The 115,535-nt window shown below is 42.7% G+C and overlaps 3 protein-coding genes and 2 long non-coding RNA genes across 6 annotated transcripts; 3 read left to right on the top strand and 2 right to left on the bottom strand.

Moving 5' to 3' along the window:
• Positions 1-1,690: 1,690 nt before the first annotated feature.
• Positions 1,691-27,327, bottom strand: LOC110494349 (sodium-dependent neutral amino acid transporter SLC6A17-like). Its single transcript, XM_036950422.2, is given in 13 exon segments — positions 1,691-1,870; positions 1,873-2,218; positions 2,383-2,545; positions 3,447-3,606; positions 4,245-4,437; positions 4,883-5,075; positions 5,272-5,513; positions 5,948-6,058; positions 6,372-6,553; positions 12,182-12,308; positions 14,422-14,579; positions 16,669-17,126; positions 27,171-27,327. Coding segments are annotated over 12 exon segments (2,214 nt in total). The 5' UTR covers positions 16,949-17,126; positions 27,171-27,327; the 3' UTR covers positions 1,691-1,811.
• Positions 27,328-50,945: 23,618 nt separating this feature from the next.
• On the top strand, positions 50,946-59,564 carry LOC110494348 (RNA binding motif protein 15). Its single transcript, XM_021569321.3, has one exon. The coding sequence runs from the start codon at positions 54,553-54,555 to the stop codon at positions 57,064-57,066; it is 2,514 nt and encodes an 837-aa protein (XP_021424996.1). The 5' UTR covers positions 50,946-54,552; the 3' UTR covers positions 57,067-59,564.
• A 1,574-nt stretch (positions 59,565-61,138) lies between these two features.
• On the top strand, positions 61,139-62,786 carry LOC149976059 (uncharacterized). 2 transcript variants are annotated; one of them, XR_016487988.1, is made up of 3 exons: positions 61,139-61,208; positions 62,232-62,311; positions 62,429-62,786. It is a non-coding gene; the product is annotated as an uncharacterized LOC149976059 (long non-coding RNA). The 2 variants fall into 2 exon arrangements; XR_016487987.1 differs by lacking the exon at positions 61,139-61,208 and having other exon boundaries at positions 61,259-62,311.
• A 790-nt stretch (positions 62,787-63,576) lies between these two features.
• Positions 63,577-67,781, top strand: LOC149976058 (uncharacterized). The gene is made up of 2 exons (XR_016487986.1): positions 63,577-65,462; positions 65,838-67,781. It is a non-coding gene; the product is annotated as an uncharacterized LOC149976058 (long non-coding RNA).
• Positions 67,782-74,963: 7,182 nt separating this feature from the next.
• LOC110494347 (amphoterin-induced protein 1) lies at positions 74,964-77,212 on the bottom strand. The gene has a single exon (XM_021569319.3). It carries the CDS (start codon positions 77,084-77,086, stop codon positions 75,446-75,448), a length of 1,641 nt encoding a protein of 546 aa, XP_021424994.1. The 5' UTR covers positions 77,087-77,212; the 3' UTR covers positions 74,964-75,445.
• Positions 77,213-115,535: the final 38,323 nt, after the last annotated feature.

Here is a 115,535-nt window from a genome sequence, read left to right as displayed (position 1 = left end):
CTGCCACGACCATAGTTTGTGCCTTAATCATCACATTGTCTGTAGTACAATCCTATTTGTGCCCATACAACTCTATTTGTGCATTCCTTATTTGTGACCATTCAAGTTTGTGCCTACATACTACAATTTTTCTTGTGTTGAATAATTATTTAAAGTGATTTGTTATGTCAATCCATTTGTGAAATTGTGCCTTTTATGTGCTTGGTAGTAATTTAAACAGGGAATCATAATATGAGATCGTCAAAAATGTTTTGTGTCTGTCAGGGACTCATTTTGTAGCTTCATCTGTACCATTTATAATTCTGACTGAACTATTCTTTGTTCAGCTTCTACATCAATAGCAGCACATTATACAGTGCATTTCTGCCTGCATTCCTCCTCTGAAATTGATGGTGATCTGTTAATTCATTTCTATGGTGTATGTACAGGATGCAGTCGACGGTATGTCCTTAATATCTAGTTTTCACTCTTTGGTGGAGGTACTGAAGTTTCTAATACACCAGCTATGCGTTTCCCCCCCCCCCCCCCCCCCCCCCCAACCCGAAACTAGCAAATAGACAATGAAGATAGTGGCTTCCCAAAGCCCTCTGGACTGCAAACAGTCCATTGTTCCTGCCTCTAAACAGTTTTAGCTGAAGCAGGTATTGCATTGAAGCGAAAGGAGGTGTGTCAAGAGCAGTGGTTCACTCAAGTGCTTCCGTGGCACACTAAATTACAAGGAAATGTTCCACATAAAATAAAGGAAGAGCATAACCACACTCTATGGCTATAATATGGTATAGAGGACTGACACTGCAATGCTTAAAAGGCTTCAAACCTGCAACAAGCATATATAGCTACTCACATTCAGTTGTCACTTAATGGCAATGTAAATATGAGGTTCCTCTACATTCCCTTGACCTCTGTCTATAATAAGCATGAAAAGCAGGCCATATAACACTCCCTAGAGGCCAAATATTATGCAAATGTTAACCTGTTATGAGGTTATTAGGTTACTGTCAATCTCGTACTTTATAGTGTCATTATTATTACCTATCAATATGCGTGAGGGGAAGAAAAAAAACATTTATTGGGTCCATTTCTATTGAGCCTCTTCTCCTACTACTCTAAAAACATCTAGACCAGGTTTCCCCAATTACATTCAGCCGTGGGTCGATTCTTCCTTGAGTGGATGGTCGGGGAGCCGGAACATAGTTAGAAATTATTTGTACACTGCAAATTGACCACAAGAATCCCAAACAGATATAGTATTTGACAAAAACAGAATCATTTCAAACCTTGATTACATTGGGATACGATCACATATGCCTCTCTATTTTTCCGTGGGAATACTTTCTTTAAGCTGATTTCCTGATGATTTTATGTCCAACAATGAACATGTTTGTTTATAAAAATTGGGGGGCAAAATGAAATCACCCGCGGGCCACCTTTTAGAGATCCCTGATCTAGACCAAAACATACTGCATGTTCAGCATTGCATACCCTCCAGTAGGGATTGATACATACCACTGCAACATCCCAGACACCTGAACATGTAGTTCATTGTCAAAGCAGAGGCCTGTGTGGCAGTCACCTCTGCTGCAGTAAACTCTAACCTCTGGGGCTGGGGGGGAAGGGAGAGGGGGAGAGGGGTGTCCTGCGATAAGGGTCACTCAGTGGGTGAGGGTGGTGGTTGTGGAGTTTTGGGAAGCGCTGCAGCACCCCCTGGTGGTGAGACTATGTAGGGTTGAGGGTGAGATGGCCTAGGAGGGAGAGATAGTTAGGGATCTAGGGTCAGGCTAGGGGAGGGACATGAAGAAGATGGACAGTGATCATGAGTTGGACTCAGTGGTAGTGGGGGTGATAGGGGTGGTGGAGGTTGTGGGCTGATGGCGTTCTGGTAGCTTGTCCCGTAGCAGCTGTTGGGGGACAGGGAGTTAGGGTTTTCCAGGGGGTTGGTGCCAGGGGGGCCGAGGTAGGCTTGGGATGGGGGCTTAGGCGAGGGCGTCTCTCCTGGGTTTTTGCCCAGGATGGAGCGCGCCTCATCCACCTCTTCCAGGTTGGAGATGTCCTTCATCATGTTCTTGCGATAGGAGACAGACAGCTTGTTGGAGCCGTCGGACATCAGGTTGAAATAGCGGGCGATGAAGACGACGGGGAGAGGAAGCATGGCCACCACAATGAGGGAGAAGCACATGGCCAATGCCCAGGGAGGGTAGCTCTGGAAACGCTCCTGAGCCTAAAAAGAGAGAAATAACGTCACGAAGGGAAATAGAGTGAAAAAGAAATACCCCTGGTGCTGACTGCAAACTCTGTAACAAGGCTAATACGCAAAATGTCAAAAAGTGTCAATACGAAGTGTCTATATGAAACTTTGCACTGTTTGCCAACAGGTTGACTGACCAGTTCTTCTACCCATGCATTGTACCCTGGCGGGCTGATGGCCATCTCGATAACGGTAGCTGTGATGAGAACGATGAGACAACAAGGGGAGACGTACTTCCACATGTAGAAATAGAAGGCGTGGGGCCGGAAACCCAACATGTCCTCCAGGTCCTGCATAAACCTGATACACACGCGCACACACACACGCGCACACACACACACACACACACACACACACACACACACACACACACACACACACACACACACACACACACACACACACACACACACACACACACACACACACACACACACACACACACACACACACACACACACACACACACACACACACACACACACACACACACACACACACACACACACACACACAGGTGAGTTTAACATAGATCCAGCCAACTCCTTCAGTTTACAGTGTTGGGTTCTGAGAATATGAAAAATACTTATTCATGTCACTGCAGGAGAGAGGGTAATGTATATCAGGGATCCTATTGAAATATTGAGTGCTTAGGGTTAGAGGGTCTACACCAGAAGTTAATGGTTATCTGTAGAAGGAAGGTATATAGTGTGTGCAATTACGCTTGGAATGTGCTGAGTGCAGGGAAAGCAATCACATGTGGCAGGCATTGATAAGGGGAGAGAGCCATGGATTAGTAATGAAGGGGGGTTAAGATCAGGTCAGGTCACGTTAAGGGAGAAATAAAAGTTTATGCCCGTATCACTTAGTGTCCTGCCTAGCAGTAAAGATACTATGTTTGTACAGATGTGTAGGAGGAGACTCAGGAGGAAGGGTTAAATATCAGTGGCTGTGTGAAAAGGTTTTTGTCTAATGCAGCTGTATTGATCCTCTGGGAAGAATAAACTTGGTTTAAGCTTTCGAAGTGTCCGTAGAGTTTTTTACTCTGAGAATTAGAACAGTATTCAGGTGTTCCTTGACTCTTTCTCAATTATTTCTTAATCCTATCCTTCTTCATATTCAACTTTCCTCTTAATACATATGAAAAACACACAGCTACTTCTGACACTACAGGGCTCTCTGAGGAGACACCATACTTTACCTCTTGGTGCCGTAGATCCAGGCCACTGACACATTCTCCAGGATGACCACGATAGTGAGAGGCAGACCAGCGGAGTAGTCGTCAAACATGGTGACAAAGTAGTTCCCAGAGCGCTGGACGAAGAGGAGGCCACAGAAAAAGGCTATGATGCAGCAGCACACTGAAAGAAAAATATAGAGAGGGAATTGGAGCAAGATGAGGTAAAGGCATTCGTCTGAAAGTTTGCAGCGTCCTCAGCATTTTTATCTCTTCTTCAGTGGTGGAGTTGAATAAACGTCACATTATGTATAAACTTTGTGGCTCCTTGGATGAGAAAGTCTTTATTTATTCAATCCATTGCTTGTATTGCTATTACTTTGTATTCAGCAGCAAAAGTAGAAAAAACTACTCATCCTTAAAGAGTCTTATGTAGTTACCCCACTACGTCTTGGTGAAAAGTGCTGAATTTATGTTTGTAACGCAGTTTGCCGCTTATTGTCATGAGTCTTGCCCTGGAGGCAGAACTAACGGTGTCAGCTAGCAAGACCAGCTGCGGAGTCAAAATTGGCTATATCTTCAAAATTCATGAAAACAAAAATGTGTTTTTTGATCTTAATTTAAAGTTAGGGTTAGGCATTAGGGTTAGCAGTGTGGTTAGGGTTAGGTTTAAAATCAGATTTTATGACTTTGTGGCTTTGCCAGCTAGTGTCCACTCTGCAGAGCTGCCTTCAGGCCAAGATTCATGACAATAAATGCAAACCTGCATTTGTAACTATGATAGAGGAGAATGGGAGCACCACAGGGGTTTTTAGGGCTGACCTGTGAAGAGCTCCTTCTGGACCTTGTAGGTGTCGAGGACCGGCGTGGTGATGCCTGTCATGGTGCCGATCATACTGCCCAGGCCCAGGTTGATGAGCATGAAGAAGAACATGACAGACCAGAAGGGAGAGGCTGGGAAATGAGTCATGGCCTCGGTGAAGGCAATAAAAGCCAAGCCTGTACCTTGCACAGACTGCAGAGAAAGAGGGATGGAGAGAGAGAGTGACGCAAAGGAGAGAGGGCGCAAAAGAAGACCCAAGAGATTGTGAGAGAGAGAGAGAGAGAGAGAAAGAGAGAGAGAGAGATAGAGAGAAGGAAAAAAAGTTTGATGCAGACCCGAAAACAATTAGCCTCAAACCCAAATGGATCCGACGACAACCAGATCTAGACCCAACCTGGAACCCGTTATCTAGACCAGACCCGATTGGGGACAGAAGAGCCAAGAAGGATATTAGTTAAGTACAGTATAAGGATGATTAGAAAATCAAATCAAAGTTTATTTGTCACGTGCGCCGAATACAACCTTAGAGTGAAATACTTACTTAAAAAGACTAGTTGGTTTGGTGTTGTGGAACTGGTTCATATTTAGACCCAGTTTCGGTGAGATAGAGCTCAGAGACCAGACAGACAGACTGTACCTTGTTAAGCTCATCCTCCAGGACACAGGGGTCCAGGCTCAGCTCGGCGAAGCTGCCCTCCTTCACCGTCTTGATGACGGCGTATATCTCAGCGTAGTCTACGGTGGACAGCTGGGAGAAGTTCACGTGTGGCGGAATGAGGTCATGACTCAGCACGTTAGAGTTCAGGTAGCCAAGGATCTTCTCTCCATTCCTGAAGAGACCACAGGGAAACATGGTCGATAGAGCACAAGATGAAGATCACCGCAAAAGTCCTGAATCTGATCACAGAGAAGGCATGATAATAAATATATGGTGTGGGGAAAGAGTTGTTTAATTCTGTATAGGACTGCTTGAATTCCCTCCACCATCACTATAGACGGCTGCTAGGGCATTTGATTTGAACTCACTCCATGACACACTTCTCGTTCATGAGGTTTGCCTTGAAGCCCAGCACGGCGAACACCACCAGAGTAGCCAGGATGGAGGTGAAAAAGTTGATGAAGGAGACGAGCACGGCGTCAAAGTGGCAGTTGTTGTCTATCTTGTTGTAGCTGGAGAAGGCAATCACTCCACCGAAGCCCAGGCCCAGGGCAAAGAACACCTGGGTGGCTGCCTCCCTCCACACCTGGGGCTCCAGCATCTTCTCCAGCTGGAACACAGAGTAACACATTGGCTGACAAACTTGGACTCAGGGGTAGATGTAACATCGTTAAAGAACATCCGGGACACTCAAATTAGTGTGATATTTTACGTTTGGTATGTTATGTATTAATTTGTGGATGTCCATCATACATTTCATATTATATGTTTACAATATGCATTACAATATGTACGATGTGTTACAAATTCCATGTTAGATAGGTGGCTAATTGGTTATAATCATTAGAAATGTTTATAAATTCTATCGGTATAGTAGCTCTGTCTTTTCCCATAAATGACAGCATTCAACTGCAATGGAAGCTTCTCTCTGTGTGTGTGTGTGTGTGTGTGTGTGTGTGTGTGTGTGTGTGTGTGTGTATGTGTGTGTGTGTGTGTGTGTGTGTGTGTGTGTGTGTGTGTGTGACGGCCTCCTCTGAATCTCACCTTGGGAGTGAACATGTGTGCAATGCCATCAACAGCACCCTTCAACAGCAAACCTCTCACCAGGAAACAGAAGAGCACCACGTAGGGAAACAGCGAGCTGAAGTACATCACCTGACAGACCACAGGAAACAACTTAGTCACACATTCTGTACAATAACTACACTATACATGCCAGAGGAAGATAGGAATCCAGTCCAGTCGGCTATTATTCCAGTGCAATTTTTAGTCATGTCATGTTCTTAAATCATATATCTTCTCTACACTCTTTTGACTCTCCCCCCAACACCCCCTGCCCCTCTTCCTGATGCCCCATGCCCCTGCCCCTCTCCCGCCACATCAACTGTCCCTCTACCCATACCCCCTGCCCCTCTCCACCCACACCCTGCCCACCAACACTCCACTTCCTCCCCACAGCGCTCCCTACTTTCCCGGAGGACGCAATGCCTCTGATGACAGCCAGGCAGACGATGATCCAGGCCACCAGCAGAGACAGGGTCATCTTGACGTTCAGGCCACCACTGTCTGCAATGGTGCTGGTGGTGTTCAGAGTCTGGCGGTACCAGAAGTAGGTAGTGGCCGAGCTTTTCTCACACTCAGGCTCCACGACTGCAGAGGGGTGAGGGGGAGGGGGTGGTCAGAGAGAGGGGAGGGAGAGAGAGAGGGGGAGTGAAAAAAGTTGTAGTGAAAAGGAAGGGAGGTCAGGGAGGATGAAAGAGAGGGAGATGATAGGGAGAGTAAAGGGATAGGGGTAGTGGAAGGGAGAAAGATAGGGAAAAATAAAATTAGGGAAATAAAATGAGGGAGAGACTGTTTACACAGGAACCAAATCTCTCCCCCTTGGATTGGTTCTCCCAGATGTACATTAGCAAGGTAAACAAGGTCGTCCTTGTACTTGGTATGCACAGCGTGAGCCCTCATTCAAGACACTTGTCATTTTTCACTGTGCATATTTTCACCTTTTATAATTCAACCTTGGGGAAATGATACAACGATCTAAGTCTGGAGAAAGCATTCTTACAGACGTATTACAGAAATATATGCATATGCACACACACGCATGCGAGAACATGCAGGCACGCATACACAGAAAAAATATGCCCACACACCCACACAGACACATGCACTCACAGAAATTACCAGGTCAACTAAATGTACCAGTCTCTATTTATGTCAGGTAGATGGCAATGTTCAGCAGAGGAAATCACGGTGGCCTCCCATTATTCTATTTGTATCTTCTGTCTATGAGTGATGGCATTCCAGGTTACATGCAGTAACTCTGACTGTCTGCATCTCTCATCTCCCTTCTTCTTACTCCTCCACTCCTGCAAGTCACTCCAGAAGCACAGAACTGTATTCAAAGTGAACGCTAGGTCTGAACGACCTTGGTCTCTGTGTTTAGCTGATCTGACCCTGCCGATATCAATGTGAACCACAGTTTATCTGAAGTGTTTACTGCAGACATGTGACCATGGGGCCAGGTCAGAGTGGGTGCAGAGCAGCGTGGTTCTGGGGTCCCACACACCTGCATGAATGATAGGGTCTACCTTTCTCTACAGATGTACAGTGGCAAGAAAAAGTATGTGAACCCTTTGGAGTTACCTGGACTTCTGCATAAATTGGTCATAAAATGTCATTTGATCTAAGTCAAAACAATAAATAAACACAGTCTGCTTAAACTAATAACACACAAACAAATATACGTTTTCATGTCTTTATTGAACACACAGTATAAACATTTACAGTGTTGGATGGAAAAGATATGTGAACCCCTTAATAACTGGTTGACCCTGCTTTGGCAGCAATAAACTCAACCAAACGTTTCCTGTAGTTGCGGATCAGACCTGCACAACGGTCAAAAGGAATTTGGGACCATTCATCTTTACAAAACTGTTTCAGTTCAGCAATATTCTTGGGATGTCTGGTGTGATCTGCTCTTGAGGTCATTCCACAGCATCTCAATCGGGTTGAGGTCAGGACTCTGACTGGGCTAATCCAGAAGGCGTATTTTCTTCTGTGGAAGCCATTCTGTTGTTGATTTACTTCTGTGTTTTGGGTCGTTGTCCTTTTGCATCACCCAACTTCTGTTGAGTTTCAATTGGTGGACAGATAGCCAAACATTCCCCTGAAAAATGCCTTGATAAAATTGGGAATTCATTTTTCCGTCAATGATAGCAAGCTGTCTATGTCCTGAGGCAGCAAACAGCCCCAAACCATGATGCTCCCTCCACCATACTTTACAGTTGGGATGAGGTTTTGATGTTGATGTGTTGTGCCTTTTTTTCTCCACACAGTGTTGTGTGTTCCTTCCAAACAACTCAACTTTAGTTTAATCTGTCCACAGAATATTTGGCCAGAAGCGCTGTGGAACATCCAGGTGCTATTTTGTGAACTTCAGACGTGCAGCAATGTTTTCTTGGCAACTTCCGTGGTGTCCTCCCATGAACACGCATCCTTGTTTAGTGTTTTACGTATGGTAGACTCGTCAACAGAGATGTTAGCATGTTTCAGAGATTTCTGTAAGTCTTTAGCTGACACTCTAGGATTCTTCTTAACCTCATTGAGCGTTCTGAACTGTGCTCCTGAAGTCATCTCTGCATGTCGGCCACTTCTAGGGAGAGTAGCAACAGTGAATAGACCATTTATCTTTCTGTGGACTGATGAACATCAAGGCTTTTAGAGATACTTTAGTAACCCTTTCCAGCTTTATACAAGTTATCAATTCTTAATCTTAGGTCTTCTGGGATCTCTTTTGTTCAAGGCATGGTTCACATCAAGCAATGCTTATTGTGAATAGCAAACTCAAATTTTGTGAGTGTTTTTTATAGGGCAGGGCAGCTCTAACCAATCTCTTTTCATTGGTTAGACTCCAGGTTAGCTGACTCCAATTAGCTTTTGGAAAAGTTTAAGGGTTAGCCTAGGGGTTCAGATACTTTTTCCAACCTACACTGTGAATGTTTAAATGATGTACTGTATTCAATATAGACACAGCAGACTGTCTATTGTTGTGACTAAAATGAAGATCAGATCAAACGTTATGACTAATTTATGCAGAAACCAGATAATTCAAGGGTTCACATACTTTATTGCCACTGTAGGATCTTAATTTGAGCCAGTTTGCTACAGCAAGAAAATAATCCTGCAGCAACAGGAAATGTGAATTATTACAGTGCCTTGCGAAAGTATTCGGCCCCCTTGAACTTTGCGACCTTTTGCCACATTTCAGGCTTCAAACATAAAGATATAAAACTGTATTTTTTTGTGAAGAATCAACAACAAGTGGGACACAATCATGAAGTGGAACGACATTTATTGGATATTTCAAACTTTAACAAATCAAAAACTGAAAAATTGGGCGTGCAAAATTATTCAGCCCCCTTAAGTTAATACTTTGTAGCGCCACCTTTTGCTGTGATTACAGCTGTAAGTCGCTTGGGGTATGTCTCTATCAGTTTTGCACATCGAGAGACTGACATTTTTTCCCATTCCTCCTTGCAAAACAACTCGAGCTCAGTGAGGTTGGATGGAGAGCATTTGTGAACAGCAGTTTTCAGTTCTTTCCACAGATTCTCGATTGGATTCAGGTCTGGACTTTGACTTGGCCATTCTAACACCTGGATATGTTTATTTTTGAACCATTCCATTGTAGATTTTGCTTTATGTTTTGGATCATTGTCTTGTTGGAAGACAAATCTCCGTCCCAGTCTCAGGTCTTTTGCAGACTCCATCAGGTTTTCTTCCAGAATGGTCCTGTATTTGGCTCCATCCATCTTCCCATCAATTTTAACCATCTTCCCTGTCCCTGCTGAAGAAAAGCAGGTCCAAACCATGATGCTGCCACCACCATGTTTGACAGTGGGGATGGTGTGTTCAGCTGTGTTGCTTTTACGCCAAACATAACGTTTTGCATTGTTGCCAAAAAGTTCAATTTTGGTTTCATCTGACCAAAGCAGCTTCTTCCACATGTTTGGTGTGTCTCCCAGGTGGCTTGTGGCAAACTTTAAACAACACTTTTTATGGATATCTTTAAGAAATGGCTTTCTTCTTGCCACTCTTCCATAAAGGCCAGATTTGTGCAATATACGACTGATTGTTGTCCTATGGACAGAGTCTCCCACCTCAGCTGTAGATCTCTGCAGTTCATCCAGAGTGATCATGGGCCTCTTGGCTGCATCTCTGATCAGTCTTCTCCTTGTATGAGCTGAAAGTTTAGAGGGACGGCCAGGTCTTGGTGATTTGCAGTGGTCTGATACTCCTTCCATTTCAATATTATCGCTTGCACAGTGCTCCTTGGGATGTTTAAAGCTTGGGAAATCTTTTTGTATCCAAATCCGGCTTTAAACTTCTTCACAACAGTATCTCGGACCTGCCTGGTGTGTTCCTTGTTCTTCATGATGCTCTCTGCACTTTTAACGGACCTCTGAGACTATCACAGTGCAGGTGCATTTATATGGAGATTTGATTACACACAGGTGGATTGTATTTATCATCATTAGTCATTTAGGTCAACATTGGATCATTCAGAGATCCTCACTGAACTTCTGGAGAGAGTTTGCTGCACTGAAAGTAAAGGGGCTGAATAATTTTGCACGCCCAATTTTTCAGTTTTTGATTTGTTAAAAAAGTTTGAAATATCCAATAAATGTCGTTCTACTTCATGATTGTGTCCCACTTGTTGTTGATTCTTCACAAAAAAATACAGTTTTATATCTTTATGTTTGAAGCCTGAAATGTGGCAAAAGGTCGCAAAGTTCAAGGGGGCCGAATACTTTCGCAAGGCACTGTATGTGGATTATAATTAATGGACATTTTTGTAGGGGTTGATACTTGATATTCCCTTATGAAAAATGTATGACATTTTAAAGTGGAAATTACAGACTTCAGAAGCCGGTTTAAAACTCACATACACTACAAGTTCTCCTGCAACAGGGTGATCAAATGAAAATCCTACATCTGTATGGCCATGGCGAGAGGTCACTTTTTCCACACAGAATTAAAGACAATTCTACAGACAACCTGTAATGCCACTGTGGAAAAACTCAAATACCACCATACTGTAGTGTAGGAGTGTGGCATGGTGTAGTAAACCACCACCTATGGGGAATCACATACAATACTAGCATCTGTGTGTGTAGTACTGTATGATTACCAGTGCCTCCAGGATGTCGCTGGGACTTTGTGATATTTGTGTACAAAAATGCTTGATTTTGTTGCAGCAATTCTGACATTTTGCATGGCAATATGTGATGATTTTGTCCAATTTGTTTGCGAAAATGCACTGATGGGAGAAAACGTTTGTTGACGTGTGGCTTGATTGAACCATATTAGAGATAAATGTGCAGTGATTGGTTGTAAATTGCGAGCCTTCTTTTTGTACTGTGGTGATGGGTCAGTTTTATGCAATAATATTGCAATGATTTGATTGTTTTACGAGGAAATACTGTGGTGCTTGGTCAAATTTGCAAACCCTCACATAATATGCGGGGAATGGTTGATTTTGCTAAAAGATTTGCGATCGCAGAATCACGGAATCCTGGAGGGACTAGATTAGACAGTAACATGAAGACTTGCAACACCATGCAATATGCCTCTGTCTGTCAGTGTAAGAACCCTTCTGTTGGAGCAGGACTATCTAACTAGCTACAGCTGCTCTCCTCCCTGGTGGCTGACTGTCTTCATACTGCTGAGTCATGTGAGGAGCAGAGGAGAGGAGAGGAGAGGAGAGCGCTGAGCGATTCTTGGAACCGCTGGGATTGTATTATCACCACCTCTAATCTAAGTCTCAAAGGACTTTAATCTGGATTATGTCCATCTGAGTCATGAAGGATCCTCATAAATAAGCTAACACCATCAGCTGATCTAGTTAGATGTGTGATTCAGTGCCATCCTGGCCAAAACTGGATTGAACTGGAAGATTGAATTACAAAACAAAAATGTGTGTTTCTCTCAGACTGACCAAAAATGATTTTGTAAGTATGGATTATTCTACATGGCAAAACGAGTGTGTATAACAAGATGGAAATTAGTCATATCTGATTAATCAAATACAGGCCTTATTAAAAAAAGGAGAGAGGTTTAATTCAATATTCATTGAATCCTTTCTAGTTTGTGAGACAAACCACATTGGTGGTTGCTGCTTGGACTTTATCAAACAGTTCAGAGGAGTTATATGACTCCATTCTCTTTGCCCTCTGCATTTCTCCTCCGTCCCGATGTTCAGATTTGGCATCCACTCACTGGCTAATGATCCATTCCTCCTGATAGGGCATTCTGCCCATGGCAGTGGGTACTGGAAGGACTGGAAGAAGTAGAAGATGCTCCAGCCGATGATGACGTTGTAGTAGAGCCCCACAAAGCCACACACCTGGAATGTAGGAGAGGCAGAGTCTGTTAGAGTAAGAAAGTCCAATGGAACTCACAATTACCCCTGAGGTGCTCCTCTGCAAGAGTCCCTGTCACTGTTGGTTGATGCCACTCTTTCAGTCAAATGGCAAGTGCATGTGTGAATATCGATATATACACTACTGTACCGTGAGAGGCAATTTCAATATATTTCTCATTCAGATGGTCTATATAGGCAGGAGTATGTTGCTTTCTCATGTTCCTAGGGTGGCAGATAGCCTAGTGGTTACAAGCATTGGGCCAGTGACCAAAAGGTCTCTGGTTTGAATACCAGAGCTGACTATGTTAAAAATCTATTAATGTGCCCTTGAGCAAGGCTCTTAACAAGAACTGGCTATTAGGATAAGAGTGTAATCAGGATAAGAGTGTCTGCTAAATCTTCTGAGCATCCATGTCAACAAAGGACAGGCAGAAGCTAAACAAGGTTGGGAAATCCATTAATAATTGAAGTACACTCTTTCAGCCATTTCCACAGTGATCTCTTAAGAGGTATTTATAGCTGTCACATACATCACCAACGAGGGGTTGTCTCTCTCTCACACCCTAACCCTCCCTACCATCTCTGCCTCGCTCTCATTATCTAGGACATTATCCATATTACTCATCTTTATAGTCCTTTTCTACGTTACTGACATACAACCTTCTATGTCACATCTTATGGAATGAAGAATGTGAGATAGCTTTCTCCATCATAATAACACAGAGTATGTTTGTTTTGAGCTGTGTAAGGTGATGCAGACATTGGGAACCATGTTTAGAGCTGCTATGCTCAATTAAATCAAGGTATATCTATCTATCCCCTAAAGAGAGTTTGCCTCATTCGTGATTATACATTCCAGTTCAACAGAACAGTCTATTTCCTCTCACAATATTCAGAAATGGACAGTGAAAGCTTCCGACATAAATTATCCACCTATCTCTTGTTAAAGCGTAAGGTTGACATGTTATGTGATGTTGTGACAATTAGATTATGTGATGTGAGTCACAAAATGTCCAATATGCCAAATTCAAGACCTGGAGTAGTTTAAATTGATCCATCCTATCAAACTGGCATTTACACATAAAGCATGATCAACAGCTTTTATCTTAAAAGCCCAGTGCAGTCAGAATTAATTTCCCCCTAATGTTTTGTATCATAATGTACAGCAAGTGATGAAACTAACAATGTAAAAGTGAAGAAATTTGATCAGTGTTATTTCCTGATAGTTGCTGGTTGAAATTACAATCTGCTCGGAACCTTCTAATCAGCAGGTTTTGCACGGGTGGAGTTTTGGCTTGCCTGGTGACAGCACTAGACGGTATAAGTTAATATAGACCAATAACAAAGAGTTCCAAACCTCTCTGCCAATAACAGCTAGTTTTCAGATTACATATCCCGCCCCCTCCCTACTCAGACCACTCCCAGACAGTCCAAGCAAAATTCTAGCTTGAGAAATTGTTTTTTGCTAAAAAGTGTTTTCTTTTTAACCCTTTTAATGGAAAACTATTACAGTAAAGTACTTAACTATTCCCTATAAATAATTTGACATGGAGATAAAAACAACTGAATTGGGCCTTTAAAGAGATCCTGGTTGGAGGGTGTTAAATAGAGTGCTGGTGACAGCACCACAATGCATGTGGTAACAACAGTATGCTAAGGCAGCCAAGCATGGAGTTAGTCAGGGGAGAGGCCACAAAGTGTTGGTATATGCAGAAAATAGTATACTTAATAGATCACACAGTCACTGACGTAGGGAGTTTCTATTGAAATCAGAGCTCATTCATCGAAGCCCCCGGTGATAAACCCCACATCCAGCATCCATTATCCTTATCACACTGACTGACCCTCTCTGTTTCCCAGTGCACTGTGGTCAGTCACACTGTTTTTCTCTTGGGACACTGTCTATTTTGTTACGTGGAACAAGCACTTCAGAACATAAACAGATTACATAACCAAAATCATGTTAAAACTTATAGCATTATGTATCTGATGATTGGAGGGTGATCAGTTAAACTGATTGCCAGCCTCAACTTCAACCAAAAGGTGATATAAGAGGCAACCTTAAACCAAAGACACCATCCTCACTGTCACTCACCATTAGGCTGGACACCCCTATCCCACCCAGTAGGGGGCACACGTAGTTCCACACCCCGATGCTCCCACGTCGGATCTTCTGGCCCACCGCTAGCTCCAGGAAGAAGAGCGGGACGCCGATGAGGATGAGGAGGATGAAATACGGGACCAGATAGGCACCTGAAAGAAAGGGGTCAAAGTGATCATGCTATATTTCTCCCAATAGACTATTAGGTACATGAGTAGTACACATACTGTATGTGTGATATTACAGTACTAAGCATTGTGTAAAACGTGGAACACCTTTCCTTTGAAATAATGCACAAGTTTCAATTGTCTCCCTTGCTGAATCAATGGAGATACTTAACATTTACTGTGGACCCTGGCTCTATTCTTTTGAGCTGTTTCTAGAACACTAATTATAATTAATTGTGTATCATTACAAAGCCAGAGGGGAAGGGGAGAGAGAGGTGGACAGGCTGGGTGACAGGAAGACAACCCCTCTAGTTGATGGTCATGAAGTCCAACTCAGTGAGTCAGGGGAGAGCCTCAGGACACTATGGTATCTGTCTGTTTGTACTTGACAGTTCTGCATCACTTGTCACTATTACTCTCCCACCCTGCAAGTCAGAGCCCATCCAACCAGTGATTTACTAAGGTCTATTTTAGTATTTGATTTGAATTATGGGGGATGTCTAAATCTGGTGCTTCCCAGCTTAATCCAAGAGAGGCTTAATCTGGATGTTATTGTGGTGATCATCAGGATGCTAAGATTAACGCTGGAGCACTATCACTAATAATACTTCAGGAGTACCAGTTACATAGCCTAGAGCTCATAACCCACTGGACACAGACAGCAGTTCCATGTCTTGTTTTAATTGAGTTGTTACTAATGTCAATTCAACATGAGATCAAGAAGAAATAGAACCAGGTCATTGGATGTACTAGGTAAGAAATTAGATTTTTTTTTTTAAATGTATAACTTTTGCAATCAATTGCAGCCTATCTGAACTTGGGCCAGCTAACAGTTCTGATATACTGTATAGCATGCAAACTGAGGTAAAGACATGTGTATGAAAGAGAAGCAGAGAACGCTGGAAGGGGAGAAGGAGAGAGAGGGGGAAGAAGGCCCAGAGCGATAACCACCTAACGCCACAGAGCCATTTAATGTGGCTGTAATTTGCTGCCTGGAGGTAAATTAGGGGGTGAAAGATGTCTGTTCTCCTGGTCAAACGACGAGGCTGCTTGGGTATAGGAGCCTTTAAATCCTGCCTATTAGCAATAAATCAGAAAGAGAAGGTGTGAGAGAACAGGGCTGGTGCACCAAACACATCAGTCATTATCTGGTGAAGACAGGGAGACCGTGAGGTTTCGGAGGTGAATTGAGCATGCCTAATCGTCATTTCTATGACCAGAGATAAGAGCTGTGGTGTTTTATGCTGCTGTTATGGTCAGAGGTGTGATGCTCATTAAAACTGATGGGGCATATTTTTATCCATTTATGGTAGAGCGGTTAGGTTAGAGCTAGGGAGTGCAGAAGCTAAATTTAGCACATTCTGGAAAAACACTGTCAAGTACAAAACATACAATAGTAAGAAATCTGAGCCATTTCCACTAGATGAGCCAGCTGCAAAGTCAAAATTGGCCTTCGTGCAATGTTAGGGCTAGGCATTAGGGTTTTGCAGGGTGGTTAAGGTTAGGGTTAGGTTAGGTTTAAAAATCAGCTAGTGACCACTCTGCAGAGCTGCCTCCAGTACATAAATGCCAACCTGCCCTAACTAATAGGGGTGTTCTGAACTACTATACCAGCAAAGACTTACAATGTGCACCTGTAACTACATGACAAAATAAAGCAAATCATCATCACAATACAGAGCCATTAATGTTTCATTGAGAGTATCCCTTTCATGTTGATCAGAGTATCAGTTGAGCCTTGGCCTGCTCCAGTGCCAGTAGTAATCGATAGCACAGCTATATTTAGAGTGGTGTTTGTGGAGCTGTGCTTCTCTCTTGGCAGCCCAGCCTGACTGTGATGGCAGGCCAGTGTACCTGGCATGTCATTCTTACAGTCTGGGTCACTGAGCTGCCAGGAAGCAGCTGCCGCTAGACTCTTCACCAGAGGCAGACAGGAAGATGAGGAGGAAATGACCTTGCTCATCCATTGACGTAGCTACAATAAATAATTATTGTTCTATATTTTGTGAAAGAGTTATTCAGTTGTGGTTCTATTTAGTCAGCCAGCCCTTATGGGGCGCGGTCTGCCACTCACCTCCTCCATTCTTTTGGCACAGGTAAGGGAAGCGCCAGACGTTTCCTAGCCCCACAGAGAAGCCCACCTGGGCCAGAATGTACTGAAGTTTGCTGTTCCAGGCTGGGCGGCCATCGTTCTCGGGGGGCTCGAGAACAATCTTCTTCCCGGGTACCCCTCCAACATTCAGAGAACTGTTCTTGTAGTCGAGCGGCGCTTCGTGAGCGAGCAGGTCTGCCACCGACTCTGTGACATGCTCACTGGTATGCTCACGCTGCGTCACCTTACTGTTCTTACGCATCAGGGATGCTGAGGGGGGAGCTGGGAGGGGGTTGGCGCAGAGAGAGAGAGACCAACAGAGAGACAGAAAGAGAGGGAGAGTTCAGAGTGTACTGTAGGTATGAAGTAGAGGGGTTGGATGCTAGGTGCCAGACGTTGAGAAGAGAGAGAGCGCAGGGCTCCAGATTTGGGCTTTGGTCCTGTGAGAGAAAAACATAAATGAAATCTGTCACTGCAAGTCACTTGACGGCTTTTACTATTTTACAAAGCAATATAGTAAACACGGAGGACATTTAACATATTATCACATTAAAACTGTCCTTAATAGATGATAGGGTTAATTTCCACTAAAATCCTTGAGTCCTGACAAGGAACTTGTGTTTTCATTGCAAGTTATGTTGGCATATCTTCCTGTGTCACTGTGGGCCTCAAGCAACACTTCAGACACAGGATCACTGACACAATTACCCTGTTCCATTTAGTGCTTAGCCAGGCTTGTAATAAGATGCAGGTCTATAACACAGTCGAGTCTCTAGTCTAGTGGCCTTAAAGACAACATAAGTGTGGGTGGTTGCGTTAACTTAACTAGACTTCCACAAGAATGAAGCTCCCTCCTCACTACAATGAATAATTTCTTAGAGGTACTCAAAGTAATTATAATAACCTCCATATCCACTGCAGACACTAATTGAACTAAACTGTATTGCAGGTTGCCATTAGTTGTAATGCCATTCATTTTCCATTCATTCATTTGCAATTCATTTTTAGGCCTCATACCGTATGCTTAAGAGCACACATATCACCTTGCAGACTGAGGCAGACCCTCCGCCTGCAGCTCTCTCCCTCTACTGAGACTGACCATCAGATGCAGGAACAATCAGCCCAGTAAAATAAAAAATACAATTATTTAAACGTATGCTCACTCAGCTGTGCTTCAGAAGTAATACGACGGATCTATTACCGGTGTGACCATATAGCCTACCTCAAATGTTTAAATATAATTTTTTTAAATACCTCGAACAACAATGCATTGGCTGGGCATTCAAGCAAAGCCAATATACGGTGATAATGTATTGGGCCTATATCTTACTGCACAAACCTCAATGCTACAGGTGTCACAGACGTTGTCGTGGAAATGACCGGACCAAGGTGCAGCGTGGTGAGCGTACATTTTCCTTTTATTATGATAAACGTCACCAACAAAACAAGACACAAACGTGAAGCCTACTAGGGCTATAGTGCCACTAACAAAGATAACTACCCACAAAATACAAAGGAAAAAAGGCTGCCTAAGTATGATTCCCAATCAGAGACAACAATAGACAGCTGTCCCTGATTGAGAACCATACCCGGCCAAAACATAGAAACAGAAAAACATAGGAATAAAGAAACTAGAATGCCCACCCTAGTCACACAGGGCGTGACAACAGGACTGTTTTTAAATTGGTTAATGTTGCATAGGCTTACGTTTTTTTAAGTCATGCATTTTGACTCAAAGGGATGTGGACTCAGAAAAGGTTGGTGACCACTGTTTAAGAGTTTTCCCTGTTAACACTATCAACGTTTCCCTTTGCTGTGGCAATTGTGATCGAATCAACGCAACATTCGCCACTTTCAAAGCAACATACTGAAACAAAACTAACTGCAAGAGATTTTGTTGTAGGCAGAACGCATCAGAATAGGATTCTATTGCATTGACACACACTACTCAGCTCGTACTCTACACAGACCAGTGCGGCATAAACAATCAGGCCCTATATGCAAATAGACCATTGCCATATATGGATCTTTCATTTACTTTGAGCTGGACTGTTTTAATAGCATGAGCGGTCATGAGTAAATGCACTGCATGAGCTGCATGTAGCCACGTGTGCACATTATGTTATAATCCTTTGCTAGTTAGTGAGTTACTAGCCCAGTTATAGATCATTTGTAATCAGCAATAGGGGAGTGATCGCTTCCTACAAGAGCACATAACGTGTACAGTTCTAGACATCTTTGAAAAACGAGTTAGGTAGAGAGCTTTGTTTTGTCTTAAAGGGGCAATGTTGTATTTTGAGACAGCTTATTCAAGCCTAAGTAGCCAATAGGCAGAGGGTAGGATAATTTGTCTGAATCTCTGTAATAATGGTATAGGAATAAGAATGCATTTGATTTTATAAAGTGGTGTCTTGCATCAAACAACATAACATTTTCAGTGACCTCCTTGTCTGATGGACAAGTGGATAAACAGGTTAAAGTTAAGCACTGCTTTTTTCCCCCCAAAAGTCTCATTGAATGTAGGCCTACATTGAACAATAAACATTGGCTGCTACTGTAGGCTGAATGATAGAACAGATAGTTCCATGGTAAAATGTTATGGGATGCATTTTCTCCATTGTTTTTGATGGTAGGCCACTCTGGCAGGCCTACAATATGATCAAATACCCACAGTAGCCTACATGACAGTTAAAACTGTAATGTAAAGCGGGTACAGCCTCAGTGTTCACAGTAAACGTGCTGGATGTTGCACACAATTTTCACAATGTTCAAGTTTGCGCTCAGCAGACCTGAAATTTGCTCAGTGACACATTTTTCTTGCGGGAACATTGGTCACGTCCAATTACCTAACACTTCTCTTACATGAAGAGAGAGGGGGTAGCAACTTGTTAAATGTGTTTTGTCTACCTGTGGACTCATTTCCCCACAAAGCTGTCACTGAAAAAGCAGATTAGGCCCCTACCTCCCTCAGTGTTTTGGTTTCAGACATTCCCAATGTTACCAATTGTCCTACTTAATTTTCCTGTCCTGTAAGCTTAACTTTCGGAAGCTTTTTCCTGTAAATCCCCTAATCCTCGGAAGCATTGCAGCAGGATTCTCTCCCGCTTTTTCATGGAGCTGTTGGTTCAGCCCAAACATAATGGAGGAAGTCAGTCAGTACAAGGGAGGGGCTGGATGATCCGCAGTCATGCATTCTCTTGATCCACATCACAAGCCTGGCGTAGGCTCATTACTTATTGAGAGAGTCACTTCTCAGCCGTTACAAAAATCCACCATCGACGGAAATACAGAGCAGCAAAGCCCTATGGGATATGTGAGGGCCACATCCTATTCTGGGGGACAGAGAGACAGCAAAAACAAGAGAGATAACCGATGTGGGAGATGACTGTTCACTTAGTAATTCTTTATTTACTTTTGTTGAGAACTGACTAGGTGATGGCCATATGAAGAAGGGGAAGTTTAGAAATGGAGGTCACACAGAGGATATACAGAGCTGCAGTTTATGCTGTGGCAACATTTTGACAGCCCCATCTTTTACGGTATGATACAACAGCAGTGATGCACTTCTTCTGGTCACGACAATCACTATCAGTCACTACCTCTGCCTGTACATCTCTTCTCCTCCCACTTTCTCTTGTGCAAAAACTCCACAATAAACTGAACCTCCCACATTCAAAGTAAACAGCTATTCTAGTAAACAGTATAGTAGACCTACAAAAGCCCAGACAGAGAAAAGCAACAAAGAGCAATAATTTACTTAATTTAACTGTATTTTTAAAAAACAGTATCTTTTAATTTACCCCAAATCCTATGTATAAAGTTAAACAAGAATATTCCACATGATTCACATAATTCCTTATAAAGAGTACATAAGTGTATACACATACAGTGTTTCTTCCAGCACACAACAACCATTTCATATTATATGCCTACAGAGCAACTGTGCCATGAAAACACGCCAACAACTGCCAGCTGGTGTTCAGATCACCACAGACAAGATTTATAAAAATACAGGTACTAGGTGACTTTTACATCATTTGAAAGCCACTGCATGTGTTATAATGGCTGCAGTGAGGGCTAAGAGTTTAGGTGGAACAGTCTGCAGCACTTTACCTATATTGTTACCTATACCTATATTGTCAGTGAATATCTAGATAACAAATGAAAAATTTATTTGGGGCCAGCTGCTTTGAATAAAAACAAATCAAATAAAATGCACTGACTAAATCACTTTAGCAAAAAACAAACATGCACTGCAAAAACATGCACAGCTGTAAGATGTGTCTTTTTGGCATTTACTTCTCTGTAGAGTTAGTTGATGCTGTGTGATAATTTACTACACAGACAAACAAAAGCCTTTAAGGTTTCTTTAAATAGTGCTGAGGTGCTCCCATTGAGCAAAGTTTTGTTCTGAAATCTAGGCTACTACTGTAGGCTCACTCCAAACCTAATCCAGCACACCCGATTCTAATAAATAACTGGCTGATAAACTGAACCAGGTTATTTAGAAGTGGGCTGGATTAAAGACCTATGGGTGGGTAGCTCTCCAGGAACAGGGTTTAAGACCCCTGCAATAGCCTGTGTTTGATTGATGTAAACAAAACAGGAACCTGCAGATAATACAATCCTGAAAAACATGATCAATTGGTCACCAAGGGCATACAGTGCCTTCTGAAAATATTCACACTCCTTGATTTCTTTCACATTTGTTGTGATTAGGGCTGTTGCGGTGATCATATTACCGCCACACCGGCGGTCACGAGTCTAAAAGGCAGTCAAATTCCACGTAAGCATTTAGTCACGGTAATTAGGCTTCTCCAAGCTCTGATGCTGCTGATGGTCATTAGTAGCCTACCAAACTTGCTAACTGCCTGGAACTGAGCACTCTATTATCCCTCTAATCAATCTGACATCAATGCAAATCTAATCAAACACTTTGAAAGCCCATGAACTCATGTTGTGCAACATTTCAACAGGCTATGCAACTGCAGAGAGATGACCTCTACTGAAAAGAGGATCAGCTTTCTATAGGCTAGGCCTAATATATTTTCTTGTTCAACTTTCCTAATATTAAGCACATTGCTTATATCTACAAAAGGAGTATTGCCTACCTGGCTGGCATGAAAAAAAAAACACTGGGAAAAGCATCCTCCATTCGCTAGTTACGTGTATTTTTTCCTACTGCACCTGTTTCGATACAGGTGCATTATAATTGGTCTATTCTAAATCTAATTTCACACATATTATTTAGTTACTACATGATTCCATATGTGTTATTTCATAGTTTTGATGTCTTCACTATTATTCTACAATGTAGAAAATAGTAAGAACAAAGAAAAACCCTTGAATGAGTAGATGTGTCCAAACTTTTGACTGGTACTGTATATAGAATAAAAAATATTCCAAAACATGCATTGTGTTGGCAACAATGCACGAAAGTAATACTACAAACATTTACTTTTTGTCCTGAATACAAATTGTTATGTTTGGGAAAAATCCAACACATCAATGGGTACCACTCTCCATATATTCAAGCATGGTGGTGGCTGCATCATGTTAGGGGTATGCTTGTCATGGGCAAGGACTAGGGAGTTCTTCAGGATAAAAAGAAACAGAATGGAGCTAAACAGGTAAAATCCTAAAGGAAAACCTGCTTCAGTCTGCTTTCCAACAGACAAAGGGAGACAAATTTGTGACGTGGTAAGGTTGGACCCAGGTGCAGAGAAGAAACCAGACAAAGCATCAGTGCTTAGGGATAAACATAATACTTTTCTGAGAAATGGTAGCCTCGGGATAACAGTACACTTGAAAAAACAAACACTAAGTCTCGAAACCTCACTCAGGAAACGACCGCATACGGTAAACAATTCAAGCTTCTGCAAAGGACAACAGAAAACACACCTCTTTTAACAGGGTAATGAGTAAATTAGACACACATGAGTGTCATTAATGTCTCTAGGAAGGTTGAGGCCAGGGCTCTGTGCAGGCCAGTCAAGTTCTTCCACACCGATGCTGACAAATCATTTCTGTATGCACCTTGCCTTGTGCACGGGGGTATTGCCATGCTAAAACAGGAAAGGGCCTTCCCCAAACTGTTGCCACAAAGTTGGAAGCAGAGAATTGTCTATAATTTCATTATATGCTGTAGCATTAATATTTCCCTTCACAGTCACTAAGGTGCCTAGCCCGAACCATGAAAAACAGCCTCAGACCATGTTTCATCCTCCACCGAACTTTACAGTTGGCACTATGCATTGGGGCAGGTATCTTTCTCCTGGCATTCGCAAAACCCAGATTCGTTCGTCGGACTGCAAGATGGTGAAGCTTGATTCATAACTCCAGAGAATGCGTTTCCACTGCTCCAAAGAATGCGTTTCCACTGCTCCAGAGAACGCGTTTCCACTGCAATGCCAGCCGACGCTTGGCATTGCGCATGGTGATGTTAGGCTTGTGTGCAGCTGCTCGGCCAAGAAAACCAGTAGTGAAAAAAGTACTCAATTGTCATACTTGAGTAACAGTAAAGGTACCTTAATAGAAAATGACTTGAGTAAAAGTTAAAGTTACCCAGTAAAATACTACAGTTGAAGTCGGAAGTTTACAAACACTTTGGTTGGGGTCATTAAAACTCATTTTTTCAACCACTTCACAAATTTCTTGTTAACAAACTATAGTTTTGGCAAGTTGGTTAAGACATCTACTTTGTGCATGACACAAGTACTTTTTCCAACAATTGTTAACAGACAGATTATTTCACTTATAATTCACTGTATCACAATTCCAGTGGGTCAGAAGTTTACATACAGTAAGTTGACTGTGCCTTTAAACATCTTGTAAAATTCCAGAAAATGATGTCATGGCTTTAGAAGCTTCTGATAGGCTAATTGACATAATTTGAGTCAATTGGAGGTGTACCTGTGGATGTATTTCAAGGCCTACCTTCAAACTCACTGACATCATGGGGAAATCAATTGTAGACCTCCACAAGTCTGGTTCATCCTTGGGAGCAATTTCCAAATGCCTGAAGGTACTACGTTCATCTGTACAAACAATAGTGTGCAAGTATAAACACCATGGGAACGCGCAACTGTCGTACTGCTCAGGAAGATGGTGCATTCTGTTTCCTAAAGATGAACATACTTTGGTGTGAAAAGGGACAATCAATCCCAGAACAACAGCAAAGGACATTGTGAAGATGCTGGAGGAAACAGGTACGAAAGTATCTGTATCCACAGTCAAACGAGTCCTATATCGACATAACCTGACAGGCCGCTCAGCAAGGAAGAAGCCACTGCTCCAAAGACGCCATAAAAAAGCCAGACTACAGTTTGCAACTGCACATGGGGACAAAGATCACACTTTTTGGAGAAATGTCCTCTGGTCTGATGAAACAAAAATACAACTGTTTGGCCATAATGACCATTGTTATGTTTGGAGAAAAAAGGGGGAGGCTTCCAAGCCCGAAGAACACCATTCCAACCATGATCCCAACCATGAAGAACAGGGGTGGCAGCATCATGTTGTGGGGTTGCTTTGCTGCAGGAAGGACTGGTGCACTTCACAAAATAGATGGCACTGTGAGGCAGGAAAATTATGTGGATATATTTAAGCAATATCTCAAGAAATCAGTCAGGAAGTTAAAGCATGGTCGCAAATGGGCAATGACCCCAAGCATGCTTCCAGAGTTGTGGCAAAATGGCTTAAGGACAACAAAGTCAAGGTATTGGAGTGGCCATCACAAAGCCCTGGCCTCAATCCCACAGAAAATGTGTGGGCAGAATTGAAAAAGTGTGTGCGAGCAAGGAGGCCTACAAACCTGACTCAGTTACACCAGCTCTGTCAGAAGGAATGGGACAAAATTCACCCAACCTTTTGTGGGAAGCTTCTGGAAGGCTACCCTAAACGTTTGACCCAAGTTCAACAACTTAAAGGCAATGCTACCAAATACTAATTGAGTGTATGTAAACTTCTGACCCACTGGGAATGTGATGAAAGAAATAAAAGCTGAAATAAATAATTCTCTCTACTATTATTCTGACATTTCACGTTCTTAAAATAAAGTGGTGATCCTAACTGACCGAAGACAGGGAATTCTAACTAGAACTGAGTTTAAATGTATTTGGCTAAGGTGTATGTAAACGTCCGACTTCAACTGTACTTGAGTAAACGTGTAGCAGAATTTGGTTTCAAATTTACTTAAGTATCAAAAGTAAATGCAATTGCTAAAATATCCCAGAGCCGACTAAGGGAAAAATCTGTCGATGTGCCATTGAGCAAGGTACTTAACCCCAATTGCTTCTGTAAGTCGCTCTGGATAGGAGTGTCTGCCAAATGATTAAAATGTCAAATGTACATGTATAATTTCAAATTCTTTATATTAAACAAATCAGATGGCACATTTTTCTTGATTTTTTTCAATTTACGGATAGCCAGGGGCACACTCCCACACTCAATTTACAAATTAAGCATTTGTGTTTCGTGAGTCCACCAGATAAGAGGCAGTAGGGATGACCAGGGATGTTCTTTTGATTAGTGCGTGAATTCTACCATTTTCCTGTCCTGCTAAGCATTCAAAATGTAACGAGTATTTTTGGGTGTCAAGGAAAATGTACGGAGTAAAAAGTACATAATTTTCTTTAGGAATGTAGTTAAGTAAAAGTAAAAGATTTTAAAACTATAAATAGTAAGGTACAGTACTTTTCAATATTTGTACTTAAGTACTTTACAGCACTGATGGAAACCCATTCATGAAGCTCCAGAAGAACAGTTCTTGTGCTGAAGTTGACTCAGACCACATGTAACCACGCCAGCCCAGGAGCCTCACATCTGGCTTCTTCCCCTGCAGGATCGTCTGAGACCAACCACCCGGACAGCTGATAAACTGAGGAGTATTTCTTTCTGTAATACATTTTGTAACAAGAACATATTCTGATTGCCTCAGCCTGGCTCCCCAGTGGGTGAGCCTGGCTCCCAAGTGGGTGGGCCTATGCCCTCCCAGGCCCACCCATGGCTGCGCCCCTGCCCAGTCATGTGAAATCCATAGGTGTGATATTTGTGAGTCTGTAACTTTCTTACTAATTTTATCAAACAGAGAGAGAGAGAGAGAGAGAGAGAGAGAGAGAGAGAGAGAGAGAGAGTGAAGGAAACAAAAGTTTGATGCAGACCCGAAAACAATTAGCCTCGAACCCAAATGGATCCGACGACAACCAGATCTAGACCCAACCTGGAACCCGTTATCTAGACCAGACCCGATTGGATCCGAGTGACAAAAATGTATGTTTATCAGCCAAGTTGCTCTTCTGGTTAACAAATAGATATTTATATGTTGGCTAGCCTTCTGTAATGCCTCAGAGGCACAACATCCCACTTCTGACACCATCGTAAACAATTTGAGGGGTACCTCAACCAGGTCTCGAACCTTTTGACCTTGTGACTGTCATTCCACCACCTTAGGCAAAACACCAAGAGATCATACCTCTTGAAGAGGTCGCTGATGTTGAACTAAGGATACTACAATACAAGTGTATGTATTGTAGGAGATATCTATGTGTGTGTGTGTGTGTGTGTGTGTGTGTGTGTGTGTGTGTGTGTGTGTGTGTGTGTGTGTGTGTGTGTCTTTTTGAATGCTTGTTGGCGGATGGGGATCAATATAGCCTATGAAGGCCATTTAATTTGGATTATAAACAATAAAAATACCACTACATTTTCTCCCAAGGCATGGATGTTTTAATTCTCCAAAAAGGTCCCTTTAACAGAATTAAACAAGTTCAATCACAACACCTACAACTAACTCTACAATCTGAAATACTGCCCTGGAGACTTGAAGGTTGTGGTCGTAAAACAAAGCTCAAGCGAAGCGCTCTAAAAGGTGATCAATCTGATCAGCGCTCCAACACCTGTCATCCCTCACATCTACGACAATAGACCGGGACTGAACATCAGTCATTCTTTCTGCTTGGCATTTTAAACTAAAACAAATTATGCAAATATACTATTATTCCACTGAGTAAGCAATTATCTTACAATTATTGGCCAGACGATTGTAAAAAATAGCACTCAAGGTCACACAACCCAGTGATTCATGACAGCATGACTATTTAATGTCATCATCCAGGACAACTCTCACCCCACATAACAAACATGATGAGATCACACAAGTTCACCTCTGTAAGTTCCTTAGCAATAGTTTTCTCAAGTGTCACTAAAAGTCACTCCTTGCTATCATTACAATACAGGGACAAAATCGCTCCAACAATTGTCCCTTCTTTGTTTCTCCAATAGTTTAGTATCGCAAAGCAGTCCCTATTGAACAGCTCTGATATACAGCTAAAACAAATTAAAAACAAATGTCAACAATAATTCTAACAAATGGACAAGGTGAGACACGTACGAGCCTAGTGACTAATGATGGGTACATCTGGACAGATGGATGTCGCCAGGGACCTGGCGATTGTATAAACATGTCAAGTCAATAACGCATTACTCACCTTAAATATTTCGAAGAAATAACCTATATCCAGTGTTTACAATGTAAAAACAATTCGAACACACCAGCATGGGGCAAATACATCTGCTCCGTGCCAATTTCGACCTAGTCTGGTGGTACCCAGTGTATGAGCGCGAGAGGATGAGAGGGAACGAATCACGTGCAGTTTTGGCTGACAATTGACATGCAAGCAGGGTGGCGAGCAGGCGAGTGCATAGTGACGCAAGAGTGTACATGATCACATTGCCAAATTATCACCATGCTAATAATAGTAATCTAATAACCCTGGCGTTTAACATAGGAAGCCTGTGCTTAATTTGGGGAAGAAAATAAATAAACGCCCTGTGGTCCAAGGTGTATTTTGTATTTATTTATCTGGAGTAAGGGTGAATGTATTAAACCGAGTCCCCCTAAAATCTTTGGAAATAGAACGGTCAAGAAATATGTTGGTATTAGTCTGACGCATATGTTTGCGTCACTTACTACCATGCTTTTCCGATTGATACAATTCATGGCAATTCAATTCATAAAAATTGTCAGCACCTATGGAGACATGCAATAAAACACAGATAATTGACAATGTGTTCATTGTAGACAAAATAATTATGACCAGTTTAAAATGTATGTATTCTAGGCTATAATACATTTTTATATTAGTATATTGTACGAACCAACAATAATAGGCAACCCCTTAATCATGTAGGACTATGTTCACTATGGAAATATCCCAGACATCACATGGTCCATTTATTGGAAGAGCGGTGTTCAATGTTTATTGAGACATCGAGACACAGGCGACACTTCTCTGTGGCTCCAGCCAACTGATGCACAGGTGACCATAAATCATGCGCCTTCCAGCAGACTATTCTTTAAAACCACGGGGTAGAGGAGGTAGATAGTGTCATTGGGCCATTTTTCATTCTGACCCAATAGATTATTTTGTCCTTCCCTTGCCACATGACTGCATATAAAATGATCTTTATTATTTTCATCAGCAATGCCTCTTTACCATGGTTGTTTCATCTACTACTGGGTATTCTAACAATATCTTACTTTCTATCTAAGTTAAATTGATTTCATGTTTGTACAAGTGACCTATAGATCCACTCATTTTATGCAGAGAAACACAACCTTTGTAGAAAGTAGCCTACAATGCACCCTATGCCTGTGATGGATACCTAGAGGCGCAACTTTCACTAGCATTCTGAAATTGCATTTTTTTGTCCCCCCCAGTTTTATCATTGGAATGAGGCCTGGTGTGCTTTAGGACCATGCAGATGCCTCTGAGCGGTCAGGTAGGCTGTTTGGAGTGTTTATCTGACGGGATAAATAAAAAAATAATTATATCCCACCCACTTCTCTAAAACCAAAGTTGCGCCCCTGCCTAGAAGCACATGCAGTCTGGTGGCATGGGATTTGGACTTCAGTAACAATCTGGTAGTAGGTATCCAGTGTACATTTTATTTCAATATCTGGCCTGCCATGACACACTTTCCCAGAGATGGCTTCTGACATAATTTACCACAACAACCTCAAGATCATACCACAGACAGCGGCTGTGGCCGAAATATGGCTTTCCTACTACTTGCTTAAACTACTGTGTACTAATCGTATTTCATACTATTTAGAATGTACTGTTAAGTACAAACGTATGCATTAAGCAACTGACATCAACATACTACTCATCCATACTGAGCTGTCATTGAATGCGGAATCGTGCTTGTTCCCTGCCGTTCCCTTACATGACATTTTTGTCAAGTGTGTCCTCTATTCTGATTATCTTCTGTTGTCGAACACACGTGGGTGTGAAAATACGATTATCTTCTTCAATAAGGTTCAGCGAATTATATTAGAGTAAATGCGAAAATGAGTATGACATCTGGGCATTTAAAGTATACCAGATTTTCAATATTTCACATTTTATAAAACTACGTTTTCGCATACTCAAACGGCCTACTATTTAGGATCCAAGTATAGGTATTTGGGTTTAGCTGTCTCTCTTCTGCAACTCATTCCTCTTAAAACCCCCATGCAGTCGTTTTAATAAATCGTCACCATATGTCTAATAAATCACTGCGTTTGTTTATTTCATGAAAATAACTTCAAACATACTTTTTAACAATTTATTTCCCTGAACCTCCTTTTGCCATTGAAATGCTATCTGAACATATGGGTGTGTTGATACAACTGTTAATATATTTAGATTAGATTGTGATGTCATGACCTGGGCCAAAAGCTCTATCCCACATGAACAGGCTGAAATTTCAGGATTTCTTTTCCAAACAGCTATTACACAAAAAGGGCATTGTCATAATTTTCACAATTTCAGTGTTATTTTGTCCTCGTAGTTTGGAAATATCATAACAACACAGGAAAATCACAACCAATTTTGTGCCCTAACACTCACCAGCTAACAGGTGAAGAAGGTATGATATATGCCAATTAGCAATGAGGGGGATGATTAGGTGGCCATGATGGAATGGGGCCAGATCACAATTAGTGCCATGGGATTTTTAATGATTACAGAGAGTTAAGACACCCGTTTAACCACCCTGCGCAGGGCAATGTCCCTTTTACTGCCCTGGGATCTTGGACCAGAAGGAAGAGTGCCCCCTACTGGCCCTCCAACACCACATCCAGAAGTACACCATCAGTGAGATGCTGGGTGGTATGCTGCTGCTGGTGGAAGATGCATTATAAAACCAACACCCTTGCTCCTGAGCCTGAACCTGTGGCAAATAATGTTGGTTTTCCTCTTCTCTTTGGTTGTTATTAAATGCCACATAGCATAATCTCCCTTTCAAGTTACAGGTTTCCCATGAGACCACAACATGATAATAGAATATGATAGAATAAAATAACAACTTATTATTTATCCCCTGAACTACTCAGCACTAAGTGATGGATGAGAGACTGGGCATTTTCTGGTGGGCATCTCTTATCCTACGTTGTTCTCAGAACGCAACCAACTGTGTACATTTATGTTGAGAGCCTTTATCTGTATAAAGTTGCTCTGCATGGGTAAAGCAGTTTGCAAAGTGATAACATATGGATGCCCCCTCCTCTCCATGCTTCCTCCCCTTCATCTCCTCCCTTTTCCCAACCATGCCTGCCTCTTCTTTCTCCTCCCCTTCCCCTAGGCAGGTTGCATGAGCGTGGATGGTGGATGGGAGGTGTGCTTGCCACCAATGCTCTCTTGTGACTCGCCAATCAAAGTGGATATACCTTCTCCTATGAATGCTCCTTTCTTATTTCTCACATGCAGCTGATACCCCCTGCCGTAGGGAAGGCCGGTTCCCAAAAGCAACCCCAGGGACAAAAAAAAGGGCAGCCAAACATTGTTCAGATGACAGAGCCAAGTTATAGCATCCCATGGTACACTGCGGTAGAAGTGTCACGGTTTTGTAGGACACTCATCCTTCATTGAGAATCTGGTCTACAGTCACCTCCTCATGGTCCAAACCGGTCACCAAAGTTCAAGCTGTGAAGTTCCTGTAACACCCCAAAATTAGGTTTCATTCAGGCATGAGAATTAATGATTGATCACATTTAAGTTTGTGTAACAGAGCTTCACATTTCCCCACTTGCGAGAATAAAAATAAAGGACTGAATTAACCCATCTGAATGGTCTGCATCTGAGCCCCAACAATTAGCCCACCTAATATCTGAGTCATCTCAATGTAATTTGCTGCATCCAGCCAGTAAGATAATGTCAGTGAACATTGGATTGTATTTGGGTTGCAGTGATTCCTCTGTGCCAGCTGCCCTGGGGACCTGTGGGACTGTTGGCACAGCTGTGCTGCTGCCCTCTCTATTTAGCATGTGACCCACCAGTCCCATACGGTTTAGAGCTGCTTGGGTACCGGCCTTAGTGGTCTACCTTCTCATTTCCAGTGATTCCCACAAATCCTTTCCTTCATCCTATCTTTTTTCAATGTATCATCAGTTATTGTCTATCTTTGTAATGTTTTAAGTCATTCTGTCCTGCCTTTTTCTTCAGATCTTGCCCTCGTCTTCCCTTTCTCTCTCCCTCTATTTTCATTCCCATCACCCCATTATCATTACCTCCAGTAGAATCTCTCTCCTCTATGTCTCTTGTCTTATAATAGATTGCAAAGTACCTCTCTCTCCTCTTGTCTTCAGTTCTCTATTTCTCCTGAAATCTCTTTATTTAAAGCCTCTCCTTAGCTAACGTCAGAGCATTCCTCCTGGGATTCAGCCCCACACGTTTCCACCCCTTTCCTGACACAACCATTCACCTTCAGTTGTCTGGACCCTCACGTTTTTTTTAAAATCTAAAGTGCTCTCGTTCACTACCAGCCCTATGTTTTTTCTTTTCGTTTTGTGTTCCTCCTCACACACTTCCTCTCACGTGCACCGGCACATTCTGCATCTGCGTCAGCGCATCCCTCCAGTACTTTTCCTTCACTGGAGTCTCATTTATATTCCTCCTCCATCCCTCTCTCCCTCCCTCCTTCCCTCCCTCTCTCACCTTGTGTTGCGTTGTCTGGGTCACTTTCAGTTGAAAAGCTGCAATAAAAGCTGCAGAGAAAAGCTGCAATAAAAGCTGCGTTATATATCCTCTTCTACTAAGACTAAAGTTCTCCCGCAGTCCCATCCTTTGCACTTAGCTACTCACAGAAGAAATAACATAAACAGCCACATATTCATAGTACAATCATGTTTATATGATTCACATGAGTAAAATGAGTACGCGCTATCTTTTCTGAGGAGCACTTACTGAGATGCGAAGACCCTTTTGATCAAAGTGATTTAACCACAACAAGAGGAGATGGCAGTGTGCAATCAATACATTGATGTTCGAGGACCCTCAATGATACGAGTAGTAGGTGCTCTTAAGTCACCATTGACAAATTGATACTGTTGTGCATGATTAAAAAAAAGGTTGTTTTCAACACACTGAATGACATGGTCATTCATTATGCTGCTGTAGTAGATCTTGTTCCATGTCTGAAAGAACACACAGGTCTCTAACTTCCTGTCTACCCTACTCTTTCCCAATTTATTCTTCTCTCATACATTTCTGTTTCCCAGCCTTTTGGCCAGAGCTCCACTGGTGTTGTGCAGGTGTTCAGACAGGGGAGAAAGTGGTCCAGGTTTTTTGTGTAACGCCATCCTGAATTAGTGCTGGGCTGATGCTACTGTATGTCTGAGTGTGATACAGGCCTATGTAATATGTTATGGTAAGCAATATAAAGCTTGTAGTCCTATATTTCCACAAGGAGTGCTTCAGGAGCTTGAGTGAGAAATAGTAGCCATGCTGCGACAGACAGATGTGTCCGACAGCGACGATCTTTTATGTATGAGTAATCGTTCAGACGTTACAGCCCATTACACAGAGTGACACTTGCCTGTTACTCTACTGTAATTACACTGGAGATTAGATAATCAGTCTGCAGTGTATTCAAATGGTCTATAGGTGTTTTACCAATGGTATAAAGTTTAAACATCCGACCAACCATCCAATCAACCAATCCAAATCAACATTATTTGTTCAAAGTAGTATTTTGAAGCAACCTGTTAAGAACATTTGGGATGCCAGCCATTGTATTTATCAGTTTTATTATCATAAGGCATTGTTTTGATGGAGTTCTGGTATAGGGATATTAGTGTGCACTACGTAAAGGGAGTGCAGGGAATCTGTCGGTGGGCTAGGGTGCAAGAGGTCAGGGCATGTTTTGACCCTGTCGCCATGGACAGGAATAGAAACTCATTAAATTGTGTTTTTGATCCTCACTGATCCTTATGAGATTTTCTGATGTCTAATTACACAAGTCAGTGTGTGTCACCTTGTTGCAGGTGTGGTCCATAGTGATCTTCACTGACCTTTTAATCACAGGGCTGTTGTAGCCATATCTGAACAGAGCACATGTGTATGAGCAGATGAAAGAGACAAGTCTATACCAGTAGATTGTTATTTTCATGTCTTGCTTGGATTTACAGTGGGGAGAACAAGTATTTGATACACTGCCGATTTTGCAGGTTTTCCTACTTACAAAACATGTAGAGGTCTGTAATTTTTATCATAGGTACACTTCAACTGTGAGAGACGGAATCTAAAACAAAAATCCAGAAAATCATATTGTATGATTTTTAAGTAATTAATTTGCATTTTATTGCATGACATAAGTATTTGATCACCCACCAACCAGTAAGAATTCCGGCTCTCACAGACCTGTTAGTTTTTCTTTAAGAAGCCCTCCTGTTCTCCACTCATTACCTGTATTAACTGCACCCGTTTGAACTCGTTACCTGTATAAAAGACACCTGTCCACACACTCAATCAAACAGACTCCAGCCTCTCCACAATGGCCAAGACCAGAGAGCTGTGTAAGGACATCAGGGATAAAATTGTAGACCTGCACAAGGCTGGGATGGGCTACAGGACAATAGGCAAGCAACTTGGTGAGAAGGCAACAACTGTTGGCGCAATTATTCGAAAATGGAAGAAGTTCAAGATGACGGTCAATCACCCTCGGTCTGGGGCTCCATGCAAGAACTCACCTCGTGGGGCATCAATGATCATGAGGAAGGTGAGGGATCAGCCCAGAACTACATGGCAGGACCTGGTCAATGACCTGAAGAGAGCTGGGACCACAGTCTCAAAGAAAACCATTAGTAACACACTACGCCATCATGGATTAAAATCCTGCAGCGCACGCAAGGTCCCCCTGCTCAAGCCAGCGCATGTCCAGGCCCGTCTGAAGTTTGCCAATGACCATCTGGATGATCCAGAGAAGGAATGGGAGAAGGTCATGTGATCTGATGAGACAAAAATAGAGGTTTATGTCTAAACTCCACTCGCAGTGTTTGGAGGAAGAAGAAGGATGAGTACAACCCCAAGAACACCATCCCAACTGTGAAGCATCGAGGTGGAAACATCATTATTTGGGGTTGCTTTTCTGCAACGGGGACAGGACGACTGCACCATATTGAGGGGAGGATGGATGGGGCCATGTATCGCGAGATCTTGTCCAACAATCTCCTTCCCTCAGTAAGAGCATTGAAGATGGGTCGTGGCTGGGTCTTCCAGCATGACAACAACCCGAAACACACAGCCAGGGCAACTAAGGAGTGGCTCCGTAAGAAGCATCTCAAGGTCCTGGAGTGGCCTAGCCAGTCTCCAGACCTGAACCCAATAGAAAATCTTTGGAGGGAGCTGAAAGTCCGTATTGCCCAGCGACAGCCCCGAAACCTGAAGGATCTGGAGAAGGTCTGTATGGCGGAGTGGGCCAAAATCCCTGCTGCAGTGTGTGCAAACCTGGTCAAGAACTACAGGAAAGTATGATCTCTGTAATTGCAAACACTGGTTTCTGTACCAAAAATTAAGTTCTGCTTTTCTGATGTATCAAATACTTATGTCATGCAATAAAATGCTAATTAATTACTTAAAAATCATACAATGTGATTATCTGGATTTTTTAGATTCCGTCTCTCACAATTTAAGTGTACCTATGATAAATATTACAGACCTCTACCTGCTTTGTAAGTAGGAAAACCTGCAAAATCGGCAGTGTCTCACAGTGTATCAAATACTTGTTCTCCCCACTGTACATGATGGTGCATGACAGAATACCCTCAGTGCTGTCATATAGGGGAGTAATGGAGCAGTACAGCATAACACTATTTCAAATTCAGTGCATTCAAAATCCATGTAAAGTCATGTTGCAAAAAAATGGATGTAACACCGTGAAATATAGATTTGATGCTGTAGTGATCCTTATTTGACACAGACTTGTTTTTGTTCTGAAAAGGACAGGCCTTAATCCAGCATCATCTTTCAAACACCAGATGTAATAATCAAATGTAGCCTCATGGGTGCCACTGACAGTAAAAACATCCCATAGTTCCAACTCCAGTTAGTTGACATTTCACCTGTAAGTGTTGTGTGCCTCATTTCACCAGTGATCGCTGGCTGCTGTGGTTGCTCCCTTTGAGAAGAGTGATTGCCTGGATGACGGGAGGAGATTTAAAACAGGCACATTTCCCTCTCATACATTCTTTATATAGAGCGTTAAGCCCATATTAACGCTGGGCCGTAGATTGCCATGCAGGGCTTGTCAGGCCATGTAACAGCCTATAGAAGAGATCCACCAGATGGTCTCCCAGAGAGGGGTTTGTAGAGCCCAGAGAGCAACAACACTGTCCTCTCCCTATTTTTTTTACACCATAATCTCCTTAAAACATTCCCATGATGCAGCCAGATATCACACAGCTACTAGGACTATCAATGTGATGTACATGGGAAAACAAATAGACATTTTGTTTATCAGGGCATCAGTGCCACATTGTATTGCTTGAGGGAAACTGCATTTTCTCTGAGCATTTAATTGGCATTCAATCTCTTCATCCAACAGTGTGACTCCACCTGGTATAGAGGTCCTGGATGTCAGGAAGCTTGGCCCCAGTGATGTACTGGGCCGTACGCACTACCCTCTGTAGTGCCTTGCGGTTGGAGACCGAGCAGTTGCCATACCAGGTGGGGATGCAACCCATCAGGATGTTCTCTATGGTATAGCTGTAGAACTTTTTGAGGATCTGAGGCCACATACCAAATCTTTTCAGTCTCCTGAGGAGGAATAGGCGTTGTCGTGGCCTTTTCACGACTGTCTTGGTGTGTTTGGACCATGATAGTTCGTTGGTGATGTGGACACTCAACCTGCTCCACTACAGACCAGTCGATGAGAATAGGGGCATACTCGGCCCTCCTTTTCCTGTAGTCCACGATCATCTCTTTTGTCTTGATCACATTGAGGGAGCTGTTGTTATCCTGGCACCACACTGTCAGGTCTCTGACCTTCTAATTTGTTACTGCACTGAGCAATCTAAATCTGGGCGATCTACATCAGGCAAATTTTTCACAAAACAAGGTCTGTTGGAACAAAATAACTAGCTGGCTAGTCTAACACAATACCCCATAATACCCCACAAATATAATCAGGTTTCTCCAGAGATGTTCAAGTCAGGGATCTGACTGGGCCAGTCAGGGACATTCAGAGACTTGTCCCGAAGCCACTCCTGCAAATTCTTGGCTGTGTGGTTAGGGTCATTGTCCTGTTGGAAGGTGAGGTCCTGAGGTCCTGAGTGCTCTGAAGCAGGTTTTCATCAAGGATCTCTCTGTACTTTGATCCGTTCATCATTCCCTCGATCCTGACTAGTCTCCCAGTCCCTGCCGCTGAAAAACATCCCCACAGCATGACACTTGGCATTCAGGCCAAAGAGTTAAATCTTGGTTTCATCAGACCAGAAAATCGACCGAGGTCGACCGTTGCATATAATCGATGTGGTGCCTGTTAATTTATCATTGAATCACAGCCTACTTCTACTTCGCCAAACGGGTGATTTAACAAGCGCATTTGCGAAAAAAGCACTGTCGTTGCACCAATGTGTACCTTAAACATCAATGCCTTTCTTAAAATCAATACACAAGTATATATTTTTAAACCTGCATATTTAGTTAATATTGCCTGATAACATGAATTTATTTTAACTAGGAAAATTGTGTCACTTCTCTTGCGTTCTGTGCAAGCAGAGTCAGGGTATATGCAGCAGTTTAGGCCGCCTGGCTCGTTGCGAACTATGTGAAGACCATTTCTTCCTAACAAAGACCGTAATTAATTTGCCAGAATTTTACGCAATTATGACATAACATTGAAGGGTGTGCAATGTAACAGGAACATTTAGACTAATGGATGCCACCCCTACGGTTCCGTATTTCACTGAAAGAATAAACGTCTTGTTATCGAGATGATAGTTTCCGGATTCGACCATATTAATGACCTAAGGCTCATATTTATGTGTGTTATTATGTTACAACTAAGTCTATGATTTGATAGAGCAGTCTGACTGAGCGGTGGTAGGCAGCAGCAGGCTCGTAAGCATTCATTCAAACAGCACTTTCATGCGTTTTGCCAGCAGCTCTTCGTTGTGCGTCAAGCATTGCGCTGTTCATGACTTCAAGCCTATCAACTCCCGAGATTAGGCTCGTGTAACCGATGTGAAATGGCTAGCTAGTTAGCGGGATGCGTGCTAATAGTGTGTCAAACGTCACTCGCTCTGAGACTTGAAGTAGTTATTCCCCTTGCTCTGCATGGATAACGCTGCTTCGAGGGTGGCTGTTGTCGTTGTGTTCCTGGTTCGAGCCCAGGGAGGAGCGAGGAGAGGGACAGAAGCTATACTGTTACACTGGCAATACTAAAGTGCCTATAAGAACATCCAATAGTCAAAGGTTGATGAAATACAAATGGTATAGAGAGAAATAGTCCTATGAATCCTATAATAACTACAACCTAAAACTTCTTACCTGGGAATATTGAAGACTCATGTTAAAAGGAACCACCAGCTTTCATATGTTCTCATGTTCTGAGCAAGGAACTTAAACATTAGCTTTCTTACATGGCACATATTGCACTTTTACTTTCTTCTCCAACACTTTGTTTTGCCATTATTTATACCAAATTGAACATGTTTCATTATTTATTTGAGGCTAAATTGATTTTATTGATGTATTATATTAAGTTAAAATAAGTGTTCATTCAGTATTGTTGTAATTGTCATTATTACAAATAAATGTAGAAAATCGGCCGATTAATCGGTATTGGCATTTTTTGGTCCTCCAACAATCGGTATCGGCGTTGAAAAATCATAATCGGTCGACCTCTAACTCCAATACCTAGACTTTGTTGTCCTTAAGCCATTTTGCCACAACTTTGGAAGTGTGCTTGGGGTCATTGTCCATTTGGAAGACCCATTTTCGACCAAGCTTTAACTTCCTGAATGATGTCTTGAGATGTTGCTTCAAAATATCCACGTACTTTTCCTTCCTCATGATGCCATCTATTTTGTGAAGTGCACTAGTCCCTCCTCCAGCAAAGCACCCCCGCAACATGATGCTGCCACCCCCGTGCTTCACGGTTGGGATGGGGTTCTTCAGCTTGCAAGCCTCCCCCTTTTTCCTCCAAACATAACGATGGTCATTATGGCCAAACAGTTCTATTTTTGCTTCATCAGACCAGAGGACATTTCTCCAAAAAGTATGATCTTTGTCGCCATGTGCAGTTGCAAACCGTAGCCTGGCTTTTTTATGGTGGTTCTGGAGCAGTGGCTTCTTCCTTGCTGAGCGGCCTTTCAGGTTATGTCGATATAGGACTCGTTTTACTGTGGATATACTGTAGATACTTTTGTACCTGTTTCCTCCAGCATCTTCACAAGGTCCTTTGCTGTTGTTCTGGGATAGATTTGTACTTTTTGCACCAAAGTACGTTCATCTCTAGGAGACAGAACGCGTCTCCTTCCTGAGCGGTACCACGGCTGCATGGTCCCATAGTGTTTATACTTGCATACTATTGTTTGTACAGACGAATGTGGTACCTTCAGGCGTTTGGAAATTGCTCCCAAGGATGAACCAGACTTGTGGAGGTCTACCATTTTTGGAGGTCTAGGCTGATTTCTTTTGATTTTCCCATGATGTCAAGCTAAGAGTCACTGAGTTTGAAGGTAGGCCCTGAAAATCATCCACAGGTACACCTCCAATTGACTCAAATGATGTAATTTAGCCTATCAGAAGCTTCTAAACCCATGACATAATTTTCTGGAATTTTCCAAGCTGTTTAAAGGCACAGTCAACATAGTGTATGTAAACTTCTGACTCACTGGAATTGTGATACAGTGAGTTATAAGTGAAATAATCTGTCTGTAAACAATTGTTGGATAAATGACTCGTGTCATGCACAAAGTTGATATCCTAACTGACTTGCCAAAACTATAGTTTGTTAACAAGACATTTGTGGAGTGGTTGAAAAACAAGTTTTAATGACTCCAACCTACAGTATGTGTGTGTAAACTACCGACTTCAACGCTAAATAGCGTTTCAATCGGTGACGTCACTTGCTCTGAGACCTTGAAGTAGTAGTTCCCCTTGCTCTGCAAGGGCCGCGGCTTTTGTGGAGCGATGGGTAACGATGCTTCCTGGGTGACTGTTGTTGATGTGTGCAGAGGGTCCCTGGTTCGCGCCCGGGTATGGGCGAGGGACGGTCTAAAGTTACACTGTTACACAGACATAAATCTCTCTGTTCAATATGATTTCTTGACCAGTTGTTTGGAACATGGATGTTGTTTCGATATGACAACTCGTAGGCAAGTTCTGAGCTACTGAGCCTATTAAACTGGTCAGCTAAATTCTAGAATGCTGAGTTGCTAGCTAATTTATCCTATTTAGCTAGCTTGCTGTTGCTAGCCAATTGGTCCTGGGATATAAACGTTGAGTTGTTATTTTACCTGAAATGCACAAGGTCCACTACTCCGACAATTAATCCACACATAAAATGGTCAACCGAATCATTTTTAGTCATCTCTCCTCCTTCCAGGCTATTTCTTCTTTGAACTTTATATGGCGATTGGCATCTAACTTTCATAGTTACCATGATGATGGACTGAACTCAGTTCATATTTCAATCATGGGTATAACCAATGAGGAGATGGGAGACGCATGACTTGCACCGCATTCAGCATCACAAATAGAACTGACTTATATTTTAGTGCTTGGCAACGCAGACGCTCGTTGGGTGCAATAATTGAAGAACATGTATGTTTAAATTTATTTTGCAATTTCTTTAGCAAAATGTCATGCTAGCCAACGTTGCCTACAAGCAAGGGCGCAACTTTGGTTTTAGAAGTGGGGGGTTGTGACTTCCATTCAATGTAATTGTCTGCATCATTTCCAATCCCCCATATATTATATTGTAAATTAATATATATATTTTTAAATATATTTTCCTTTATTATTTTTCCCAAACCATCCCTCCCCCAATTGGTGTAAACTAATGGACAACAACATGTAGGCTTCTACCTCCAGCTTATACATACTATACACATTTTGCAGACACAGTATATTTTACAATAGTTACATTTTGTTTGTTTTTAGTCCCATCCTTCAGCTCCACTCAAACCCTCCCATTTATCTCTGAACACCATCTGGTTTTTATTTCAATTTGCCATGTATTTTGCAACTGTGCTGTGATGTTTCACAAAAGTTCTGAACCTTTCTATTCTCATATATTCTACATATTGTAAATGAAAAATATAAAAAAAATTATTACTATATTATTGATCGATTGACTATTACTTTTTAAATCACCCGGCAGTGCTATTTGCAGAAGGGGACATAACATGGCAGGGGGTCTGGGGTCCTCCCATTTTTAGAGCATCTAAAGGACATTTCCTGCATTTCTACACAATCTAATACGATCCTTCTAGCCATCTCTATTTACAAAAATGTATAAAAAATGCTCACAATCATCAAGCTAGGTAAGAGGTTATTAAATATGTTTAAGTGATTGATAAGACTGAACTAGATCCATGATAATTCAATAATCAATATTGTGTTGCACATTTAACCAATAGCCTAACAAAAGAACAACTCTTACAAATGAAGTACTAAGACCACTTTTGATTGTCTTTAAGACATCCTCTATATCAAATTTCAGCCAGACCGCCCAGCCAACCTGAGCAGCCTACACGCCCGACCCCCACCAGTCTAGTCAATAACTCAACTCTCTCCCCAACACAACTTCCTTCCCATATTTTTTTATGTCTCAAGGGAAAGGTTTGGAAAACAAAAGTCGAATGAAAACAAACACACAGAAACAGTACACCCTCCATATAATTCATATCATAGGTCTAATAGTGCTTTAGAGCTCTTTTTACTTGCACACAATATAGCTGGGTCACCCCGTCCTAACCCTAGGGGTGTATGGCCCTGTAGCATCCCAACCCAACACACCCCAATCAGCTTTAGGATCTTAGTAAAACTTTCATTATTGGTGGGCGCCGGAGGAAATGGCTGCCATTTTACATCCACCTAACCAATTGTGCTATTGTGTGTGTTTTTTTAGTGTTATTTGTAACTTATTTTGTACATAATGTTTGTGCCACCGTCTCTTATGACCGAAAATAGCTTCTAGATATCAGGACAGCGATTAATCACCTAGGACTGGAAGAATACTTTTTCTTTAACAAGCCGGACGCGAAGAATTTACTTCATACACCCGACAAGGCCCTCATCCCTGTCATTTGCAGGAGAAAGAGACAGAGATATCAGGGACATAGGTCGAGGTGCCTTGTTAGGATCCGACGCCGAGTGGGTAATCTGCCTTTACCATCGGTCCTGTTAGCCAACGTACATCATTGGATAATAAAGTAGACGAACTACGATCACGTATATCCTACAAACGGGACATTAAAAACTGTAATATCTTACGTTTCACCAAGTCGTGGATGAAGGACGACATGAATAACATACAGCTGGCGGGCTTTACACTGTATCGACAAGATAGAACAGCAGCCTCTGGTAAGACAAGGGGTGGAGGTCTATGTATACTTGTAAACAACAGCTGGTGCACGAAATCTAATAGTAAGGAAGTTTCATGATAAGCTGTAGACCACACTACTTACGAAGAGAGTTTTCATCTATATTCTTCATAGCTGTCTATTTACCACCACAAAATGATGATGGCACGAAGATCGAACTCAATGAGCTGTATATGGCCATAAGCAAACAGGAAAATGTTCATCCAGAGGTTGCTCTCCTAATGGCCAGGGAATTTAATGCAGGGAAACTTAAATCCATTTTTACCTAATATCTTCCAGCATGTTAAATGTGCAACCAGAGGAGAAAAAAAATCTAGACCACCTTTACTCCACACGCAGAGACGCGTACAAAGCTCTCCCTTGCCCTCCATTTGGCAAATCTTACCATAATTCTATCCTCCTGATTCCTGCTTACAAGCAAAAACTAAAGCAGGAGGCACCAGTGACCTGGTCAATAAAAAAGTGGTCAGATGAAGCAGATGCGAAGCTATTGGGGATTCTTCCGATGGCATTGAGGAGTACACCACATCAGTCACTGGCTTCGTCAATTAGTGCATCGATGATGTCGTCCCCACAGTGACTGTACGTACACACCCCAACCAGAAGCCGATTACAGGCAACATCCGCACTGAGCTAAAGGGTAGAGCTGCCACTTTCAAGGAGCGGAACTCTAACCCAGAAGCTTATAAGAAATCCTGCTTTGCCCTCCGGCAAACCATCAAACAGGCAAAGTGTCAATACAGGAATAAGACTGAATCATACTACACTGGCTCCGACGCTCGTGGGATGTGGCATGGCTTGCAAACTATTACAGACTACAAAGGAAAAAACTACTTGGACAAAACAGAGATGCTAGTTCTAGATCCCAAGAAACAAAAATATCTTCTGTTGGATCTGACAATTAATCTTGATGTTTGTACATTCATCTCAAATAAAACTCTAAAGGACCTCAGCATTACTCTGGACCCTGATCTCTCTTTTGACGAAGATATCAAGACTGTTTCAAGGATAGCTTTTTTTCCATCTACGTAACATTGCAAAAACCAGAAACTTTCTGTCCAAAAATGAAACAAAAAAATGTATCCATGCTTTTGTCACTATTAGATTAGACTACTGCAATGCTCTACTTCCGGCTACCCGGATAAAGCACTAAATAAACTTCAGTTAGTGCTAAACACAGCTGCCAGAATCTTGACTAGAACCAAAAAATGTGATCATATTACTCCAGTGCTAGCCTCTCTACACTGGCTTCCTGTTAAGGCAAGGGCTGATTTCAAGGTTTTACTGCTAACCTACAAAGCATTACATGGGCTTGCTCCTATCTATCTTTCCAATTTGGTCCTACCTTACATACCTACACATACGCTACGGTCACAAGACGCAGGCCTAGTTACTCTATCTAGAATTTCTAAGCAAACAGCTGGAGGCAGGGCTTTCTCCTATAAAGCTACATTTTTATGGAATGGTCTGCCTATCCATGTGAGAGACGCAGATTCGGTCTCGACCTTTAAGTCTTTATTGAAGACTCATCTCTTCAGTAGGTCCTATGATTGAGTGTAGTCTGGCCCAGGGGTGTGAAGGTGAACGGAAAGGCACTGGAGCGACGAACCACCCTTGTTTCTCTCTGCTTGGCCGGTTCCCCTCTCTACACTGGGATTCTCTGCCTCTAACCCGATTACGGGGACTGAGTCACTGTCTTACTGGTGCTCTTCCATGCCGTCCCTAGGAGGGATGCGTCACTTGAGTGGATTGAGTCTCTGACGTGATCTTCCTGTCCGGGTTGGCGCCCCCCTCGGGTTTGTGCCATGGGGTAGATCTTCCTGGGCTATACTCGGCCCTGTCTCAGGGTAGTATGTTGGTGGATGAAGATATCCCTCTAGTGGTGTGGGGCCTGTGCTTTGGCAAAGTGGGTGGGGTTATATCCTTCCTGGTTGGCCCTGTCCGGGGGTATAGTTGGACGGGGCCACAGTGTCTCCCGACCCCTCCTGTCTCACCCTCCAGTAATTATGCTGCAATAGTGTTTGTGTCGGGGGGCTAGTGTCAGTCTGTTATCTCTGGAGTATTTCTCCTGTCTTATCCGGTGTCCTGTGGGAATTTAAGTATACTCCCTCTAATTCTCTCTCTCTCTCTTTCTCTCGCTCTCTTTCTCTTCTTTCAGAGGATCTGAGCCTCAGAACTACCTGGCCTGATGACTCCTTGCTGTCCCCAGTCCACCTGGTTGTGCTGCTGCTGAAGTTTCAACTGTTCTGCCTGCGGCTATGGAACCCTGACCTATTCACCGGACGTGCTACCGTGCTGTTTTCAACCCTCTCTCTCTACCGCACCTGCTGTCTCTAACTCTGAATGATCGGCTATGAAAAGCCAACTGACATTTACACCTAAGGTGCTGACCTGTTGCACCCTCTACAACCACTGTGATTATTATTATTTGACCCTGCTGGTCATCTATGAACGTTTAAACATCTTGGCTGTGTACTGTTATAATCTCCACCCGCACAGCCAGAAGAGGACTGTCCACCCCTCAGAGCCTGGTTCCTCTCCAGGTTTCTCCCTAGGTTCCTGCCTTTCTAGCCACTGTGCTTCTACATCTCAATTGATTGCTGTTTGGGGTTTAGGCTGGGTTTCTGAATAGCACTTTGTGACATGACTGATGTAAAAAGGGCTTTATAAATAAATGTGATTGAGTGATTGATGTTTCAAGCAGATCACCATACTGCCCTACCAAGCAAAAAGGCAGTAACTACTCATTTGGTCGAAAATGAGTTAATATACTTTCTGATACATTAAATACGTGCTTAATCATGTGGACAAGTATCCTTCCTCTATTGTATTGTGTTTTGGAGAAAACGGGGGTCACGTTAGCAGTAATTGCATAAAGTTACTGTGAAACCAAGGTAAATAAAAGCCATTCTTCTCAGTTCCACGCTATGAGCAGTTACTGCCTTTTTGCTTGGTAGGGCAGCATAGTCCCTGTACCCAAGAACACTAAGGTAACCTGCCTAAATGACTACTGAACCATAGCACTCACGTCTGTAGCCATGAAGTGCTTTGAAAGACTGGTCATGGTTCACATCAACAACATTATCCCAGAAACCTTAGACCCACTCCAATTTGCAAACTGCCCCAACAGATCCACAAATGATGCAATCTCTATTGCACTACACACTGCCCTTTCCCACCTGGATAAAAGGAACACCTATGTGAGAATGCTATTCATTGACTACAGCTCAGCGTTCAACACCATAATGCCCTCAAAGCTCATCACTAAGCTAAGGACCCTGGGACTAAACACCTCCCTCTGCAACTGGATCCTGGTAAGGGTAGGTAACAACACATCCACCACGCTGATCCTCAACACGGGGCCCCGCAGGGGTGTGTGCTCAGTTCCCTCCTGTACTCCCTGTTTACTCATGACTGGATGGCCAAGCACAACTCCAACACCATCATTAAGTTTGCTGATGACACAACAGTGGTAGGCCTGATCACCGACAACGGTGAGACAGTTTATAGGGAGGAGGTCAGAGACCTGGCCGCGTGGTGCCAGGATAACAACCTCTCCCTCAACATGATCAAGACAAAGGAGATGATTGTGGACTACAGGAAAAGGAGAACCGAGCACGCCCCCATTTTCATAGACGGCGCTGTAGTGGAGCAGGTTGAGAGCTTCAAGTTCCTTGGTGTACACATCACCAACAAACTATCATGGTCCAAACACACCCCTCAGGACACTGAAAATATTTGGCATGGGTCCACAGATCCTCAAAAATTATACAGCTGCACCATCGGGAGCATCCTGACTGGTTGCATCCCCACCTGGTATGGCTACTGCTCGGCCTCCGAAAGCAAGGCACTACAGAGCGTAGTGACTACGGCCCAGTACATCACTGTGGCCAAGCTTCCTGACATCCAGGACTGCTAGGTCCAAATGGCTCCTTAACAGCTTTTACCCAAAACCATAAGACTCCCGAACAGCTAATCAAATGGCTACCTAGACTACATGCATTGCCTCCCTCCTCCGCCTATTTTACGCTGCTGCTACTCTCTGTTTGTTAGCTATACATAGCCACTTTAACTCTACCTACATGTACATATTACCTCAATTACCTCGACTAACCGGTGCCCCTGCACATTGACTCTGTACCGGTACCCCCTGTATACAGCCTCAATACTGTTATTTTACTGCTGCTCTTTAATTATTTGTTACTTGTATTTTTCACTTGACATACTTTTCTTACAACTGCATTGTTGATTAAGAGTTTGTAAGTAAGCATTTCACTGTTGTATTCGACACGTGACAAATAACATTTGATTTGATTTCAGGTGTGTTAGGCCAAGGCCAGAGTGACAACAGTACAGCAGACCCCCAGGGCCAGGACTAAACAGCCCAGCAGCTAGGGATTGCCTAAATAGGTATCTCCCCTGACATGGCCATGTTTTCAACACAGACTATTTTTGTTGTACATTGTCGTGTCTTTGGCTATGCCGGATTAAGTGATATGACATGCTATCCTATAAAATCATTTCTCCGGAAATAATATTACCTGATTGAGCTAATCATGTAAATGTAATTAACTAGAGAGTCGGGGCACCACAAAATAATATTTTTAGAGCTGTTATCTTCCGAATAAACTCTTAAAGACCTAGTCATATTTTACATCAATAGTAGTCAATATTAATCCTCGCCTTAATTCAGTCTCATCTGAAAGTTGTAAATTCTTGGTTATCTGCACGAACCCTGGCTAACAAGTTGAATCAGAAAAACAAAATTGGTTTAATTATTTATTTGCTAAATACCTAACTAATCACACAGAATTACACATACACATAATTAATCATAACTTGATTACAAATTACTTCATAAAGGAAAACATCCCTAGCAGGCGGAACAGATATGACAGCTGGTTACTACGCAAAAGAAAAGGGGCTGGGTTTGAGTGAAAGAGCGGGAAGACTGAGGGACACAGGGAGAAGCTGTGCTATCGTAAATACAGTATCTTATGCATTCTAAATTACCGCCTATTTGGAAAAGGAAAATGCAATAAATATTTACCCTGAGCTGCGCTTCAGTAGGTTGGTGGTAAATGGAAGGCCGTGTTGCCCAACCGAGTCCTTTGTCCTTTGAAGAATGTCTCAGCTGGTAAATTGGATACGTTGTAGTAACGTTGTTGTGTGGTAGACGGGATACTCTGTCTGTTCCTTCCTAACCTGCGTTTGCAGCTGCTGTTGCTAACTCAACGGCTGGCTAGGAGGTATCACTTCTGTATTGAATAAGAGTTCATTAAGTACCACCGCATATGTTCAATTGGTCGGATTACCAGAATATAGTTCATTTCCACCCACCTTCTGAGATTCCCAGAATCTCTATGTTAACCAAGGTGTTTGCAAATGTAACATCAGTAGGGTAGAGAGAGGAAAAAGGGGGGAAGAGGTATTTATGACTGTCATAAACCTACCCCAACGTCATGACAACAGTATTACATATAAGGCATCCAAACCTTATGAAAGTTGCACAGTATACCCTTAATCTTAAAACAAATCTAGTGATACTGTACATAACTTGACATTTCGTCCTTACATTGTGGAAGGATACATTGTGGAAATGCATTTATTATCCACTATAAATGCTAGGTTACACAATTTATCATATTAACTGTAACAATCTTAGGCATAGTGGGTGCAGAGTCAGGTGCAGGAGGCAGAAAATTCTGAATAGCTCTTTATTCAGCACCGGGCAAAATAGTATATACAACGAAACTGAGTGTCATAAAACAAATGCCCAAAACAGGAACCAAACCAAGATCGCACTACCACACATACAAAGTGGGAATAAACAAGCTCTCATGAAGAGCAGGCGGGCCTACTGACTTAAATAGCCAAACTAAAAGTCTAAACAAGAAACAGGTGAAGCAAATCAGACCAAACCAACAGAAAAGGGAAAAAGGGATCGGTGGCAGCTAGTAGGCCGGTGACGACGACCGCCGAGCACCACCCAAACAGGAAGGGGAGCCACCTTCAGTAGGAGTCGTGACATTAACAGTCTCCAGTATCAACATTTCCAAGCAAACAAAAACAGGGAGAAGGGAAAATCTGTAGAGATGCTGAGATAAAAGTACATACTCTTTGCCAGAATTCAGCCAGCCTTCACAAGACCACAAAATATGTAATGCAAAAAATGTCCCCTTTTTTCCTTTACACATCCAACCGAATAATACAATTTCTGAGTGCATGATATTCTGTTTCACTGGCATATAGCATGTTCTATGGATGGTCTTAAACTGCAGCAATTTATGTCTGAGATTATATGAGCATGACTGGGCATTCTAACATAGAGTGACTTTTTCCACATTTTGATATGTTACTGCCTTATTCTAAAATTGATTAAATTGTTTTTTTCCCCCATCATCAATCTACACACAATGCCCCAGAATGATAAAGCAAAAACAGGTTTTTAATAATTTTTGCTAATATATATATTCTAATGGAAATATCACATTTACATAAGTATTCAGACCCTTTATTCAGTACTTTGTTGGAGCACCTTTGGCAGCGATTACAGCCTCAAGTTTTCTTGGGTATGACGCTACAAGCTTGGCACACCTGCATTTGGGGAGTTTTTCCCATTCTTCTCTGCAGATCCTCTCAAGCTCTGGCAGGTTGGATGGGGAGCATTGCTGCACAGCTATTTTCAGGTCTCTCCAGAGAAGTTTGATCAGGTTTAAGTCCTGGATCTAGCTGGGCCACTCAAAGGCATTCAGAGACTTGTCCTGCGTTGCCTTGGCTGTGTGCTTAGGGTTGTTGTCCTGTTGGAAGGTGAACCTTCACCCCAGTCTGAGGTTATGAAAGCTCTGGAGCAGGTTTCCATCAATGATCTCTCTGTATTTTGTTCTGTTCATCTTTTCCTTAATCCTGACTAGTCTCTCAGTCCCTGCCACTGAAAAACATCCCCCCAGCATGATTCTGCCACCATCATGCTTCACTGTAGGGATGGTGCCAGGTTTCCTCCAGACGTGACACTTGGCATTCAGGCCAACGAGTTAAATATTGGTTTCATCAGAACAGAGAATCTTATTTCTCATGCTCTGAGAGTGTTTAGGTGCCTTTTGGCAAACTCCAAGCGGGCTGTCATGTACCTTTTACTGAGGAGGTGCTTCGGTCTGGACGCTCTACCATAAATGCCTGATTGGTGGAGTGCTACAGAGATGGTTGTCCTTCTGGAAAGTTATTTCATCTCCACAGAGAATCTCTAGAGCTCTGTCAGGGTGACCATCAGGTTCTTGTTCACCTCCCTGACCATGGTCCTTCTCCCCCAATTGCTTGTCTGGCCAGCCAGCTCTAGGAAGAGTCTTGGTGGTTCCAAACTTCTTCCATTTAAGAATGATGGAGGCCACTGTGTTCTTGGGGCTTTAATTCTGCAGAAATGTTTTGGTACCCTTCCCCAGATCTGTGCCTCGACACAATCATGTTTCTGCGCTCTACAGACAATTCCTTCAACCTCGTGGTTTGGTTTTTGTTCTGACATGCACTGCCAATTGTGGGACCTTATATAGACAGGTGTGTGTGCCTTTCCAAATCATGTCCAATCAATTGAATTTACAACAGGTGGACTCCAATCAAGTTGTAGAAACATCTCAAGGATGATCAATGGAAACAGGATGCACATGAGCTCAATTTCGAGTCTCATAGCAAAGGGTCTGAATACTTATGTAAATAAGGTGTTTCTGTTTTTTATATTTAATATATTAGCAAACATTTCTAAAAACTTGTTTTTGCTTGGTCATTATGGGGTATGGTATGTAGATTGCTGAAGATTTTTATTAATTTAATCAATTTTAGAATAGGGCTGTAATGTAACAAAATGTGGAAAAAGTCAAGGGGTTTGATACTTTCTGAAGGCACTTTATCTGTATCCATTCATCCTCGTCAATAGCGTCTCCCAGGTCTTCCTCAAATGTTTGTTTTACGTGTTTTGTGTCATTGGGAAAAGCCTCTATCAACCCTGGATACAGTTTGGAAATCAACTTTGAAGGTTTGTCAGACTACCTTAAAAAACATCTGGCTTGTCCTGTGTTTGCTGGACAAAGAGAATAAAGTGTTGTATCTGCATAAATTCACCTCACCTCTGTCACAGACTGGTCTTCCCTAGCTGCCTGACCCTGTTGAGACCCCTGTCACCATCTGATCCTCCTAAAATTAGGCATGACAAAGAATTACCTTGGTGTACATTTATACACTGTATTATCCAAGAATCGAATCAATGGTTCAATAATTGAAATGACCATTATTCCCAGATCCTAGGCCGTAGCTTTAAACTTAAGCTGCTGTCCTGTAGCTACTGTAGGTCTACCCAGCAATTCAAGATGGAACTTTGCATCATTCACCGAATATACTGCAAAATTCACCTGAGCTCCATAAATTGGTCTTCCCTGGCTGTCTGACCCTCTTGGGACCCCTGTCACCATCTAATCCTGCTAAGACATGATGAGCATAGTGTTGTGTACTGACTGCACTAGAGGGCTGCATTTCTGCAGGATACCAGAGATCATTGCGGCACAGTTAGCATTTTTCAAGCTGCAGGCGGGAGCGGGTGTCAGACAGATGAAAATATTTTTGTTGTCCCACAGATTATTTTGAAACGTTCCTCCTTCTGCTTTGTATGTGTTAGCGTACCTATCCTATTAAAAACATGTGTTTTTTTGCATTAGTCACACACTCAGAATTCGCTGTGTCAACTTCTGCCTACCTCTCCTAGTTGGGTGTTAGAGTTCAAGTGCGCCTAGTATGTGTGGCGCTCAACCAACGTTAGTCGAAGTGCAATCATAAAATGTAATCGTCATTGAAAAGGAAAAGGCACAATATAGTTTACTACATTGCCTAGAAATAGGTTTAAATGTTGATCACCCATATTTTTTCTGTCTGAAAATCTTCCCTCTCCAAAAAGGTAGGCTATAAAAATAGATTAAGAGAAAGTGTAAGTCTCTCCAACTCTGCTCTCTTCGAACTACAGCTAGAATGTTGGCTGATATAGCCCAGTAATACAGATAGCCTAATATAAGGGCCATGTGAGAATCTATGGTAATTTTATTTTATTTTTGCACATTTGATATTGCCTATAGGGCAGAACATTGCTGGGACCCTGGCTGGCAAGTGAGCTGCATCACATATTGTATTTATTTATTTAACTAGGCAAGTCAGTTAAGAAGAAATTCTTATTGTCAATGACAGCCTAGGAACGGTGGGTTAACTGCCATGTTCAGGGGGAGAACGACAGATTTTTACCTTGTCAGCTCGGGGAATCGATCTTGCAACCTTTCGTTTGCTAGTCCAAAGCTCTAACTACTAGATTACCTGCCGCCATATGCCTAAAATAACATTGCGGGACTGCGGTTGGGTTTGGAACCATCAGAAAGAAAGCCAGCAGGTGCTGGCAGAGTGAGGTATGAAAAGCTGTGTCTGAGGGCGGGAGCTGGATGAAGAAATCAGTCCTGTGCAGACCTCTACTTTGCACCATGACAGCGAAGCCTGTAATTTTAGAGCTGTTTATTACAGTGTCAGTGTGAAAAGTAGGGAATTATCTAGGGAAACTGACAGATTAATAACATTAAATTGACATACTGAATAATACAACTCACCTTGCACTGAAAAAATATAATTCTTCAATCATTTGGCTGATGGTTTTATTGTTTGATTCAATTCTAGTTTGAGGCAAAAAATAATAGCTAATGTGTAAGCCAACTTTTGGCCAGCTCTCTCTCTAATGGTACATCAACTGGCAAAAGCTTGCCAAGTTCATTTACTTCTGAAGCATGACAAAACAAAGGCTACAAACATTTCCATACAAACAACTTCTGTTAGATAGTAATAATAGCCACCTCTGGCTGTGGAAGCTACTCACTAGCGTAGCTTATTCATTCACCTCAGTCAAGACGGGATGAAACATTTGCTAACGTTACATGTCAGTTACAATACTAGCTCAGGGCAGTGAATAAACACTCGTATTGTATTTTTTCTGATAAGTTAAACAGCAGTTACCTTGCCAGCTACATCAGTCAACTAAAGAGTAGCCAGTTTCAGTTCTGCATTCTTGTACAACTCAATGAAAGAGCTCAACACTATGTTCAACTCACCTGTGCTGGTCCAGCCAGCCTTCCAGAAGCTTTGACTTCACACAGCCTGTCAGCCCGCTCTGTGGTGTCTGTGTGGTCCTAAATCCAGTCGGATAAACACTCCGAACAGCCTACCTGATTGCTCGGAGGCGTCTGCATGGTCTTAAAGCACACCGTTGCAGTGTTTTGTATCACATTCCAATGATAAAATTTGGGGGACAAAAATGCAATTTCAGAATGTGGGGGGGACATGTCCCCCTCATCCTCAGTGGAAGTTGCGCCCCTGCCTACAAGTGTGATCTGGGATTTCTATTGGATAAGCAGTTTTAGCCTATCTTCAGACTGTACTGTCTTTGCCAACATGATGAGATTATTATGGACAAAAGAGTGAGATTATTTATTGGAAAGGAGCATCAAGCTCATCACCTTGCACTTTCACTACCCTGTGAAGTTCATCATAATTTATTTCAGGCTTACCCTGGTGTAACGGTTTGATAACTGTGTAAATCTCTCTTGGCGAAAGTGGCATTTGTCAATATATTTGCCTCTATTTACCCTCCAAAAATTAAATTATAATTATCTGCTAATGTGGCTATCATAAAGAACTACAAATGCCATGAAGATCTGGACGAGACTGCCGAATCGAGGCAAAGGTAAGAATCTCTGGATTAACTATCTAATGTTAGCTAAATTTGGTCATGAATAAATTGGCTACATTTCTTTAAATTGATATGAACTAATAAATACCAGGAACTTTATGTGAATTTTGCTAAACCTATTACATGAATTTACCATTGATCCTGGTGATACCGTAAATTTGTTCATTCTAAAATCAGCGTAAAAACAATTGTTTTATGCGCATTTTCCTAACAGAGATGTTTCCATCAAATTGACATATAAAAATACCTTTTGCGGTTAAATTACCAAATAAAAAATACAAGTTAAGTGGGTTTCCGTCGCATTTTGAACTCTACATATGGTTTTCCCCCAAAAATTTGGGGGGTTATATAGGAAGTGTGCCCATTATGGTATTAGCACGTGCGTTCTAGCCAACAGCAGATAGGGGTACAGTACTGTATCTGCACGCTGGTGGCTAGAGCGCAAATATAGCCTACAGGATGAGATTATCATGCACAAAAACACAAGATTATGTTTGTCTAACAGCAGCCAAGCTTTGATGATTATGTCACCAGAATAAAACCCTTGATATTTATTGGAAAGGAGCATCAAGCTCATCACCTTCCACCACCCTGTTAAGTTCATCATAAATTGTTTCATCTGTAGCATAATAAACTTTTTGATTTTGACAAATTGTACTGGGAGGACCACACAACATGTCTTTGGGTAACCCCAAGTTTACTTTGATATGATGGTTATTATATCAATATTTGTGCATAAAAGCGTTGCCAACGACATTTCTCACATAATTCGTTTCATCGACACAAAGAGATCCCTACTTCCCATGGCATGCACTTTACTTGGATAAAAAAGGTTGGATGGTAACCTGGTTTAGCCTGTGTATGTTTGTCCTTCATTGGACCTTGAGGTGTGTCACAGGAAGTGAGAAAGAAATTACAAGGAGGCCGACGCCCTCAGTGTCCATAGCACTTTATCAGAGGAACCCCTCTGCCCCCTAGTGGTTATTGTGCTTCTCACATCCACCTGGCAACAGGTTGCTTACGGCAAAAGGAGTAATGCAATTGTATTTGTATGTGAACCAGACATTTTACAATAATAAACTTAAAGTTTACAAATTTGCACAAATGAATGAAAGGGGGTAGATACTGTATCTCCAAAGGCCTGTTCTGTAGCTATAGTGCCTACCCTAACCTCCTGGTTCAACTGTTGCTGTAATTGAGGCATCTGTCTGGCTGTAATGAGGGCATATGACACTGTTATGAATAGGTTTCCTCTTCTCCGCCAGCTGCTCCTCATCACTCCTCCGATGTCTCTCTGGCAGTGCACCAGTACTGGTGCCAGTGACTTTGGCTGCAGCCGTACAGACAGAGAGATTGTGTCCCAAATGGCACCCTATTCCCACATAGTGCACTACTTTTGACCAGAGCTCTATTGCCCCTGGTTAAAAATAGTTCACAATATAGAGGATTTGGGACATAACCAGAGAGGTTCTACCTAAGTAGGCCCAGAAATAAATGTGCCAGTCCTTGTCAGTCGATTCAGGCCTCATCAATCAACTCCTCTACCACTAACCAGTTCCACCTCGCTCTCTCCCATGTCTTTCATGACTTTGATTGATATTGTACATGATGTGTCTCTCTTTCACACTCTCTCAAAGAATTTACATCAGTATAGAGCAGATCACTATGAAGACATAAAACAATCTATAAGCTGAGTCTCATTGTAATGTTTTATTACTACTTTTATTCATCTTATCAGTTTTTATTTTTAAAGCACACATTTTCTTTCTTATTTCCTACCATATGCCTTAGCCTACATTCTCAGCCTAATTTTCAAAATCTTCACTAAACAATACAAAAATGTGTTGGAGTTTCTATGGCACAATCTTATTTTTAGCTTGTTGCATTTCCCTCTGATCCAAAAAGGATAGGCCTACTATAGTATTAACATGTACGTGTCTCATACATAAAGCCTAAGAAAGTAGAGGTTACTGACCTTCCTCACTGTATTTTAGGCCCAGAACCGCACCCATACTGTGTTGAGTGACATGTGTGGAACCAATCGTTCTTCTCTACGCGAGCCGCATTCCACCAATCACCAAAGCTGGGCGGGACTTTTAATGCTGCTCTTCAACATGGCGGATATGTCGCCTACGAGTTGAATTTAAAGCACATTTTACTTACTTAAGTTAGAGACAAAAACAGTAGTAAGATTAGAATATATCGTTTTCAAGGCGGTAACTGCAGTCTAAAAATGAAAGGCAAGGAGCGGTCGCCCGTTAAAAAGCGCTCGCGGATTCTGGACGATATTCGAGACCGGGGAGGAAGCCACCCAACAAGTAAGAAAATGGGAACACTCTCGGCGGCAGGCAGCAACGGGAATAGTTCTGTCAAAAGTGGTGGTTCGGTAAAACGGAGTTTACCGTCTGAAAAGAGAGACTGTCGAGATTTAGACGGACATGTGTCAAATCGAACTGGGAGTAGCCATGGATATGCTAATACAACTGGTTCGAGTAGCAAGCTACACATTAGCATTGCTCTGGACCCCACGACAAGGACCAATTCTCGCGGGGAACCGCGGCCTCTTCCGAGTAACGAAAGTGAGTACAAGACTCTAAAAATTAGCGAGCTGGGCTCTCAGTTGAGCGACGAAGACATTGAAGATGGATTATTTCACGAATTTAAGAAATTTGGGGACGTGAGTGTCAAAATAAGCAGAGTTAACGACGAAAGGGTGGCATTTGTGAATTTCAGAAGGCCCGACGATGCTAAGGCGGCCAAGCACGCACGCGGCAAGTTGGTGCTCTATGACCGCCCTCTAAAAATTGACGCGGTGTACATGAACCGGAGGAGGAGCCGCTCCCCCATCGAAAAAGATCCATATGCAGGAGTTGCAGGACACAGACATTTGCATGTCCAAAGACCCCTTTCACCAACGGGGCTAGGATATAGAGATTTCCGACTGCAGCAGCTAGCTTTGGGCCGCCTCCCCCCTCCCCCCTCCCTCCCTAGAGAACTGGAAAGAGAGAGGGAATTTTCTATCTATGAAGCCAGGGCCCGGCCACCCTTCATCCCTGACTGTGCAGCTTTCTGTGAGGAGGACCTCCTCTCCCCTGAAGATGATCAGCGGGCCAACAGGACGTTGTTTCTTGGCAACCTCGATGTCTCAGTGACAGAGAATGACTTGAGGAGGGTGTTTGACAGGTTTGGGTTGATCACAGAGGTGGACATCAAGCGGACATCCGCTCGCGGACAGAACAGCACCTATGGATTCCTAAAGTTCGAGAACCTGGACATGGCTCACCGTGCTAAGATCACCATGTCAGGAAAAGTGGTGTGTCACAACCCTATTAAAATTGGCTATGGCAAAGCGACACCCACAACCAGGCTGTGGGTGGGGGGTCTTGGCCCCTGGGTCCCCCTTGCTGCTCTGGCTAGGGAGTTTGACCGCTTCGGCACCATCCGGACTATAGACTACAGGAAGGGGGACACGTGGGCCTACATCCAGTATGAGAGCCTGGACGCTGCCCAGGCCGCTTGCTCCCACATGCGTGGCTTTCCTCTGGGTGGTCCTGAGAGGAGACTTAGGGTGGACTTTGCTGACACAGAGCTCCGCTACCAGCAACAGTACCTGCAGCCTCTCCCTCTGCCGCCTCACTTTGACCTAGTGGCAGACTCATTTGTCCACCGGCCCACCCTCGAGGCCATCAGAATCAGAGAGAGGAGCCCTCCACCCCCACTCCGCTTCAGGGAAAGGGAACTGTACAACGCAGACTGGGCTGGCCCAGCAGTCTGCGAGAGGGTGCGAGGGGCAGCTTTTGAACCCGTGGAGCACCTGGAGAGGCGTTCACGTGAACCCTGGTCTCTGGAACGGGAGCTGCAGAGCCGAGACCAGGCCCGAAAACGGCGCCTCTTAGAGGATGGGCGTCGCCCGGACCGCTCACCAAACAGCAGTGAACATGGGCGTCGTCGTCATGGCGCCTCTCTGGAGCACAGCCCTGGTGGCAGCAGCCGGGACGGGGGGCGCTACAGCCCCCCACGCTCCGATAGACCCTCTCCCGTCAGAGAGCAGCGGGCCAGCCTAGGCCGTGGCCCTGGGGACAAGCGGCTGCGGACAGACAGCCCAGCCTTACCAGAACGGGACCGCAAACGCAAAGCCAGTGACTCATGCACAAGCCCTGTAAAGAGGGAGGACCGCTCTGATCACCCCTCCTCTTCCATGTCCAGCCTGCAGTCTAAGCAGGGGGCCGGGGGGCAGAAGCTATGTCAGGCCTGGCATGGCGTGCTCCTGCTGAAGAACAGCAGCTTCCCCACCTCCATGCACCTGCTAGAGGGGGACTTAGCTGTGGCAGCCAGACTACTGGTGGAGAGCTCCACTGGTGGTCAGGTGTCCCAGCTAAAGATCACCCAGCGCCTGCGTCTGGACCAGCCCAAGCTGGATGAGGTGTCCCGTCGCATCAAGACTGCAGGCCCCAGTGGCTATTCTGTCCTCTTGGCTGTGCCCGGGAGCTGTGAGGAGGGGCCCCAGGATGTGGGAAGCTCCACCGAGAGGCCTCTAAAGAACCTGGTCTCCTACCTGAAGCAGAAGCAAGCAGCCGGCGTCATCAGCCTGCCTGTGGGTGGCACCCGCGACAAGGACGGCGCAGGAGTTCTTCACGCTTTCCCGCCCTGTGATTTTTCCCAGCAGTTCATGGATGCCTCAGCTAAAGCCCTTGCCAAAACCGAAGAGGACTACCTGGTGATGGTCATTGTCCGAGGAGCCTCATAAAATGAGAATCATTCATGTGTGATGCATTGGTAGCACATTCACACCCACAATGTGTTACGGGATTTAGCTGTCATTGAAACGGAACAGGGTGGGGTTGATAGCTTTCTGTCTTGCTACAAGTAGAACTTATTGGCAGAACACAATGCTATACTAAGAGTAATTTGGTAATCAAAAATAACAAGCCTTTCAGATATTTTAAGTTGTCAACTCAGCATAGCATGCATTAGCATGTAGCCTGCATTACATTCTATTGGTGGTCTACTTTTAATGTGAACAATTTAAATCACAAGAAGTGGATACATTTAATTGAAATTGGTTAAGTCAAAGTAGACTCACCTTTCTCTATTTCTGCAACTAATCTGTAAATCATTCATCTGTAGTGTAATTTATGCATTTTTGTGAATCACAACTACATTGGTTATTGCCTTTTTTATTTTGAAAAAATCTGACATCCATTGTATTTGCAAACAATCATTTATCTGGTGTCAGTCTTGTTTGCTATTCATTGCAGTAGAACATAAAAGCATGTAAAGATTAATCTGAGACCTGAAAAAAAATCTTAACTACCCTTAGTTATCTCCTCATTTGAATTTCTTACACTTAGTCAGACTGGTAATAGATAAGCCATGCCATATTTTAAGAGGCCTGTGAAGGTGTGTAGTTGTAAGACGATACAGTTTTCCATTGCATTATCAATAATTTCTTAGTAAAATTGGCATCTGCTTTTGTTGATCAATAAGAATATACCAGTCTCTATCAAGCAGCCAATGTAAAAGGTTTTGAAATTCAGTTATTTACATAAAACTCTACCTGGAATATTTTCAAATCAAACATTGCTGTTTGATAAGGTCTTACTTATTTGATCCATAGTTGGGACGATTTTTGTTATTTCTAATCGCCAAAGTGCTCACATTTTCACCTACTGTATCGCCGACTGTTGTCAGTGTATCTTTGCTTGGCACCAATAGCACTCACAGTTAAGTGTGAATTTTCAATTTTGGAAACAATATTTTGTTTGATACATTATAAGAGAATCTAGGATATCAGAGTTTGTTTTACAAGTGTTGCATTGCCCTGTTGACTATATAGACTAATAGTAAAAAAAACACAAAAACAAGGCTCATAAGTTTATTTTGAGTGGTCTAATTTAAAAGTGCCTATTAGTTAGGCAATATGCAAATATTGACTCTATTAGCGTAAATCCAGAATGGTTTTGATTGTCAACAGGTATATGATCCTTGGGTTCATTCAATAGAGGTGATGCCACACAAATTCCATAGAGGGTATTATTTTTTGACTAAATAAGAACTACCACTATTTTCCTGTGCCACTGAGGTCCTTGAGGTCAGGACGTTATCCTGTTTTTTATATTATGAGTAATGTTATTTCCAACAATCATCCCCACAGTTAAATGGTTGAGTTAAGTTTAAGTTAGTATTTTACTATACATAGTAAAGAAGGAAATAAAGCTTCTAAACCAAATGACGATGGCCCCTCATGGCAGTAATATGTGTCCCTTGATGACTTCCCCTTTTGGTTCTGAGAGAACTGTCTGGAAACCATTTAGAGACTGCCTAGCCTTCCAGAAAGCTAGGTGGAGCCATTTCACATAGTCTTTTCAGTTCCACAAACGTGCGTCAACAAGGTGAGAAGGAAAGTAGTTTATCTAAATGGAATTTCTCCAATGAGTTCAATCAGTTATGTCAAATGTATGACTCACTTTTGAAACAGGATACCTTTCTATTTGCTCTCAAGGACCAAGAGTATGTATGTCCCTAAAACATATATAGATTTTAACAATTGGTTTAGTTCAACAGTGTACTTAAATTCTGTTTAGGGTTAAACTAAGGATAAGGTTTGTTGACTGGCATTAAGCATATGTATCAAAATCTCTCCAAATACTACAGTGGAAGTTAATTTACATAATTGTTCATTTTCAGTTTGGCCTTTACATTAATTGCCAACTTTATACTTGGGGAACTCACCAGTAGTGTTGTTAATGCCATAGCCTTCTGCTTCTACTTAGAATTCAAAGTGTATTGGCATTTTTACATATAAAAAAAAAGACATTTTATTTAAAAATGTATTTTAAGTGAAATTTCTTGTATAAAATTATTACTGTATGTATGTTATGGACACTTCAGATTTGAGCAAGGAATACCAGAGTGGATAACACCACCATACCACCGTTGGACACTGGAAAACACCATACGCAAAAATACTCCAGAATGCACAGGGGCAAGGGTCCTTTGCACAGTGGCCCTTTGTGCATTTCCTCAGAATTTACTGCTCGTTGTGTTAATGCTTTGTGATGCCATTTCCCGTGTTTTAAATGGAAAATATGCTTTGTGCTGTGTCCACCTGATTTTTGGAGAAAAAATGGAAACCGCAATTGCACATGCGCCTAAGACGTAGTTGTCAAAAAACACAAAGTGCAGCTTGCACTTCATAGATTTTGTTTCGGTATCAATAAATGTTCTCTTTCGTGGGAAAACAAATGTTTCTGCCTTGGAAGATGACTTTTGTGACCTTTTCTGTTGTGTTGCGAAGGAATTGTCTTTTGCACTTAACTCTGGCCCTGCCTGTGTGAAAAATGGGAACACCTTTCCAGACCAGAAAGGAAAAAGAAAAGTGTTGAGAGCAAGGGAAAGAGCTCAAATCTTTGTGTTGACATCATTGCTCACCACCATTGTTAACACTGCTTTTTGAAGAGTTGCTGATGTTCCAGCTGTTAATGCCCAAGTCCCCCCCCCCCACACCTTTTACCTGGCCATCATTACTGTGCCTTTGCTGAGATGTCCCTAGTGTCCCGTTGAAGTGGGAGTGGGGCCCTACTCCTGTGTCATCTCTGGTCCTCGTAGCCGTAGGTGATGAAGCTGTTTTCCAGTGAGCTGTTACAACGGGGGCTGGAGAGAGGCTCACCTCTTGCTGGCTGCTGCTCTGATGGTGGCGCTGTTGTCATCACCTTGGGCCACTGATCCAGTTGTCCCGGGTGTTCCACTGCTCTGCCCACCACACCTCCTGCTGTGTGTCACTTTGGCCAACAACACACAGTTGGAGTGCCTGTCCTGTCCACTCAACTCTACTGACGAAAACAACCCTGCAGAGCTAGGAGGGTAATGCCTCAAGATCTGTTCCAGCTTAACAAGGAGCCATAGTTTTAATTATTTGTGTATTTGCCAGTTGCTTTGCTCTCCCTGCGTTGAAGCCTGCAGGAATAATATTTTACTGTGTTAGGGTCAGTTTACATTGGTACCCTACCATGGGATGGAGTGACTCGGCACCCAGGCTTTCCACAAACCACCATGTGCCACTCCCAGTGAAAGGAACCTCCCGCCCTGTGCAGGTATCAATGATTTGAATTGATTTAGTTCTAGAGTTTATTCTAAGTGAATATGAAATCAAAATGAAGAGACTGTCATTGGGCTGCCATCAGGGATCCAGAATCCACAGGAGGCACTGCCCAGTTAACAGTCGGCTTAGTGCCAGGATTCCAGGCCTGACTAGCATAGTTGTGGATTTGGTATGTAAACTTTGGTAGGAAATGCAAATCCTGCCTTGCGAGAGACCCACTGTGTGCCACACCCTGGACGGCAACACAAGGCTTCTCAGAGGTTTTGAGCTCTGCCTGTCTATGACAGGAGTGGGCACCTCCCTTCCCCCCACAGACACCTGTCCCTGCTCAGGTAAAGATTGCTGCCAGCCTGAACGACATACTTTGGTACGTATAAACAAAGAACAGTCTGATCCCTTGTTATGAACACCTGAAAATCACTTAATCTGGTATTGTGTACTTAGATGCATTCTATATATGAGGCAAGCAGATAAACCGTTCAATTAATGATACCTGGTCCATAATAAATGTAATACCATACACTTGTATATATTGCACATAAACGGGTATAGACATCTCCTTAAAGCAATGCCATCAGTGTAATAGCACTGGTTACAATTTATTGAAGTGTATTGCTCCATGATCATTTTGTTACACTTTCAAAATGTCTATAGGTCTGTTATACAATTCATTAACAGTGCGTTGTCAATAGTTTTTTCTCCCTGCATGCTGTTTTGTCACAGGCAAATTTAGATTCAAGATATTGCTTAACCAATAGAAGTCCCTCTGATGTGTATGTCACGTACCGGTAAGTTAAATTGAGTATGACGTTTTACTCCGTCAAGTGTAACTGGGGAGTGATAGAGAAATAGCTAGGTCAGGACTATTCCTAAAATCATACACATATCTAATAATATCCTCATAGACTATATTGTTTTAAAAAATGGTAAAGTATTCAGATGTGCTATTTAACAGCATGCAGGAAGAACAACTGGTAGAGAACAAATGTTAGTTAAAATTAGAACTGCACATTATCAGGGGAGACAGGATCCATTTTGTTTAATGATATGAATGGGTAGGATAGTGTGTTCCCTGCTTATAATGAGTGGGGGAGTGACACGGTCTTGAAAACATCAGCTTTTTATGTCTGCAGCATGAGCATAACATTCAGTTTAACAGAAATCTTAGTGATGGAAATATCTGATAACAGGTGCCTGAAGACCTGGTAGTATGCCTGATATGATCAATACTGCTTGTACAACTGCATAAAATGGCAGGGACACATGAAATAATCTCACAGTTGCATTTGACAGATTAGACACAAATGGAAGAACAGCAGCGGACTCATGCCCCCACCTCCAGTTGAGAATAGCAGAAAGGATAGACGTATAAATATACCATGAGTATTGATCATCAGTAGTTGTGTTATGTTGTCAGATCATGCAGCGCCCTTCTTCACTGATGATATTGAATGGGTTTTGATTAATTACTTATTTCACAGTAGATAATGTTGCCTTTGCATTATGAAGAGGTAAGTAGTGACTTTCTCTTAGCCATCACTAGTCCCAGGGGGCTATGAACAGCAAATGCGGTCGTTTAACCATTCACAATACGATTCTATAAGATTTAATCAGCTTTTTTTTCTACTATATTATAACACTTAGTTAATATGTTTGATACTGAAGGCTTTGGTTTATTTAGAACATATCCTTATGATATGTGATATTAAGTTGTTAATTTTTCTCCAGTACAATTTCAGGGGATATCGATGTTTGTATGACATGTTCAAATGGTTTAATGTGCTACATGTGTTTGTTGTTTCTCTGGCCAGTCTTGTCTTTGTGTTAAGGATGTGGCCCGGTTTCAGTCCTCAGCTCATCGATTAATCCTCCAGGAAACCGTTTGCAGCAGGTACTACATCATGCACTGTAGTAAATACACATTAAACCCATACTGCTGTATTATGACCTCCTTTTGTATTCCTCATGAAAGGAGTGAACAGGGATTAATCACGTTTGAGTTTCACAGGAGCAACATTCAGAAAAGGAGGAAATAAAGAAGCTTGCTCCATTAAACTTTCTGCTCTGGAAGAGTCATACAACCTGAAAACAGAACTGTAAAACTACACGGGTCAGAGTTTTACCATAATGTTTTATCTAATTAACAAACATCTGGTTGATACAGTATTAAACAAGGAATTCATCTGACAAGGGATCCACATGTTGGTGAGTACATGTTCTAATGCTGTCAGTGTTTACCATTTAATGTGCATTTAGCCAGAGTCATTATTTACTATTTGAGCTAATTGTAATTTGTACATACCACATTACGTTTCAATTAAAACAATTTGTATAATATTTTTTTAAATAAAGAGTCTTATTTTAAACATGGCTGTTGTTTTTTATCAAGTGTGTTCTCTTTTATTACTTTTGTACATTTGAAGATGAGGTTGAATGATCTAAAGTTATTACAGTTTTGTTGGCATTAAATACAATTTTACGAAATTATAAGACAGTGTACATTATGATGATGTCTGACTTTGTCCTTTAGAGGGCAGAGTTGTCTAAAGAAGTTTGACAATTACCTACATCACTTAGATCTTATTCAGATGCATGTGAAATATCAGAAACGTTATTACTGACATTATCGTGTTTAAAAACACTCTAATCAAGTGATAATCGAATCAAATTGGTGAGACGCGAACAATTCCCATCAGACTCAAGTATGCGGAAAGTACGCTCAGACCTTTATTTGCAGTCATTAAAGTCACTATTCTTTGTATCAAATGGCCATTCATAAATAATATGGGTAATTGAAGCCATTAAACTAAAACACACTCATATGTTATTACATGCTCACATTCTGAAAAGTCAACAGCCCCATTTTACAGAAATCTTTGTGGGAAATGCTGAGTCATGACATACTGTTCCAGTTAATCTATGCAACTTATTATTAACCTGTAACAAGGTGTGACCTACATGTACTGTATATGCATTTTATTAGTGCAGATGTAGATTTATTGTATGCTTGTCTTTCTCATGGAGTTGACAACAGTACACAAATAGAAACACTTGCCACTTCAAATAATTCACGCTGAGTGTACAAAACATTAGGAACACCTTCCTAATATTGAGTTGCATCCCCTTTTGCCCTCAGAACAGCCTCAATTCACCGGAGCATGGACTATACAAGGTCTCGAAAGGCCCATCTTGACTCTGAAGATTCCCACAGTTGTCATGTTGGCTGGGTGTCCTTTGGATGGTGAACCATTCTTGATTCACACAGGAAACTGTTGAGACTGAAAAACCCAACAGAGTTGCAGTTCTTGAAACACTCAAACCTGTGCGCCTGGCACCTACTACCATACCTCATTCAAAGGGACTTAAATATTTTGTCTTGCCATATACCACACCTCTGGCATTATTGCTTAATTATAAACTGGGTGGTGACAGCCGTTGTATATCAGACCGTATACCACGGGTATGACAAAGCATTTCTTTGTTACTGCTCTAATTAGGTTCAAAAATAGCATGGCTGGGCTGATGAGACAGTGGATTGTGCAGTCAGAACAGAGTAAATAGGCATTTTCCCAGGCAATCCGTGTTGCGTCACGCTAAGAACAGCCCTTGGCCGTGGTATATTGGCCATATACCACAAAGACCCGAGACGCCTTATTGCTATTATAAACTGGCTGCCTGACCTCCACTATAAATTGCATTTAGACATTATCTCACATTTCTTTTAGACTAACATTTCGTTTTCAACAGCGGAGATTTGTATAAACCTTGCAAATGTCAGAGAGACAGACAACTTTGTTTCAACATTCAAATTCGATCTCCAGATGTCGCATAGTAATGAACTTGTCGGGAAGAGACAGACAGGCAGGCAGCTTTTCTCAGCCAGTCGAAATCATGAATCATTATTTTTTTATGGATATATACAAAGAACTATCAATCGAAAACAGCTAAAACGAAACGAAGTGCAGCTAGTTTGCTGTCTTTCCAGCTTCAGTTTGAAGTGATTGTGTTAGCTGTGTTGTTGGCTTGCTCCTCTGAATAGGTGTCCTGACGAGAGCACGTTTTCTACGCCAGTCGAAATCGCGCATCATCAGCTCATTGTTATGGATGTATGCAAATAAATGTCACTAGAAAACAGTTTAAACAAACGCAAATGCAGCTACTTTGCTGTCATTCTGTTTGCACTGTTTGACGTGACTGTAAATTAGTCGCAGTTGGCTAGCATGCAAGGGATAAGAATGGTGCCAGTTAGTATGGCAATGGAACATTTAGAACGAACGACTGGGTCGCGTCCATAGATACAGAACAAAAAGACTGAAGTACTGGGTTGCTTCTCTGGCAACCGAACCAATTGAACGAAAGACCAGCCGGTTTGGGGACCAACACAAGATTTGTGTCGCGGTTATATCTTGTGGAATGAGGAAATTGTATGAATAATTTAATCAACATTTTTTTATGAAAATATGTAAATAATTATTTGAATATGGTAACCGGTTGTATAAAAGTGATAATGCCCGAGAAGCCGGTGTTTGGAGGATATATTGGCCCTCAATGAACACCCGTGCCAATATATCCTCCAAACAATGGCTTCTCCCTAACAAATACAGCCACATCACATTCAATCCCCTCAATTTATGCTGTTGAGAAAGGCTTGTACTTCTCATTCTTAAAATGTCACCAACAGCATTTTGAGTATATGTGTGTGACTGCTTTTTCCCCAGATCTGTGACACCATATCTTTGGCCGGAGTCTGGTGGAGGACACTCATGCAGACATTACCATGGGATGGGATTATGAGTCTGGTCTTCCCCAAGCAGCTGTCAATTAAGGGAGGCACTCCTGTATTTGACAACATTTGGAAACATGGCAAGATCCCCCAAGACGTGTTCTCCATCTAACTGACCAAGTGAGATTTCCCTGGAGGACTGGGTTGTAGATGGCAGTTTGTTAATCCTGGGAGGAACCGACCCCTCCTACTTCACAGGAAGCATCCAATGGATCCCCATCTCTCAACCTACTGGCTACTGGCAGTATAAAGTAGACAGGTAATATTGTGGACGGCTAATGAATGAGTTTATGTGTAACAGAATAAAATATTATCATTGTCCCACAGAAGACACCAACCAAATTCAAACTCATTAAGGATGATCAGTCACTGGTGTTATGCATACTTTTGTTGTTGATGACTCTATAGAATAGTGACGCTATTTGTCTTAAGGTGGCAGGTAGCCTAGTGGTTAGAGAGTTAGGCCAGTAACTGAAAGGTTGGTGGATTGAATCCCCGAGCTGACAAGATAATAATCTGTCATTCTGCCCCTGAACAAGGCAATTATCCCACTGTTCCTAGGCCGTCATTGTAAATAAGAGTTTGTTCTTAACGGACTTGCCTAGTAAATAAATATGTGCTCTGTCTGTTGCAGTACAATGGGAATACTGTGGCGTGTGCAGCTGGCTGCCAAGCTATGGTTGACTCTGGCACCACTGAGATCATCGGGCCTCCCAGGGATGTCAATGGCTGGGTGGGAGCATACAGGCAGGTTTCACTGGATCTCAATCTTATAAATGAACACAGTTTTGTGATGGATATTTGTGTTATGTTTTTCATATGTATAATAACTGAAAAACCCATTTATGGTACTAATGTAAGTGGCTCAGCAAATTTCAGAAAATATTTAGGATACATTTCCTTACTACTTTACAGAGTATTGTGATTCAGCTTCACCCTCCCAGCATCTGCCTATTTTTCCATAGTAAGTATCGCTAAAATGTAGTGTAATGTTCCGTTTGAGCATATATTGAGCGATGCTCAATAAGAAAGCTTAAGCCACACTTTGGTACAGACCTGGCGCCGGAACGAATCATTTGGATGGGCCTTTGATTTCCATAGGGGGGAAAGTTTTTTCACGGGACCTCCTATGTGTGCACGTGCTAGCCCGTTTACAGTTTGTTATGCCTGTAACAGTAGCTTAAAAACCATAGGCAGCTTGTGAGTTTCAAGTTTAGGGAAGCGTACAATTTATCCTTCCATTTCTACTGATCTGCATGCCAGTTATTATTTTTTATGCACATTTTTGTGTAAAAGTTTCATTTCAATAATAACGTTTTCGTTTCTCAAAATCTTTGTCACATTGTTAATCGTAAAATGATAAAAATCTAAAAGTTCAAATTAAACTATGGCGAGAGCACTAGCCCCTGCCCTAAACCTACAGTATTAGCCAATGTGTGTTGTTCAATGTCTACATTCCATGAGACTTGAAAAAAAAAAAAGCATGCAGTGCTTGACAACCTGTTTATCCACTTGTCCTTCAGACGAGGAGGTGACTGAAAATGTTGTTTGATGCAAGAAACCACTTTACAAAATAACATTTATTATTATTCCCATACAATTATTACAGAGAATCAGACAAATTATGCTACGCTCTGCCTATTGGCTACTTAGTTTATTCAAGACTTTCTCAAAATACAACACATCCCTTTTGCGACATTAAAAGGCTCTTTATCTGATTACTTTTCCAAGATGGCGAGAAATGCGCACATTTTGTGCTCTTGTAGGAAGCAACCACATTGTTGACTAGAAATGAGCTATAACTGGGTTAATAACTCACTAATTAGCTAAGAATATGAACAAATGTGTGCAAACGCGGCTACATGCAGCTTTCACTTTGATCTCAAGAGCATCTACTGGCGACCGATCATACTGTAGCCTAAACAGCCCAGTTCAAAGTGAATGGCACAGATCCATATATGGCAATGGCTATTTGCATATAGGCCTACTGCAGCTCTGATTGGTTATGGCACACTGGTCTGTGTAAAGTATGGGCCTGAGTGGTGCCTGTCAATGCAATAGAATCCTACTCCAATGCCTACAAGAAAATCTCTTGCACAGTTAGTTTTGCATACTAAATCTTGCATAGTTCATTTTGTTTCGGTTTATTGGCTAATATTGCATTGATTCGATCACAATTCCCACAGTAGAGCAAAACGTTTATAGTGTTAACTAAAAGAGAATACTGTAGAAAGTTGAGTGAAGTTCAGTCTCGTGCTTCTCTGCACCAGCTCATATTTCTTCTGGTTGGCAGTCTGAGTGGAGCTGCTCGCCCGCATGCAGTTGAGGGAACATTGCCTTACAATGTTCTTGCCTTACAATGTTCCAGAGTGGCGCAGCAGTCTAAGGCACTGCATCTCAGTGCAAGAGGGACTCTTCCTGGTTCGAGTCCAGGCTGTATCACATCCGGCCGTGATTGGGAGTCCCATAGGGACTGGCCCAGCGTCGTCTGGGTTTGGCTGGGGTAGGCCGTCATTGTAAATAATAATTTGTTCTTAATTGACTTCCCGAGTTAAATAAAAAATAAACATGCTGACCAGACCGCTCCTGCGCATGTTGATTTGTCCACCCACACCAGATGCAATCAGGACAAGCAGGTTGAAATATCAAAACGAACTCTGAACCAACTTGGGGACAGGTCAAAAAGTTTTGAACATTTATGGCAATTTAACTAGCAGGCTTGTTGTTGCTAGCTAAATTGTCCTGGGACATAAACATTGGGTTGTTATTTTACCTGATATGCAAGGTCCTCTACTCCGACAATTAATCCACAGATAAAATGGTAAACTGAGTTTCTTTCTACTAATCTCTCCTCCTTCAAGCTTTTTCTTCTTCTTCTTTGGACTTTATATGGAAGTTGGAAACCAACTGTAAGGTGCATTACCACTACCAACTGGACTGGAGTGTGGACCTCAATTAATCTTTCAATCACCCATGTGGGTATATGTGCCTAAAAACCAATGAGAAGATGGCAATTGGGTATATGCTCCTAAAAACCAATGAGGAGATGGGAGAGGCGGGACTTGCAGTTCGTCAAATGTCACAAATAGAACCAAATTCTATTTTAGCGCCTGGCTACGCATACGCTCGTTGACGTACTCAAGTATTGTGGGTGCAATGATTGAATAACATGTATGTGTACATTTATTTTGTAACGCACGTGACACGAGTGGCGTGGTCAGAATCTCACATGCTGACCAGAGCACCCCCTCGCATGTGTCCGCCATCACGGGCATGTTAATTTTTGTCCACACACCAGACGCGATCAGAACACGCAGGTTGAAATATCAAAACGAACTATGAACCAACTATATTAATTTGGGGACAGGTCGAAAAGCATTAAACATTTATTATAATTTAGCTAGCTAGCTTGCTGTTGCTAGCTAATTTGTCCTGGGATATAAACATTGGGTTGTTATTTTACCTGAAATGCAGGGTCCCCTACTCCAACAGTTACTCCACAGATAAAAGGGTCAACCGAGTTTGTTTCTAGTAAATGCTCCTCCTTCAGACTTCTTCTTCTTCTTTGGACTTTATATGGCAGTTGGCAACCAACTTTCAGGTGCATTATCACCACCAACTGAAGTGTGGGCCTCAGTTAATCTTTCAATCACCCATGTGGGTATATGTTGCTAAAAACCGTTGAGGAGGACATGGGAGAGGCAGGACTTGCAGAGGGCCAAGAGTCACAAATAGAACCAAGTTCTATTTTAGCGCCTGGCTACACAGGTGATCGTTGACATGTGGGTGCAATGACTGAATAACATGTATGTGCACATTTATTTTTGCAACGCTCGCACACCCGACATGAGCAGTGTGGTCAGCATGTCAGAGGTTCCTGCACCAGTGAGCTTCTGACGTTTCTACTGGATATATGGGATAATCAATCATTTGAATGATTGAATGATTTTATTTAGACAGGAGTAGTTGTATAATTTTGGCGAAATCCAGTATCCTAAAAGTGCACTGTGCACCCGCCACTTTCCTTTCCAAAACGCAAGAGGCTGAAACCAGAGATCGTTATATAATGATAAGATGCTCATGTCTCCGCTCTAAAAATGGAAGTCTTTGTCTCAAAGGCGGAAAGGAAGGCGACAAGCTTCGGCCTGCATATTATTCGATAGAAACGCATTGGGCCTATACTGGACAGATTTTGGCTAGAGTGTGCCCTCTCGCTTCGCCTCTTCCTCTCTGCTGTATGTAGCCTATGTACATAATCTGATGCTGTCTGGCCAGAAGTAGTATGACATGCCATAATCTTTTGGTCCAGACAGCATCAGATTGTTTGTCTCTGTCAAATAAATGATCAATATTTCAGTATTTTATTTGGACAGACAAGGAGATACGGTAGGGTGGGCCAGGCCCTCTAAGGCCCGCCCATAACTCCGGTCGCTCAATTTAAAATCACCACAATGTGCCAATGCTATTACTGAAATCTCTATTCCTTGTTGCAATGTAAGGACTCAACATTGTTAAGATCAGAGAGAAACTTTTCCACTAGCCCTGCTGCTATGTGTCCCCTGGCGACCGGTTCATACATAAAACATCCTCTGTTCAGGCTGCAAAGATGTCGGTTTCCTCCTTAATACTTTTTTCCCCACCACCATGTGGAGTGGCTAATGTTACTTCCTGATGTTGCTGACCATGTTCAGGCAGGGGTAAACAACAGACCCACCCGGTGTGCAACATCCAGAAGTTGGTGGTGAAAAATATTATGCATATTGGCCTCCCGAATGGCGCAGTGGTCTTAGGCACTGCATCGCAGTGCTAGCTGTGCCACTAGAGATTCTCCCGCAACCGAGAGACCCATTGACCCAGTGTCGTCCGGGTCAGGGGAGGGTTTGGCTGGCAGGGATGTCCTTGTCCCATCGCGCTTTAGCAACTCCTGTGTCGGGCCGGGCACAGTGCACGCTGACACGGTTGCCAGGTGTACGGTGTTTCCTCCGACACATTGGTGCGGCTGGCTTCTGGGATAAGTGGGCATTGTGCCAAGAAGCAATGCGGCTTGGTTGGGTTGTGTTTCGGAGGACGCACGGCTTGACCTTCGCCTCTCAATTGGATACCACGAAATTGGGGAGAAAAAGGGGTACAAGTACAAAATAATAATAATTTAAAAAGTGCATATTTTCCGTTTTTTTTTCCTTCCACCCACAGACCATTAAATCGAGAAAAGGGGGAAACCGACGCCGTTGCAGCCTGAATGGAGGATGTGTTTCTGTACGAACCTGTCGCTAGGGGACACGAGTGTATCACCGTCTGGGCACATTAAGTCTAGATGATAGTGGACAATCACGCCCACTCGTGGCTGTCCAGGCTACTTTTCCACCTGCAGTTATACTCCGTATGTATGGCTCCAGTATGGCTCCAGTTGTAGTACTGGTTTTGCTTGGGACAATGATCAGTGGATCCTGGGTGAGGTCTTCATGAGGCAGTTTTACACACTCTTTAACAGAGACCAGAACTGTGTGGGCTTGGCCCAGGCTGAAACGTTCTGATATTTCTTAATTTCTTTATTTTGGGGGATTTGTGTGTATTGTTTTGTATTGTTAGATATTACTGCACTGTTGGAGCTAGAAACACAAGCATTTCGCTGCACCTGCGATAACATCTGCTAAATATGTGGATGCTGACAACCACGCTGGTGCCCCAACACCACACTGAGACCATGCCTGTCTGCATCTGACTCTCAAAGATTCACCAGGACCGACCATCATTATTCCAGTGTTTACATCTGAAGTGAACTGCAGACAGGTAATGAAAAGTGAACAAGCTCCACTACTGTGCGATTATTCCAATTATGAGAATAAAACAAAGTTAACCAGTATCAGATTTGTGATGTATTAAGTCTATTGTGCTGTTTTGCAAATGTGGTAGTTTGACTTATGACATGGATTCTCGTTCAGATTAACCAGGTTGATTATGGGCCCATTCACAGTGTTAGACTGCATGTTCAGCTAAATCATTCACAATACAGTCCACTAGATGGCATGAAAACCCATAGACTCACAAATACAATATATTATCGGCAGTCATTTCATTAAATCAGGAGGGGGCTTACAGAGAAAGGATGAGTCATCTTCTGAATTCAGTCTACACACACACACACAACTACATGCCAATCATTGAGCATCAGCAGGCACTGACTGCATGCACCATGCCATCTGTGCCTGCTCGAAATACAGTCATCTTAGATTCAGGTCGTTCTTACATTTCTGCTGCGGGTTGATTGGTTCTAATTATAAACTATGCTTGAATATCTACTACCACACCTCAATACTTCCTATTACTTAACTATTTGTGACAATACATATTGTACAGTATGTTACTGCAAGGCCGTAGACCTAGTTGAAGTAAAAATGTGCAGGGATCTTCACATTTGTCATACACTCTCATCCAGAGCGACTTACTGTAGTACATTTTCATACTGGTCCCCCATTGGATTTGAACCCACAACCCTGGCATTGAAAGAGCCATGCTCTACCAACTGAACCACATGGGACCTAAGCATCTAGCATCTGCTGACATATCACCCAGTTTAATCAAACCTGTCACTTCATTACAAAACCTGGATGATTTTGCTTTTGGTCAGCGTTGCTAAATCAGGGATTACATCCCAAATAGCACCCTATTCCCTAACCAGAGGCAAATGGGCCCTCGTCAAAGGTAGTGCACTATATAGCCTTTTGGAATGAACCTAGGGTCTTTAGACTTCCCTCTCCAGTCCTCTTGAATCATTAATATAGTAGAAGTCTTCATTTACACTTTAGCAGTATTACATTAGCGGGTTCTGGCACACATGCCTTCATATTATAGAATCTAGATGGAAATATACCTTTACTTCTGCAGATATTGACACTTAATCCATAATGACATCGAGTACAGTAATTCAGATTGGTGATAAACACAAACCCACACAGAAAAACACTGTCCTTCCCTCAGTTTACCTGTAATGAAGTTACCTGTAAATGGCAAAAGGGATGTGATGGTGTGCACCTACAGCCACAAGACAGTGCCAAAGGTAAATGGTCCAAAAGAGGGAGAATAAAAAGCCTGCATCAAATGGTGCCTGAAGAAAGTAAACGGACTGCTCCTCCAGTGAACTGAGTTTTCACCTCAGTGATCCTGTGAGTTCTAACATTTCACCCCCTAGTGATCACAGTACATGTCATTAGGGTAATTTACTGTAGAAAAAGAAGCCAGTGGAGTGGCATGCCATTTGGGCCCGTGAGCAGGCCTGAATATCATGCTTCACTAACACTGGACACTCGCGTCACAATATCGCAAGGAGGGCTGTAATAAAGCATCAATTCTAGGCGATCAGATATTGACAATAGTGGGAAAAGTACCCATTTGTCATACTTGAGTAAAAGTAAAGATACCTTAATAGAAAAGGACTCAAGTAAAAGTTAGTCACCCAGTAAAATACTTGAGTAAGTTTTTGGTTTAAAAGTACATCTAATTGCTAAAATATACTTAAATATCAAAAGTAAAAGTAAATACTATAAATAATTTCAAATATTATATTAAGCAAACCTGAAAACATGATTTTCTTGATTTTTATTTGCGGATTGCCAGGGGCAGACTCCAAAACTCATTTATAAATAAATTTTTATATGGGAGTAAAAAGTAGATATTTTCTTTATGAATGTAGTGGAGTCAAAGTAATCAAAAATATAAATAGTAAAGTAGTAAAGTACAATAGTAAATAGTAAAGTACAGATAAACTACTTACCAAAAACAGTACTTACACAGTCGCTAGTGAAAGTCTACACATCCCTTGCACAGTCTTCACATGTTGCTGCATGTTGCCCTAAGAGTTGTGCAAAATTGGAAGAATATGATTCCAAATTATTCACAGCTGTAAAGGCTGCTATAGGTGCTTCCACCAAGTATTACCTCTGGGGTGTTAGGACATACGCAATCAATACAACATTTTGTATTTCTTAGTCATTTGGAAAATGTTCTATAAATGTTCTATAATGTGGAGCACATTGTATAGATCGATAGGAAAAAAATCTAATTTAATCAGTTTTTTTTAAATACAATTTTAAGGCAGAAAAATGTGAAGACTGTGCAAGGGGTGTGTAGACTTCCACTAGGCACTGTAATAAGTCATTCAAAGTATTTTTACTTAGTTATGTGTCTCTTGAGTGCTTCTTTCCAAGAAAAACACAGTATCATCACACTTCATGTTTTGGAAGTTTGAGGTTGTGAATACAGTTGACAGGTACAGTGGATGAACAGGAAGGCATTTGAGAGCATAGCAAAGAGATTCTGACAAAAGTCTGTCATTACAGATTAATGTCTTTGTACTTGACCCAACAATTCATAAGCAGTAAGTAGTAAGTAATACAGACGTACAGTAGGCAAACGCAGAACATCACAAGAAATGGCTACAACAAAGACACATAATACTTTTACATATGTATATAAACAGATAACAATTACTCAGCTGATTCCCTTTGTGAGTGTATAAGAGATTACACACCGGTTACGCTTGAAATATTTTAACCAATCATTGCTTGGTCAGAGATGATACATTTTTCTTCAGGAGATTATAATGCAGTCTTTATACAGAAGAGCCAGAGGTCCAATAGCTTCTACCAGAAATGACCATGTCAATTGTCAAATGTAAGGGTCTTCAAAGCATAACAAGATTATAGGTTATGATAATATTCTCATATAACATTATCTGTCTTTAATTTACAACTCCTCTGCTAGTATGCAAAAGCACATACAGTATCTTGCAACATCTTTATATAATAATGTATACTGTAGGGATACATACTATTAAACATCTGATTAATAGATAGTTAGATAATGTATATACACATACATATGAAACTATATGACCCTGAGCAGGCAGAAACATAGACATGAATGGATTGCTTAAGAAAGTCTTGCTTCTGAAAATGTTAGTGGCACATGTTTTGTTGTGTGTGTTCAGTAACTGCTTTACTGTGAGTTAATAATGGGCCTTTCAGCTTATACTATAGGTTTGAGTATTTGGTCTTAAGAGGTGGGAGTCTGTCTTCAGAGATGTCCCTCTATAACAGCAGCGCAGTAAGTTCCTCCATCAAGGTACTGAAATTACGATGGCACCTGGTTTCAAGTTAAGAGGGCCAGAGATTCTCAGGTTGAAAAGCAGTTAGTCAAGGTTAGGTAATATCTAATGAAGTGTGTTAAGAAACCCCCATAGCATACAACTGGACTGAGTGACTAAACAGAGGTTCAGGTACAAAACAAGAGCTCAAACTTCATTGAGCTCAAACCTGATTTTCAGCTGGGTAACATTAGCATCTGACTGCGTCTTGACCATTTTTTCTGAGCTCATGGTGCTGGCATAATATCAATGACTTTTGTTTATATTATACCTCCTACATCAGTCCTTAATCTTAGTTGTGTCTGTTTAGCAATACAAGAATGACAGCAAAATATCTGTTGTTCCAGTGCTAAGAGTTGTGTTTCCATCCCAAGCTCAACTGTGGCAGGGGTGCTAAGTAGGCTAGCGTTTTAGCTGTACTACTGGCTGCTATTTCTACCATGTTTATAAGACAATCGCCCAGTCTGCATTTGTCCGTTTGCTTAGGGACTTGAACCCATGCCCAGAAGTACTCAGTGGATTTTCACAGCAACTCCCTTTGGTAGGACTGGGCCTGGCTGCTAACAAATATCCTTTCTGTCCCACACTGTCCCATTAGCATCCCCCCCCCCCCCAAGAATGACTAAGTGACAGAGACTATTATTAGCCTGGTGATCCAGGCGTCACAGCAGCACAGATGTATTGGAGCAATGTTGAGTCTATTCAAGTGAATACACTTCAATGCTGCTTCTGTTGGTTGCATAAATTCAGCTACAACTCATAACGTATTTGTGCCCCTTGTCACTGGAAAGAATCAACAATATTGGTATTCTAACACAAAGGGATGAAGCATTTGATGAACACATAGATTGCTACAGAATAAATTAGTGAGAATTAATCCTCATTTGGTTGAAAGTTCTTGTTTTATAAAAAGACAAGATAGTGTAATCCCACTACGTAAAGCTACTTACCCTATTGAATATCTACATATAGAAAATGGATAGCCTCCTCCTGCTTCATGAGCAAGTTACAGTCCTACTGAGGCAGCTGAGTCACCCATCCTCCACCCTCCCCCTAGTGTTTTTATGTGGAAGATCCTCCAGTTGAAGCGAAACACCATCTCACACAACAATAGGGGTGTCCGAGTACACAGAGCTCAGAGAATCTGCGTCTGACTTCCTTCTCTGTTCCTGCCTCCCTCTGTCCTCCTCCTGCCACTCCTCATCCTCCTCCCCACATGGGCTCAGTCGCCCATTCTGCTCCAGCAGGCCCTTTGGGTCCAGGTAGGTGACATGCCTGTTAAAGGGAGGCTTGTCAAAGGCACCCCCTCCACCTCCGCCCCCCTCCGGGCCTGTGTCCTCATGGGTGGGAGAGACGCTAAGGATGGAGGAGTGAAGGCTGTCCCCCGGGGCTCTCTTGTCCAGGCCCTGGCCCGGGCAGCAGATGCAGCTGCAGGGTGTGAGGTAGAGGTAGATGAGCACCATCATCGCACTGGCCAGACAGCCCACCAATGTGGTGTAGGCCGTCTTCATGCCCTCCTGCCCTCCAGCCTGAGTGGCGTTGTGCACTAACACAGTCACATACAGGGTCTCGTTGAAGGATTCCCCCACTGCGTAACAGGTGTAGATCCCAGAGTCCTCTAGCGTGATGGGGCCGACCTGCAGGCTGCCGTCGCTGAGGACCCTGGAACTCTGGTTACCAGAAGACAACTGCACATTGCCTGGAAGGACCCAGCTCTTCAGCATGTACCTCTGCCTAGTGTCACAGCCCAGTCTTATGAACTGCTCAAGGTAGGCCTCCTCGTCTAAAATGGTCACTGCGCTGCAATTCAGATGGACCTTGTTCAGCTCCAGGGTGAGTGCCTTCTCCTTCTGTGTGCCTGGGAGGAGGCAGGTGTGGTCGTCTCTGAAATCAGTGGCAGAGCTAAGCTCCTGGCGGTGCCAGCGGGACAGCATGCTGTACAGCTCACAGCTGCAGGGCAGCGGGTTGTTGTGGAAGTAGAGGCCATTCTTGATCCAGGCAGGCAGGACCTGGAGCTCCTGTATGGGCAGCAGTTTGAGCCGATTGGTGGACACGTCCAACAGAGTGAGTTTCTCCAGCCGATTCCTCTCTTTGACCAGCTCCAGGGGGAAGCGCTGGATCTGGTTCTGACTGAGGTAGAGCTTCTGCAGGCTGTTGAGGCTGGAGAAGGCAGTGCGGTCAATCTGGGAGATGTAGTTGTTGTAAAGCAGAAGCACCTCCAGGTGCTCCAGGGGCTCGAAGATGAACTCCTCCAGAATTTTCAGGCCATTTGAGGACAGGTCCAGGTAGCGCAACCGTGTGACATATAGGAAGGCCTCGGAAGAGAGGAAGGTGAGGCCGTTGTGGCTGAGCAGGAGGCTGTGCAGCATGCTGAGCTTGACAGGGGTCCATTCAGCTTTCAGTTTACTGATTTGGTTGAAGCTGAGGTCCAGCACAGCAGTGTAGCGAGGAAAAGCCATGGGGATGCTGGTCAGGTTCATCTTGGAGCAGCTAACGATGTTACTGGCGCACAAACAGGTTTTGTGGCAGGTGACAGATTTTGAGCTGGTTGTTGCTCCTGAAGGCAGTAGGAGAGTCAGGACCAGAAGGGCAAAGAGCCCCTTAATAGACACTCCTTCTATGGCACAGCGGGAACCAGAGAGTTTGCCATCCACCATGTCAGGTGCAGGCATGGTAGAGGATGTTGAATGTATTTTTAGATAGGGAATCTTAGTCTTCACAATGCAGAATTTAGACTTCATATGACATACATCCTCAATCGGCCATGTGCTGAAAGAAAATATATTGGAGGTCAGCAGCACATTGCTTCCCTTTACCTTGATATTTGTAGTGTCCCCTGGCTAAAATTATGCCAACACCTAGCAATAACATAAAACAACCACATGACAGTCATAACTCACACACGTGGTCTGTCAAGCATAGTAAATGCGCTACTAAACGGTAATAGATGATCAGAATATCTTACCTGCACTTTAACCATACGCACATGGTAGACTTACCGGGGTGCATTGCACCACAGGACCGCTACAAGTTCCCATAATGAGTTGAACTTCATGCGTCTCAGAACAGATCTCTAATTTCTACGCTTGTTTCATTCACTAACTCATGTTCGACATTGAATACACTGCCTACATTACATCCTACATGTCTAGCCACATTAGCCACAAAAAGCACTGCCGATATCCTATTGCTAAAGAGGAGAGTAGGCTATATATTATTAATAAAGCCAAAACAATTTAAATACTTTTCTATTAGCTGATGCCATGCAACATAGTTTTATTTTCAAAACCTATAGAAACGTTCAACATCCAGGTGACCTCTGCCTAAAATAAATCATCCACAAGCATTATTTTACCTTCTGCTCCCTCTCAAGGCGTAAACTGAAGAAGATCAAAGGCGATATTAAGAAATGTCGCAGGTTTGTACAGCAAATGGACCCAGGACGTCGATGCAAAATAGTAGCCTACCAATTGGCTATACTTCATATAATAAGAAAATGCTATTCGAAGTGATTCTTTAAGAGCGGAGTAGACCACAGCCTATGATGTCAAGCCTTCTATGCCGTATCAGAGAGAGCGAAGCAGCAGCCTTCTGCCGGATGAAGAGCCTTCTGATTGATTACTGGGAGGGCGCTCACGCGATGCACTATTACAAACACAGCACCGACCTCGAGTCAAATCCGTTAGTTTCCACTCCAGTAGCTCAATGCAACATTTGTACGTATTATTATCAAGGAAGGTATAGTAAAACGATTAAATACAGATTAGGATAAAGGGGTATTAAATTATATTTATTTAGGTTATTTAATTCCCTTCAGACTGTAGGTCTAATAACAGGTACAACTGTTACAAGGTGTTACACAATGTGGCCCCATTGTACTATACCAGTCAGCCTATTTTGGCTTCTTAACTTCGAAAATAGGTATTGCAATATGATGAGAAAAAAAGGAATGTCAACTGAATCAGAATGATAATCTGAGCTAACCTATAGGCCAGGGATGGGCAACCGGCGGCCCGCGGGGCTGCATGCAATGCTTCATTTGTAAATTGGGAGGTGCCTGAACAAAAAGTGAGCTGACCTGGGGGGCTCTGAGGTATCGGAACGAATGAAAAAAACACACAAAAAAACATTTATAATAAAGCATTGCACGCATGTCATTGCTTTTGCGTGCTGACATAGAGCAGAAGAGTAGAATGGCTTGCAGGAGATGCACACATGGGGATAATTAATTTTGGCCTAGGGTCCTGGAAAATGTTTGCCTTATATAAACGCATTAAATGCAATTCTACACAATTTTAGATTACTGGAGACTTTGGCAGAATATTTTTTAATACCTCACAAATTGAGAATCTGAGATGAATAAAAACGACCTTGTCTTGACTCCATCAATAGCCTTGGCCTAGGTGTGTGGAGACACATATTGTACAATATGAGGAGGAAATATAGTCCACTCATCCGCGATGGCCGATGCGCTCGTGCCAAAACCTTATCTCTCTCTTGTTTTACTTTGTAACGCATCGTTTTACTTTTCCAGATTAGTCTTCTCTTTTCAGCAGAATCCATTTGCTTTCAAACCTGTGTTTTCCGCGATGTTTGGCTATTTGAAATATTGCAAAAGGCCTGTTTTGGCAACATGCTGTTCACTGACAGATTTGCCGCGCGTTCCAGGCTGTAGGCATGCCTTGTGATTGGGCTACACACAATCTGCAGCTAGGTTATTTTAAAATAATATAAACTATTGCTCCTCTGTAGCTAAATTATAGACCTACTCCCGGTGTAGTATTCTACATGATTTAATTTCTCAACAGACAGCAGTAATTCTATGACTTTGGCAAATATATTTCAATTTCTCAAGGGTGCTGCGGAACCTCCAGCCCCCTTCCCGCATCTACACTCAGAAAAAAAGGGTAGGGTTCTGCGGCTGTCCCCATAAGATAACCTTTTTTTGGTTCCAGGTAGAACCTTTTTTTGGTTCCAGGTAGAACCCTCTTTGGTTCCAGGTAGAACTTTTTGGGGTTCCATGTGAACCCTCTGTGGAAAAGGTTCTACCTGGAACTAAAGGGGTTCTTCTATGGGGGCAGCTGAATAACCCTTTTTGGTTCTAGATAGAATCATACACTCTTAGAAAAGGGGTGCTAAGGAATACATGACGAAGTGCAGCGCTGGAGAGAAGATAATTACAGGAGTATGACTATCAAAGCAGAGAGATGGAGGGCGATCACAGAAAGTGAATCTCATACTAGTTCTGTGAGATACAGGCGCGCTTCTCTCTCTCACCACAGCATTGGCAACGCATTGATCTATCTATACAGGCTAATGTTGCGCAAACCATAAAACCAGGTAGGCCCAAGACGAATCAAGTCTTAGAATATCAGGCACATTTTCACATTACGTTTTTTAGGGGGAAGGAGAATAACAGAGAAGGCAACTTGTATTAACTTTGATTTTATTATATTTTTTACATTGCAAACAGGGACAATTATTTTTAATGCCAAGAGAGGTACTGATCCTGGCACATGGGTTCCGGAACAAAATGTGCCGGATCCTGTTCAGGCCGGATGCTGCTCGAATTAAGCACTGGCTGCATGTACCACCGTTTGAAGACCCTCGGATCAATAAAAAAATAAAATAGAAACCGAATAGTAGAATAAGGTGCAATTTCGAAATGTGGTTGTGCATCAGCAGTTTTTCTCTTATGTCAGTCACTAAACTATCCCATGTCAGCTAACAGTTTTATGATTGGTAAATTAGTCTAGCTGCCAGCTATTTCAATTGCGTAATTATCGTTGAATTACAGCTTGGGTGGCACCCATTTATTTATGCAGCTAGTCTCATTTCAGATATCATATTAAAAACTGGGTACAGAGGCCCATCAAAGTTAATATTTCATATCTTCTCCCTCCTTTTGCTGTATGGATGTGAGAATCTTATATTTCCATAAATTGATGTCATTGTGGTGTTGTTCTATTGCTAACAGTGAAGGCTTCTGAATAAACCTTGTTAGATGAGTTGTCCTCATTAAAACTGAGGAAGCTCGTTAGTAAGAGGATTGTGCTGCTCAGTTCAAAGCCTGAAGGATAACTACTGTCATATCTGTCCTCAGACCAGTGCTAATTTGATTATCAAATGACGCTTTTTCACATTCTGTGAGGTTCATAGCCAAAATGGGTCCTTGGGGGAGGTTTATCTCCATTGTACAGTGGGACATGCCCGTTTGTCCTAAGTGAAGAACACCTCAAAAATAGTCCAATAAAAAAAGAGTTGTGCTTCCATTGCCTTTGAGATGAGACCTCCTCATTGTTAAATCCCCCTGAGCTCTCGCTGTCTGTATAGGAGCTGTCAAAGAGCAAGGTTATCACTATTATGATCCATTTGAACTGTAGATGCCCTGTATCAGGGGGAGTGATGTGTGTTGGTGAAGCAATATGTTGATTTAGGATTGCAAGGAGTGGAAGGTTTAATGCAGAGGAATTACGGAGATTCACTGTTCATTGTTTAGCAGATTCAGAAGTGTGACATTAACCAAAGAGCCCTGGTTTAGATTGCATGCAGTTGGCACTCTACGTAGGATTATCCAGTACATTGCCCTGACTTTGGTAATTTACTATAGTGGGGATTTTTTTTATTTCATGTTGCTGAGGAAAAAGGTCTCACTTGAGATGAGTTGACCCTACCTCTCTGTTAACTCTCAGCTCACATGGCACAAAAGATGTCACTTGAGCTTTCAGAGTGAAGAATGATGGGAACAGTCTACAGGGCCGGTTGCCATGGAAGCCAAGGTCAGTGATGACTTTCTGCTGCAGAGGCATTGAGGAGCGAGAGCAGAAAGGTGTGTGTGTCATAGCGTAGAAAAGTGACAGATTCTAGGGTCTGGGCAGGAATAGTGAAGTAGACAACAAAAAACATAATTTATTTAACTAAGCAAGTCAGTTAAGAACAAATTCTTATTTTCAATGATGGCCTAGCAACAGTGGGTTAACTTCCTTGTTCAGGAGCAGAACGACAGATTTGTACCTTGTCAGCTCGGGGATTCGATCTTGCAACCTTCCGGTTACTAGTCCAATGCCCAACCACTAGGCTACGCTGCCGCCCCAAGGCATGACTTTCAATAGTCAAGTTTCAACGCATCTTAATTCGTTGGCACAATTCAGTTAGAATGCTTCATTTCCATGTACAATTATCTCTTTACTTTTAACTCCATCGTTTCTCAGACTTAGTCATACAGCAAAATGTCCATTTGCTATGTGCTCTCATCAGACATTTCCCCATCATGCCTCTTTACTGCATCACTTCCTGTGAGAGGCCGACCTGGAACACAAAAACGGGGGGGTTTAAATACACAATTCAAAATCACATGATGCGTTAATCATCCAGTAGGAAGGCTTGACTGTTACACATGCAAAATAGTCACACCAATGACGTGTGTGTGTTTACTTGTGTGCAGCACAGCGCAGTGCATCCACATGATATCTGTGTATATGTGGGTAATACTTATGTTATTGATTGTTAAAGGGAAGTATAATGCCAGGTGATGGGGATGTATCCAACAATAGACCATGGTGCTTCTTCTTCTTTCTCCTTCCTCTGTGAAACACATGTAGATTTGTGTATTGTTTCTCTCTTTGTGAATGCATACTACAAATGGAAAGAGAGAAACGTGTGTGTACAATATCCACCATCCTGGTGCAGACTCACTCCCTCCCCCTACATGAAGCTTGATTCCTCCTCATCTCCAGTCACACATTACAGTACTCATCACATTATCCAAATATGACTCATGTATTATGGGGTGCATTCTAAATGATGAGTGTATTTCAGTCACCACAATTTGATAATGGAAGTGGAGTAGTTGTCCATGTATATCACATTGACATTCTGGCTCAGAAAGGCTTTGAGGAGATGGCTGACATTTTCTTGGAGAACATGCTGAACTGTCAGTTCATCAGGACATTGCTAAGACACTTGAGTCTCTAGACTTGTCATGGACTGAAATAAATTATTGTCTGGAAAAAGCCAACAGAGAGCGGTGGTTATTGATTACCTATGGTCACTTTGGATCACCTCAGTTAGGGTGTCTGTCTCTGCTCTTGAGTGAAGACTGTGGGTGGGTTAATATGTTACATCGGACATACTACTGCACTCTATGGATGCCACGCCCAATAATAACCTGCTGTCAGTCCTTGTAAGCTAAACAACACACACATTTTCAGTATGAGAATAGTAGAGATGTGCATCTTTCCTTTTCAAGACGATTTGATACATACACTATATATACACAAAGTATGTGGACACCCCTTCAAATGAGTGGATTTGGCTATTTCAGCCACACCCATTGCTGACAGGTGTAAAGAAAAAAAAAATCAAGCACACAGCCATGCAATCTCCATAGACAAACATTGCAGCAATTTGGTTGAAAAAAGTTTCTTAAACTGAACGAAACAGGGATAAACATACCTGAATTTGTCCAATAGAAACTAACATTTGATTGTCTGTCACCTTGATTACTCAAAATTCTCTCGACCTGTACACCTACATTGTAAACTTAGGCTAGGTTGTAGCAACCTCATGATGGGTACAGATACAATTTTAGTATTGTGTAGTAGCCTAAACATATCTATGTTACATTGAGCTTGATGAATGGAAAATGAATGACAGTCAACCAATATGCTGTAATAGAAATTAGGCCATGTTCATAAAACATTTGTATCATCCTTCCTCATCTTAAACGGCACTGACCACCACTGGGCTACAGATATTTCCTGGGGTTGTCGGCATGCAAAATTACTTGTAGATCAATGACTGTCAACTCAGTTACATGTAGTTCGACATTGAAGGAGAATACACATCAGTGGTCACAAAAGATGGGAGGTATTTTCGGAAGATAGAAAGAATGTTATGAGCAAAACAAATTTTGTGAACTGGCGATTCTTAACGTTTGAATCGATTTTCTGACCGATGCATCTTGCTACATTTGGATCGGTGCGGACTGATACACTTGTATCTTAAACATTTGAATCAGGGATTGATGCGTATCAGTGATTACATCCCTAGAATTGTATTGATTACTTGTCTTCCTAGCGTCACACCCAAAGTGTTTATATGTGTGTGATGGAGTCATGATATGAATCAATCTGATATTATTGAATTTACCATTTGTCTCTGTTCCTGTTGACAAGGACTCTGCCAAGGCCAGTGGTTCCTGCTGTTCTGTTCTTGTCCCTTCAGTGAACCCTCAGAGTGGAGTGAGGTAAGACAGAGGAGGTATCAATCTATTCTGTGCCAAGCACCTATGCTTACACAAATATAGAATATATTGCAAGAGAATTCACCGATAAATTGGTTCACATGGAAAACTAAAGGCATAGAACCCATAAATGACTTAAATAGGAAATACATGTATTTTCATGACAGCATTACAAATCAATGTTGGATTGACCAGTTTAGATATTTTCAAATACATGCAATTTAACAGTTTTATATCACAAAATGTTGATTTGAAATCTTTTGGGCATCAGATTAATCTCGATGGAATACTATTTGAGTCAGAAAATGATATTCATATGGTAGGTTAGCTATACAAAACCTTGCAGAGAGCCTATGCATCTGACATGAATATATTCCCCTGTAATAATGGTATTTTTTGTTTGATAATTATTGTGTTTTTTTCTGTTGTCTAATCTTGGTTTGTATGTGTTTGCATGGCCACATTGTGTGTGCTTTGTGAGTCTTCACATGTGAGAGGTATGTGTGTGTTGAGTACACACTGTTCTGAGCTTTAGGAGGAATCATTTATCACCCTCACTCTCATTACACAAGGTCCACATTGCATTGTGGGAAGGAGTAGTGCCACATTTATTGTGCTGTAAATTGAAAATGAAGGGTTGGATCTCCTTGGGTTTACAAGTCTATGGAGTAGCCTAGGTTCTAACACAGATCTGATTATAACACACATATGAGTATGTCAGGTACTGTGAAAGGTTTATACTCCTGTCTCATTGCGATATAATGTGTGCAGCGTATCCATTTTACATGAAACCCCGACCATCCCCCACTAACTGAGACACAACTCGGATGCAGCTGCAGCTCCCTGGGTATTAGCGTAAGATGTATGGCTCTTCTAATAGCAGTAATGAACCCTGACTGTCTGTCAGTGGGGTAATACTAGGACTAGAGACCGGGACACAAAATGACCCTCTCTCTCTCCCTGTGTCACTGTCACATGGCAGTCACAATATATTGAGTTATTATACGGATAATGGTCATTAACAGGCTGACAAGGGAAAGGTAAATCTATCAATAACCTTTGGGACCTCTAGGAACCTCTACGCTGCAAATGACATACTCTGAAGTGGTTAATTAAACACAATACATGTTAATAGAACTTCCAAAATAAAAAAAATGTTGTGTAGAATGAATAAGATTGGGCATCAGTTTAGTCATCGGCTGGCCAGTTAGAGGAATCTGTGACCAAGGCTGTGGTTTGGAACAAAGAGTTACCCTAGTAATGGAATTCACCTCTTACTGTCACAACAACAGCCTGACAGCCAATGGGACATGGTGGTGTGTTATTTTGGAGGGGTATCAGGGAGAGGTGTCAGAGTGTTGATCCCATCCCATGGTTGGTTTTGGCAGCAGCCTTGAAGATCTAACGTTCTCTGGTAAGTGATGGATGAGACTGGCTGGGCTGGGGTGGTGGCGGTGAAGGAGGCAGGAAAACAGGGTGGTAATACATCTCCCTGCCTAGCACTCCATCAGCCAAATGAGAAGTGACTCAGAAAACGGTGCTCTGCTGCTCACACACACACATCCCTATTCAAAGGTATCAAGGTGTTTTAGCAGGAGATGGTATAAATGTTTGATTTAGGTACTATTATAGATGTAGATACTATTTCTGCAGTACCCTATCCATTATAAAATGGTATACAAAAAAGTTATGATTTATGGTTTTATATAATTGTATTACATTATAAAAATCAAATCAAATGTATTTATATAGTCCTTCGTACGTCAGCTGATATCTCAAAGTGCTGTACAGAAACCCAGCCTAAAACCCCAAACAGCAAGCAATGCAGGTGTTGAAGCACGTTGGCTAGGAAAAACTCCCTAGAGAGGCCAAAACCTAGGAAGAAACCTAGAGAGGAACCAGGCTATGAGGGGTAGCCAGTCCTCTTCTGGCTGTGCCGGGTGGATATTATAACAGAACATGGCCAAGATGTTCAAATGTTCATAAATGACCAGCATGGTCAAATAATAGGTCTGGGACAGGTAGCACGTCCGGTGAACAGGTCAGGATTCCATAGCCGCAGACAGAACAGTTGAAACTGGAGCAGCAGCATGGCCAGGTGGACTGGGGACAGCAAGGAGTCATCATGCCAGGTAGTCCTGAGGCATGGTCCTAGGGCTCAGGTCCTCCGAGAGAGAGAAAGAAAGAGAGAAAGAGAATTAGAGGGAGCGTACTTAAATTCACACAGGACACCGGATAAGACAGGAGAAGTACTCCAAATATAACAAACTGACCCTAGCTCCCCAACACATAAACTACTGCAGCATAAATACTGGAGGCTGAGACAGGAGGGGTCAGGATACACTGTGGCCCCATCCGATGATACCCCCGGACAGGGCCAAACAGGAAGGATAATACCCCACCCACTTTGCCAAAGCACAGCTCCCACACCACTAGAGGGATATCTTCAACCACCAACTTACCATCCTGAGACAAGGCCGAGTATAGCCCACAAAGATCTCCGCCACGGCACAACCCAGACAGGAAGATCACATCAGTGATCAGTGATTATATGCAATTACATCATATTTACAGTTGAAAGAAAGATGCATATGCAGAAACAAACCCCATACCTACTGTAAAATATGGTGGTGGATTTTTGATGTTATGGGGCTATTTTGCTTCCACTGGTCCTGGGCCCTTGTTAAGGTCAACGTCATCATCAACTTTACCCAGTACCCAGACATTTTAGCCCAAAACTTGGTTGCCTCTAGCAGAAGGCTTTAAACTTGGCCGCAATTGGATCTTCCAGCAAGACAATTAACCTAAATGGTTAATTGACCCCAAAATCAACATCACTGACGGTCCGCGCTGGTCTTTTGGCGTAGTGCGGCGCGCTGGACGTAAACATGGGCGCCCTCCCATGTCTCCTCCGCGCGCCTGAAGCAGTCATCCACCGCAGGAGCCTCGGTCTGACCCTGATGCCACGGCACCAGAACCGGCTGGTACCCCAATACGCAAGGAAACGGGGAGAGGTTAATGGAGGAATGGCGAAGCAAGTTCTGCGCCATCTCGACCCAGGGCACGAACGCCGCCCACTCCCCCGGCCGGTCTTGGCAATAGGACCGCAGAAACCTGCCCACATCCTGGTTGACTCTCTCTACCTACCCATTACTCTCGTGGGTGAAATCCCGAGGTGAGGCTGATCGAGACCCCAGACGTTCCATGAACGCCTTCCAGACTCTTCACGCGAACTGGGGAACCCGATCAGACACTAAATCCTCAAGCACCCCGTAGTGCCGGAAAACATGAGTAAACAGGGCTTCCACAGTCTGTAGGGCCGTAGGAAGACCGGGCAGAGGGAGGAGATGACAGGACTTAGAGAAACGATCCACAACGACCAGGATCGTAGTGTTTCCCTGTGAAAGAGGAAGATCGGTTAAAAAATGCACTGACAAGTGTGAGCAATGTCGTTGTGGAATGGGTAAGGGGTGTAGCTTACCTCTGGGCAGGTGTCTCGGAGCCTTACACTGGGCACACACCGAGCAGGAGGAAACACTGCTCTTATCCCAGCCTCGGATGCGTCCACCTCCACTATGAACGCCAAAGAGGGATCCTGATGGGCCAGCACTGTAGCTGAAGTAAACAGAGCTCTTAGCCTACCACTGCAACCATACAGGACCCCTCTTCAGCAGTGAGGTAATGGGAGCAGCCACCTGGCCAAAACCCCAAATTAATCTCCGGTAGTAATTGGCAAACCCTAAAAATCGCTGCACCTCCTTTACCGTGGTGGGAGTCGGCCAATTACGCACAGCTGCAATGCGGTCACTCTCCATCTCCACCCCTGATGTGGAAATGCGATACTCTAGGAAGGAGACGGCCTGCTGAAAGAACAGGCATTTCTCAGCCTTGACGTAAAGGTCCTGCTCCAACAGTAGTCCAAGTACCCTGCGCACCAGGGACACATGCTCGGCGCCTGTAGCGGAGTATATCAGAATGTCATCTATATACACCACTACACCCTGCCCATGCAGGTCCCTGAAAATCTCATCTACAAAGGATTGGAAAACTGATGGAGCATTCATCAACCCGTACAGCATGACGAGGTACTCATAATGCCCTGAGGTGGTACTAAACGCTGTCTTCCACTCGTCTCCCCCCTGGATACGCACCAGGTTATATGCAGTCCTGGGATCCAGTTTTGTGAAGAAGCTCGCCCCATGCATTGACTCAATCGCCGTGGCGATAAGAGGTAGTGGGCAACTGTACCTCACTGTGATTTGATTGAGACCTCTATAGTCAATGCACGGGCGCAGACCTCCATCCTTCTTCTTCACAAAAAAGAAACTCGAGGAGGCGGGTGAAGTGGAGGACCGAACGTATGTAGGGTTTCAAAGACATGTCTCCATAGCCACCGTCTCCGCTTGCGACAGGGGATACACGTGACTCCTGGGAAGCGCAGCGTCTGCCAGGAGATTTATCGCACAATCACCCTATCGATGAGGTGGTAATTGAGTCGCAGAAGGCGAGAGCCAAATCGGCATATTCTGGGGGGAAGCGCACGGTGGAGACATGGTCTGGACTTTCCACCGTGTTAGCACCAACGGAAACCCTTAAACACCTCCCCGAGCACTCTCGCGACCACCCCGTGAGAGCCCTCTGTTGCCAGGAAATGGTGGGGTTATGATGAGCCAACCAGGGAAGGCCTAGTACCATGGGAAAAGCAGGACAGTCAATGAGGAAGACACTGATTTTCTCCTCGTGACTCCCCTGCGTCTCCATGACCAGGGAAAGGGTGGCCTCCCTGATTAGCCCAGACCCTAGTGGTCGACTATCCAGAGCGTGAACCGGGAAGGGTCTAACTACAGGAATGATGGGGATCCCTAAACTAAGGACTAACGCTCTGTCGATAAAATTCCCAACTGTGCCTGAATCAACGAGCACCTTCTGCTGGGAATGCAGGGAAAACTCAAGGAAACAAACATGTACAAACAGGTGATCAAACAGAGGACTCTGGATGAGTGTGGTGCAGACTCACCTGGGGTGACGCCAGAGTGCCCTGCCTGTTGCCTCGACTCCCAGAGGGACCTACACGGCACCGACCGGCAGTATGCCCTCTGCGGCCACAGATGGTGCACGTGATGACCCCTCCTCCAGCCTCCCTACGTGCAGCCCCTCCCAACTCCATGGGCACCGAAGCAGGGGTGCTGGAAGATGAAACCGACAGAGCCCCCTCTGGACGTCCGCGGGTGACCAGCAGGTTATCCAACCAAATGGACAAATCCACCAGTTGGTCAAAGGAGATGGTGGCATCCCTGCAGGCCAGCTCACATCGGACGTCCTCACGCAGGCTGCACTGATAGTGGTCGATGAGGACCCTGTCGTTCCAGCCTGCTCCGGCGGCCAAAGTTCGGAATTCCAGGGCAAAGTCCTGGGCGCTCCTCGTCCCCTGCCTTAAATGGAAGAGCCATTCCCCCAACTCTCTACCTTCGGGCGGATGTTCGAAGATGGCCCAGAAGCGACGGGTGAACTCCTTGAAGTGGTCCAACGCCGCGTCTCCTTCTGCCCACATGGCGTTTTCCCACTCCAGAGCTCTCCCCAAGAGGCATGAGACGAGGGCGGACACTTTCTCCCTTCCCGAGGGAGCTGGGTGAACAGTGGCCAGGTAGAGGTCCAGTTGTAACAGGAATCCCTGGCACTGTGCTGCCGTCCTATCATACTCCCTGGGAAGGGAGAGACGCATCCCATTGGGACTGGCTCCAAACGGGACGGGTAGAGGTAACCCCGGTTGCGTTGGTTGAGGCACTGGAGAGACTTCCCGTCTCTCCCAGTGGTCCATGGTCTGGACAACGCAATCCATAATGGCATCAAGATGATGTAACATTGCAGAATGTTCCTGGACGTGCTCCTCTAACCGGGGTACCTGCTCCTGCTGACTCCATGGTTGGTGTGAAATTCTGTTACGGGTGTGTACTGGAGGCGAAGTCAGGTGCAGAAGAGCAGAGTGTAGTTAACAGGCAACACTTTTTATTCCGGTCGAAACAAAAGCACATAAGTACATAAACGTGCCCAAAACACAGAACATAAACAGAACATAAAGTGTCTGGCGCGTGACAATACCCACATAACAAAAAAATTTCACACAAAGACATGGAGGGGAACAGAGGACTAAATACATTCAGTGTGATTAGGGAATGAAAACCAGGTGTGTATGGAATAAGACAAAACAAATGGAAATAAGAAAAATGGAGCGGCGATGGCTAGAAAGCTGGTGACGTTGATCGCCGAACACCGCCCGAACAAGAAGAGGAGCCGACTTCGGCGGAAGTAGTGACAATAGCATGATCTGTATGTCTACAATTCACCTGTGGGAACATAGCGGCTCTCAACACTAGACAGAAAGAGTTGGCTTCTATTATCCTAAATATTGTTTATGAGGAGATTACTTCTGCCCTCGACTTGCAATTAAAACCGGTAAATGAATCACTTCCGTTGCTTACTTCTAAAGTGGATGCTAGGGTTGAATGGCGCGAACCAAGTTACCGATATTTACCGCCCAAAACCACTCCCTTTTCCTGGGATAAATAACTGAGAAACCACTACATTTTATTTATTTATTTATTTATTTATTTATTTATAGGAACAGCGTGGTGTGAAATGGAACTGTTTAATTATATGCATTGTCTAAATCTGGCTTCTCTATGGCCTCATCATGATGAATCCTTAACGCTCAGGGTGGGGGCAGACAGCCCATCTGATATAATAAAAATTCATATGATTTATATGATTAAGGTAATGGTAAGATAATGACTAAATTATTTATATGTTAAAGGTAATGTTAAGATAATGACAAAAAATATTCCACCCGGAAACCATATAATTGTATGAAATTGATTAGAATCATAAAACTATAATCTGATGATGTGTGTAGTTTTAGTCAGAATTAGAACAAGGACATGTTGTTCCTTTTTAGTATGTAAGCAGGGTGGAGGGGAGAAACTGTTAGGCTTGCAGAAAATTATGAAACATTTAGCAGATTAAACAATGTATCTGTGTAGTGGAAAAACGCGGACTGTCTGAGCAAGGTGTAGCTTAAGATTTGAATTTGTTTGTGTGTGTTATAAAGACTGTGTTTGCATTTTTGATTTTAGAGTACTCTCGTGAATAAACATTTTGACTATTGTAAGTTGGGACTCTTGTTTGTTTCATTCAACCAGAATCTTACAAACTCTGGGTTGCAGACTGAGTACATTAATTGAAGTTTATGAACATTGATAAAGAAATTCTCATAACACCATCTCAGTATGGAGCTCGGTTCACAATGCATGTAGACCTATCATCTCATCATGGTAAATGTTTTTCTTGTGACAGGTAGGCCTACATTTGCTACAGTAATATAAGGACTGAATGCGTGTCTAATTTACCCGTCTCCATCTGGGTTTCGGAGTCACCGTATTTTTTTATTTACTGCAGCTGCAGAGTTTTCAAAACAGCCTATCACTCGAATATCATTGCTTTAAATCGGTGCATGTGCACTCTCGCAGTCTCTCTCTCTCTCCATCAACTCCAGTCAATTTGCATCCAAAATACGTAGATAATCCTGTTCTAGATTGATATATAGCCCTATATATAGATGTCCTAGTCTACCTCTTTCAGGTAATAAATTCAATGCAGTATTAGCCTTATATTTAGCTAATTAATGGTTATGCATAATAAGCTTCTAATTTATAGCCTCCGTCTCTTGCGCAATAAGCACACACCTGTGCTCCACTACCCTCTCTCCTTAAAAAAAAACACTCCTTAGCTCTTGGAGTCCCATGCACAAAAAGCTAGACTAGAATAGCTTGCTGGACATTATTTTGTTTTGCATTTCTTATACCAAAAGATTAGTCAAAGCTCTTGTTTGCTGAACGTTAAATACAGCAGCCAATATAACTCACGGGTAGTTTGAAAGAAGAGCAAACGTGCGATGCCGGTAGGCTATAGCAGTTATTTATGTAGACCCATAACCATTCAATCTTTGTGAGGAGAAGTGAAAGCCTTCTGCATCTAATTCTAGTCCTATTTTATTCAATGATGTCATTAGAATGATGAAGATAAGGACAACAAAACGTATTTCATTTAACTGTTGAAAGCGAGGAAGGAATGAAGCAACAATAGCAAATGAAAGCGGAGGTAGGCTAACATATTCTGAAAAGGTGTATACAGTGCCTTGCGAAAGTATTCGGCCCCCTTGAACTTTGCGACCTTTTGCCACATTTCAGGCTTCAAACATAAAGATATAAAACTGTATTTTTTTGTGAAGAATCAACAACAAGTGGGACACAATCATGAAGTGGAACGACATTTATTGGATATTTCAAACTTTTTTAACAAATCAAAAACTGAAAAATTGGGCGTGCAAAATTATTCAGCCCCATTAAGTTAATACTTTGTAGCGCCACCTTTTGCTGCGATTACAGCTGTAAGTCGCTTGGGGTATGTCTCTATCAGTTTTGCACATCGAGAGACTGAAAGTTTTTCCCATTCCTCCTTGCAAAACAGCTCGAGCTCAGTGAGGTTGGATGGAGAGCATTTGTGAACAGCAGTTTTCAGTTATTTCCACAGATTCTCGATTGGATTCAGGTCTGGACTTTGACTTGGCCATTCTAACACCTGGATATGTTTATTTTTGAACCATTCCATTGTAGATTTTGCTTTATGTTTTGGATCATTGTCTTGTTGGAAGACAAATCTCCGTCCCAGTCTCAGGTCTTTTGCAGACTCCATCAGGTTTTCTTCCATATTGGTCCTGTATTTGGCTCCATCCATCTTCCCATCAATTTTAACCATCTTCCCTGTCCCTGCTGAAGAAAAGCAGGCCCAAACCATGATGCTGCCACCACCATGTTTGGCATGGTGTGTTCAGCTGTGTTGCTTTTACGCCAAACATAACGTTTTGCTTTGTTACCAAAAAGTTAAATTTTGGTTTCATCTGACCAGAGCACCTTCTTCCACATGTTTGGTGTGTCTCCCAGGTGGCTTGTGACAAACTTTAAACGACACTTTTTATGGATATCTTTAAGAAATGGCTTTCTTCTTGCCACTCTTCCATAAAGGCCAGATTTGTGCAATATACGACTGATTGTTGTCCTATGGACAGAGTCTCCCACCTCAGCTGTAGATCTCTGCAGTTCATCCAGAGTGATCATGGGCCTCTTGGCTGCATCCCTGATCAGTCTTCTCCTTGTATGAGCTGAAAGTTTAGAGGGACGGCCAGGTCTTGGTGATTTGCAGTGGTCTGATACTCCTTCCATTTCAATATTATCGCTTGCACAGTGCTCCTTGGGATGTTTAAAGCTTGGGAAATCTTTTTGTATCCAAATCCGGCTTTAAACTTCTTCACAACAGTATCTCGGACCTGCCTGGTGTGTTCCTTGTTCTTCATGATGCTCTCTGCGCTTTTAACGGACCTCTGAGACTATCACAGTGCAGGTGCATTTATACGGAGACTTGATTACACACAGGTGGATTGTATTTATCATCATTAGTCATTTAGGTCAACATTGGATCATTCAGAGATCCTCACTGAACTTCTGGAGAGAGTTTGCTGCACTGAAAGTAAAGGGGCTGAATAATTTTGCACGCCCAATTTTTCAGTTTTTGATTTGTTAAAAAAGTTTGAAATATCCAATAAATGTCGTTCCACTTCATGATTGTGTCCCACTTGTTGTTGATTCTTCACAAAAAAATACAGTTTTATATCTTTATGTTTGAAGCCTGAAATGTGGCAAAAGGTCGCAAAGTTCAAGGGGGCCGAATACTTTCGCAAGGCACTGTATATACACTGCTCAAAAAAATAAAGGGAACACTTAAACAACACAATGTAACTCCAAGTCAATCACACTTCGGTGAAATCAAACTGTCCACTAAGGAAGCAACACTGATTGACAATACATTTCACATGCTGTTGTGCAAATGGAATAGACAACAGGGGGAAATTATAGGCAATTAGCAAGACACACCCAATAAAGGAGTGGTTTTGCAGGTGGTGACCACAGACCACTTCTCAGTTCCTATGCTTCCTGGCTTATTTGTTGGTCACTTTTGAATTCTGGCGGTGCTTTCACTCTAGTGGTAGCATGAGACGGAGTCTACAACCCACACAAGTGGCTCAGGTAGTGCAGCTCATCCAGGATGGCACATCAATGCGAGCTGTGGCAAGAAGGTTTGCTGTGTCTGTCAGCGTATTGTCCAGAGCATGGAGGCGCTACCAGGAGACAGGTCAATACATCAGGAGATGTGAAGGAGGCCGTAGGAGGGCAACAACCCAGCAGCTGTACCGCTACCTCTGCCTTTGTGCAAGGAGGAGCAGGAGGAGCACTGCCAGAGCCCTGCAAAATGACCTCCAGCAGGCCACAAATGTGCATGTGTCTGCTCAAATGGTCAGAAACAGACTCCATGAGGGTGTTATGAGGGCCCGACGTCCACAGGTGGGGGTTGTGCTTACAGCCCAACATCGTGCAGGACGTTTGGCATTTGCCAGAGAACACCAAGATTGGACAATTTGCCACTGGCACCCTGTGCTCTTCACAGATGAAAGCAGGTTCACACTGAGCACATGTGACAGACGTGACAGAGTCTGGAGACGCTGTGGAGAACGTTCTGCTACCTGCAACATCCTCCAGCATGACCAGTTTGGCGGTGGGTCAGTCATGGTGTGGGGTGGCATTTCTTTTGGGGGCCGCACAGCCCTCCATGTGCTTGCCAGAGGTAGCCTGACTGCCATTAGGTACCGAGATGAGATCCTCAGACCCCTTGTGAGACCATATGCTGGTGCGGTTGGCCCTGGGTTCCTCCTAATGCAAGACAATGCTAGACCTCATGTGGCTGGAGTGTGTCAGCAGTTCCTGCAAGAGGAAGGCATTGATGCTATGTACTGGCCCGCCCGTTCCCCAGACCTGAATCCAATTGAGCACATCTGGGACATCATGTCTCGCTCCATCCACCAACGCCACGTTGCACCACAGACTGTCCAGGAGTTGGCGGATGCTTTAGTCCAGGTCTGGGAGGAGATCCCACAGGAGACCATCCACCACCTCATCAGGAACATGCCCAGGCATTGTAGGGAGATCATACAGGCACGTGGAGGCCACACACACTACTGAGCCTCATTTTGACTTGTTTTAAGGACATTACATCAAAGTTGGATCAGCCTGTAGTGTGGTTTTCTACTTTAATTTTGAGTGTGACTCCAAATCCAGACCTCCATGGGTTGATAAATTTGATTTCCATTGATCATTTTTGTGTGATTTTGTTGTCAGCACATTCAACTATGTAAAGAAAAAATAAGAATATAATAATAAGAATATTTCATTCATTCAGATCTAGGATGTGTTATTTTAGTGTTCCCTTTATTTTTTTGAGCAGTGTATATACACGTCAGCCTACTAATTATACAAATAGCCCCTATTATATTTCAAAATTAAAATCAAATTCATTAACCTATACTTGTAACTTTTTAGGCTGCATGTGCTGCACCAGAATCACGTTCTCCCTCTGCTTTATCATGGTTTGAACGATGTGCATAATTCCAGTCCATATAATACAGTATAATACAATACAGTACAGTAACGCAGTCCACACTCAAAAAGATTAGTCTACTGGAGCTAGTTTAATTTATTTATCCAAGAGAGCACATAGCTAGCTACATCTATGGGATTTTATGTTTTTCAGATGTGCATAATGTGCAGTAGCTTATATCATATATGTATTGGATAACGGCACAGTCATTTGGCCTTTTTTGGGCTTGGGATCATTAAATGTCTTTAATGTAGGGCTCATCAGGCTTAGGTAGCATCAGGTCAGAAGTACAGTACCAGTCAAAAGTTGACACACTAACTAATTTGTTGTGTCTTTGTAGGGCTTTTCTTTATTTTTACTATTTTCTACATTCTAGAATAGTGAAGAGATCTAAACTTTGCAATAACACATATGGAATCATGTAGTAACCAACAAAGTGTTAAAGAAATCTAAATAAAATTGTATATTTGAGATTCTTCACACACTCTTGACATTCTCTCAAACAGAGAGGTGGAATGCATTTCAATTAACAGGTGTGCCTTCGTAAAAGTTCATTTTGGAATTTATTTCCTTCTTAATGCGTTTAAGCCAATCAGTTGTATCCCCACTGTATAATGCTGAATAGTTTTGTTGATATATTTCAATGTTAAACAAATTATTTTAATCATTAACACTACAATTAAAATGGCTGCTGTAGTTGTGGCTATTTCCAGCAATGCAAAGACTGATGTCAAGGAAAATGAGAACTGGAGAGAGGTTGTGGGTCGAAATGCCCCAAAGGAGACTGTTTTACATATTTTTTATCATGGAGAGAGAAATCCTGACAAAGGAGGAGGCAATAGCCAACCCCATTAAGGAGGAGAAGCTCTACCACAGTCTCATACATGAAATTCATCCAAACCACTTGAGGTCAGTACAGAGAGTACGTGCACTCTGGCGTAAATATATTCTCAGTCAGGAAGCAAGGGCAAAGCTTCTGATCAGAGGAATAACAGTCAGAGAATAATCTGTTCAGTTTGAAGTCGCGCATGGCTGACTAGAACTCAATTCAAGTTACAGTTAAATAACTACCTGAATCAGCAGATGATAGTGTTGTGACTGAGTTTCTGGTGAAAGCTGGATGTAGGGTGGTGGGGAGAGTGATGAGGCGCATGATAAGATATAAGGGTCAATTTACAAACTGCTCCAATGGAGATGGTTTTGTACAGTTGAAGTCGGAAGTTTACATACAGGGAGTAGGGAGTCATTAAAACTCATTTTTTCAACAACTCCACAAATTTCTTGTTAACAAACTATAGTTTTGGCAAGTCGGTTAGGACATCTACTTTGTGCATGACACAGGTAATTTTTCCAACAATTGTGTACAGACAGATTACTTCACTTATAATTCACTGTATCACAATTCCAGTGGGTCAGAAGTTTACATACACTAAGATGACTGTGCCTTTAATGGCCAAGATGGTGAAGCAGTCAGACGTCTTTGTCCTCATCTTGGCCCGTGTATATATCTTTAATGTATTTTTTCTTCACATTCCTTTTTTATATTTTTCCTAAACCTCAACTTCAATATACTCTCCTGCAACCCGCCTCATCCAATGTGGTATGAATCTGCTATTTTCTAGTATTTTTCTTTACTTTCGAACCGGAATCCCCCAACAGAAGCTAGCCAGCTAACTAGCTACTAGCTAGTAGTCAGCTAACCAACAGCAACAGGCCCCTCCATCGCGACCTCCTCTGAATGCCCATTTGCTAGCCTGCTAGCCGCGGTCCGCTAACTGTTTAGAGCATATCGGACTGTTAGCTGAATAGGTCCATTGGCCAATTTCTTGGGCCACAACACCTATTTTGCCAAATGGACTAGGCACCTTTACTACACGGAACCCTACTAATCCATCATGGCTGGTCAGCCGACGGAACCGCACGAGGAGGCTACAACAGACTTCTTCCGTTGCGACGTACCTCTAAGGCCCTTCTGCTAGCTTGCTAGCCCCGGCCTGTCTGAATTGACGTGTCTCCAGCCAGCTTAACTACTCAGTGGACCCCTATGATCACTCGACTACGCATGCCTCTCCCTAATGCCAATATGCCTTGTCCATTGCTGTTCTGGTTAGTGATTATTGTCTTATTTCACTGTAGAGCCTCTAGCTCTGCTCAATATGTCTTAGCTAACCCTTCAGTTCCACCTCCCACACATGTGGTGACATCACCTGGTTTAAATGATGTTTCTAGAGACAATATCTCTCTCATCGTCACGCTATGCCTAGGTTTACCTCCACTGTATTCACATCCTACCATACCTTTGTCTGTACATTATGCCTTGAATCTATTCTATCGCGCCCAGAAACCTGCTCTTTTTACTCTCTGTTCTGAAGTTAATGGCCTTTAGCTGTATCCTTATCCTACTCCTCCTCTGTTCCTCTGGTGATGTTGAGGTTAATCCAGGCCCAGCAGTGCCTAGCTCCACTCCCATTCCCCAGGCGCTAATTTGTTGACTTCTGTAACCGTAAAAGCCTTGGTTTCATGCATGTTACCATTAGAAGCCTCCTCCCTAAGTTTGTTTTATTCACTGCCTTAGCACACTCTGCCAACCCGGATGTCCTATCCGTGAATCCTGGCTTAGGAAGGCCGCCAAAAACCCAGAAATATCCATCCCAAACTACAACATTTTCCGACAAGATAGAACTGACAAAGGGGGCGGAGTGGCAATCTACTGCAGAGATAGCCTGCAGAGTTCTGTCATACTATCCAGGTCTGTGCCCAAACAACTCGAGCTTCTACGTCTAAAAATCCACCTGTCCAGAAACAAGTCTCTCACCGTTGCCGCTTGCTACAGACCACCCTCTGCCCCCAGCTGTGCCCTGGACACCATATGTGAATTGATTGCCATCCATCTATCTTCAGAGCTAGTGCTGCTAGGTGACCTAAACTGGGACATGCTTAACACCCCGGCAATCCTACAATCTAAGATTGATTCCCTCAATCTCACACAAATGATCAATGAACCTACCAGGTACAACCCCAAATCCGAAAACACGGGTACCCTCATAGATATCATCCTAACCAACTTGCTCTCCAAATACACCTCTGCTGTCTTCAACCAAGATCTCAGCGATCACTGCCTCATTGCCTGCATTCGTAATGGGTCTGCAGTCAAATGACCACCCCTCATCACTGTCAAACACTCCCTAAAACACTTCAGCGAGCAGGCCTTTCTAATCGAACTGGCCCGGGTATCCTGAAAGGATATTGACCTCATCCGGTCAGTAGAGGATGCCTGGTTAATCTTTAAAAGTGCCTTTCTCACCATCTTAAATAAGCATGCCCCATTCAAAAAAAATTGAAACAGGAACAGATATAGCCCTTGGTTCACTCCAGACCTGACTGGCCTTGACCAGCACAAAAACATCCTGTGGCGTACTGCATTACCATCAAATAGCCCCCGTGATATGCAACTTTTCAGGGAAGTTAGGAACCAATATACACAGGCAGTTAGGAAAGCAAAGGCTAGCTTTTTCAAATGGAAATTTGCATCCTGTAGCACAAACTCCAAAAAGTTCTGGGACACTGTAAAGTCCATGGAGAATAAGAGCACCTCCTCGCAGCTGCCCACTGCACTGAGGCCAGGAAACACTGTCACCACCGATAAATCCACGATAATTGAGAATTTCAATAAGCATTTTTCTACGACTGGCCATGCTTTCCACCTGGCTACCCCTACCCCGGGCAACTGCCCTGCACCCCCCACAGCAACTCGCCCAAGCCTCCCCATTTCTCCTTCACCCAAATCCAGATAGCTGATGTTCTTAAAGAGCTGCAAAATCAGGACCACTACAAATCAGCAGGACTAGACAATCTGGAACCTCTCTTTCTAAAATGATCTGCCGAAATTGTTACAAACCCTATTACTAGCCTGTTCAACCTCCCTTTGTATCGTCTGAGATCCCCAAAGATTGGAAAGCTACCGCGGTCATCCCCCTCTTCAAAGGGGGAGACACTCTAGACCCAAACTGCTACAGACCCATATCTATCCTACCCTGCCATTCTAAGGTCTTTGAAAGCCAAGTTAACAACCAGATCACTGACCATTTTGAATCCCACCGTACCTTCTCCGCTATGCAATCTGGCTTCCGAGCTGGTCATGGGTGCACCTCAGTCACGCTCAAAGTCCTAAGCAATATTATAACCGCCATAGATAAGAGCCAATACTGTGCAGCCGTATTCATCGACCTGGCCAAGGCTTCAACTCTGTCAAGCACCACATTCTTATTTGGCAGACTCAACAGCCTTGGTTTCTCAAATGACTGCATCGCCTGGTTCACCAACTACTCCTCTGATAGAGTTCAGTGTGTCAAATCGGAGGGCCTGTTGTCCGGACCTCTGGCAGTCTCTATGGGGGTGCCACAGGGTTCAATTCTCGGGCCGTCTCTCTTCTCTGTATACATCAATGATGTCGCTCTTGCTGCTGGTGATTCCCTGATCCACCTCTACGCAGACGACCCCATTCTGTATACTTCTGGCCCTTCTTTGGACACTGTGCTAACTAACCCCCAGACGCGCTTCAATGCCATTCAACTCTCATTCCATGGCCTCCAACTGCTCTTAAATGCAAGTAAAACTAAATGCATGTCTTCAACCGATCGCTGCCTGCACCTGCGCGCCCGTCCAGCATCACTACTCTGGACGGTTCTGACCTAGAATATGTGGACAACTACAAATACTTAGGTGTCTGGTTAGACTATAAACTCTCCTTCCAGACCCACATTAGCATCTCCTATCCAAAATTAAATCTAGAACTGGCTTCCTATTTCACAACAAAGCATCCTTCACTCATGCTGCCAAACATACCCTCGTAAAACTGACCATCCTACCAATCCTCGACTTCGGCGATGTCATTTCCAAAATAGCTTCCAACACTCTACTCAACAAATTGGATGCAATCTATCACAGTGCTGTCCATTTTGTCACCAAAGCCCCATATACTACCCACCACTGCGACCTGTACGCTCTCGTTGGCTGGCCCTCGCTTCATACTCGTCACCAAACCCACTGGCTCCAGGTCATCTACAAGTCTTTGCTAGGTAAAGCAGTTCACTGGTCACCATAGCAGCACCCACCCGTAGCACGCGCTCCAGCAGGTATCTTTCACGGGTCACCCCCAAAGCCAATTCTTCCTTTGGCTGGCTTTCCTTCCAGTTCTCTGCTGCCAATGACTGGAACGAACTACAAAAATCGCTGGAGCTGGAGACTCATATCTCCCCCACTAACTACAAGCACCACCTGTCAGAGCAGCACACATATCATTGCAACTGTACATAGCCCATCTGTAAATAGCACATCCAACTACCTCATCCTCATACTGTATTTATTTATTTATTTTGCTCCTTTGCACCCCAGTATCTCTAATTACACATTCATCTTCTGCACATCTATCACTCCAGTGTTTAATTGCTATATAGTAATTACCTCGCCGCTATGACCTATTTTATTGCCTACCTCCCTTTTCTTACCTCATTTGCACACACTGTATATTTACTTTTTTTTCCTACTGCATTATTGACTGTATGTTTGTTTATTCCATGTGTAACTCTGTGTTGTTGTATTTGTCAAACTGCTTTGCTTTATCTTGGCCAGGTCACAGTTGTAAATGAGAGCTTGATCTCAACTAGCCTACCTGGTTAAATAAAGGTGAAATAAAATCAAATTAAACAGCTTGGAAAATTCCAGAAAATGATGTCATGGCTTTAGAAGCTTCTGATAGATATACATTCTGTAAATATACGTTAAGTATAGAACCATGCATTTCAATAAAGTGGAATATTTTGATGATGGTGGATTTATGGCTGGAAACCTGTGCTGTTTTAGGTGAACAGAACATTGAGCCAAATCCAAACCAGTATGATAAGTCTATACTGTAGTCACATCATTTGAGTTAATTGGAGGTGTAATTGTGGATATATTTCAAAGCCTACCTTCAAACTCAGTGCATCTTTGCTTGACATCATGGGAAATTCCAAAGAAATCATGACCACAGAAAAAAAATTGTAGACCTCCACAAGTCTGGTTCATCCTTGGGAGCAATTTCCAAACACCTGAAGGTACCACGTTCATCTGTACAAACAATATTACGCAAGTATAAACACCATGGGACCATGCAGCCGTCATACCGCTCAGGAAGGAGACGCGTTCTGTTTCCTAGAGATGAATGTGCTTTGGTGCCAAAGGTCCCAGAACAACAGCAAACAACCTTGTGAAGATGCTGGAGGAAACAAGTACAAAAGTATCTATATCCACAGTAAAACGAGTCCTATATCGACATAACCTCAAAGGCTGCTCAGCAAGGAAGAAGCCACTGCTCCAAAACTGCCATGAAAAGCCAGACTACGGTTTGCAACTGCACATGGGGACAAAGATCGTACTTTTTGGAGAAATGTCCTCTGGTCTGATGAAACAAAAATAGAACTGTTTGGCCATAATGAACATCATTATGCTTGGAGGAAAAATGGTTAGGCTTGCAAGCCCAAGAACACCATCCCAACCGTGAAGCACAGGGGTGGCAGCATCATGTTGTGGGGGTGCTTTGCTGCAGGAGGGACTGGTGCACTTCACAAAATAGATGGCACATGAGGGAGGAAAATGATGTGTATATTGAAGCAACATCTCAAGACATCAGTCAGGAAGTTAAAGCTTGGTCGCAAATGGGTCTTCTAAATGGACAATGACCCCAAGCATACTTCCAAAGTTGGCTTAAGGACAACAAAGACAAGGTATTGGAGTGGCCATCACAAAGCCCTGACCTGAATCCTATATAAAATTTGTGGGCAGAACTGAAAAAGCATTGGCGAGCAAGGAGGCCTACAAACCTGCTTCAGTTACACCAGCTCTGTCATGAGGAACATGCCAAAATTCACCCAATTTATTGTGGGAAGCTTGTGGAAGGCTACCCGAAACGTTTCACCCAAGTTAAACCATTTAAAGGCAATACTACCAAATGCTAATTGAGGGTATTTAAACTTCTGACCCACTGGGAATGTAATTAAATAAATAATTCTCTCTACTACGATTCTGACATTTCACATTCTTAAAATAAAGTGATCCTAACTGACCTAAGACAGGGAATTTTTACTAGGATTAAATGTCAAGAATTGTGAAAAACTGAGTTTAAATGTATTTGGCTAAGGTGTATGTACTGTATTTGTTGAAGCAGCACCCATCATTCCTGTAGCACGGTCTGTAAAGATGAGGCCTGGATCTTAGTATTTTATGATGGACAAGTTCCTGCGCGTAGACAGGACTGGTGTTACGTCCATCGTTAGACGGAGACCAAGGTGCAGCGTGGTCGGCGTACATTTGACTTTATTTTCATATGACACCCCCCCCCAAAAAAAATAAAAATAAATAAAAATAAAAATTCCAAACAAACGTAACGTTCTGCAGGCTCCACAGCAACTATGCAAAAACAAGATCCCACAGACTCAGATGGAAAACAGGCTGCCTAAGTATGATTCCCAATCAGAGACAACGATAGACAGCTGCCTCTGATTGGGAACCATACCCGGCCAACAAAGAAATAGAAAACTAGAATGCCCACCCAAATCACACCCTGACCTAACCAAATAGAGAAACAAACAGGCTCTCTAAGGTCAGGGCGTGACAACTGGCTGATACAATCCGACGCTAGATGGGGTCAGGAGATAGTAGAGTACAGTCCTACTACATTGGACAACATAAGGTGCATAGAGAGAACTTTTTCACACTATGTGCAGGACAGCAATCCTGTCCCCATGAGTAGGGCAGAGTAGGGTATCACATATCTCAGCTGAAATGACAGAAAGTGAGACTGAGTTTTATTAAGAGGATAATTCCTCGGCTCCCAAAGACAAAGATAGAGTGAATGAAACATTGGAGTTGGTACCTGGTGAGCCAGAGTCTACAACAGTGATCTCTCATTCCAAGAAAACTAAGAAGAATTAGAAGAAAAATGCTAAAAAATGAAGCTGGGAAAGTGGCTTCTGAGACCAGTGACAATCGTAATCCAAGGTATTGTATTTCTGATCAATTTGATGTTATTTTAATGGACAAAAAATGTGCTTTTCTTTCAAAAACAAGGACATTTCTAAGTGACCCCAAACTTTTGAACTGTAGTGTAAATAAATTATCTCCCACTTGCTTGCCCACAAGTTAGCATTCAGATGATACAGTTCTGTATGTACACAAAAAATAGACAACTAGTTGATAGCCTGTTTGCATGTACTTCTCTAAGAAATCCATTGATTCTTCCCAACGAGCTGTTCTTGTTAATGGGGAGAATCTGAAAGTTGTGTCTAACTTCAGGTATCTCAGCGTCATTTTAGACTCCAACTTGACATTTAAGAAACATGTGAAGAAGGTGGTTAACACGGTCATCTTTGGATTATCCAACTTTAGGTTTATAAGACCTTTCCTTCCTCTGGAGGCCGCCAAACTATATAGTTATCATGCTATGATCTTCCTACATCTGAGATTTTGCCACACATACTGGTCACAAGTAGGAGCTAATATTCTGAAACCAATTGAATCACTCTACAAACAAACACTTAATTTTTTGGACAACAAAGTTTACAAACATACTTTATTTAGTGTGGACAGCTTTTAGCAGTATGTAGATGCATTGTCTTTAAGATCCTACATGGTCTTGCCCCTCCACCCCTATGCCGGCATATCATGCTCAAAGAAAGCACCTCAAGGATAACAAGGGCAGTAACTAGAAGATGAATATGGTTTCTTGCTTGGACTTCAAGACAACTGGAACGTTCGATAGGAACATTTAGGCCTTTCAAAGTCTAACACAGAATAACTAGCGTTGCCATTGTTTTTCAGACAGGGATGTTATATTAATGATATAATTGTTATCTTTAGTGTTGATAAGCCAATGGATGTGTAACAAAAGCAGGACCCACAAGGAAACTCACACCTGCCTGCACTATCATTACAGGGTTGCAGCATAACCGCGAGTGGCAGCCTTACTCCTGGAGTCTCTTAGCAGCTATTTTTAGGTCATAAAAAAATAAGTAAAACTAAATAGGTAACCATTTTCAGACCTTTACACTTTAGTTAACAGACTTGGATGAGTTAAGGTGGGTAATATATTTTCTTTATTTTGACTATTTTCTACATTGCAGAATAATGGTGAAGACATCAATAATAGTGAAGACAAGCATTTCACTGTAAGGTTGTATTCTTCACGAATGCCATTTTGGACATGTCAGACAAATCTAATAAGACCAACTACAATCCACACACACTCAAGGCTCTCCAGCATATACTCTCTGACTACAACCTCATTGATGCCTTGTGAGCAAATAATCCTAAAGCAAGAGTATACTTTCTACTCAAGAAGCATTAAAATCATTCCCACAAATCAATTTCATACTATTATCTATACCTCTAATTTCTTTAATCAATCCAATTTTTTTAGACGTATGAACTTGTCTGGCCAGCATGCTTATTACTGCCAACTTCAAATCTTAGAATCTACTAAGTGCCACAAGAAGTGCCACAAGATGGCATTTCACTGTTTCATTACTACAAAATCTTGCGTTCTATGATCAATTTGAAATTGAATAAAATTCATTCACAATGACGTATAAAAATGTATTTGATGACCCCCGGATTCTATGGGATGTCACCAAAGTTTTTATTAAAAATAATGCAACTGCATTTGCATCTGGGTTGAATAAATCACAATTACAAAGCATTCTCAACATACACTCTTTTTAGACCAGGTTGTCACGGCTTGACCTTAGTTTTCTTTATTATTTTGGATAGGTCAGGGTGTGACGAGGGTGATATATGTGTTTTTGTCCTGTCTAGGGTTTTTGTATGTTTATGGGATTGTTTCTCGTCTAGGTGTTTTTATGTCTATGGTTGCCTTGATTGGTTCTCAATCAGAGGCAGCTGTTTATTGTTGTCTCTGATTGGGGACCATATTTAGGTAGCCATATTCCTTGGGTATTTCGTGGGTTATTATTCTGTGTAGTTGCCTGTTTCGGCACTCGTTGTATGTAGTGGCACATTCGTTTTGTATAGTTTGTTAAGTGGTCTTTGTTCATTAAAAGAAGAATGTATTCTAATCACGTGGCACTTTGGTCTCCTCTATACGATGAACGTGACACAGGTAGCTATTACTCTTTCCAAGGTCAAGACCGAACTTAATTTATTGATAAATCACAGAGCAGAATTTGCCACCCATCGAGTTGGACTCAACCATTATTTTCAGCAAGCTATATAGTAATAATGATAAATTAGCTGATATAGCAACTATTGAATTTGAAACGGGAATTACTATCCGAACCCAAATGACTCAAATTCTCCCGCTTCTATAAAGAACTGTACACCTCTAGTGCTTAATCCGTATATTGGGAGATGCGGGAACAAAAAATGAGCCGAGAGGGGGCTGACCTGGGGGGCTCTGAGGTACCGGAACACATGTAAAAAATTAAATCACCGTTATTATAAAGCAATGCATGCTTATCATCGCTTTGCGTGCTGGAGAGTAGTTGAGAGCCTCTTGCAGAAGATGCACACATAGGAGCAAAAAAATTAAGCCTAGGATCTGGGAAAAATGTTGCCTTTTATAAACACATTTCATGCAATTCTACATCATTTTAGATGACTGGAGACTTCAGCATAATCTTTTTTAATACCTCACAAATTGGAGAATCTGAGATCAATAAAAACGTCATTGTCTTGAATCCATCAATAGCCTAGGCCTAGGTTTGTGGAGTCACACATTGTACAATTATAAGGAGGAAATTATAGTCCTAATAAAGCTTTCCAGTTTCACTGACTCCCCCAATGATGTGCAGCTCACTCACCCTCGATGGCTGATGTGCTTGTGCCAAAAGAAAATGCTCTCTTTTACTTTGTAAAACAATTCTCCTTGTGATTGGGCTTCACACAATTTGCAGCTAGGCTATTCAAAAATGAAATAAGCTATTGATCCTCTGTAGCTAAATTATAGACCTACTCCTGGTGTAGTATTCTGAATTACTTCATTTCTTTCTGAACAGACAGCAGTAATTTGATAACTTTGGCAAATGTATTTCAATTTATCAGGGGTGCTGCAGCACCTCTAGCATCCTCCCGCTTGCTACACTCAGAAAAAAGGGTTCCAAAAAGGTTATTTGTCTGTCCCCAATGGAGAACATTTCTGGGTTCCATGTAGAACCCTCTTTGGAAAGGGTTCTTTCTACCTGGAACCAAAAGGGGTTCTCCTATGGGGACAACCAAACAATGCTTTTTGGTTATAGATGGCACCTTTTTTATATAAGTATGATTCTCAAGGAAATAAATTATGAAGTGCATACAGGAGAGATGAGAATTGCAGGAGCATGTCCATCAGAGCATAGAGAGAGATCATATAAAGTGACTCTCATTCTAGTTCTGTGAGAGATACAGGCGCACGCTTCTCTTTCTCGCCACAGCAATGGTCACAAATTGGCTCTATACAGGCTATAATGTTGAACAAACCATAAACCCGGGCCGGCCCAACACAAATACATTTTTAGAACATCAGGCACGTTTTCACATTACGTTTATTAGGGGGCAGGATAATTAGAGAAGGAAACTTGAATTAGCTATGATTTTATTATAATGTTACATTGAAAATGGTGACAATTATTTTTCATGCCAAGAGGTACTGATCCTGGCAAATGGGTTCCCAAACAAAACAGTCCGAAATTGTAAGGTGCCAGATCCTGTTCCGGCAGGATCAAGCTCAAATTAAACACTGTACCCTCTGATTGTAAATCCACCACAAGCCAGACTAAGTCCTTTCTAAAATAATTAAGAACTCTTCTCTCAACAAAGATGCTACCTCGCTGGGAGCCCAAATCTCTCTCAATGAACTCAAATGGGCATTGGATTGCATGAATAAAGGCAAATCACCTGTATGGGATGGTATTCCTCATGTTTCATGAACTGAAATAAAAAATCCACTAAATTTTCCATACGCACAAGAAGCTTTTCTCTAAAATGTTGTGCACAAATTTGTTTACGAACCTGTTAGTGAAGCATTTTTCATTTGCCAAGATAATACATCCACCTGAAAAGTGTGGCATGTCAAGAAGCTGATTAAACTGCATGATCATTACACAGGTGCACCTTGTGCTAAGGACAATAAAAGGCCACTCTAAAATGTGTAGTTTTGTCACACAATGCCATAGATGTCTCAAGTTGAGGGAGCGTGCAATTGGCATGCTGAAGGCAGGATTGTCCACCAGAGATGTTGCCAGAGAATTGAATGTTCTCTACCAATGTTTTAGAGAATTTGGCAGTACGTCCAATCTGCCTCACAACCGCAGACCACATGTGACCACACCAGCCCAGGACCTCCACATCCGACTTCTTCACCTGCGGGATTGTCACCCGGACAGCTGATGAAACTGAGGAGTATTTCTGTCTGTAATAAAGCCCTTTGTGGGGAAAAACTAATTCTGATTGTCTGTGCCTGGCTCCCCAGTAGTCGGGGCCTGGCTCACAAGTGGGTGGGCCTAAAAGCCCTCCCAGGCCCACCCATGGCTGCACCCCTGCCCAGTTATGTCAAATCCATAGATTAGGGACTAATTAATTAATTTAAATTGACTGATTTCCTTATATGAACTGCAACTCAGTAAAATCTTTTAAATGATTGGTTCTTGCATTTATTTTTGTTCAGGACAAAATGTTGGAATCAGTTAAGTCAACTATTACTCTAAATTATTAACACAGCCATTCACAAAGTTTCATTGTAGAGAGATGTGAATAAGGCAACTCATTTCACTTTTATTAAAATAAGGTCAGGATGCCACCTAGTGTTTTCACTCTTTGATAAACATATGTTAAACTGTTTTCCAAAATGTTGTCATCCTGTCTCGAAACTTACTTACCCAAATTAGTCTACTCTGGACAAAAGCAGGTTTGTTCAAAAACCTTTATCCTCAGATAACCTCTGACTATTACATATCTTAAATGCTTCATCAGAACCAACAGCTCATTGGGCTCTTATCTCTCAGTGCAGAAATGGTTTTGGTAGACCAGAATGAACATATCTCTGGTCTGTCTTGGAACGTATGAGAATTGGCTCCAATTTCATTAGTATGATTAAAATGCTATATGCCAATCCCTCAGCCAAAATTATAACAGGCAATATCTGCTCTGTTCCCTTCAGAATCACTAGAAGCAGAAGACAAGGCGATCCAATTTCGCCTTTGCTATTTTATTATCCATAGAACCCCTGGTCCAGGCAATTCGTCAATCGATTTCCCTAAAATCTACTGAGCACTTCATCTCATTATACGCAGACAATATTTTACAATATCTAGACAATTAATCTCAAACGCATTGAAGATCATAGACAGATTCAGTTTCATCACAAATTACAGCCCTACTGCCTCTCACGACCCTGGTGGAGGACTCCATCTCTACTTATGTAATCCCAATTGTTTCCCATTGTAAATACTGTGGAGTAAATATATTTCCTTCCTTAGATAAAACCATTGACCGAAACTTTAATAGAACACTGAAATCAATGCAAACCGACCTCAGATGGAATAATATCCCAGTTGCTTTAACAGGCATATCTTTTGTCAAAATGAATATGTAGTTCAATGCTTCCCATGGCTCCCCCCCCCATCTGGCTATTGGGATAAGATTCACAGTGTTGTTTAAAAATTTAAACTCAGCAAAAAAAGAAACATCCCTTTTTCAGGACCTTCTTTCAAAGATAATTAATAAAAATACAAATAACTTCACAGATCTCACTGTAAAGGGTTTAAAGACGGTTTTCCATGCTTGTTCAATGAACCATAAACAATTAATGAACATGCACCTGTGGAACGGTCGTTAAGACACTAACAGCTTACAGACAGAAGGCAATTAAGGTCACAGTTATGGAAATTTAGGACACTTAGGACATGAAAGAGGCCTTTCTACTGACTCTGAAAAACACCAACGGAAAAGTGCCCAGGGTCCCTGCTCATCTGCGTGAAAGTGCCTTAAGCATGCTGCAAGGAGGCATGAGGACTTGCAATAAATTGCAATGTCCACACTGTGAGACGCCTAAGACAGCGCTACAGGGAGACAGGACAGACAGCTTATCATCCTCGCAGTGGCAGACAACGTGTAACAACAGCTGCACAGGATCGGTACATCCGAACGTCACACCTCCGGGACAGGTACAGGATGGGAACAACAACTGCTCGAGTTACACCAGGAATGCACAATCCCTACATCAGTGCTCAAGACTGTCCACAATAGGTTGAGAGATTCTGGATTGAGGGCTTGTAGGTCTGTTGTAAGGCAGGTCCTCACCAGACATCACCGGCAACAACGTCGCCTATGGGAACAAACCCACCGTCGCTGGACCAGACAGGACTTGCAAAAGGTGCATTTCACTGACGAGTCGCGGTTTTGTCTCACAGGGGGTGATGGTCGGATTTGCGTTTATCGTTGAAGGAATGAGCGTTACACCGAGGCCTGTACTCTGGAGCATTCTCCTCCCTCATGTGGTACCCTTCCTGCAGGCTCATCCTGACATGACCCTCCAGCATGACAATGCCACCAGCCATACTGCTCGTTCTGTGCATGATTTCCTGCAAGACAGGAATGTCAGTGTTCTACCATGGCCAGCAAAGAGCCCAGATCTCAATCCCATTGAGCACAACTGGGACCTGTTGGATCGGAGGGTGAGGTCTAGGGCCATTCCTCCCAGAAATGTCAAGGGAACTTGCCTTGGTGGAAGAGTGGGGTAACATCTCACAGCAAGAACTGGCAAATCTGCTGCAGTCCATGAGGAGATGCACTGCAGTACTTAATGCAGCTGGTGGCTACACCAGATACTGACTGTTACTTTTGATTTTGACCCCCCTTTGTTCAGGGACACATTATTCCATTTCTGTTAGTCACATGTCTGTGGAACTTGTTCAGTTTATGTTTCAGTTGTTGAATCTTGTTATGTTCATACAAATATTTACACATGTTAAGTTTGCTGAAAATAAATGCAGTTGACAGTGAGAACATCTCTTTTTTTTGCTGAGTTCATATGACAAGTTAAACGATCCTGGATAAAAATGAGTGGGAAAGACGTAAGAGGGCTATCCACACCAAATTTTAAATTGGCATTAGCATTTCGCCCCATCCTAAATTGGTTTAGACATTATTCTTCTGCCACCTGGCTGAGTAGAGAGGGAAATATGTATCCTATTGCCAAGGAAGAGGTGGTCTTCACTGATATCCCTTAAACAATGTATACTTACTAGTAGAAGTTATAACAGAATTATCGACAGTGAGAATGAATGGTGCTAGTCATGGAACAATTGAGGCGTGGACAAATATACAGTGCCTTCAAAGTATTCACACCCCTTGACATCTTCTACATTTTGTTGCGTTAGAGTGTAACGGTATTCGTCGTCAGAAGAAGAGGAATCATCGGACCAAAGCGCAGCGTGGTAAGTGTTCATGCTATACACTATAACAAAAATAACAAAGCGAATAACCGAAACTGAAACAGTCCTGTAAGGTACTAAACAGAAATTAACTACCCACAAAACATAGATGGGAAAAAGCTACCTAAGTATGGTTCCCAATCAGAGGCAACGATAGTCAGCTGTCCCTGATTGAGAACCATACCTGGCCAATGCAAAAAAAATACAAAACATAGAAAAAGGAACATAGAATGCCCACCCAAATCACACCCTGACCAAACCAAAATAGAGACATAAAAAGCTCTCTAAGGTCAGGGCGTGACAGTACCCAGAACATATAGGCTTGTCCACGAGCACGATATTGAATATTTTGGCCAAAGTATTTTATTTACACCATCCCAGCAGCTCAAAAGACTCAGGATGGAAGTACATTTTCTTAGAAATATAATTTTGCTCTGTGCTTCTCCCAGCATGCAATTCGTAGCCTATAGCCTATGGATGAATTGATTGAGACCACACTAAATAGCCTACAAGCGCACTTGATATGTCCGCCCAGCGGAGAAGATGAGGGGCGGAAACTAATTCTAAAACACAAAAAAATATTTAATTTCATCAATTACATGACCCTCCCCTGGACTAGATTAAACATTTCTAAAACCTCCCCCTGACTGAAATGTAAAAAACATGACCCGCCCCCATTTTCCTCCTTTTCCCCATTATGTAAATTTCGAACCATCCCTAATGAGCCGCCTTAAGTCTCTGTCATGCTCTCTTTGTTATCGAATGGACCCAAGCACCCAAGTCAACATGGGAATGAGATTCCGTTTAGGGCAACCAGACACCCAAACTGCCAGCTACACATAGACATTTGGATTAGCCAATTATGGGACAACTTAATTGGGATGCCCACTTAGGAAAGTCCTCGCCAATGACTGCCTTTGATATAGGAGAGATCAGGTAACACTCAAGGAATGAATCTGTCAATGATTTGTTTACCCAGTAGAATACAAAGCCTGCTGCTTGCAATTCTCTTATGACATAGTCAAACACACTGGTTGTACAACAGCCTTTTTTCTTGGACAGAACATATGTATGATAAGTGTACTAGACCTGACTTTGTCTGACCTCATCTGTGTTAAAATAAGAGACCTAATTATAAACACAGTGGGAAAAACAGCTCATAAAACAGAAGTAGCTGTTGAACGGCAAGAAAATGGTTTGATTATACGGCCACACAGTCTTCATGCTCTGACCTAACACTTTTGAATGCTGTTTTACATTTATTCTTCCTCACCCTGTGGGCTGTGGGGGATCAGTATCATATTCTGTCATCAGACACTGTATGGAACCTTCTATGGAAGTTGATATGTGATATGTAAGAGCCAGACTCTGATTTCCTTCCTCCTTGACCTTCTCCTCCTCTTTCTCCCAGAGAGAGAGGAGATCCATTCTAACTATATTAGTTTGTCAATTAGGATAAATGCAACACTTATTTCCTTTCCTGCCTCTTGTTATAGTGCTCTTGAGTCTTGTGTCCGGAAATTCTTTATTGGTCACACTGAAGAAAGAGCATCTGTTCTTTTCATGGGAATTCAAAATGTTTCTAAGAAAAATATCTGAGAAGAGATCAAAGCATCTCTCTCTCGATTAGCTTTATTGGCATGACGTAAAAATATACATATTGCCAAAGCTCGCTCTCTCTCTCTCTCTCTCTCTCTCTCTCTCTCTCTCTCTCTCTCTCTCTCTCTCTCTCTCTCTCTCTCTCTCAACAAAACAAATAGCCTTGTATTACAATGCCCTTTTTGAATTGTTTAGTAATTCATAAATCATATCTTACAGTCTAAACAAGCCAGGAAGCTGTTCTTTTAAATCAGTCATTATGCAGTTCACTGATGTCACTGGCCCCTTTGTGTGCGTGTTGTTCACAGCATCCCGGTAATGTTATTGGAAAACACAAAAGAGAGTTTATGGAGGAAATGACTCCTTGAGTGCTTTTTGTTAATTTGTATGTTCAGTGCAATAATTGGTCTTCCTGGCAGATTTTTGCTGTGTGTGAGAGAAAGGGAGAGCATTCTTAGGTGAGTTTGTGTGTTGAGGAAAATAAACTACGGTATGGGTCATATGGATGTCATACTACCTTGAATATTGGGCTTTTGAGGGCGGCAGGTAGGCAAAGAGCGTTGGGCCAGTAGAGGGTTGGGCGGTTAGCATTGGGCCAGTAACCAAAAGATTGCTGGTTCGAATGCACCAGCTGACAAGGTGAAAATCTGTTGATGTGCCCTTTAAAAAATAAAAAAAATATTTAACTAGGCAAGAACAAATTCTTATTACAATGACAGCCTACCCTCAACCAATTATGTGCCACCCTATGAGAATCCCAATCACAGCCAGATGTGATGCAGCTTGGATTTGTTACCAGGTACTGTTGTGACACCTCTTGCACTGAGATGCAGTGCCTTAGACCGCTGAGCCACTCGGGTACCCTTAAACTAGGCACTTAACCATAATTTGATCCAGGGGTGCCGTACTACTATGGCTGACCCTGTAAAACAACACATTTCACTGCACCAGAATGTGACAATAAAAAAAAACATGAAATATCTAAGACTGTAATACCATTCTCCTGTAATAGGCAAAGTTAACAGCTTCTGTAGAGTTATAAGATACTGCCACCCCCTGGTCATTCACATGAAGACTTGAAGTGTAACAATCTACATCTAGGCGAATTGAATGAATAAGGATTTTATCAGTCAATTATTATTTCAGTAGGCCACAAAGGCCACGGCAATGGAACACAAAGGCCACGTCAATGGAACACAAAGGGCACGGCAATGGAACACAAAGGGCAAGGCAATGGAACACAAAGGGCAAGGCAATGGAACACAAAGGGCAAGGCAATGGAACACAAAGGGCAAGGCAATGGAACACAAAGGCCACGTCAATGGAACACAAAGGGCACGGCAATGGAACACAAAGGCCACGGCAATGGAACACAAAGGGCAAGGCAATGGAACACAAAGGCCACGTCAATGGAACACAAAGGGCACGGCAATGGAACACAAAGGGCAAGGCAATGGAACACAAAGGGCACGTCAATGGAACACAAAGGGCAAGGCAATGGAACACAAAGGGCACGTCAATGGAACACAAAGGGCAAGGCAATGGAACACAAAGGCCAAGGCAATGGAACACAAAGGGCAAGGCAATGGAACACAAAGGGCAAGGCAATGGAACACAAAGGGCAAGGCAATGGAACACAAAGGCCACGGCAATGGAACATAAAGGCCACGGCAATGGAACACAAAGGCCATGGCAATGGAACACAAAGGCCACGGCAATGGAACATAAAGGCCACGGCAATGGAACACAAAGGCCATGGCAATGGAACACAAAGGGCAAGGCAATGGAACATAAAGGGCAAGGCAATGGAACACAAGGCGCCTCGATGCGACACTTTAGCCATCCATCCTTTGAGCATTTCAGCATGCAATCATTCTCTCAGTGAATGTTGCTCAATAGCATGTCTATAGGCTAACCATTCTCATAGCACCACCACTACTAAACACTGCCACATTATTCTAGATATTTAATTATTGCCAGATTGGTGAATGCAGCCATAGCAAAACGGCTGTCAGCTCAAGAGGTTTTAATGGTTTAGGTGTCTAGTATCCACCCAGGCTAAATATCAGCTCTGACTTTAACACTTTCATCAACCCTCATTAGGTATTAGTGCTTGGTTGATGGTTTGAAGGGTTGTGTGTGTGTGGTGACAAAGTGAGGTAAGACCCCCTCTGTCCCTGACTCCCTGGCAATTCACATCACAGAGCCCTTATCTTTGACTACTTCAAAGGACCACCATTTTACTTGTGGTCTACCATGGGGGTGGTGGAACAGGTCAAGTGATATGTGTACATGTTGGTGTGCAAGAAAAAGTATCTGTTCATGTGTCTCTGTCCATATAGTGTTTCTGTATGTTTCACCAGTACAGTTTATACGCTGAGTGTACAAAATATAAGGAACACCTGCTCGTTCTATAACAGATTGACCAGGTGAAAGCTATGATCCCTTACTGATGTCACCTCTTAAATCCACTTCAAATCAGTGTAGATGAAGGGAAGGAGACAGGTTAAAGAAGGATTTTTAAGCCTTGAGAAAATTGAGACGTGGAATGTGTATAGTGTTCCATTCAGAGGGTGAATGGGCAAGACAAAAGATTGAAGTGCCTTTTGAAAGAGGTATTGTGGTAGATGCGAGGCACACTGGTTTTAGCGTGTCAAGAACTGTAGCGCTGCTGGGTTTTTCACGCTCAACAGTTTCCTGTGTGTATGAAGAATGTTCCACCAACCAAAGGACATCCAGATAACTTGAAAAAACTGTGGGAAGCATTGGAGTCAACATCGGCCAGCATCTCTATGGAATGTTGTTGACACCAGTAATTATGCTGCAATAGTTCATGTGTCGGTGGGCTAGGGTCAGTCTGTTGTATCTGGAGAATTTCTCCTGTCTTATCCGGTGTCCTGTGTGAATTTAAGTATGCTCCATCTAATTCTCTCTCTCTCTTCTCTCAGAGGACGTGAGCCCTAGGACCATGCTAATGCCTGATGACTCCTTGCTGTCCCCAGTCCACCTGGTCATGCTGCTGCTCCAGTTTCAACTGTTCTGCCTGCGGCTATGGAACCCTGACCTGTTCACCGGACGTGTTACCTTGTCCCAGACCTGCTGTTTTTGACTCTCTCACTACCGTGCCTGCTGTCTGAAAGATCGGCTGTGAAAAGTCAACTGACATTTACTCCTGAGGTGCTGACCTGTTGCACCCTCTACAACCACTGTGATTATTATTATTATTTGACCCTGCTGGTCATCTATGAACGTTTGAACATCTTGGCCATGTACTGTTATAATCTCCACCAGACACAGCCAGAAGAGGACTGGCCACCCCTCAGAGCCTGGTTCCTCTCTAGGTTT

This window comes from Oncorhynchus mykiss, chromosome 17 (genome assembly GCF_057628025.1).
Source record: "Oncorhynchus mykiss isolate SJ-2025 chromosome 17, ASM5762802v1, whole genome shotgun sequence".
Classification (NCBI taxonomy): Eukaryota; Metazoa; Chordata; class Actinopteri; order Salmoniformes; family Salmonidae; genus Oncorhynchus; species Oncorhynchus mykiss.
This window is presented reverse-complemented; position numbering and strand designations above follow the sequence as displayed.

Coding starts and splice junctions, on each gene's coding strand:
- LOC110494348 (XM_021569321.3), top strand. CDS start 54,553: ATGAAAGGCAAGGAGCGGTCGCCCGTTAAAAAGCGCTCGCGGATTCTG.
- LOC110494347 (XM_021569319.3), bottom strand. CDS start 77,086: ATGAAGTCTAAATTCTGCATTGTGAAGACTAAGATTCCCTATCTAAAA.